Source organism: Talpa europaea (genome assembly GCF_964194135.1).
Source record: "Talpa europaea genome assembly, chromosome: 10".
In the NCBI taxonomy this organism is placed as follows: domain Eukaryota; kingdom Metazoa; phylum Chordata; class Mammalia; order Eulipotyphla; family Talpidae; genus Talpa; species Talpa europaea.
The window spans coordinates 75,089,783-75,233,642 of NC_140077.1; the positions used below are offsets into that span (position 1 = coordinate 75,089,783).

Genomic DNA, 143,860 nt, shown 5'->3' on the forward strand with positions numbered 1-143,860 from the left:
GAATTTTTGTGCCTTGAAATTTCAGCCTTTTTGTGACGTATGCTCATCTTACAGGTGAGCAAAATTCAGTGTATTTGTCCAAGGTCTAGTAGCTGCCCAGGGCACAGGAGGACCTGGACAGGTGCTTGCTTAAGGCGAGAGGCCTGCCCCTTGGCTGACAGGGCGGAAACTGTGCTCCACAGGTTTGCTGACGGGTGAATTCTCAAACAGTCCCAAATCTGAAAATAAGGCCGCAAAGAGTGAAGGTGCAAGTGACCAGAATTTCAAGTTTTGACTGGGCGGAGTGAGAGGAAATTCAGAAGAGCCCTCTCATATCCTGGGAGACAGAGCAGGTGCTGAGATGAGTTTTGGGGTGGGGCAGGGGATATGATTGTATCTGCCTCAGACTTCAGGCTAAGGGAGAGTTGAGACTGGAGGTGACGACGCCTGGGATTCTAGTTTTTTCAGCAAATTATAAAATTCATATTTATGTATCTGAGGTCTTGGGGATACGGTGGTGAACAAGATAGACATACAGGGCTCCTATCTCAGGAAACACACACGCAGGGGGGATGGGGTTACATCCCTGAAACAGTTAATGCAAATGAGAGTTGTTCAAAGGGTGAAAGTCGGGTTGAGTGTGCCTGGCCTGGTGAGAGTTGACAGCCTGGCCTGGTGAGAGGGGAACGCTTCTCTGAGGAAATTTCATTGAATCTGAGGACGAGTAGAGTTAGCCAGATGGAGGGGATCCAGGCCAGCAAACAGCAGGCCCATGGAGAGAACTGCACTGGCTGTATTGCTGAGATGAGATTAGTGAGGGGGCTGTAGGACAGAGCCAACATTTTTACCCTATGTGAAAGCTCGGTAGGAGCCATTGAAGGATTTTAAACTGATGATGCCCTGACCCACGAGGCGAGGCATTTCTTGCTTTATAATTCTGAGCCCTCTTACAGGCCCAACATTTGACTCTCTAACCCTGTGAAGATACTATCTTTGTCCTGCAGGTCAGAACACAGTGGAGTCCCAGAGATCTTGGGTCTAGGTTCACATATCCCCGCCCTGCCTCTTGCCCTTTCCCCTAGGAAGTAGACTCCACTCCTGCCCACGTAGACTGAGGGGGAGATGATGATATCTGTGGGAAGGACACCTGGATTCCTCTGTCCTCTCTCTTAGCCCTCTTGGAGATAATATTGCTCTCAGGATGTCCAGGACTTCTAAAGCAGCCCAACCAGAAAGGGAAGAATTGTGCCCTGAGGCCTTTGGTGGGACTATCTGCCCCTCCCCACCCACCTGGGGCAGGGCTGGCAACTTAGTGGAAATACTCTACCTGCCTGGGCCTGTCTGAGGTTCCCTGGCAAAGAAGGAAGGAGCTCAGACCCTGTGGTAGGCTCTGGGGGCAGGTCAAACCCAGGCCTGATGGTGCCATCACCCTGGAGCCCTGGGGAATGCATCTGGCAGGGAGCTACCCCAGTCACAGCCTCAAAGGAACAGGCCCTTGGAAATGGGCATGCCCCCATGGTCCATTGCTCTGGGTGGGATGGGAGAAAAGAGGATCCCACACTTGGCAAAGGCCGAGTGCAAGCACCTTGGTCTCTCAGAGTGAAGGGTGAGGTGCATTGACAGCACTCCAAGTGTCTACCATTTGCCTGTCATGTTTCACTTCCTTTAATTCTCATACCAACCTTATATAGTAGATTATAGAGTCCAGTTTTACAGATGGAAAGCTAGCTCAGAGACATTTTCAGGTCTCTGAGCTTGTAAATAGAGCTGGGATTTGGGTGACACTAAAGCATAAGCACGTTCCTTTGAAGCTCCATCATCCCAGAAACTGAGCTTTCTTTCTTTCTTTTTAAAGATTTATTTATTTTTACACAAGAACTGAGGTACAGGCCAGAGGTGTGGAAGGGTGAGAGGATTTGCCAGAGACAGAGTTGGGAACAAAACAGGCAGATGAACCAAAGTACACTGCCAAGGGGAGGAGAGGGCAAGACGGGAGAGGTCTGGTCTGCCCCACCATGTGGGTATCTCCCTGGCTGGCCGGGAATCAAACCAGCACTTCAGAGGCTGCAGACAGCTTCACAGCGCTGCGCTCAACCCATTGCGCCACCAGGGAGGCCCAGAAATAGGGCTTTCTTATTTCAAAGGAGAGACTCAAAGGTTTTAGAATGAAGGGGTGACGTTTGTACTGGAACTGTGTCTCAGGTGCTTAGCATTCAGTAAGAACTCAAAAGGTTTGGATGAATGAAAAACCTGCTTGTGGGAGGGTCTCCCTGGTGCCGCAAGGGGTTAAGTCTCAGCCACTACAGAATGAGTTTGATCCCCAGCCAGGGAGCTGACCCGCATGGTACAGCAGACCTCTCCTGTCTCGCCCACTGCTCCCCTAAGCAGTGTATTTCGGTAGATTCGCCTGTTCTGCTCCCCACTCTGGTGAATTCTCCAACCCACACTTCTGGCCTAGACCCCCAGTTCTTGTATGCATAAATAAATAAAATGAATCTTTAAAAAAAAAACAACCCTGCTTGTGTGTCCTGGAACTGGTGGTAGGGGCTTGAGGAGAGAGAGGGAGGGGTCTTTCTCTGGGAATGTAGGCTTCTCCCCAACTTCCCGCTCTTCTCCCAGGAGTGGTGGCTGTCACTGGGTTCTCTCACCTGGGCAAGCAGATCGTGTCCAGACTGGCTGTTAATGCCTGCTAGGAGGAACTCTTCTACCAAGAGACTGAAAATTAGTATTCAAAAACCCGATTTAATGAGTTTGGGAAGGTCTCCCTGGTGGCACAGAGGTTAAAGTCCCAGCACTATCAAGCTCTCACCAGCCACTGTAGATCCCTGGCCAGGGAGGTGACCCACTTGGTGCAGCAGACCTCTCCTGTCTTGCCTGCTGCTCCGCTCAGCAGTGTATTTCAGTAGATTCACCTCTTCTGTTCCCCACTCTGTCTCTGGTGAATCCTCTCACCCCCTGCACCCTAGTTCTTATATGCATAAATAAATAAAAATAAATATTTAAAAAGGTAAATAAATAAATGAGTTGGGGAAGCTAGAAGAGAATATCTACATGTCTACGTGTAAACCACAGTATTCCCTAGGGCCAGGGAGTACACCTATCTTGCTACAAGACTGCATTTTCCAATTTTGTGTTGTCACTGTTTCCAAATAAACCCATTTTGTTGGCCAAGACACTGTTTTTTGTTTGAGGTCAACATATTTGGTGGCCTCTAAGGGAATCCAGAGACAACTTCCCCCCTCCCAACTCTAAGGCTTCTAGAAAAACAGGTGTTAGCTCCCACCCAAGCCCCTTGTTCTCACTGCTTTCCCACTGACCCGGCAGTCTTAGGGGAAATCTGTTCCTGGATCTGAGATCCACTGTTGGCATGGATGCCACCAGAGCAATCCTTCAGAAATTGTCCGTTTTGTTTTAGGCTTTTTTTTCTTTAAAGATTTGTTTATTTATGTATGCAAGAACTGGGGTACAGGCCAGAGGTGCAGGGGGTAAGAGGATTCACCAGAGACAGAGGGGAGCAGAACAGGCAGATGTACTGAAATACACTGATGAGGGGAGCAGCTGGCGAGACAGGAGAGGTCTGCTGTGCCATGTGGGTAGCTCCCTGGTTGGGGATCGAATTTGTGCTGCAGAGACTGCGGATAGCTTCATAGTTCTGTGCTTAATCCCTTGCACCACCAGGGAAGCCCTGATTTAGGCCTCTTTTGCCAGGAGTACCATCCTAGAAAGTGGGCCGCTCCCCTCAGGGAGTCAGGTTCTCCCATTGGAATCACAACTGTGTTGGCATTGGCAGATTTTTTTCCCCAACTACCCCACCCCCAAATCAGGTAACTTATGATTAGAGCTGTGCTGACCTTGAATCCTAACCTTCGTGGACAGACTTTCCAGCCTTGGGATTACTGCTGAGTCGAATTTACACTTTGACCGTATCATTCTGGGAACAAGTTGTGCTGTTGGAGTTGTGTGGCTTCTGTGAGTGTGGCCTTCAACCAGATTTCCTTCTGGAGATGGGGGTTTCCAACAAGGAACTGGTAATTTAAGGAATTCCTGACTGTAATAATAAGAGAAACTGAGAGCCCAGGTAACTAAATGTTTTGGGGTGTTCCTCCATCAGGAACCCCTGTGAGCTTAGTGTTTCCAAACATGTTCTTCCTTGTGTGTGTCCCTAACTGTCTGGACTCAGCTAACTAAAAGTAAATCTCCAATGACTATTATGGGGAACTTTAAAAAAATTTATTTATTTATGCATACAAGAACTGGGGTACAGGCCAGAGGTGGGGGGGGCGGTGAGAGGATTTACCAGAGACAGAGTGGGGAGCAGAACAGGCGGATTGACTGAAATACACTGCTGAGGGGAGCAGCGGGAGAGACAGGAGAGGTCTGCCACGCCATGTGGGTAGCTCCTTGGCCAGCCGGGGATTGAATTTGTGCTGCAGAGGACTTCACATTGCTGTGCTTAATCTCTTGACCACCGGGGAGGCCCTATAGGGAACTTCTGAACTCCTCAAACTTGTTTCCTTAAAACTGAGTTGGACATCCATGGTTCTGAAAATACTAAAAGTATTTTCAATAGGTATTGGGTCTCCAAACATTATGAGAGTCTAAAATTGCCTATTTGCAAATAAAACTTTTTAATAGACTGATAAAATCAAATGCCTATGGAAAGATGAAATTGGCTTCTGAAGCTTCTCCTCCTGTCCCCACCTCCTCTGGCAGGATGCTGGGAAGCAGAGGAGTATTCAAGCTTACCTCCTGTGCCATCTTTTTCATCCCTCCCTGGGCCACCTACCTCCCTAACAAGCCCTCAGCTGATCCATCCTAGTTCTGCCTCCCTCCTCCTTCCCACGGAGACTCTTTCTGATCTCTCCTACTCTGAACTTATTAAAATCTGTCCTTTTAAAGTTGAGCCTTCTGAGGATCCAGACAAGCCTTAGATCTCTTACATTCCTTGGACTAAGGCCAAATGTGAGCCATAGAAAGAATTTACTAAAATAACCACAAAGATTTGCTGGAGAATTTAACATAGTTACACAAATCTATCAACCTTGTTTTCCTGACCTGTATCATCAGTTAATTCACAAGCTTTTTGGTGAGGGTCAAACTGAATATCAGATATAACTCACAGATTGGAAAGTCCTAAAAAGGATTTAGATAAACAAAATCCTGTCTTTTGAGAAGAGGCTAGGACTTTACCAAACTGTTAACAACAATGTTTTCTAAGCCTCTTGATCAGAATGAAATTCAGGCTTGGACACAAAATCTTGGTAAGTCTTTTTTTTATTATGATTTTTTTTTAAGATTTATTTTATTTATACAAGAACTGGGGTACAGGCCAGATGTGCGGGAGGGTGAGAGGATTCACCAGAGACAGAGCGGGGAACAGAACAGGCAGACTGATGAAATCACTGCTGAGGGGAGCAGCAGGTGAGACAGGAGAGGTCCTCTTGCTATATGAGTTGCCCTGAGGCCAACGGGAATCTAATCAGCACTGCAGAGGTTGTGGATAGCTTCACAGTGCTGTGCTCAACCGCCTGTGCCACCAGGGAGGCCCCATTATGATTATAATCAACTTCAAAGTGCTTTTTTGTTAAGATTAATTTTTTTTAAAGATTTATTTATATAAGAACTGGGGTACAGGTTAGAGGCGCGGAAGGGTGAGAGAATTTACCAGAGAGAGCGGGGAGCAGAACAGGCAGATGGACCAAAGACACTGCTGAGGGGAGCAGTGGGTAAGGCACAAGAGGTCTGCCACGCCATGTGGATTTCTCCCTGGCAGGCCGGGAATTGAACCCATGCTGCAGAAGCTGCGGACATCTTCACAGTGCAGCGCTCAACCCGCTGTGCCACTGGGGAAGCCCTTTAAGATTAATTTTTTATGCATACAAGAACTGGGGTACAGGCCAGAGGAGGGGGAGGGGGAGAGGGTTCACGAGAGACGGAATGGGGAGCAGAACAGGTGGATGTACAGAAATACACTGCTGAGGGGAGCAGCGGGCGAGACAGGAGAAGTCTGCTGCACCATGAGGTCAGCTCCCTGGCCGGGGATTGAACTCATGCTGCAGTGGCTGTGGATTGCTTCATAGTGCTGCTTCTTAACCACCAGGAAGGCCCTCAAACAACTTCTATTTGCCCTGCCTCTGACAGTGGTACTAAAGTGCATCTGGAGACACTGATCATTTGTTCCTATTGAATCAGATACCATCCTCCTAATGGACAAATTCTCGTACTAATGTTGGTAAAATTCATAGTGCATCAAGACTCAAATAGATCCTTCTCAACCTCTCCCCAGAATTAATCAATGCCCAATTAGCAAAGAAGTCTTTGGCATCAAGCCTATACAAGATTACAATCATTACCCTTTTAGTAAAGAAGTCTTTGGCATAAAGGCCTCATTATTCCTTGCAAAGCCTTTGCAATACTCCAATTTTACCTGTGGAGAAACCCAAAGGCCAAAGTGGAGGTGCCTCCTAGACCTCTGAGCAATGAACAACGTTGTCATTTCTTGGCCTTCAGTTGGGCCAAACCCTCACGTATTACTAACAGCCACCCCAACTGAAAGTAAATCTTTTTTTTTTTTTTTTAAAGATTTATTTATTTATTTATACAAGCACTGGGTACAGTCAGAAGCGCGGGAGGGTGAGAGAATTCACCAGAGCCAGAGCGGGGAGCAGAGCAGGCAGAAGGACCGAAGTACACTGCTGAGGGGAGCAGCGGGCCGCAGGAGAGGTCTGGGCGCCATGTGGGACCCTCCTCCAGTGGCCGGGGAGCAGCCGGGGATGGAACCTGTGCTACAGAGACTGTGGGCAGCTTCGCAACCCAGCGCTCAACAGCTGCGCCACCGGGGAGGCCCTGAAAGTAAATTCTATAATTGCTCTATGCAGTGTGTATTTTAGCTTTCAAGTTGATGAAATTGGTCAATAGTTATTTGCCTTCACCTGAGAAGGAAGGCAATTCACCTGGATAATAATGCCTCAGTTTCACTGAAAGCCCTTACCTCTCACAAATCCTGAAAGCTGCTCTGGGCCATAAAAAGGTTCCCAGGGATTCTACCTTGTTGTAATACATGAATGATTTGATTCTTTGCTCTCTATTCCAAGCCTCTTCTTAGGAAGACAGCATCAATTTGTTAAAGTTTTTAACATTAACATGTCACTAGGTCACCAAAGAGAAATAGCAGTTTTCCCAAGCCCAGGTTTGATATTTAAGACATCTAAGAACACCTAGATGTGCCCTAAATTTCCCAAACCCCAAGACTAAGGGTGAAGTTTTCTTGGACTAGCTGGCCATTATAGTAATTGGATTCCAAATCTCTCTCTCTCATGCCAAATCCTCTGAAAGCTTTATTAAAAAGAATAAGCACGACCAAATTCTATAGGAGGAACAGGACAACGAGGCTTTTAAAAGAAGGATTAGGGGGCCTCCCTAGTGGCACAAGTGGTTAAGTCTCAGCATGATGAAGCTATCAGCAGCCACTACAGCATGAGTTCAATCCCTGGCCAGGGAACTGACCCACATGGCACAGCAGACCTCTCCTGACTTGCCTGCTGCTCCCCTCAGCAGTGTATTTCAGTCAATCTGCCTGTTCTGTTCCCCACTCTCTGGTGAATCCTCTCACCTCCCGCACCTCTGGCCTGTACCCCAGTTCTTGTATGCATAAATAAATAAATCTTTAAAAAAAAATGACCCTAGATGCTAAAGGAAGTTGCCTTACTGATGTTTCTGCCAGGAATGCTGCTCTAAAAGGAACAAATAGAAGACACAACTCTGTCATGATTCAAAGAGAAACTTCCAGGTTCTGGTAATCCTGTAGCACCCTGGAGAGGGTAGATAACTGGTTGTTCAGTAATATATATTCTTTAATCTGTAAAATGGGGAGCCCTGTAGACTGTCTATCCCACATGGCACAGCAGACCTCTCCTGTGTCACCCACTGCTCCCCTCAGCAGTGTATTTCAGTCAGTCTGCCTGTTCTGCTCCCCACTCTGTCTCTGGTGAATCTTCTTACTCCCCAGCACCTATGGCCTACACCCCAGTTCTTCTACAAATAATCTCTCTTTTTTTTTTTTTTAAAGTGGGATGGTCATATAGCTTAAGGGCAGCGAATGGACACACTGTCAGGTTAAGAGCGAGCTGATTGGGAGGTTTGTGATGGGACATCATTGTCCCCGTTCCTCAGCTTGGTGTTTGGGGCATCAAAGGTTTAAGGATCTCCACATTCCAATCCTCCCTGTTATTGTCTCTGACTTTGGCTAATTAACTTTTCTGAGTTTCCTTTTCTTCATCTGAAAAATGGTAACAATGCTACCTATTTCATGTTAGTTACTCTCACATCACCCCCTCCTGCCAGCATTTTGTGCATCAGATCCTGTGCTGGACACTTGATATGATTTGGTCAGACAGACACTGAATGTCAAGTGAGCATGGTAGACTGGGTAGTGCTCTGTAAAATTATCCTGTTATTGGTATAGAAGCTCTTTTATTTCTGTTCACAGACTTTCATCTTTAATACAGAGAATTTCAAACATTCCAACTATCCAGAAACTTAGAGTTGGTTGTGAGGGCCCCTCAGCTCAGAGACTTTAGTAGGAATGGTAGTGGAAGTTGCAGGATGAACTGGGGTTGGGGGTGTGAGGGGTATGGGTCCCCACTTTGTCTCAGTTTCTCTTGGCAGCACAAGTTTGCTCCTCAGATATCTAGGGTCTCAAAAGTGGCCCAGCTGGAAAAGGGAAGAAATACACCCTCTACCTTTCCACTCCCCTATTGGCAGGGCTGGCCACACTGGGAATGCCTCAATTGCTAATTTGCTAGTGTCTTTTTTTTTTTTTTTTTAATGTATTTTTGGGTAGAAGAATTGGGGTGCAGGCCAGAGGTGCATGTGTGTGTGTGTGTGTGTGTGTGTAAGTGGATTCACCAGAGACAGATAGGGAAGCAGAACAGGCGGATCTACTGAAATACACTGTGGAGTGGAGCAGCGGGTGAGACACGAAAGGTCAGCTATGCCCTGTGGGTTAGCTCCCTGGCCAGGGATGGAACTTAGGCCTTCCTGTGGTAGTGCTGAAACTTACCCCCTAGGTTACCAGGGAGGCCCCTGCTAGTGCCTTTTGGAGACTCAAGGGAAGGGGAGGTCCAGACAAAGGTGACCTTTGGGCCCCACATTCAAGTAAACCAAAGTCCTGAACCCTGTGTCCCCTGGGGCAGAGAAGGGATCCTAGGGCTAGAAAGAGGTGGGAGAAGGAAAAGTTACATAGTGATCGGTGCCTTCCTGAGACCCAGACTCAGCCTCCCAGGACAAAAGCCCTGAGAAGACCCCCAAGGGCAACAGCCACAGGTGGGGGTGGGGCCGGATCAAAGAGCACAGATTTCCTACTCCGGAGGCCGGCACCACAGAGGAGTGGGCGGTGGTTCCAGGGAAATAAGCAGGGCAGAAAGCGGGGAAGGCCGGGAGTTTATCCCACTGTGTGTGCTCCCGCATTCTGATCCGTTGTGTGCTGTCTTCCTGCTTCATCTGGGCAGCCAGGTTCTTCTCCTTGTCCAGTCTAAAACTCTACCTTCAACCAGTTTGAGAAAGACACTCAAGGCCGCGGCTGTTCCCCTTCCACAGATGCCTCCGGAGCTTCTACTACCTGTGTGCTGCAGGCCTAGTGATCATCACTCCTTCCCCCGGTGGTTACTGTCTGGTGGTGAGCACTGTGTAGGGGAGAGGGCACGAAAGAGGCAGCGGAAAGATGGAAAATACTGAGTCACAAGCGCTGTAACAGACAGTAGCAAGCAGACACTGTGAGAGTACACAAAACAAACAGGGAGGCCCAAAAAGCTGCAGCTCATCTTGAGATCTCAGAGTTTGTGGGTTTCCATGGTGCATACCCGACACCAAACATTCCCAGGCACGAAGAGGTGACAGGGATGATGGCTTTGGAGAGAGGTGAGAATGGATTGTAAAGAAGCAGAGGGAATGGCAGGGCATAGGGGAAATTGCGAGAAGGGAGAGGAGATGAGGTCAAAGGGCCTGGGGGGTAAGAATCTTGTTAGAAGGGACTCAGCATGAAGAAGACTGAGAGACCTGAGGTCGGAGCGGAAGGAGGCCCATCTCCTACCCTCCAAGCCCTCCCTGGAAGTGGTGGCTGCGGCCCGCGCGGCGGGGGCGGGGAGCGGCCTCCTCACGTGCGCTACGTGCAGCGCCGTGTGCCGCCCCCTCGGCCGCGGGGGAGGCCGGGCTGCGGGGCCTCCGCGCCTGGGTCTCCAGGCTGTGCACCTGGAATGGAACTGTGGGGAGGGGCGAGGGAAGCGCTCCCTGTTTGGAACCCAGGAGCCTGTCCTCCTATCGCGGCGACCGGAAGGAACGTGGGGAGCGCCTCATCACCAGTCGGGCAGATCTAGGGGCGCAGTCTGCAGATCTGGAGGCGCAGGCCGTGGGAGGCATAGAACAGGTTGGGGGCGCGAGGCCTGGGAGCCAAGTGGACAGGATACAATGAACACTCCGTGGGAATGCGCCCAAGTGCTGGGGCTGCACACACTGGGGTGCTCTGGGGGACCGAGGTCCGGGAGGGGCGGAGGGTTGTCCTAGAGCAAGGGGGGGGGGGTTCCTGGAGACGTGGCACTCCGAGCGGGGCTGGGTTCCGCTGCGGCCGCCGGGGTTCCAACTCCGCTCGCCTCCGGGAACCCGAACTTGACCCCGGCAGGGACGCGCTCCCAGACGCTTCGCTCCCAGGAGCCGCGGGACGTCCGGGCCCGGGTGGCCCCGGGCCGGCCTCTGGGGCGTCCGGCCGGCCCCGGACCAGACAATGCGGCGCGGGCCCCGCCCCCGGAGGCTGACGCGCCCGCAGCGCGGCCAATCAGCGCGCGAGGCAAGGCTCTTTAAAAAAAGAAGGGCCGGCCGCGGTGTGGCTGTCAGCTGGCGAGGGATCCCTCCGCCCATGTAAACACACATCATAAAGGGCAGCAGGCGCGACTCCCCGGCCCGCCGCCGCCGCGGCCCCGCGAGCCCTGCCGCTGCCCGGGCTGCCCTCGCTCCCCGGCGGCCGCCCCGCCCTCGGCGTCGCTCCGCGCCGCGGGGAGCCAGACGGCGGCCGCCGGGTGTGGGGCGACGGCCCCTCGTCGCTTAGGGTCACTGCCGGAAATGGAGGACGCGGCGCCGGGAGGGCTTGGAGCTGGGGGCGGAGGGGTCCACGAGGCCGGGCGCTGGCGGGGAGCCCCGTGGGCCGCTCTTCCCTCCCGTGCAGCGCGCTTAAGTAGCAGCCCCGAGTCGTACCTGCGCAGACTCTTCCTCAAAGTTACCCCTCCCTGGTTTGAAGGGTGTCAGTGTTGGTGGGGGGGTTGGGGTGTTGGGGGGCGGGCGGTAGAGGGAAGGGGAGATGGTGGGGGAGAGGGAGAAGCACAGGACAGGAAATCAACTCCAGCAGACCCTCGAAAGAGCAGACCCCCCCACCCCCACCCTGAGCAGCAGCGGATTTGGCAGCAAGTTCCTCTCTACCCACCACCTAAATTCTACCATGGTTTTGTTGTGACTTGCTGTATTTCCTATCTAGCTTAAGTCTCCATTGCAGAGAGCACAAAGTAAAGGTTTACCTGAAAAAAAGAAAAACTGAAGACTACCTTCTCCAGAGATCGTTCTGAACTTTTGGAGGGGCAAGGGCCTCTGGATTTCATTGAATATGAGACTTGTTCTTCCCCACAGCACTACTCACCTCTCTCAAAATGAATACTCCTAAAAAGACTGCCCCCTCTAGGTGAGTCCTAGAGGGTAGGGCCCCCGCTGAGGGGAGGCTAGAAAATCCTGTGACAGGATTTGGCTGCTTTTTATTGTTGAAGTCCTGCTTTTTGAATTTTCTCTCTCCCCTTTTCTGGGCTAACAAATCCTGACCCGTCAACCCAAATAAAATAAAATATGTGAGCACTGTCAGTACAACTTCTGCTCTGGCAAGATAGCTCTCTTGGTGCCTTTTTGTCTTTCTCCTTTTCCTAATAAAGCTGTCTGCAAATTGGGAAAAATAGCAGTACTGACTCACTAGGATGGTTGTGAATATTTATTTATTTTTAAAGATTGATTTATTTATGCATACAAGAACTGGGGTATAGGCCAGAGCTGCGGGGGGATGAGAAGATTCACCAGAGACAGAGTGGGGAGCAGAACAGGCAGATCGACTGAAATACACTGCTGAGGGGAGCAGCAGGGGAGCCAAGAAAGGTCTGCTATACCATGTGGGTAGTTCCCTGGGTGGGGATCAAACTCATGCTGCGGGGACTGCGGATAGCTTCATAGGTTGTCTCTTAACCCCTGGAGACACCAGGGAGGCCCTTGTGAATCTTTCAAGTTAATATATGTGAAAACATAAGAGGCCTGCCTTACACGAGTAAGCATCAGATAAAGAGCTATCATTCATATGCTAATAACACCCGGATTTACATCTCAAGCTCTGATCTTGCACTTTCAGACTTGCACCCTTCAGGAGGCAGGTACCCCAACAGAAGTACCAAAAGACTTTTGGTCATACCAAAGACAACCAAACTCAGGGTGCCAGGAAGTGAACACAGCTTCCTCCAGACTGACTCCTCATATAATCTAGATGACTGCCCAGCAATGTCAAAGGACCCCCATCTACTCTGGCCACAAGCTGGTCATCTGAGTCATTCCTGCTACTCTACTGTCTCTCCCCCATTTACCAACTCGTCCTAATGGAGTCTCCCCCATTGGCACTCCTTCCTCCTAACCTGGGGCACAGCGCCTTCATCTAGGCCCCTCATTTTCTCATCCGGAACAGTCACAAGGCTTTTGCTGCTCTCACATACCGCCTCGCCTGCCTGCTGCTCTTGGACCACGCTTCTCTGCAACACCTTGGCCCTCCGGCCAACAGTCCCACGACACATTAGCTGTGGGCACTTGGGCAAACTGCTTCCTCAACCCGTGGTCCGGGCTGATGGCAAAGGGAAATCCGGGGACGTGCCTCCTGGTCCCACGACCCATCACGCGAAGCAGTTCGCGCAGGGCCCTGCACAGGAGCGCCGAAAAGTGCCCTTGTGCGGCGGGTGCCTCCCGCCCTCGGAGCCGCGCGCCGCTGTCTCCTTCGGGCAGGGCCCGGCCCGGAAGACCCCGGCCCATCCCAGGGGCCGGCGCCGGCCCGGGCTCCCCCAGTGCGCCCTCGTCCCGGGCGCCCGCACGCCGCAGCCACGAGCGCGACGCGGCCGGCTGGGCGCCCGGGGGTGCCGGGGCCGCGGGCTCGCGGGGGAGGGTCTGGCAGCAGGGGCGGGCGAGGCCGCCTCGGGGGCCCGCTCGGACCCCGGCGTCCGGGCGGCGGGCGCGGCCCCGCCCGGTTCGGGGGCGGAGCGGGGCGCCGGGTGGGGGCGGGGCGGGACTCTTTTTCCTCGCCGTGGCGGCGGAGGCGCACGGCGTGGGCCGCGGCGAGCGTCGTCGCAGGAGGCTGAGAAAGCCCGAGGTGCCGCCGTTGCTGCTCCCGGCCCCGCCGCCGCCCGCCGCGTCCGCCCCGCTCCGGCCCCGGCCCCGGCCCCGGCCCCGGCCCCGGCGCCCCCCGTCGTCGCCCGCGCCGAGCCGCGGCGATGGAGCCGGCCACCGCGCCGCCCCCGGGCCCGCGCCCGGCGCTGCCCCTCGGGGGCCCGGGCCCGCTGGGCGAGTTCCTGCCGCCCCCCGAGTGTCCGGTGTTCGAGCCCAGCTGGGAGGAGTTCGCGGACCCCTTCGCCTTCATCCACAAGATCCGCCCGATCGCCGAGCAGACCGGGATCTGCAAGGTGCGGCCGCCGCCGGTGAGTCACGCCAGCCCGAGCCTGCTCGCGGCGGGGGAGGAGCGCGGACGCGCGGCGCCGGGGCCGGGGCCGGGGCCGGGGCGCGGGTGGCCCCGGCGGCCGCGTCAAGTTTGGGGCGGCCGGGGCGTCGGAGTGGGGCGGGGGCGGCGGAGGGGCCGCGGCGGGGCCGGGCGGGGGCGGCGGGGCCGGCGGGCGGGCGGCGAGCGCGCGGGCGGGTGTGCGGGCCGGGCCGGGCCGGGCCGGGCCGGGGTTCGGTTCCGGCTGGAGCGGTGGCAGCGGCGGGGGGTCGCGGGGTGCTGCCTCCCGGAGGCGGGCGGCGGCGCGGGCGTGCGGGGAGGCGCCGCTCGGGGCCGCGGCGGCCTGTGGGTCCTCGCCTGCGCCCCCGGGGTGCGGGGGTGTGTGATGGGGTGGGGGTGGGGGAGTTGCGAGTTGTCGTGCGAGGAGGAAAGTTTTCAATATGGCGGCGGGAGCCCCTGGTCCTTTGTGTGGTGGCGGCGTCGGCCCGGAGCGGCCCTCACCTGGGCGCCCCACCCTCCGACCCGGGCCCCCTCCCCGCCGCGGGGTCCCCGGGCGTCGGGCGTCCCCGGGCCGGGGTCGAGGAGGGGGCGTCCGGCGCGGCCGGGGGGCGGGGAGGAGCCGCGGTCGGCCCGGCGGAGGTGTTGTGGGGGCGTCGGCGTCTGGGGGCCCTCGTGGGCGGCGGGGTGCGGCGGGCGGGGCGCGCCGGGTGCCCGCGGGCGCTCGGCCGGCTGGCACGGCCGCCTGGTGGCCCGGCCGCCGCTCCCCGCGGGAGGTGTGGGCTGTGCCGGCGGGGCTGGGGCCCGAGAGTGGGGGACATGTCAGCGCAGAAGCGCTGCGCGGCCCTCACGCTCACTTCCCGGCCCCCCAAGTCCCGGGGCCGAAGCGCAGGGGCCGACCAGCCCTCCGGCCGAGTGCGGAGCGCCCGGGGCCGGGGCCGGTGTGAGGGTGGGGTGTGTCAGAGATCGACCCTAACGGCCCCAACGTTCGCGAGCAAAGCCGGCCCACTCTCCCCCGGCCCCTGCCAGGTCGCCCCAGCGAGTTGCGCTCCCACCCCCGGGGGCGTTTTTTTCCTCCCACCTTCCGGAGGCTCCGAGTCCGGCCGATTTGGCCTAAACGACGGTTGGACGGGTTGGACCGTTGGGAAGGTTTAACTGCCTGTCCTACAGTTGAGGAATCTTGCCCCCACTCTACTCCCTGCTCCCCACCCCACCCCACCCCAGTTGAGGGGGAGCCCCCCCATCCCTTTCTCTCGGAAGCTTGCTCTTTGTAGTGACGTCCGAGGCGCAGGGCTTCTGAGTGTCATCATTGTTTTGGAAAGCTGGTGTGAGAGCCAGCCCCAGGGAGCCCTCTCCCGGGCCCTTTCTCTCGCCCCTCTCCCCGCCCCCCACCCCCCGCAGGAAAACACGGACAACGTATTTTAATTTTTCCTGGCCAACTTTGAAAATGGAAATGAAATACATCTTTGAAAAACAACCTGGTCGACTAGTACGGGAAAATGTTTGAAAATAGATTCCTTTCTCTTCAGAAGTGGAGGTGGTTGATTCCTTTTGCTTAAGGGCAGTGCATTTCTTTCAAGAGTTAAGGAGGTTTGTAGAAGTTATAGCTATGACTGATGAGAGCTGAGGCTTTCATTCTTGAATAGGTCATGTTTCAAACATTTAGCAGTGTAGCGCTCATGTTTGAAAGGGTGAATATGAATATCGTAGATTTGTGTTAATGGGATTTTATTCAGAAATGAGCATCTTGAGTAATTTCTTTGTAACCAAAATGTGTGGAGTCAGGTTCCTGGGAGTGAGTTGGCCTCCATGTTGGTATTGTGGTTTGCTCTGGCCGGGGTAAACCTTTTATCTTACTTCTCTGCCTTTTATAGGACTCCTTACCCAAAATAATAGTTTTTGCTCTGGTTGGGTTTGGCTATTCATTTTCTCCTCATTGCTAGCAGATTAATGGGAAACTTTGCAAAACGTGTGATTTCATTGCATTTCCCCACTCTGAATGTCAGATGTGATGGCCACCATTTTGTATTGAGAGTATTGCACACTACAGTCTGAGGAAGGGTGTTAAAGAAGCACACATAGTCTGCAGACATAATATTTTGGAGGCCGCCTGTGTGGAGGGGGCTTGCTTACTTCTTTGTTTAACAAACTCCTGTGCCAAGTGGAAAGAGTTTGGGAGTATTTGTTGTTGATATTAACCACAAAAAGGAAAATCTTTCAGAAGTTAAAGCTCTTGAAGAAGGGTCTTGGAACAAAGGCTAGTCTAAACAGCCTTTGTTTTAGAAACTGTTTTGTTTTAGGAAGCTAACTGTGAACAAGTGGTTTCATATAGTCGAAAGCAAACAACAGAAAACCAAGAGGTGTGAAATATTTTCCATGGCCATAGCTGTATAATGTTTGTGTTTCTCGATTTTTGTCTATTGAGAGTTTGGAATAGCAGTTACTGTGTTAAATTGGGGTTTGGGTCTCTTGATATTTTGCTTGTAGGTGAGGGGGAAGTCACTTCTGTTTCCTTTTGTTCTTTGTATGTTAATGCTGTATATAGTTTCAATTTATAGCTGCTTTCTCAGTGCAGCTCCTAAACTGCTCTGCTTCGGAACTCTTCAGGTTCACAAAATTTTGTGAAAATATAATAAAGATAAATGTGATAAGGCAGCAAATCAAGAAGGCTAGTTAAATCCTGAGTCAAAAAAGTTTAAAGAGTGAACCATTGTTTCAAATTATATCAAGTACGTAGGATAACCAAACCTTAAAAAAAGGGATACAACTTATGTTAACTTTAAAATTCAAATCTTAATTTCCTTCTTCATCTAGAGTCTTTTAAAGTACCAATTATATTTTTTATGTCAGTGTGTTATTTGGAGATGATAATTTTAAGAGATAGTTACCTGCTCAGTAAATAAATTTTTGAGTCTCCAGAATCTGGTTGTAGCATATTTGATAACTTTTACTTTTTTTTTAATAATTATTTTTTGTTGCCCTTGAACAGCTGACATTTGACTATAGAGAGTCAGATTCCACAAATTTCTCTTTTGGCAGTGTCCAAAAGTCAGGGATTTAAATCAAACCCCAGATGGTATAGTAGATACATTTTTTCCAACTTTAACTCTTGTGGTTACTAGTTTGATCTTGTAAAACCTTTAAGTGTTTTTTTAAATAGAGTTACCATCTTTGAGTGAGCCTCTTGATTCCACCCTAATTAGGATCAGGGAGGAACTTAAATACAGCATTCTCTGTGTAGTAGAGGTGTTAATGATATGGAGGCATGGAGTCTGTTCTGTGTGTCATGCCCCTCATTTTGGGTTTGATTGACTTTGGCCTAATCCTGTTGTTTCCCACTTTCTTTGGTTTCGTGAATCCTTTCTGTACTTCAGTTTTTTTGGTCACCTATAAGTCTTTAACATTTGAAGAATAGACTTAGCAGTAGAAATATTTGCGCAAAGGGAAACCTTAGTTTGATTGAGATGTAATTCATACACATTTCAATTCACCCGTTTAATGTGCAATTCAGTGGTTTTAAATATTTTTAGAGCTGTACTGGCAGCATCACAATCTTAGATCATTTCATCATTCCTAAAAGAAACTCCCTTATCCACTCATAACTATATATTTAAGAAGAATTTAGGTTTATACTGCCCTGAAGAAAAACATTATTTCTTTTCACTTGGTAGGAGGCTGAAGTTCTACAGTTTTAGTTCGAAAGTGTCTGCCTTAAACAAAGCAAAACCAAACTTCATTTGTTGTTGTCTTTGAATGGGTGCTAAATTTGACTTTGCCAGTGGTAAACTGGTCATACTAGGAGCTGCAAATGTATCCATCTAGTTCTACTGATTAACAAAATTAATAAAAGTTTTGAGTGAAATGTGAGGGATAGTACGAGAGGCAGTTAAAGATTCCCATCCTCAACACCACATGAAAAATTTCCCTTCCTGTGATTATAGGATTTGTTTTTAAGTGGGCAGTCTTAATCTTTTTAAAGAGTCAAACGAATAGAGAATTGCTTAAGAAGTATTAATAAATGATCTGTATTAAAGCTGGGGTTTGAATTCTTTCTTTACTGAGAGAGATATTAATAAAGTAGAGAAAATTATTTGTCCTCAGTTTCCTTCTTTCTCTCTTTGATACTTTGTTTATTCAACAACAGCAAAGTCTAGTATGGGTGAGATGCCTTGATAACCGGAACACAGAAATCTGCCACTGAGTTTTCTTTTAGAAAAGCAAAAAATTATCATTGTATAATATCCGATGAAGAAAAAAATTGAGGGGGCCTCCCTGGTGGTACAGGGGTTAAACACACAATACTATCAAACAGTTGCCAGCCACTGCAACATGAGTTCCATCCCCAGCCAGAGATCTGACCCACATGGTCCAGCAGACCTCTCCTGTCTTGCCGACTATTCCCCTCAGCAGTGTATTTCAGTCGATCTGCCAGTTCTGCTCCCCACTCAGTCTCTGGTGAATCCTCTCACCCCACCCCCACCCCCCTTGCACTCTGGCCTACAACCCAGTTCTTGTATGCATAAAAATAAATCTGTTAAGAAAAGGAAAAAATCGAATCTGGTTTGTATGTAAAGGGATCTTTTTATAGATATTTGTACCTTCTCAGTACTGTCTTAATTAGACTACATTAAAGTTGACTACAGAAAAGATTAAGAGAAAGTTTCTGCCCCTCAAAATCAGCTATGCCGATTAGGTTCCTAGCTCTGGTTCCAGAAAGCAGACTTGACTTGTTTATCTCTTTTCAAAGGCCACCTATGGATTTTGAGAAATGTAACCCAGCAAAACTTTGCTCTCCCCTTGCATAGTCCCTTCAGCTTGGTTTGTGTTGTGCAGTTTTTCCTAAGAGAATTAATATTCTCTGGAGATTATGCTAATATGCCTATTACAAGTACACATGATCATTGCCACCTCAAGAAAAAGACAATTAGGTGGAATAATGTTAGGAACTGAAGGCTGGCTACACTTTCAGAAACTTGTTAAGTTTGGGTGAGTTGAAGCCGGAATCACCTCATCAAAGGTGTAGTGATGATTTCCTTTAGGTGTAAGTGCCTGAAGTGATACTTTGGGAAAGCCAGAGAGGTTACGGAACTACTTTGGTTAGTAGTTGGATTATTTAAATTTTGTGAAGCGAATGACTGCACTTTAAAATCTGAAATGTAAACTTACAGTACAGCTACATGATTGCCTTTAGCACTGGAGGGTTTGGTCTGTGAGAATGGCAAGTGGTGCACCCAACCTTCTTTCGCTGGAAAGTTGCAGAGGCTGCCCAGAACCCATGTTCCTGAGACTTGTCCCTTTCCCCAGATGGAAATCACAGCCAGACCCCAGTGACTAGAGGATGGAGCTGTGTACTTGACTATGAAGGAACGGGTCAGCCTGGCACCTGCTCAGAGGATCTTGTGCAGGATGTGATGCTGAAGAGTGAGGTAGCCGTGGTCTTGCTAGCATCACCCACTTCCAGAGCAACTCTGATCTCTTTTCTCTAGACCATGAGGAGCCTAGGAGCCGTTAGCAGTAGAGCAGGCCCTAAAGGTTACATCTCAAAAAATAAGAAGGTTGTCCTACTTAACTAAAATAATAATCGTGCAAAATTTAAAATGCCTCAAAATCATCGGTTTTTTAATTTTTTTAAATTTAAGATTTATTTTATTTATTTATGCGTACAAGAACCTCTGGGGTGTAGACCAGAGGTGCAAGGGGTGAGAGGATTCACCAGAGACAGAGGTGGGAGCAGAACAGGCAGATCTACTGAAATACACTGCTGAGGGGAGTAGTGGGTGAGACAGAAGAGGTTTGCTCCCCATGTGGGTAGCTCCCTGCCTGGGGATTGAACTCAGGCTGCCAGTGGCTGGAGATAGCTTGATAGCCCTGAGACTTTAACTCCTGTGCCACCAGGGAGGCCCCAAATCTTTAGTTCCTTTTTTTTTTTTTAAGATTTATTTATTTATACAAGATCCAGGGTACAGACCAGATGCATGGGAGGGTGAGAGGGTTCACCAGAGACAGAGCTGGGAACGGAACAGGCAGACTGAGTGAAATACACTGCTGAGGGGAGCAGCGGGCGCGGCAGGAGAGGTCTGCCGCGCCGTGTGGGACCCTCGCTGGCTGGCCGGGATCGAACCATCGAACCAGCGCTGCAGAGGCTGCGGACAGCTTCACAGCGCTGTGTTCAACCACCTGCGCCACTGGGGAGGCCCAAATCATCAGTTCTTGATGAAAACGTTCTTTACCTGTCAAATACCAGATCGAGTGGACTTTTATTTATTTATTTTTTAATAGAGGCATTTTATTTATTTATTTGTTTGTTTGTTCTGTTTATACATGCACTGGGTACAGTCAGAAGCGCGGGGGGGGGGGGGGTGAGAGAATTCACCAGAGCCAGAGCGGGGAGCAGAGCAGACAGAAGGACCGAAGTACACTGCTGAGGGGAGCAGCGGGCGGCAGGAGAGGTCTGCGCACCATGCGGGACCCTCCTCCGGTGGCCGGGGAGCAGCCGGGGATTGAACCGGCACTGCAGAGGCCGTGGGCAGCTTTGCAACCCAGCGCTCAACCGCTGCGCCACCGGGGAGGCCCTGGACTGTTATTTAAAGTAAGGAATTGACTTAAGAACCATCTTAAATGCAGGGAAGTATGCATTTTTTTCTGTAGATTTGTGGATTTCCATAGATTTGGTGTTTTTCAGTTCATTAAATTTATACATTTTTTAAAAAAGATTTATTTATTTATGCATACAAGAGCTGGGGCACAGGCCAGAGATGTGGGGGGTGAGAGGATTCACCAGAGACAGAGTGGGGAACAGAACAGGCAGATTGACTGAAATATACTGCTGAGGGGAGCAGTGGGTGAGCCGGGAGAGGTCTGCTGCGCCATGTGGGTTATTCCCTGGCCGGCCAGGTACCAAACTTGTGCTGCTGCAGATTGCCTCATGGTGCGTTGCTTAACCCCTTATGCCACCAGGGAGGCCCAATTTATTCATTTTGATATACAGAAAAAAACTTGAGTTGTGAGAGACTTATTTTAAAACATGACAATTGTATGCAGCCTAATAGGGGGTTCTTTTTTAAAGATTTATTTATTTATGCATACAAGAACTGGGGTACAGGCCAGAGGTGTGGGGGAGGGGAGCTGAGAGGATTCACAAGAGATAGAGTGGGAAAGAGAACAGACAGATTGACTGAAACACACTGCTGAGGGGAGCAGCGGGCGAGTCAGGAGAGATCTGCTGCGCCATGTGGGAAGCACCCTGGACCAGGGATCGAACTTGTGCTAAAGTGGCTGTGGATAGCTTCATAGGTTGCATCTTAACCCCTTGCACCACCAGGGAGGCCCCGAGATACTGTATTTTTAACAACTCCAGAAATGTTCACTTTTCTGCCATCTTTGGTGCATTTGCCTTTTACAGTACTCTGTTTATGACTTATGAGGAAAAACTGCCTGTCTGTAGGGCAGTGAGACATTTCTGTTCCTTGATTGTAAGATGTTTGGAACAAGGAAGTGAAATATTAGTTACTGAATTCATTCTTATAAGTCCATTAAAGAAAAAGTCAACCAAATCTTTAATTGTAGACCATTCCTTTTAAAGTATCCTTGGTCATGCTTTAGACATGGCCTAGATTCATCCTATCTTCATTTTTTTTAAACCTTTCTTTCTAAACACAAAAGCTAGTTACTTTGTTTTGCCAGAACCATTGTTTTAGAACATAAATAAAAATTTTTAATTATGAAAATAGTCAAACATATACAAAGGCATAGACATAGAGTCTCTTTATTTTGTGGTCCTGGACATAGAGTATGATGTTACTCTTTGCACATTGGCATTGAGCATGAACTAGTGCCTTTTAGTTGTAGAGGACAATTTCAATTTTGTCTTATTTGAGTATGAGTAAGATTTGGATAATGAGGAAAGAGAGATCCAGTCTTTAGTGAATGATGGTCACTTTCCTCAGTAGGATGAGCATTGTATTTCTCAGTGCTGGTCTTTTGCTTTGTTATACATCTGGTACATGTTGGCACCTGTGCAGAAAATTTGACCATCTCTGGTTAACTTTGGGTAGGCGGGGTTTGGTAGTGGGAGGGGGATGGAATGTGCAGTGGATAGAGGGCACTCTGCCAACACAGTTTACCTGTATTTCTCTCTGCCAAACTTTATCTTTTTTTTTTTTTTAATATTTATTTATTTATGCATACAAGAGCTCTGGGGGGCAGGCCAGAGATGGGGGCAGTGAGAGGACTCACCAGAGACAGAGCGGGGAACAGAAAAAGCAGACCAACTGAAACACACTGCTGAGGGGAGCAGCGGGTGAGACAGGAGCGGCCTACCTCACCATGTGGGTTTCTCTCTGGCCAGCCAGGGATCTAACTCCTGCTGCAGAGGCTGCAGACAGCTTCATAGTGTGGTGCTTAACCCCTTGCACCACCTGAGAAGGCCCTGCCAAACTTTACCTTAACTAAGGTGGGAGATAGGAGTAACCAAGAAATAGAATAAAGGTCTTTTTTGAAAAAGCACTTTAAGGAATTCTAATGAGTTGTTGGTTAAGTTCTCTTTTTGTTAAGATGATGGTTTGACTTTAAGCCTGGATGTTGTTGCGGTTTCTGATCTCAGCAGTATTGCTAGTATTTATGTGCTATCAAATGTTCAAAGTGGCTTCTTGAAGAATCAGGTTATTGAAAAACTTTTTTCCAAAAACTCCTTAAAATTTAGTCATTCATCCCCCCTCACTATAGTAGTAACTTTCTTTTTCAGATAGGAGACTAGTTTCAGGCAGATAATGAGATAATGAATGACTTCTAAGAATTTCTTGATTCCATTTCACAGTTACAGGGAGATGATGTAATGGCTTCTAAGTATTTGTTGATTCCATTTTACATGGTAATTTTTTTTTTAAAGATTTATTTATTTATGCATACAAGACTGGGGGTAGGCCAGAGGTGCGGGGGAGGTGAGAGGATTCACCAGATACATAGCTGGGGAGCAGAACAGATGATCTACTGAAATACACTGCTGTGGGGAGCAGTGGGCGAGACAGGAGAGGTCTGCTGCGCCATGTGGCTAGCTCCCTGGCCAGCCAGGGATCGAACTTGTGCTGCAGTGACTGGCTATAGCTTGATAGGGCTGTCTTTAACCCCTGCGCCACCAGGGAGGCCTGTAATTGTTATTTTAAACAGCTGTAAAATTTAAGGAATATTTTAAAGGGATAAAAGTAAGTTTTACAAAGGAAATGTGTGTTTATTACGTTTTATGAGTCAGTTCTCTATTATGCAAAAGAAGTCACTGTTTCTAGAATTCTAAGTAAAGTGGGTAGAATTTCATTCATGACCTTGAACAAAATCATTTTTCTTAAGGAGACCTGACATGAACCTAGAGCTGCTGTCCAGATTAATTAGTTGATGAATTAATTGTAAGGCGCTTAATCTAACCAAGACCTTATAAGATCATTGCTAAGAAGAGTCTGGACAGATTAGGAAGGCAGAGGTTAGTGCCAAATATACATCCTTCACCTCCCCTACAGTGAAGAGATTTTTTAAAAGTAGAACCTGAAAAGTCAAAAGCATCAAACTAGAACATAGAAAATGTAATTGTTCCATTGGTTTAGTTAAAACTTTATTGTACCTGGATCTTTATAAAAATTAATGAGATTGGGCCTCCCTGGTGGCACAGGTGTTAAAGACAGCCTATCAAACTATCGTCAGCCACTGCAGCATGAATTCGATCCCTCATCTCCAGAAGGCCAGGGAGTAACCCACATGGCACAGCAGATCTCTCCTGTCTCGCCCACTGCTCCCCTCAGCAGTGTATTTCAGTAGATCCTCATGTTCTGCTTCCCACTGTCTCTGGTGAATCCTCTCACCCCCCACGTACCTCTGGCTTACACCCAGTTCTTGTATGCATAAATAAATAAAACTTTAAATATATATATATATATATAAATTAATGAGATTAAGTTTTTCCCAGGCAGAACTTTTTTTTTTTTTTTAAGATTTATTTATGCATACAACAACTGGGGTATAGGCCAGAGGTGGGGATGGGGGATGGTGGTGAGAGGATTCACCAGAGACAGGGGTGGGGAACAGAACAGGCGGATTGACTGAAATACACTGCTGAGGAGAGCAGTGGGGCGAATCAGGAGAGGTCTGCTGTGCCATGTGGGTTAGCTCCCTGGCCAGGGATCAAATAGTGCTGAGACTTAACCCCTTGCAGCACCAGGGAGGTCCTCTTTATTAACAACTAGAAACTTACAAAAAATAAATTATAATCATATCAGTCCAGATTCCCCAATTTTTTGTTCTAATATATTTTCTGTTCTTAGACTTCATGATATTGCCTCTTAGGTGAACTCTAATACCCCATTTCTACTAGTACAATTTAAAAATGCTTTGTCTTGAGTCAATTTATTCATACTTTTTTCTAGATATATTAAAACACTTTCCAATGTTATATATAGCAAGTCTTAAATCTTTGGAAGTTGAGTACTTTAGTTGTGAGTATGCACCTACACTCAGATTTCTCTTTCTAACTATGCCCCTTGTATGGCCCAGTGTAGATTTTTGTACAGTGCTGCAATAATGGTTGCCATTTCACTGAGTTAATCAAACTAATGTTCGGAGATGTGAAGCGTGAGGTTAGTGTGTTTTGAGCTCTTGGTTGGAGCTTTTTTTAAACACGCATTCCTGAACTCCAGACAGCAGATCCTGAAAACATTACCATGTTACTCTAATCACCTAACTCCAGAAACAAAGAACAGATCCCTATCAAAACCACATAATTCCCAGTTTTTTAAGGCAAGATCCTCCCAATTTTCTGTGTGGTTGTACCAACTCATCATTTGGTGATTGTTTTTTTTTTTAAAGATTATTTATTTATACAAGCACTGGGTACAGTCAGAAGCGCGGGAGGGTGAGAGAATTCACCCGAGTCAGAGCGGAGAGCAGAGCAGGCAGATTGACAAAGTACACTGTTGAGGGGAGCAGCGGGCGGGAGGAGAGGTCTGCGCGCCATGTGGGACCCTCACCCTGTGGCCAGGGATCGAACCGGCGCTGCAGAGGCTGTGGGCAGCTTCACAACCCAGAGCTCAACCGCTGTGCCACTGGGGAGGCCCCATTTGGTGATATTTAAACCAGATAGTAGAGTCTCATCCTTGCCAGGCTCTAGGTTGGAGGAAGAGATAGGACTGAGCAGGATCTCTTAGCATCTGTGTGCCAGTGTCTCTTCATTTATGGGATAGGGTTTGAGGAGGTGGAGATGAGAAAGGTCCATAAGGGGAATTTTGGGACATATAATCTCCATTTTGTAAGTTTTCAGCTATTCCGAGCTCTACCTTCTCCTAGAGAAGCTCTTTTGTCAATATAACCCTGCATCTTTGGACAACTTGAGAAGCCTCTCAGATTTTCCAGTGGGACGCTGGCTTGAAGGGTGTTGGTTTGGGTTTTAAAAGTGGTACTTGATGGTGGTCCATTCTCCTGGGTTCCTCTGTAGCTACTTCTTTTTTCTTATCTTTTGAAATGAACAGGGTTTAGAATTTGATTTCAGATGCAAGAGAATTTGGTTTTGGAAGTTAGTTTTAGCTAGATAAAAAACAAAAACTGTGCCTCCCTGGTGGTGCAAGGGGTTAAGCACCGCACTATGAAGCAATTCGCAGCCTCTGCAGCACGAGTTCAATCCCCGGCCAGCCAGGGAGCAACCCACATGGCGCAGCAGACCTCTCCTGACTCACCCGCTGCTCCCCTCAGCAGTGTACTTCGGTCCATCTGCCTGTTCTGTTCCCCACTCTGTCTCTGGTGAATTCTCTCACCCCCCTGCACCTCCGTCCTGTACCCCAGCTCTTGTATGCATAAATAAATAAATCTTTAAAAAAAGAAACTGAAAAAATAGAGATTTCATGGAAAGAATACTGGAGTAGGAATCAAAACATTTGACTTCTGGTCATCCAGAGCTGGTAGCCTTCAGTGGGTCATGACTGTAGAGTTTCTGTTGCTAAAATGGGGTGATACTGGCCTTGCTTACATAGTGAGCCCTAAATAGAGGTAAATAAACTTGTTCAAAGTATGCCAATGATGGGGCCAGGATTTGAACCCAGGCAGCACAGTCCTGAGGGAGTGTTCTGCACCACTGTTTATAGTGCCTATAGCAGGGGCACCATTGTGATGACATGAGGTGGTTGCGGGAAAGTCATTGTCTTCACCTTTTTGCTTATACAGTTTGTATCCTGGTAGGCCACCTCATTATTCATTTTTTTCAGCAGAAAGCATTTTTGTTACTTGGCTTTTGCTGCCACAGTAGGATAATTTTATAGCTAAGGAAACTGCTCATGGTAAGTGACATGTTTAAGGTGACAGCTTTTAAAATGCAAGTTGGGGAGTTCCCAGTCATGACATTTTACTTCCAAGCTCAGAACTTGCTTCCTGCTATGCAGTGGGCTCCTGTAGGCACGGAAATCAGCAGGCTGTTCTCTCCACTCATGGTTCTTTTAGGAGGGAGACTGGTTTTCCCTCCCTTCCTCTGGCCACCAGAGACGGCCACCAGGAAATGAATTCAATGGTAAGCTTCACATTGACAGTATCAAAGCATCCTTTAGTTTTTTCTGTTATATTTGTCTTTACAATTTATAATATTTAAATCATACTCTTTATTTTGGTTTCTCCACATGCATGAGCTTATCTATTTCAGGTATTGTTGTTTGGCTCATTTGTGTTGAAATTTCTGGCTCTTGTACTTCAGAACCCACTCGACTCCTATTGGATAAGTTTTAAGACTGAGAGGTTGGGGCCTCCTTGGTGGCACAAGGGGTTAAATCTCAGCACTGTGAGGCTATTGGCAGCCCCAGCCACATGGCGCAGCAGACCTCTCCTGGTTAGGCCGCTGCTCACCTAACCTCAGCAGTGTATTTCAGTAGATCTGCCTGTTCTCACTCTGTCTCTGGTGAAGCCTCTCACCCTCCTCCCCCACCCTACACTTCTGCTCTATACCCCAGCTCTTATATGCGTAAATAAATAAAATAAATCTTTAAAAAAAAAAAAAAGACTGAGAGGTCCTCTTGAATTTCCCTTGTGTCCCATCAGTCATTCTGAGCTCCACCCCAGAAGAACTGAATTGGAACTTAATATATATAGGGCCCAAGTGTTTGACTATTTAGAAGCTCCTCTTGTCATTCTAAAGCTCAACTAGGTTTGTAAGCTCTTAATTTAAATAGTTCCCTTTTGAGGCATAGGCCACAGTTCATAGAAGGAATTCTCTTACCTATTGTCTTTGTATTAATAGGAATTCTTAACTCTGCTACAGGAAATTCTTTGTTGCTGTGTAGATGGGTATAATAATGATTTGGATCTTGAGGTTGGTTGTGAATTCAATCAGTTATTTAGTGACATGTAAGTACTAGTCATATGTTCAGGTTCTAGGGTTTTAGATATGAGTTAAATAGTTTCCACTTAAACTCATGGTCTGTTGGAGAAAGTTATGCAACTGCATTCTATAGTATGATGTGTGCAAGGAGTAGAAGTTGTATGTAGGGTGTTTGAAGATAATAGTGTTGGAAGGATATGGAGGTAGGTGGCTTATATGACAAGGGGGCTCCCTGGGATCTCTGGGAAAGCTTTGGATTAGGGAGGCACCAGGGGTATAGAATAATGAGGGTCATGACAGAACCAAGGAAACGCCAACATTTATTTGAAGAAGAAAGAGAACTCGCTGGAAGCTGCAGGAGATATGTTGGGAAGCCAAGGAAATAAAAGGAAGTTTGTTGAGAAGTTAATATTTCAGTCTTAATATGACTTCATGGTGATGATTTTCTTAAGCCTCCACCCCATGCACAGCTGCAAATCCTTCTATTTATATCCTGGAAAAGTAGATAACAGAATTTTTATAGTGTGTGTTCCATTGATACTAGTCAGCCTTTTCAATCAGCACCAGTTTTATCTGGCTGCAGCTTCCTCATATTTTAGGTTAAACTGAGTTATCTTTCAATATTAAATTGAATATTCAGTGTGGCAATAAACTGATGGCAGTTGATGGCAATTGATAGTGCTAACAGAGCAATAATTATACAGTTTGGTTTGATGTATATCATAGGATATATTTATGTTAGTATCTATGGAGGGAAGACAGTCATCTACCACCCCAAACTGAGCATGCTTGTGTATTAGTGCATCCATCTCTCTTTAAACAGGAGATCTACCATTAATGCATGGTCAGAATTATAGCATATTGAATAGACTGGCAAGCTGCCCTTGTGTAAATATTAAATGATCTGACATCGGGATAAACAGCAGTTTTCTAGCAATTCTAGTTCAGGTTCACACTTCAGTCTTTTACTTTTGCTATGGCTATTAGGGACAAGAGATATTCTAAAAAAATTTTTTTCCCACTTTTAATGTTAGAATTGCAGTCATGTCTTAATTTCAGTAGAACTAACTTTCATATTTGCATTTAATGAAATGTATGGCTTACACTATGTGTTTCTTTTTTTTTGTTTGTTTAAGTACAAAATTGTCTTTAGATGGACATGGAACAAAACAAAGGTTTTGTAATGTTTCAGTGTCTTCTCTGAGGCTCAGACTGATTTTTAATCATTACTGTCCTTTTCCTGACCTTGATTTTGAATCTCTAGGAGTGCCCAGTCTGTAAAGCACTGACGGTGGAGAGCATGCGTTTACAGATCTAATGAGGCCTTAAAGTTAGGTGTGGGATGTTTAACTTTGCCTGCCCTTGGTGCCCAGGTAGGTTTGGGTGTTGCTGGTGGAAGGTTGAGGGGGCAGAGTCCAATCTCTTTCCTACACCCTTTCCTTGACAAACAAATCAGTTTTGCAAACTTTCTGATGTATTTAGTCTTTTCATAATCATAGCAGCCTCAGTTTTCTGCCAGAAATGGTCTTTTTCCACTGGGATCATAAGTATGAAAGAAAACAAAATAAAAAATACTAAATAATTTACTGGGAATGGGGAGAACTGTAGCAGCATAGTTTCTTGATAAATCCTGTATGGCTTGGTGTAGCAATATTTAAGTAATATTTACACCAATTATTAATATAATTGCTATAGGGGAAATGGATTTGAAATTTCTCATGTTCAATAATTTGTGTCATCATAAGATAGCTATCAAGGACTTGAAAGAAATACTGTTTTCTAGCTAACTTTTTGGGATCTATCCATTTTCAGTGGGTTGTCAATCTTTAAAATAGTGCTTCTATATAGACCTGATAAGACATTGGCAGTATCCAAAATCCAAATTAATCACTCTAGTAGATCTCTATTAGGGATATGTAGAAGAGTAAGGCTCTCTCTTTGACAGTTATTTTCTTCTGTTTTTTTTTTTTTTAATTTTAACATTTATGTATGCATACAAGAAGTGGGGTACAGGCCAAAGGTGTGGGGGGTGAGAGGATTTACCAGAGACAGAGTGGGGAGCAGAAAAGGCAGATTGACTGAAATACACTGCTGAGGGAAGCAGTGAGTGAGTCAGGAGAGGTCTGCTGTGCCATGTGGGTAGCTCCCTGGCCAGGGATTGAACTCATGTTGCAGTGGCTGCCAATAACTTCATAGGTTGCATCTTATCCCCTTGCGCCACCAGGAAGGTCCATTTTCTTGTGTTCTTTTATTAAGATGATGATACTTACGGTGCGTCTATTGGTTGTCGGAAAAATCATGACGCATTTTTGCTTGAAAAACAATATATATGTGGCTTGGAAGAAAACTCTTTTAGCTTTGGGAAGCAGTATCAACGAAAAGATTATTTTACATCTTCACACGATTTTGACAATAATACATTTAAGTCATTTTGAGGTCCTGCAAATACAGGTGATCATTGTCAAGTTTTGTAAAAAGTGATGAGAAACTTATTAGAACTAATGATTAGAAATTAATCCCATGACATATACCCTAGTTACCATTATACAGTTGATCCCTGTACAACAGGAGTTTGGACTGTGAGGGTCCATTTATACATTTTTTTGTTTTCCTTTTCTCTGCTTGGGCAGTTGGGCATGTGGGTGGGATGGTGGGATGCATGTACTCAGCAAACTGCTGATAGGGTTTGGTTGAATCTGAGGATCTGGAACCCACATATGTGGATGGCCAAGTTATGTGTGGATTTTTAATTGTATTGAATCAGTGCCTTCAGCCCCTGCCTTGTTTAGGGTCAGCTTTGTTCTTTTCTAATACATCATCCTAGAAATGTTGTCTTTCCATTCTGAATATTTTATATTCAGAAATCTTCTAAACATGAAACTGAAAACTGATGGCTTTTGCTAGACTCTGTGAGTTAGCGTTTTAACGAAATCCTTATATTTTGGTACTTTTAAAAAATGCAATTATAAAAAAAGTTCATGACTATATGGATAGTTTCAGGATCTTTTTGGTAGTAGGACTTGAGAAAAAACTGGATTGACAAGTAAACCTTTCCTAAAAATTTTCGCATTGTACAAAATATAGACCAAGAAGTGATTGTTGGTGACTGCAAAAAACACTTGTATGGACTATATTTGAAATCTTGATTATTTCTATTAAACTAGACAGCAAAGAGATTTGCAAAGTGCCTCTCATTGTACAGTATTTTGCTTTTCAAATGATTGACATTTTAAAAATGTCTTTCAATTTTTTTAGATCAACAGATAAGTCATTTAAACTGAAGCTCCTTGAGGCACTCAATTTTTAAGAATTTGAAAAGGGTCCTTTCAAAGGGGGCCAAAAAAATGGGAGCATTGTTATAATAACAAAAAGGGAAACACTGAGAAGGCATAAGTCTAGGCTCTGTGGGTAAGAGATTTCTCTCCCTTGCCTTGTATTTGTGTGTGTTTCTGTACTCACCCATCTAAGAGCCTTAATGAAACCAGTAGGGGATTTGGTAAAAACTTAAGTAATTCAGGCTTCTATGGGGTGAAAATTTGGAAGTATTTTCTGAAGTGCAAACACTACATTTCCCTGTATAACCAATAACATTAAAATGTTGGTCTAAATTTGTTATTTTGTTAATTTAAGAAAATTAACAAACAGATATGTTTTGTTTCTTGAGCTCTGTGGAGTCAGAAGAGTTTGGAATATAAAACACAAGAATTTGAATAATTTTTCTTAAATAGCTTTTTTTTTTTAAAAAAAAAGATTTTATGCATACAAGAACTGGGGTACAGGCCAGAAGTGCAGGGGGTTGAGAGGATTCACCAGAGACAGAATGGGGAGAACAGGCTGATCTACTGAAATACACTACTGAGGGGAGCAGCAGGTGAGACAGGAGAGGTCTGCTGTGCCATGTGGGTCAGCTCCCTGTTGGTGGATCAAACTCTTGCTGTAGTGGCTGGTGACAGCTTGACTTTAACCCCTGCACCACCAGGGAGGGACCCAGCTTTATTTTAAACCTATTGTTGCCTAGCTTTGCCCTCATAAGAGAATACACAGTCAGGAAGTTTTATGTGGAGGGCACACAGGATGTCATGGTTAATATAAAATTCTGCGATCATGGAACCATACATGGACTTGCCCATTAGAGTTGCATTTTAACGTATAGACTGAATTCATTGCCATCAGTTCCTCAGCAGATCCATTGTTACCTGCTTCTACTCATGAATTTAGGAACCTAAGCAGTCTTAGAAGCTTTTCAAGCATGAAAATCTGATGGAATATTCTATTTTAAAATGCAAGGTTGCCTGTGTCTCAAAACCAGAAAAATACACATTTAATGGGCTTTGTATAGCATATATTAATTTATGAATTCCATTTTACACTATTGTATGAAAAGATTAGAAAATTGAAACCACAAAACCACCACCATCCCCAAACAGGGAGAGTGTACTTCAGGCCTCTGAAACTAAAACTTTGCCATGTAAGCATTTCCTAATAGGTAACGATTTTTACCATTTACTTTGTGTAAATGCCAGCCATCTATCTGAAGACTTTCCCTGTATTATTTCATTTAAGTCTCATAGTTATCCTGTTTTTTCATGTATGGAAGGTCAGGGAGATGAGTCTAAAAGCCATAGCATGGAGTAGGGCCAGGATGTGAACACAGGCAGACAGTGTGACTCTCCAGAGTCTGTTCTCTTTAATGTTTGTTTTACTGTCCAAGGGAAAGGTAAATGGCACCACTGTGCTTTTAATATGAGCATTGGAGGCGGGGTAGGGAGCCTTAAATTTAACCTTTATTGAAATTGCTATGGTGAAAATTGCTAGTTGGCAACTAGATGCCAATTAGAGTTGGACTAGAAGGCTAGCACTTTTATTTATTTTTTTAATTTTTATTTTTTACATCATTGTTCATTTTTAAACAATATTTGCTTCCCCCCTCCCCCTCAGATATAGTCCCCATAGAGTTTCCTTCACCAATGCACCCATGCACCATCACCTCAGTCCCCTGTGCTCCTCCCTCCCTCCCTCTGATCCCTCTCCCTCCTCCTCCCCTGCAGAATGTCTCTGATTTATAATTGTCTGTTTTTGCTTTGCTGTGTTTTGTACTGTTATTATTTTTTTACGCTGATGTCTTATTTGGTTCCTCTATATTCTTGCTATAAGTGAAACCATCCAATATTTTTCTTTTTTCCTTTGGCTTATTTCACTGAGCATAATTCCTTCTAGCTCCACCCATGTTGCTGTGAATGGCATGAGTTTATCTTTTTTGCTTGCTGAATAATAATCCATTGTGCATATATGCCATATCTTCTTGATGCTACATCTTCTATATGCCACATCTATTTTTGGGCAAAATATATAGAAGAAAACATAGGTAAAACACTACAAGACATACATCGCAATATCAGCTTTAAAGACTCATCACCCAAAGCACAGAAAGTCAAGGAAAAGATAAACACCTGGGATTACATCAGACTGAAAAGCTTCTGCACGGCAAAAGAGACATTAACCAAAACAGAGAGATACCCCACTGATAGGGAAAAAAATCTTTGCACTCCAGTCAACTGGTAAGAGACTGATCACAAAGATATACAAAGAACTCACAGGACTCAACAAAAACAAAATAAATAATCCAGGCTAGCGCTTTTAAAGGTAAAGAGTTTAGAGGTCAGATGTTTTTGAGGGCCTCCCTGGTGGCGTGAGGATTAAGATGCAATCTATGAAGCTATCAGCAGCCCCTGCAGCAGGAGTTTCATCCCTGGCCAGGGAGCTGCCCACTGCCCACATGGCGCAGCAGACCTCTCCTGTCTCGCCCGCTGCTCCCCTCAGCAGTGTGTTTCACTCAGTCTGCCTGTTCTGTCCCCCACTCTGTCTCTGGTGAATCCTCTCACCCCCACACCTCTGGCCTGTACCCCAGTTCTTGTATGCATAAATAAATCTTTTAAAAAAAGAAAGTTGAAGTTGCTGTGACTTTGTTAGAGGAACATTTATATTTCAGTGGTTAAAATGTAATAATGATATTTTGCTGCACAGAAATAAAACTTTACATTTGTAATTTCAATTTTTACCATAGTTCTAAAGGTAGCCATTGTCTGTACTTTTCAAGTGGAGAGGTTGAGATGCCTCATTTGGCTGGAAAGAACTTTATTTAAGTACAGTAATTCTCTTTCTTCCTACACTATACAGTTTCCAGCTGAGGTTTGGAGGAGTCATTGTCTTATATATGTTACCATGCCTTGGTTAAGTACAGGGAGAAGGGATCAAAAGAAAGTAAGTTGTAGTATAAATTTGGAGGTACTGTTATTACATTTTGGAGGTGCTATTATTAAATTTTTTAATGAATGCCAGAATTATTGCCAGGGTTTAAGATTACAGACCTCTCTGAGACGCTGATGAAATTAGACTTTCCCAGAAAAATCCACATATACTCAGTTTGCTATGTAACTTAAGAGCCTCTAATTTAAGATACAAAAATGTGGTTTCATAGTTTCATTGTTTTTATTTATTTTTATTATTTTATTTTTTAAAGATTTATTTATTTAAATAAGAACTGGGGTATAGGCCAGATTTGCGGGAGGGTGAGAGGATTCACCAGAGAGCGGGGAGCAGAACAGGCAGACTGATGAAATACACTGCCGAGGGGAGCAGCGGGCGAGACTGGAGAGGTCTGTTGCGCATGTGGGACCCTGGCCGGCCGGGATTGAACCGGCACTGCAGAGGCTGCGGACAGCTTCACAGTGCGGCGCGCAACCGCCTGCTCCATCAGGGGAGGCCCAGTTTCATTGTTTTTTATTAAAGACTCACTAAAGATGGGACATCTTAAATAGGCTTTTGAACAAATGGGTACCTAATTAAAACTGCTGGGTATAAAGCCTAACCTGAGGGAAGCAAGAAGTAGGGAGAAGAAGCATTATCAACTAAAGCATTTTGTTTTTATTTGGAGGAAATCAAGTTTAGTCCTTTGTATGACAAAGCCTTTCCTGTAGACATCGGTCATTAAACGGCAAGTGGACTTACAATGGGACTCCTAAATAGTGACCCTGCTTGTTTTTTTTTTTTTTTTTTAAAGATGTATTTTTTTTTTTTTTATAGAGGCATGCTTTATTTATTTATTTGTTTTGTTTGTTTGTTTATATATGCACTGGGTACAGTCAGAAGCGCGGGAGGGTGAGAGAATTCAGCAGAGCCAGAGCGGGGAGCAGAGCAGGCAGAAGGACCGAAGTACACTGCTGAGGGGAGCAGCGGGCGGCAGGAGAGGTCTGCGCGCCATGTGGGACCCTCCTCCGGTGGCCGGGGAGCAGCCGGGGATCGAACCGGCGCCGCAGAGACTGCGGGCAGCTTCGCAACCCAGCGCTCAACCGCTGCGCCACCGGGGAGGCCCGACCCTGCTTGTTTTTATAACTTACAAGTGGGGATTTATAAGGTTATAATGCATCTAGTTCTTCTTCCATTTTTGTAGGTGTTTGACATCTTTATTTTTTTTTTTTAATTTTCTAGAGGCATGTCTTATTTATTTATTTATTTATTTATTTATTTATTTATTTATTTATTATTTGTTTGTTTGGTTTATACATGCACTGGGTACAGCCAGAAGCGCGGGAGGGTGAGAGAATTCACCAGAGCCAGAGCGGGGAGCAGAGCAGGCAGAAGGAGCAAAGTACACTGCTGAGGGGAGCAGCGGGCGGCAGGAGAGGTCTGCGCGCCATGCGGGACCCTCCTCCGGTGGCCGGGTAGCAGCCGGGGATCGAACCGGCACCGCAGAGGCCGCGGGCAGCTTCGCAACCCAGCGCTCAACCGCAGCGCCACCGGGGAGGCCCGGTGTTTGACATCTTACTGACATAAATCCATTATATTTATGAGAAAGTTCCTCTTAGGTTATATTTCATATATACATTACTCAAATCTTCATATGTTACCATGCCTTGGTTAAGCACAGGGAGAAGGGATCAAATTGAAAAGTCTTGTCATGCCTCTTTAAAAGGTTCTGACATTCTTTAAAATACTAAAATAAATTCTTGTTTGGGGCCTCCCCTGGTGGTGCAGCAGTTGAGTGCTGGGCTGCGAAGCTGCCCGCAGCCTCTGCAGCACTGGTTCAATACCTGGCCGCTGGGTGAGGGTCCCACATGGTGCGACAGACCTCTCCTGCCGCCCGCTGCTCCCCTCAGCAGTGTATTTCGTCAGTCTGCCTGTTCTGTTCCCCACTCTGGCTCTGGTGAATTCTCTCACCCTCCTGCACTTCTGACTGTACCCAGTGCTTGTATAAAGATTTATTTATAAATCTTTTTTAAAAAATTAAAAAATAAATAAATTCTTGTTCGTAGTCTTAGAATTTTGCACTTTAGTTTTCTGTTAATGTTGAAATTGAGAATTTGTTTTTCTTGATTTGTTTATATATATTTTACATAATTGTTCATTTTTAAACAATGTTTGCTTTCTTCTCTCAGGTGTAGTCCCCATAGAATTTTCACCACCAACTCACCCCTGTACCATCACCATAGATCCCTGTGCTCCCCCCTCCCTCGTTCCAATCCCTCTTTCTTCCCCTCCCCGGCAGAATATCTCTGGTTTATAGTTATCTGTTTTTGTTTTGTTTTGTTGTGTTTTTTGTTGTTATTATTCTCCCCCCCCCATGCCTTATTTGGTTTCTCTATATTCCTCCTCTAAGTGAAACCATTTGATATTTTCCCTTTTCCTTCTTATTTCATAATTCCTTCTAGCTCCATCCATGTTGCAGCAAATGGCACAAGTTCTTTTTTGATTGCTGAATAGTATTCCATTGTGTGTATATACCACAAGAATGTGGACTTAGAACATTAGTTTAATTCTCGGCATTGGATAAATACCTGTGAGTGCATTTATTCCACGACGACCGGTTTAATAGGATGTATGCAATTAGAGCAAAGCTTTAGTCCTTAGTTAATGGTATCTTTGTAAACTTATCAGAATTTGTTTTTGACATGGATTTTTAATTGTTTTCCTTGGTGCAGGGAGTCAGTGAACCACCTCTTGAGACTCTGTATAGAGTACACTTTATTATTTTGCTGATTATCAGGTAGTGACAGCCTCTAATTAGATTAAAACAGTATTGTATATTAATGAGGATGCTGATAGTGGGCCTTTTAACAGTAAATTTTCCTTACATCATGAAAAACCCTTAGCATCCTATGAAAATTCTTGTCTCACAAGCTAAGTTTATCAAACATTTCTCTTAGTTAAATGTTCTCTAAGTTATTGTTGCTAAGTTATTGTTTCCTTAGTGCTGCCACTAAGGAAAATGTTACCTGTTGTTTCTCAGGCCTCTCTGAGGAATGGGAAGCCTCATCTTTCTACATAAGTGTCTTCCTGAGGAATTTATTGTCTAGTACTCAGGAAAATAATAGTTTTTGAAAAATACAGTTTATTTTTATTTTGAAAGATTTAGACTATTTAAAAGATTTTAAATTAAAGTGAATCTCAGCAGGGAATTTATATGCGACTGCTTGCAATCTGTGAATTCTTGTAATACCTAGTTGGTATGAAAATGCTGTTTTTATGTTAGAAAAATGATTTTATGAACCTTTTTATTGGTAGAGGCTAAAAGTTTTTTTTAGATGATATGAAATATCTCACTCACTAAGACACAAGTGTGAAACCCAAATTACTATTTCTAAGTACAGACTTTGTTTGGCTACTTAATTTGAGGATTGTTTTTCTATTTCAAAAATTTTTTACCTCCTAGAGACTTTAGTATGCTCTCTTCCCTTCTTCAATGGATCCCCCATGCTGTCAACCCCCTCCCCTGCACTCCTTACTCCTGTGCAATTCTGGCCTCCCATTGAGGCCGGAATTTGCTACGGATATTTTAGTTCAATATGACTATTAGCATTACAAGTCATATATAAGTCTTTAATTGGAATGCAGCTTGCAGTTGACAATACAAATGTCAAAACTGAGTAATATTTACCTCATTTTGGAGAGAAAATTTTCAGTGTTCTGTGTTTATTATGGGGTTGGGTTGATCATCTGAAACAATTTCTTTAGTTTTATACATATTATGCCTACCATGTAAACTTCCTTAATGACATATGATTCGGTCTTTTATTAATACTTCATTTATTAGGGCCTCCCCTGGTGGCACAGCGGTTGAGCGCTGGGCTGCGAAGCTGCCTGCAGCCTCTGCAGCACCGGTTCGATCCCTGGCCACCGGTGAGGGTCCCACATGGCACACAGACCTCTCCTGCCGCCTGCTGCTCCACTCAGCAGTGTATTTTGTCAGTCTGTCTGTTCTGCTCCCCACTCTGGCTCTGGTGAATTCTCTCACCCTCCCGCGCTTCTGACTGTACTCAGTGCTTGTATAAATAAATAAATAAATCTTAAAAAAAAAACTTCATTTATTAGATTCATTTAATTTGAAATATTGGAGATACAGTAAGCTTAAGTTATGTAATAAGCACAAAGACAAAAACCTTAAACCTAAAACTATAATGTATATACTTATGTATGTAATATATACACTTAAGATAATTTTTTTAATTTATTTTTATTATTTATACAAGAACTGGGGTATAGGCTAGAGACGTGGGAGGGTGAGGGGATTCACCAGAGACAGAGCAGGTTGCAGAACAGGCAGACTGATTGAAAAACACTGCTGATGGGAGCAGTGGGCAAGACTGGAGAGGTCTGACATGCCATGTGGGTATCTCCCTGGCCAGCGGGGTAACAAACCCTCGCTGCAGAGGCTGCGGACAGCCTCACAGTGCTACACTCAACCTGCTGCACCACCAGGGAGGCCCTATACTTAAGATAAAATTAATTTCAGTATCATAGTGTTTTGGTGTATTTGATTAATCATTATATATTACCCAATGGTTTAATTAATATATATATTACCCAATCATTTTAGTCGATCAAATTTCAGGTCACTTGGACAGTGTGTTAATCATTTACTTGAATATTCTGACACGTTATCTTTGATACGTTTTTTATGTAACCTTCAACCCAGATCAATTCATTTAGAAAACCTACAGCTTTTATAAAGTTTTAGAGAGCAAAGCTCTCAGCAGTAATGGTTTTTCTACTAACCTGCCATAAAATTTTAAGAATTGGTGTCATTTCCTTCTAGTACATTATATTTTGTATAATTAAATACATTGCTTTCTGTATCTTTACTTGTCAAGTTAAACAAAACCAAATCACTTTCATCTTTTCACCAAGGATGGAAAAAGCCACATTTCTAAGTTTATTAACAAAGATTGTACGTCTTTAATTGACATTTGAACATTAGATGGGATCTTTGTTGAAGATGCAGTAGAACATTAAACACTTGAAGGCCTTATCTGTAACTGCCTTCTTTTTAACAGTTAATGTGTTCATTTTTTTCTTTATTCTTTCTTTCTTTTCTTTTCTTTTCTTTTCTTTTCTTTTCTTTTCTTTTCTTTTCTTTTCTTTTCTTTTCTTTTCTTTTCTTTTCTTTTTTGTTGTGTCAAGAAATAACATGTACCAGTTTATAATCTGCTTTTTTCCCTTTAAAAAAAATTGCGGCAAAATGTAATCTATTTTTGATGTGTATTTTATTGGCCATTACCAGTGGGCCTTTTTATGTAAATTCATCACTAAAACTAAACCTTTTACTCTTGGGCTAAAAGAAAAATTCATTATAGATTTGAAATACAGACTTCCCTTACTTATGATAGTCTTTGAAATTTGCATATGTAATATTGATATCACTTTGTATGTCTTAAATTTCTACTTAGGTAGTCCTTGGTATCTTTCCTTATTTAGAACATCTATATATTTTTTATACGAGGTATTTTTTATTATGATGAAGACTTTTACTGTTATTTACATACACACCAACTTATATTAGCGTATTCTTCACTGGTGGTATTAAAGTTTTAAGTGAAACAATTCTGCTGTGAATTCCCCTGTTTCTATATCCTGATGCTATGAGTGGTAATAAGTATTTTGTGGAGTATATTACTGCCAGAGGATCTGGGGGGGGTCAGAGGTCCTTTAAAAATAAGATGCTTGGGGCCTCCCCAGTGGTGCAGCGGTTGAGCACTGGGTTGCGAGGCTGCCCGCGGCCTCTGCGGCGCCGGTTTGATCCCCGGCTGCTCCCCGGCCACCTGAGGAGGGTCCCGCATGGAGCGCAGACCTCTCCTGCCGCCCGCTGCTCCCCTCAGCGGTGTACTTTGGTCCTTCTGCCTGCTCTGCTCCCCGCTCTGGCTGTGGTGAATTCTCTCACCCTCCTGCGCTTCTGACTGTGCCCAGTGCATGTATAAACAAAACAAAGAAAGAAAGAAAGAAAACATGCCTCTATATAAAAAAATAAAATAAAATAAGATGCTTGGGGCCTCCCCCTTGGTTCAGCTGTTGAACGCTGGGCTGCAAAGCTGCCTGCAGCCTCTGCAGGGCCGGGTTCCATCCCCAGCCGCCAGTGAGGGGCCCACATGGTGTGCAGACCTCTCCTGCCACGCCCACTGCTCCCCTCAGCAGTGTACTTTGGCAGTCTGCCTGTTGTGCTCTCTGCTCTGGTGAATTCTCTCACCCTCCTGTGCTTCTGACTGAACCCAGTGCTTGTATAAATAAATAAATCTTTAAAAAGAAAATAAGATGCTTTCCTGTTTGAAGGTTCCTAAGTCTACTAAAAATGGAGCTACCATACGACCCGGGAATTCCACTACTAGGGATCTACCCAAAGGGCACAAAACATTGATTCAAAAGAACACCTGTACACCTATGTTTACTGCAGCACTATTTGCAATAGGTAAAACCTGGAAAGAACCCAAATGCCCAAAAATAGATGACTGGGTCAAGAAGATGTGGCATATATACACAATGGAATATTATTCAGCAAGCTAAAAAGATAAACTCATGCCATTCACAGCAACATGGATGGAGTTAGAAGGAATTCTGCTCAGTGAAATAAGCCAGAAGGAAAAAGAAAAATATCGGATGGTTTCACTTATAGCAGGTTTATAGAGGAACCAAATAAGACATCAGCGTAAAAAAATAATAACAGTACAAAACGCAACAAAGCAAAAATGGATAATTATAAATCAGAGACATACTGCAGGGGAGGAGGAGGGAGAGGGATCAGAGGGAGGGAGGGAGGAGCACAGCGGGCTGAGGTGATGGTGCACCGGTGCATTGGTGAAGGAAACTATTGGGACTACACCTGAGGGGTTGGGGGGGTGGTGCAAATATTGTTTAAAAATGAACAATGATGTAAAAAATTAAAAAAAATATATAAATAAATTAAAAAAAGAAAACAAAATAAGGTGCTTTCTAATTGCCCTCCAGGGAGGTTGTACTGGTCTATCACAGGGCAAACACTTTCTCACATGATGCTAGTACTGGTGGTATGCATGTTTTTAATCTGTTAGGTAAATGCAGGGAGTTCTTGTATATATCTTGAATTTTGAGTGCTGTGGACACCAATCATTTATTGACCGTTTCTTCTTGTATGAGTTAATAAAATTTTTCCATTTTTCTGTAATTTTTATTATTGTTTTAAGCTTTTTGTAATAATAGCTTTTGTACCAGCTGTGTAATATTGAGTGTTATAACACCATAATAATCACACCTTCCTAACAAAATTGTGCAAATTTTATGCATGCATATTGACTCTGGGTGAATTGCTTTCTTAGAATAAGTTTGTTAGTTGTGAAATTGGGTGAATGAACTTCTGTATATTAACTTGTTTTACTAATCTGAAATTATATTTAATAGTTATTAGTAAAGTATATTATATGTAAAATGGGTAAGAAAGGAAAAGAAAACCACCTATAATCCTACCACCACAAACACTATAAACATTTTGCTATCTACCTTTCTAATGTTTTACTTTTCTATTGAATAACTTATCATTTCCTTCCTTAACATAAGCAAGGAGAATCTTATGAGGTCAATAAAGACCTATACTATGGCATAATTTGTCTTTCATTGCTTATTTTTTGTGAAAATAATACACTATACAAAATTTTCTGTTGTAACCCTTTTCAGGGGCAGTACTGTGACCATAGTACATTCACAGTGCTGTGCACACCCCGTCACCTCTCTCCATCTCCACCAGTTAGTCAGAAACTGTACCTGTTAGTACAGCATGATTTTTATACCTTTAGCTTTCCTGTACTGTGGACATTTGTTTGCAGTTTCCTCCATGTATAGGCAAGGATTCATTATCCCTTCATTCTGATTAATTTATCATGATAGCAATTTTTTAGAACCGACGTCAGTAACTATGGTAAGGATGATTTTTAAAATCGGTTTTATTTTTTATTTATTTATTTTAAAGAGGCATGTATTTTTTATTATTTATTTATTTATTGTTTATTTGTTTGTTTATACATGCACTGGGTACAGTCAGAAGTGCGGGAGGGTGAGAGAATTCACCAGAGCCAGAGCGGGGAGCAGAGCAGGCAGAAGGACCAAAGTACACTGCTGAGAGGAGCAGCGGGCGGCAGGAGAGGTCTGCGGGCCATGTGGGACCCTCCTACAGAGGCCAGGGAGCAGCCGGGGATTGAACCGGCGCCACAGAGGCCTCGGGCAGCCTCGCAACCCAGCGCTCAACCGCTGCGCCATCGGGGAGGCCCTTAAAATCGGTTTTAGATATCACTTTTTCTTCTACCCCCACAAAAGAATTTACCTAGTTTTACAATAGAAAATGTAAATAGAAAGTTATATATACATTGTAGCTTAGAGGCATTTACATTTTAAAAAGTGTTTTGTAAAAGAAAGGATAGTTGCATGGACTAGAGGAGTGAAAGTCTCCCCTAAAGAGGCTATTTGTTTTTCAGCAGCTGTTGGGGCTCAGTGACATTGATCAATTGGAAGAGTGTGAGCAGGAGTGCAGTAGAATATATTGTTTATTTGGGGAAAGGTATATTTTGCTGATTTGGTGGAAAAAAGTCTTGAGAGACTATTACTATATGTTCTGTTTTGTTTGACTAGTTAGAGATAACACATGCTATAATTAACCCAGGTTTTAATTTTATGTAATTTTAAATGCTGACTGCTTCTATTCTTTGCTTTTGCTATTGCATAGAGAACCTTCAAATACATTATTTTAAATTTAAAAGTTTCTTTCTGATTAAATAAAAATCCACAGTAGCTGGCATCAAATTAGAATTCCTTTTTTTATAGACTTTAAAAATTTTTTTTATATTTGCATAGAAGAACTGGGGTGTAGGCCAGAGGTACTGGGGAGGGGCAGGGGTGAGAGGATTCACCAGAGACAGAGTGGGGAACAGAATAGGTGGATTTACTGAAATACACTGCTAAAGGGAGCAACAGGCTAGACGGAGGTCTGTTGCCCCATATGTGGGTCAGCTTCCTGGCCGACTGGTGATAGCACTGAGACTTAACTACTAGGCCACCAGGGAGGCCCTCAAATTAAAATTTTACTGAAGTTACCACAGGCCAGTACAACTGTCTTGTCTTCCCCCTGGTGGCTGGAAAAATCACTTGCACCCAGGTGCAGTGGAGATGCAGGAAGGCTGCACTTGGAGCAAACTGGGTCTTTTTTGTCACCTTTGTTCCTGTTTTCTTCACCATTGTCACCATTGAGCTTGAACATGGGAATCTTGTTGACCATCCTTGACGTGTAAGAAGATCTCCTGAAGGCACCATCTCTAAAAGGGGCAAACTCTGTGTTAGGTGATTTAACATTCCCTTCTTACTTGATCCTTAAACAGGAATCTTCAGCAGGGCATAAGCAATATCCATGAAGTTGTACTTGTCAATGATTTGAAGATAGTATATATTGAGAGGAGTGCCGGGAGCTTCCATTGCTCTAGAGTGGCTATGGTTCTGCTCAAGTGCCAGTTGGCAATAGGAAGCCCTGGAAAAAAAAAAAAAGTTTTTTTATATAATGTAATACACAAGCGTGCAGCCCCCAGTAGCCACCATATTGGTCAAAGCTACCCTTTTGCCCAGAGGCACTGGCATTCTGCTTCCCGGAAACTTTTGATGTTTCATAGCACAGCTTTCTTGAAAACCTTCGAAGGAAAATTGTCCCTTGGGAAGCAAGTTCCAGCATTGTGAGCAATTGAAGTATCATACTGCAGAGAGTGGGTGGGAGCCCAGGTTTTCATTTTAAAACATTTTTTTTAATGTCAGAAGCATAATTCTTCTAATAAAAGCCTCTGCTTCTCCCCAGGATTGGCAGCCACCATTTGCATGTGATGTTGATAAACTTCATTTTACCCCACGCATCCAGAGGCTGAATGAATTGGAGGTAATGTCTTAACTGCTGTTCTGGTTGCCTATATTCCAGAAGGGCCTTTTTAGCACTCTTCTACCTCAAATCTAGTGGCTGTTATGAAACTAAAATATGGCCAGTGATTGATAATCACATTGAGTCAAATAGTAAGAAAACCTTTGCAGCAAACCAAATTCCATTAAAACACTGATTTTTATCAGTAATTGTTGGTTTATAATTTAATGCACTTCTGTCCTAAATTCATATGACAGCCTCTAGAATTTGAATTTTGTAAGTTATGTACTTTGAGAACTGTTAGTGGAAAAAATTCGGAGCTCGAATTCATTTCCAAATATCTGTTTTCACTTAGAATTCATAACACACTTAAATTTCCCAAGAAGGAGTGAGGCATACAGGGGACCCTTGACAGTGAAAATGTTTCCTCAGTCTCTGTGCTATTGAAATTCTAAGTATAGGATACATAAAGTTTGGGTATTGCTAACATAGAGGTAGGTGTTTACATTAATATTTTGCTAAATTGATTTTAGTGTTGAGCCTTGCTTTCTTGTTTTATGCTAACCATTCTTAACTTAAATGGAACATATGTCCTTTGGAATATTGTGCACCTTGGTGTGGCAGCTAGTATATGTATTTTCAAGTTGAATTTGAAAAATAGGAGATGGGAACTAACTTTAAGGTCTTGCATGTTGTTGGGGACATCTGAATATTGACCTCAAATTTTGGTTTTGTACAAGATTAAAGCTCTAAAATGAAAACTATTATTTTATAAGATGGAAAAAAGAAAAGGACAGATTGAAATAAAAAGATATGGAAACAATGGTAATAATTTGTTAAGGAATTTTAGAAAGTTTCCCTGGTTTCCTGTTATCCTTAAGGTATTAGGAGTTCCTAAAATTGGTATAAAAACAGTATTGTAAATTTGTTTTCAGATTTGTGTTTGAAGATAACAGACCTTAAAAATACCCAAATTATGAAAAGATGAAGGGGGGGGGGTGAGAATAAAGAAACTTGTTATGTAATTTTATCAGTCACACAAAATTTAAGGCTTTTCTAGTCATCCTTAAATGAAGCACCTTTCAGAGTGTCTGCTCCCATCATGGGTGGGATTATTGAGTGTGTCAGTCTTTGCCTGGCACATGGTAGAGGGTGCCAACATGGTAGAGTCAACCATTTGTTGCCTATTTAATTATGCAACCACTTTGTATTTTGTATATATTTAGCAGCTTCCTCTATTGAATTCAGAAGTGGTATTGCACTTAAAGATTCTAGGAGTGAACATGCCAGAGGTACAGTTTGAAGACAAGAGCTTTCAGATTAGCAATGTAAGGTTAAAACTCAGTTCTTTCTCATTTAGGCTCAAACTCGTGTAAAATTGAATTTCTTGGACCAGATTGCAAAATATTGGGAGTTACAGGGAAGTACTCTGAAAATTCCACATGTGGAGAGGAAGATCTTGGACTTGTTTCAGCTTAATAAGGTAAAATGATCCTCTAATGATTTTCTCTCTCATTTAATAATCTTTCTGGCAAGCATGAATTTGGTCTTCTTTGACTTTAAAACAGACTATTTGAAATATGTAAAATGAGACTCTTAACTTGAAACATTTTGCCACTACCTGTTTTTCAGCTTCACAATAGTTCTGTAAGATATTCCTTTCTGTTTTATTGCAGACAAGAAAAGTTCTAGAAAGAGAAAATTGACTCAGCAAAAAGATGATGTGATAATTCAGTACCTTAACTTCAGTTTCACTTAAATGTAAAGCTTCCGTTCTTTCCACTGACATGCTGCCATCCTGTCTACTCTAGTTTCTCTGGAGATTTTTAAGGTCAATGAGTAGGGCCAGGTAGTGAGGACCCCCTTCTTTATTAGAGATTTAAAATTTTCTGTCTAGTTCTTCCTCCCAGAAAATCTTGATACCTTGGGGAACTGAGAAGTAGTTTCTGTGGGGTACATTTAAAAATGCTTGTGGATTGTTGTGAAAAGTGATTTAACTTTCTAGCTTAAAATTGAAAGTGCATGTACCTTTTCTTTTGACTTTGAAAGTGTATTTTGAAAAGATCACTACAACCTTAGAACATTTGGGTTTTGCAGCCATAGGCATGTGAGAATGAGAAATAATTTCCAAATAGATATTTTCAAATTTCTTTTGCTGTATTATTTGACAGTTGGTTGCAGAAGAAGGTGGCTTTGCAGTTGTTTGCAAGGATAGAAAATGGACAAAGATTGCCACCAAGATGGGCTTTGCTCCTGGCAAAGCTGTGGGCTCACATATTAGAGGGCATTATGAGCGAATCCTCAATCCCTACAACTTATTCCTGTCTGGAGACAGTTTAAGGGTGAGTATTGGGATTAGCCTTGACCTGTTCTATTTCATTTTCTTGGGATGTTGTCTTTTAGAGGGAATGAAAAGGCCTCGATTATGTGTGGAAGGCATCGTGTGGAAGAATGTTCTGTGCATTTTCCTCCAATGTTTGTTTTATTCTAATAGAAGGCATACCTAGAAGTTAGTTTTTGAGACTTTTAAGATTGGGGAAATGTCCTCTTGCTGTCAAAACTGAAATCTGTGTTAACTTCACTATAAATGTTTCTTTATGACAAGGATTTGATTATTGCCTGAGAAGCATGGCTATGATTTTGCGCTCAGTCATCATGTTGAAGGTGCCATGTGGGAAGTAGCTGGCTTTTACCCATTTTTCTGCTTCAGTTGACATCTCCAAGTAGAGTTTTGATAGACTGTTGATTCAGGTAAAGGGTGAGGGGCTTAATGATGCTGGGTAGTTGATGCTCCCTGTTCTGATAGTTCCTGTGTAGCCGTGTTTACTTCCTTACAATGAAAATTTTGAAAATCATTCAGGAAAAACGCTTTTGCTCTAAGTCAAATGATGTTATAAAGAGGTCCCACTTTTCTGAATGCTCTGGTAGAAAGAAATATTTTGTAAGCTGTTTGCACCTTTTGAATTTTCTTAAGACTCTAAAAGTGACCCCTATAACTGTAAGAATTATGACAGTCCTTTGGAGCGGTAGCAAGGTAATAACGTAGTCTCAGAGGGGGAAAGTGCTAATCAAAATTCCAACTTGATGTTATAGACAGACATACCTGCTGTAATGCTTACCTATTGTAGCAGTGGATCATTATAGCATTGTGTTTTTTCATTCTCTTTCTTTTTGATTTGAGGTGCACTTTCTAGCCTAGAAGAATGTGACAATCTAATATTCAGCATTAAAAATAAATACATAAATAAATCTTTAAAAAAATAAAAATAAATAAATAAATATTAATGTTTAGTGAGCCCATGGATGAAATTATTTAGAGCTTTGTGTGTGCAACCTTTATGTCTCTGTTTAATTTAATTTAATTTAATTTAATTTTATTTTATACATTTATTTATTTATGCATACAAGAACAGGGGGACAGGCCAGAGGTGCGGGGTTGAGAGGATTCACAAGAGACAGAGTGGGGAACAGAATAGGCAGATTGACTGAAATACATTGCTAAGGGGAGCAGCGGGCGAGTCAGGAGAGGTCTCCTGTGCCACGTGGGTTGCTCCCTGGCCAGGGATCGAATTCATGGGATCAAATTCGTGGTGCGATGGCTGTGGTCAGCTTCATAGGTTGCGTCTTAACCCCTGCACCACCAGGGAAGCCCTGTTTTTTTTTTTTTTTTTAAAGATTGATTTATTTTGTGCATACAACAGCTGGGTTGTATGCCAGAGGTGCAGTGTTGGGGGGGGTCTTGCAGGGTGGGGGTGAGAGGATTCACCAGAGACAAAAGTGGGGAGCAGAACAAACAGGCAGATTGTTTATGTCTCTGAGAATATAACCTGGACACAAAAAGTGTCTACCTGCCTTGGGTTGCAAAATTTTAGAAACATCTCACGTGTATACTTAGTGTCATTGTAGTTTGACAGTTGAAAAGCAAAAGAACATTTGTATTATATAGTCTCACAAGAATAGTCATTTAAGATAACCTCTACAAACCTTTCACCTACAACAGGATAAACTGTTGAGGTATCTACTATGTGCTAAGTATGTTACAGGTACTGATACATTTTAGAAAACTTGAAAACAAAGGAAATTTTGATACAAATAAAATCACTTAATCCTCTCCCTTGATTTTACTTTCAAGGGTATTTTCATGAATATATACATAGATTGGAACTGTATTACTCATGTACAATATGCTATCCTTGCTATATATCATGAACATTTGACTTGGTGTTTAATATTTTGAAGATGCAGGGTTGGGATACTTTGCTGTTTTTATTTAAATTATTTTTATTAGAATAATGTTGGGGCTATAGGTTCACATTTCCTCAAATGGATGTTACTATTGGTTCCTCTTTTGCTATCTTTGCTTTTCATTCTGGCCCTCTAGAGCTAAGTTAGCCTCAGTTCTACAGTGAGATATCAATGATTTGTTTTGGTTGGTTTTTGTGAAGACATGATTTAAATGACTCCCTGGAATTCCATTTTTTTTTTAAATAGAGGCATGCTTATTTATTTATTTGTTTGTTTGTTTGTTTTTGTTTATACATGCACTGGGTACAGTCAGAAGCACGGGAGGGTGAGAGAATTCACCAGAGCCAGAGCGGGGAGCAGAGCAGGCAGAAGGACCGAAGTACACTGCTGAGGGGAGCAGCGGGCGGCAGGAGAGGTCTGGGCGCCATGTGGGACCCTCCTCCGGTGGCCGGGGAGCAGCAGGGGGATCGAACCGGTGCCGCAGACGCTGCGGGCAGCTTCGCAACCCAGCGCTCAACCGCTGCGCCACCGGGGAGGCCCTGGAATTCCATTTTTATAGTCAGACCTTGATAGGATTTTTCCTACTGTTGAATGTGTAGGTGATTCCAGCTTTGTTTTGTTTTTATTATGATTCCCTGATGGACATTTTTTGTACATAAATTTTTTTTTAAAGATTTATTTATTTTATACAAGAACTGGGGTATAGGCCAGATGCGTGGGAAGGCAAGAGGATTCACCAGAGTCAGAGCGGGGAACAGAACAGGCAGACTGATGAAATATGCTGCTGAGGGGAGCAGCGGGCACAACAGGAGAGGTCTGCCGCGCCATGTGGGACCCTCACCTGCCAGCTGGGATTGAACTGGCACTGCAGAGGCTGCAGACAGCTTCACAGCACGGCGCTCAACCGCCTGTGCCACCAGGGGAGGCCCTGTACATAAATTTTTATGCACATTCCTGATGCTTAAAAATAATACTCGGACAAAGAGAGAATTGGAATACATCTATTTTGTTTAAAAAAGAAAAAGAAGACTGGATAACAAGATACCACTACACCTACTAGAATGGTCACAATCCAGAGCACTGAGCACACAAATGCTGGTGAGGATGTGGAACAACAGGAACTCTCATTCCTATTGGTGAGGAGACAAAAGGGTACAGCTGCTGTACACCAGAATTTAGTTTGGTGGTTTCTTAGAAAGTTAACCATACTTTTACCATACTACCCTGCAGTCATATTCTCTGGTATTTACCTAAAGAAGTGGAAACTTAATTCCACACAACATTTACATGGATATCTTCATAGCTTTATTCATAATAGTCAAAACTTGTAAATAAGCAGGATGTCCTTCAGTTAGTAAGTGACTAGATAAACTGTGTCACATCCAGACAACGGAGTGTTATTTACTGCTAAAAAGAAGTGAGCTATCAAGTCATAAAAAGACATGGAGGAACCTTAAGGGCATATTATTAAGCGATGGGAGCTAATTTCAAAAGGCTATATACCATATGATTCCAACTATATGACATTCTGGAAAAGGCAAAACTATGGAGATAGTAAGATTAGTGGTTGCCAAAGGTTTGGAGTGACAAGAAGGGTGAATAGGCAGGGCACAGAGGATTTTTAGGGCACTGAAAATACTATGTAACGTACTTGTTGTTACACATTTGTGGAAATCTGCAGGGTGTGGACCAGCAAGAGTAAATTCTTTAAGCTATGGACTTTGGGTGTTAATGGTGTATCATTGTAGGATCATCAATTAAAAAGAAATGATTCACAATGAAGGAATTGTTGCAAAAGGGTGAAGTAGAGTTCATCTAGAGTAAGATTAGAGAAAAGTCATGAGGTGATGTACTGGTGTAATGGAGCAGAGGCCTCAGTCTTGCATCCCTGTGTTTTTTAAATGTCTTAAAGGATGGCTCATTCTCTGTAGGATGATGTCATCATAGTGTGTTGCTATCCCATTTTTCTAAATCCCCTTTTCTCAAACAAAGGTTAGAGCCAGCATGTGGATAGTATTAGCTATACAACCAGTAGTACATTAGTTGTCTGTTTTGAATTGTGGTTTGACAGGAAATATTAAAGCTTTTCATATATAGTCTAAGAAGCTACTGATCTTGATTTTACCTTAGGTGTCCACATTCTCACAGAACCAAGTAGATCATAGATTATGGAACCATTTCTAGTGGGAGATAGGAGCCACACATAGAATGTCTGAATGTCTGACCCTCAGTTCAGTACACTCTTTCAGCTCAATCTGTGTCTCTACAGTCATAGGTCTTTTTGGGTCTCAAATAAAAAGTTCAGTTAGATGTTGGACAGATTTTATTCTTCTCTGAATGTTTTAAGTATAGTCTTAATGTTCAGTTGAGGATTTGTTACAGAATGGAATACAATCACATTCCATATAATTTAGTTAACTTTTCCAGGTCAAAGCAATGTATAGGTTGAATTAGAACAAGTAATAATTACAGGTTGTTGTGTTAGTGTTAGTTTCTTTAGATGCTTAGAGTCTCAGGTAGTTTGTATTAGTAAAATACTTACTCTTCTGTGCTTATTTCTTAAATGTTAGAAATAGATTTTGTTGCTCTGTGATTTCATTATTCCCTTTCCCCAGTCTATTGATATTTCTTGCAAATGTTACAAGGAAGGAGGTAATCTAGTGAGACATAGTAATGGTGCTTGTGGAGCCAGGAGTTCTGGAAGGTTGTTACTGCAGGGTATCTTTCAAGCATAGATGACATACTATACCTCAAGTGGATCCATTTTGGAAGCTGCTTTTGAAAATGTTTTGAAGTTTGTGAGTTCTCTTATGAGAGGGAATAGTGCTCACCTGAAATCTTTATTAGATTCAGTGTTATTATTTTGTTGTCACTGTGTTTTGTTGAATTGGCATTCAATTAGCTGGTTCTGTCAGCTTAGTATCAACCAGAAAGAAAACTCGAAGCAAGAAGAGATACTTCTGTGATCAGATTGAGTTTTGCTGTGGGATACAGATTAACCTTTGCCTTGTGAGTTGGCCTTTGTAGGATATGTTGAAGTCAGTGAAGTCCCAAAAAGGGAGAAGACTTTAGTCACGTGACCCATTTTGTCCCTTTAGGTGCTGTGTTTTGGTCACAGAACATTGCTAGTTATGTTGACAGATACAGAATTGTAAAATTTAGATATCCCTATTGGATTCTACTTTTTCTTAAATGTTTCAAAATGAGAAAATTCTCAGTGTGGAAAAATTATTTTGGGAATTTGTGAAGTTTGTTTTTAACAGTTTGGTCCTTTGATTAATTGACATTGCAAACAGGGATAATTGCAGCTGATTCATTGGGAGTGCCTTGAGTTGCTGTGCACTGCTGTGCCCTACAGAGAGTGACAATGAAATGAATCCAGCAACACCACACACCTGTTAAGCATTTTTAAAATGCTGTTATTCATATTGTGTTTCTGTATGTCTGGTAACTATGTACTTGTCTTTTTGTTTAGATAAAAATGTGTAGACCTGCTCTGTATCTACATAAATAGTTGTTAATATCCCCCTTGCAGAAATCCAATTCTTAAATTCCCTAATATCAAAAAATGGGGTAAATTTATCAACACAGATACGTTTTTTCCTAGTGTCTGCAGAAACCAAACTTGACCACAGACATGAAGGACAAGGAGTACAAACCCCATGATATCCCGCAGAGGCAGTCCGTGCAGCCCCTGGAAACTTGTCCCCCGGCCCGCCGAGCAAAACGTATGAGAGCAGAGGTGAGAGCCTCATGAAATTGTTGAAATCGAATTCTTGAGCTTTTGTAGTCATGCCTGTCTGTCCCTGATCTCTCATGAATATGTTCTTCCTGGTTTTCAACCTTGTTGACCTCACTGAGCAATGCTCTGTATATTTCAACTTCTGTACTTGGGGGAGTTGTACTGTGGAAGGAGTTAGGAATTGAACTCTCCATAAAGAGTTTCTGCTGCAACTGTTAATAGTCAGTGTTTGGAAGAATAGGCTTAGATTGTGATGATGTTTGGTTTGCCTGTTACCCTCATGAAGTTAGGAAGTGTTTATTGGGGATTAAGATAATGAGACGTGACAATGGGGAGGTTTTTGCTGAGAAGATACTTTTTTTGACAGAGGTTAGAAGTTAATGAAAGCTGTTATGTACAGTATTCCTACAAAAAAGTATGGAATCAGTAACAAACATTTTGGCTTAGACAAAAATTAGCATGTGAAATGGGAGGGGGCAAGGAGTGACCACATAAGATGAAATGAAAATAAAACATGAGGCAAAATCAGGAATGGAAAACTGATAAGGAATATATTTTAAGACACCCCCCTCACCAGAAATGAGAGAAAAATGTATCTGTTTCCAGATGCAAAGATTCCTGCCTGACTGATGGGGGGTGAGTATTTGGATTCAGAGATAATATATTATGAATAGTACAGCTGGGAAGTCTGATTGCGTTAATTTAATTTCTGAATTAATTCCTGATTATTAACTTCTTGTTAATAGGCAGTTCTTGTTTGAGTATATCTTGATATGTAAATGTGTTAGACATGCTCTAGTGCTGTATTAGGTCTGCCTTGATAATAGAGTAATAATGGTGACACTGCCCTGGAAGAAACCTTGTTAACCATATACATTCACAATATGTTTGAATTAATAAGTCAAAAATGTTCAGGTGGTAAAACAAACTTGTGGTGAAACAACAAATTTGTTTTATTTGCTTTAACAATAAATGTTAGCTCTTCAAGAAATAGTGAAAACTGAGTGACATTCTCTCAGTGATAAGGGAATCTTCACAATATAGCAGTGTTAGAAGAGTAGTTTGTAATTAATGGTTTACTTAAAGAACATAAAAGAATGTTATTGTGGAAGTTGAATTTTCCATATATACTAGCAGGCCTTGGAAGAGGTCTGCAAACTGCTATAGGCTAATGAAATTGTGATATTTTATATAACTGTTTAAGGTTTTTCTTTTTCTTTTTCTTTTTTAAAGAGTTATTCACTTATTTATACAAGCACTGGGTACAGTCAGAAGCGGGGGAGGGTGAGAGAATTCACCAGAGCCAGAGCAGGGAGCAGAGCAGGCAGAAGGACCGAAGTACACTGCTGAGGGGAGCAGCGGGTGGCAGGAGAGGTCTGCGCGCCATGTGGACCCTCCTCCAGTGGCCGGGGAGCAGCCAGGGATCGAACCGGTGCTGCAGAGGTTGCGGGCAGCCTCAACTGCTGCGCCACCGGGGAGGCCCCTGTTTAAGGTTTTGCTTAGTGTATGATTTTTACATAACTTTGGAGTTTTGCTTAATGATAACTGAATAAAATGTGTAAAGTGAATAGGTGAGAATTGAGAAGCTTCTAACAGGAAAATGAGTTCCCAGTTTAGATAGTAATATGTTCCCCAATTTGTTCCTGATTCTTTGACATCTGCCTATTTTTTTTATGTCTATCAAAGTGGAGAATATCATTCCTTAAGTATAGTATTTATAGGGGTGATATTGCTCTTCAAGGGAAAAGTGTGTTTTGACTGCCATATTGATAGAGACTTTTTTTTTTTAAGATTTATTTATTTATCCATACAAGAACTGGGGTACAGGCCAGAGATGCGGAGCAGGGGTGGTGGGGGTTGTGGGAGGATCCACCAGAGACAGAGTGGGGAACAGAACAGGCAGATTGACTGAAATACACTGCTGAGGGGAGCAGTGGGCGAGTCAGGAGAGGTCTACTGTGCCATGTGGGTTGCTCCCTGGCTGACCGGGGATCGGACTCGTGCTGCAGAGGCTGCGGATAGCTTCACTGTGTGGTGCTTAACCCATTGCACCACCAGGGAGACCCAATATTTTTCTTTTAAAAGGAAATATTCATGTTCTAAAATTTTTTTTTAAGGCAATGAATATTAAAATAGAACCAGAAGAGACAACAGAAGCCAGAACTCATAACCTGAGGCGTCGAATGGGTTGTCCAGCTCCAAAATGTGAAAATGGTAAGAAAGTTTATTCATGAATAGAAAAAAAGTTCAAACTAGGTAATTTAAAAGCAATTACTCATTTCTTAGTTTTAGAAAACATTAAAGTAGCTGTTACATACTAGTTACAAGTTGGGCCCTGAGAAAGAAAATCTTCCAGAGTCCTTGTTCAGTGATCAATAGTAGAGATAAACTGATGGCCATGTGCATGTTAGAAATGTGACTGATTTTTGAACTTTTACTAGTTGCTGCTTTGAAATGTTGTTCAATAGCGATTATTCAAAAGTGATTTTTGAAAAGCCTAGGTAACTTTTGGGTGAATGTCTCAGGTTTGTTTCAAGCAAAACAGGCAGATATCTTTTTTACTTGTGAATTTTAGTTGTAATTGCTTTGCCTGACTGTTGCTTGATGGCCAGTCACTAAGAGATAGACTTGGGACTCTTCGGAGAAATCCTCTGTACTATATAGGTAGGCACATACAAATGAATTTATTAAAATTTGTCTTCTTAGTGATTTGTGTATTTAATGGAAGGGCAAAAGAAATTTTTAAAATACAGACAAAAGAACTGAACATAAGACCTGAAACCACAAAATATATAAAGAAAATATAGGTAAAACACTACATGACATACATCTTAGCAACATCTTTAAAGACTCATCCTCTAAAAGCAAAGAAAGTGAAGGAAGAATAAACAGCTGGGATTATATCAAACTAAAAAGCTTCTGTATAGCAAAAGAGACATTAACCAAAACAGACATCCTACTACACCCTACTGATTGGGAGAAAATTTTTGCACTCCATACAACTGATAAAGAACTGATCACAAAGATGCACAAAGAACTCACACAACTTAACAACAACAACAAAAAAAGTAAGCAATCCAGTCAAGAAATGGGCAGAAGAACTTAAAAGACACTTCACCAAAGAAGAAATGCAAATGGCCAACAAGCCTTTGAAAAAATGTTCAACATCCCTCATAATCAGGGAAATGCAAATCAAAACCACAATGAGGTATCACCTTACACCCGTGAGAATGGCACACGTTAAAAAAACTAGCAACAACAAATTTTGGCGAGGATGTGGTGAAAAGGAACTCTCCTACACTGCTGGTGGGAATGCAAACTGGTCCAACCACTATGGAAAGCTGTCTGGAGGTTCCTCAAACTACTAAAAATGGAGCCACCATATGACCTGGCAATTCTACTCTTAGGGATCTACCCAAAGAACAAACACAAAAACATTAATTCAAAAAGATAACTTGCACCCCTATGTTTATTGCAGCATTATTTATAATAGGCAAAACATGGGAACAACCCAAATGTCCAAAAATAGATGACTGGATCAAGAAGATGTGATATGTGGTATAGATACCCAAATGGAATACTATGCAGCAATCAAGAAAGATAAAACTCATGCCATTAGTAGCAACATGGATGGAGCTAGAAGGGATTATGCTCAGTGAAATAAGTAAGAAGGAAAAAGAAAAATATTGGATGGTTTCACTTATAGGAGGAATATAAGGGTACCAAATGAGGGACGAAGGGTAAAAATAATAATAATAACAGTATAAAACACAGCAAAACCGAACAACAATAAAAAGACAACTACAAATCAGAGGCATTCTGCAGGGGATGGGGAGGGAAACAGACCAGGGCAAGGGTGAGAAGAATACAAGGGAATATGATGATGGTGCACAGGTGAATTGGTGGTAGAAATTCTATGGGGACTACACCTGAGAAAAGAAAAGCAAACATGGTAAAAAAAAAAAAAGAAAGAAAATGCTAAGAAAACAAAAAAGCAGCACAACAATATTTACAATTTTTTTGTACTCCATTGTGCTTTTATTTCTGCTGAAACATTTGTCTTGAACTATGAATTTTGAGTTACATGAAGCCTTCAGGACTGTTTCTCTCTTACGAAATACAACCACCTATTTTTTGGAGGAAAAAATGTAGATCTGAATCCTGATTCAACCAATAGCTAGTTACATAACCTTGCAGTATTTCTTGACTTTTTTAAATGTCCATTTTCTTTTTCTTTTCTTTTTTTCTTTAAAGATTTATTTATTTATTTATTTATTTATTTATTTATTTATTTATTTATTTATTTATGCAAGCACTGGGTACAGTCAGAAGCGCGGGGGGGGGGGGGGTGAGAGAATTCACCAGAGCCAGAGCGGGGAGCAGAGCAGGCAGAAGGACCGAAGTACACTGCTGAGGGGAGCAGCGGGTGGCAGGAGAGGTCTGCGCTCCATGTGGGACCCTCCTCCAGTGGCCGGGGAGCAGCTGGGGATCGAACCGGCGCTGCAGAGGCTGCAGGCAGCTTTGCAACCCAGCGCTCAACCGCTGCGCCACCGGGGAGGCCCAGATGTCCATTTTCTTATATTTGAAGTGGATTTTCTGCAAAGTACTAAAAAATTTAAGTAAGGCCTACTACAGTATAGATCATTAAGTTAAACCTAGTGATTCAGCTAAAATTCTCAGTCTTTAAAACAAGGAAGTTGGAGAGATAAGTAATCTTTCGATTATGGAGGGATATTATATAATATGCAGGAAGTACAGTTGGTGAATTTTGTCATTCTCTTACCGTCAGTATGTAGAAGAACTTGCTTTCATCAATCTAAGTTATTTCTTGATCGTGGGAAGACTATCTTCAGGTCCTATTTTATAAGTATACAAACCTGAGCAACATGCCCAGAAGTATCCACATCTTGGAATTTGTGAGAATTTGTATTTTATTTTATCATAATCAGCACCCTTAACCCTCGAAAATAGTGACAATGAGTGTGAACTGCAGCTAAAATGAAAAGAAACGTGAAATTATGTTTGTGTGCAGTGTGCTTTGGGAGGGAGGTGATGAGGTAACGGGGAGGAAGTTGAGAAAGGAATAGTGTAGAAAGAGCTAATGTGGATTGCCTCTTACAGAGAAAGAAATGAAGACCAACGTTAAGCACGAATCCATTGAGAAGAAAGAGTATATTGTAGAAAGTGAGAAAGAAAAACCTAAGAGTCGATCTAAAAAAACCACCAATGCTGTGAGTTGGCATTTTTAAACACTTTTTTGCATCTTACTTAGGACTGCTTTCTTAGTGTCTGACGATGAAAAGACCTTTCCACATCAGTGTATGACTTTAGTTTATAAAGGAGGACATATACAAATGCATTATGAAGAAGGTAGTAATGTCTGGGGGGCATTGACTACCATTTTCTTGGAGTACATTCAGTTTAGCATTAAATAACGGGGAGCTGGATCTTATAGAATTGTTCATAAATCATTAGGCCATCCCCAGATAAGCCAAAGGCTAAATTAAATATCAAGTTGATATTTTCCAATTTTGTGGTGAGGAAGGGAGAGAGGAGGGAAGAAAGGGAAAGGAAAGGTGGGGGTTAAGGGATAGTAGGTGAGAACCTGACTGTTGGAAGGCCAGGGAGTCATTAACTCAATGGAAACTTACAAGTAAAGCTTGAGAGCATTTAAAAAGGATCTTATTGCTTCCCCCACCCCCTTATGAGAGCCTAGTGAGTAACTTGACCACAGTACTTTTTATCATGGAATTTGAAATTATTCCAATTCATTGTTCATAAATATCTCCCTCTAAGTCTGGCTCACTGACCCTCCCCCCACCAAAAATATGATCAGAATAGTAGCAGAACCTAGATTTTTATTAGCTACAATAAGTCTGTGAAAAAGTGAGATTTTCTGTTTAGTTGAATTCTCAGCTTTATAATATTGGGTAATGTATTAATTTTCTAGGGCTGCTGTTACAAAGTACTACAGATTGAGTGGCTTAAACAATAGAAATTTGTTTTTTCACAGTTCTGGAGGCTGGACATGTGAGATCAAAGTATGCACAGGGCTGTTTTTTCTTTTGACTTGTAGGTGGACATCTTTTCCCTGTGTCTTCACATGGCTGTTCTCTCTACATGCCTTTCCTAGTCTCCACTTCTTTTTTTCTTTTTTAAAGATTTTTTTAAAATTTATTTTTGTATAGAAGAGCTGGGGTGTAGGCCAGAGGGGGTAAGAGGATTCACCAGAGACAGAGTGGGGAGCATACCAGTCAGATTGACTGAAATACACTGCTCAGGGGAGCAGCCGGCGAGACAGGAGAGGTCTGCTGCACCATGTGGGTCAGCTCCCTGGCTAGGGATCGAACTCAGGCTGCCGCCTTGCTGAGACTTAACCTCTAGGCCACCAGGAGGCCCAGTCTCCATTTTCTATAGGGACACCAGTAATTGGATTAAGACCCATCATTGTGACCTCATTTTACCTTAATCACCTCTTTAGAAACCCTATCTCTGAGGTACTGGGGTTTAGAACTTCAAGACAAGAATTAAGGGGAACACATTTAGTGCATGGCAGGTAGTAACTATTTTTATCACTTGTTTTTGGAGAATATCTTAACCATGACCTTAATTAGAAAATAAAGTGGTAATGTAATGTGGCTAATCAAACAGTACACATTCCCTTAAAACATGTCAAAATTGAATGAATTTCTAACCAGGGTGAAAAAAAGCATTGAATTTTTCCTTTATACATTATACTTTTGGTTAGTCTGATAATCTGTCATCTAACAGATTAAGCTACTGAAAACTGTATCTTTAAGAAGCAAATTTCAGTTAAAAAAGTTTCAGAACACTAGGAGATTACACTTTCAAGGTGAGAATGTATGAAGAATTATGAAATAATCAAACAGTAGCTCAAATCTCTTTGTTCCGTACCCCTTTTCATCACTGCAGGTGGACCTGTATGTGTGCCTCTTATGCGGCAGTGGCAATGATGAGGACCGTCTTCTCTTGTGTGATGGTTGTGATGACAGTTACCATACTTTTTGCTTGATCCCACCTCTCCATGATGTTCCAAAAGGAGACTGGAGGTGTCCTAAGTGTTTGGCTCAGGTAAGAATTAGTGGCAACGATAGTATTAGAAAATTTTCTTCAGAGTGATTTTCTTTGCCTTTAGGTTTTAGATTTGAAATGCAAGTGATAATAATGAGGTCCGTAAGAAGACTGGACTGGACTGAATAGTGAGGGGGTCTTCAAAGTAGTTTCACAGCTATGAAGGCAGCCAGGAGGCAGAAAAAGTTAATCATTACACTTAAAAAGTGTTTTTTCATTTTAAAGAAAGTGCAATGCTTTGTCCAAAATCTTAAAACATTAAAAAAAAATGAGTTATGATTTCACAATCCATAGATAACTATTAATATTTTGGTGTCTCTTTATCCAGGCTTTTAATTAAACAAGATGTAAGTAATTTTATTAGTAATCTGCTTTTGTCACTTACATTTTTATGTATAAATGAAATAGATATAAAAATAAGATTTTTACTTTATTTTTTTCAGGAGTGTAGTAAGCCACAAGAAGCATTTGGCTTTGAACAAGCAGCCCGGGACTATACCCTCCGTACTTTTGGGGAAATGGCCGATGCATTCAAATCAGATTACTTCAACATGCCAGTCCATGTATGTACATACATACTGTTTTGATTTAGGATCTTAAAATCTTCTGGAGAAAGTGTTTCTGAAGACAAATTTAAATAGCCGCCTGTGTCAGTCATTGTGGTGCACATGGAGGCCTTTGTTTAGTGATATCAAAATTCTACAGCACCTTCATATGTATTCTGATTTTTCATTTGATTTCTCTAAAGATAGGCTTTCTCCATACATAGTATAGCAGCAGTTATTGTTATACAGTAAAGGAACTTCATCCATTCACTTCAACAAATACAATCTAAAGAAAACATCACAAAATGTATTCAGTGACACTTATGTCCACGCAGTGAGCTGTGTATTGGGAACACATTTATTTGTTGTTATTTTATCGTGTTAGTTTTGTAAAACTCAGGATGAGTCCATTTTCAGGTCTCCTTTATTCACTTAGAAGCATAAGCATGTTTCATTCATTATTTGATATTCCATGAAATGAGTACATAACAATTAAGTGGCTTTCTACTGTAATTGGATATTTCAGTTTGAGTTTTTCTTCCTATTAACAAGTGCTAAATCAAACACTTACTGCATATTGAGCGCTTTAGTTGGATTGTTTTCTTGGGATGATTACTGTGGTCAGATAAGAATATTTATCCACTTCTTCCCCCTCTCTTCCCTGTATAATTTATGGGACTCCAGCAATATATAAACGAACCTGCTTTCCCCAAATATCACTAACGTTAGCTGTTAAGTTACTTAAGCTTAAAATGTTTGCTTATCTAATAGGCCTATAAATTCAAATTATACTCCATCTGAACTTTACATTGTTTTGACTCCTCATGCATCATACTACTTCCCTATTTGCTTATTTAACATACTTGCCATCCTGGTGATGTGCACATAACCTTTTCTATCTGTGGTTTTTTATTTTACTTAAAAGATAAGGACACCTATGGATAGACATTTAAGTTACCTGTTTTTGAGCTTGCATCAGATTACCAGCACATCCCAGATTCTAAGTTTGGTGGTGGCTCTTTATATTAGTACATGCTACTCAAAGTAATTGCTCTTTTTGTGTTTACTTTGCATTCTGTCTTTTTCATCATGGTTGCCTACATTACTCTTAGCCAGGTCTAGTGAAAAGAATGAAAGGTTAGATGCATTAGATGCATGTTAGATGTTTGAATGTATTTCAGAGGCTAAAGCATCATTTAAGCACAAGTAACTTATATTCCATAATAGTCTACCAAGTTGTGTACTACATTTAAAAAAAAATTATTTATTGCTAAAAGAAGCGGGGTGTAGGCCAGATGTGCAGAAGTTAAGAGGATTCACCAGAGACAGTGGGGAGCAGAGCAGGCAGAGCTACTGAAATACACTGCTGATAGGAGAGGTCTGCTGCATCATGCGGGTTAGCTCCCTGGTGGGGGATCGAACTCAGGCTGTAGCAGTGACAGCACGGAGACTCAACCCCTAGGTCACCAGGGAGGCCTTTATTACATTTTTCAAAATAGGAAAACATCTCTAGTTCCCAAATACTGGCATTTTGCTTTTCTTGATTCTCTTTTATAGTAGTGGCCAGGTTAATGGTTAAGAAACATGAATTCTTACTCTTAGAAAATAATATTCTAGTCTGAACTGCCTGGGATTCATTTGGAACATTATGGATCTGACTGTTCCTTAGGATTGTCTGCTGCATTTTCTGTCACCTTATCTAGTCACATTGGTCACAGGGAGTTTGTGAGTGTCTGATGAAAATTGTTTTTTTCTTCCTCACTGTTCTGTTTTCAGATGGTTCCCACAGAACTGGTTGAGAAAGAATTTTGGCGACTAGTAAGCACTATTGAAGAGGATGTCACCGTGGAGTATGGGGCGGATATTGCCTCAAAGGAATTTGGCAGTGGCTTCCCTGTCCGAGATGGCAAAATCAAGATTTCACCTGAGGAAGAGGTAGGATCTAGCTGTGAGATAATTATATTTTGAGGGGGAGACCTGCATTTAAAGGTCAGGTTATTGCTTGAAAAGACCAGTTGCAGCCTTACTGCAAAAAACATGCATAGCTTGGAACTTGACTTATTAATTGAAATTCTACTTGGTTGCCTTGAAATAATTGAATTAATTTCAACAAATCCTTAATTATCAGGTTTTTTAATGATTTCTAGAAAAGTAGAAAGAAAACTTCAACTCAAATTTATGCCACTATATTGAAATGATATGGGAAAATTACTTACCTCCCTTAGCTTTTAAAATCTGTAACTTTGGTTTCTCCTGAAGAAAATCTGAGGGATTAGGACCAGACCTCTATTATTCAGCTTTGAATTTAATGTTATGAGTCTTTTTTAGCAAACTTCTAATAAGGTCTCTGTTTGTAAGAAGTCAGATTTTTTTGGTAAACTATTTCAAAATCTGACATACTCACAGGAAAGGTACATTATCATGTGTACAGCTTGATGAAATTTCACAAACTGGACCCACATGTGTAACTTGCACTGGAACAAGTTAGAGGCCATTACTACTGCCGCAGAAGCTCCCCCTTTGCTCTCTTTCCTTCACTAAACTTCTCTCAGGACAACCATTATTCCCACAGGATAACCACTGTCCTAACTTGTAACACCACAGATTAGTTTGCTTGTTTTGTACTTCTTATGTATAAATGATTCATACAATGTATACTCCACTATAACTTCAAAAGGTCAAATAGAGAACCATAGACCATATATGTCTGCTTGTGTAAGTTAACACATGGCAGGACTTACCAGTGAGCATCCCAAGAGGTTAGCATAGTGCCCTCTCCTCCCTGCCTCTACCAACTCACTCAGTTTTCCCTCACCCTCACTCCCACCCCCACCCAACTGAGTTAATTTGAAGGAGCTTTTTGACAAATAATTTTAAAATGTTAGAAATGTGTAGCTAACCTTTAAACTTTTGGGCATACTTTTTTAGGAATATCTGGATAGTGGCTGGAATTTGAACAATATGCCAGTGATGGAGCAATCTGTCCTTGCTCACATCACCGCTGATATATGTGGCATGAAACTTCCTTGGTTGTATGTGGGAATGTGCTTTTCTTCATTTTGTTGGCATATTGAAGACCATTGGAGCTATTCAATTAACTACCTGCACTGGTAAGAATTTTCAGATACCCCATGCATAGCATGCATCTCAGATATGTCTTAAAACTCTTTCACTGTGACATATGTCTTAAGCGTAATGAGCTACTTTATTTTCCTTAAAAATTTTCACTGTTGTTGGAATAGGCTTCCTAACAAGTTAAGTTCTTAAAGATCCTGGAAATTTGTTATCCCCTGAAATTGCATACGTTCTATTTTTCAAGTATGTTTCTGGGGAGAGGGTAGACAACTTTTATCCAGTTGTCAAAGTCTTTACTCATAGAAAGATCAAAAAGCTCTGAACATTGTTTTTACTATGGAAAACCCTTTTTGGTGATAGAGGGAGCCCAGATACCAGAGGAGTAGAGTGTAATTACCATGGTGTCCAGGTATTTGAATTTTGGCGTCAGTGCACACAGCAGAGTGGGCCTTATTCAGGAGTGTATAAAAGGGGGTTGAGATGGGATAGGGGGTAGATTTGGATTTTTTCATTTTATAAACTCTTCAACCAAAGTCATTTTTTTCTTTCACATCTGTTTTACACCCTCCATTTCCCTTGCTCTTCTAAGTACAAAAAATGTTTGAAGATTTTTTTAACTCACTTAAATCCTCACCCAAGGAATTTGAGGGTATACCGCAAGAAAGAGGGAGTTGGCATATATATGTAGGACATCAGTTCTGCTTCCCTAGGCAATTGTTCCCAGCTGTAAAGTGAAGATTATATTTACCAAATACCTCACCAGGGATGTTACAGAAAAATTGGCTCACAGTTTAAAGTGCTTTGAAGAATAAGGATTCTTGGGCCTGCCTGGTGGCACAGGGTTTAAAGACACAGGCTATCAAGTGATGGACAGCCACTGCAACATGAGTTCGATCCCCAGCCAGGGAGCTGGCCCACATGGCACAGCAGATCTCTCTTGTCTCGTTCACTGTTCTGCTCCCCACCCTGTCTCTGGTGAATCTTCTCCCCCTGCCACCTCTGGTCTACACCCCAGTTCTTGTATGCATAAATAAATAAATCTTTAAAAAAAGATTCTTTAGAAGTGCTAATTGTCTTATTAGTGTTCAACTTAACCTCATTTTGTCAGAATGGATAAAGGAAAAGGAAGAATAGTTACCATACCTTTAGTTATTGTTGGAAGTTGCGATGACCATGTATCCTGTAGCTAACATGAAACCATATATTCTTAGAACATCTAGATACCAGTATTTTCTAAAGGGTCAGAAAAAAATGAGAGGGAGAAAAGGAAACTCAGATGGGAAGTTTTGTGTTTAAATTTTATACTTGAAGGAGGAAATGCAATACATATGTTGAGATCACATTTCTCGTGAAGCCTCTTAGTTTGAACATTCCTTTATAAAGCATAGTCTTACAATGCAGGGTCTGAAAAAAAATGAACTGGTAAATCATTTTGTTTGTGTTATTGTTGCAGATTGATTTATTTTTACAATTTTTTTTATAGGGGTGAGCCAAAAACCTGGTATGGAGTACCAGGGTATGCTGCTGAACAGCTGGAAAATGTAATGAAGAAACTAGCTCCAGAGCTCTTTGTGTCCCAGCCAGATCTCCTCCATCAGCTCGTAACCATCATGAACCCCAATACTCTGATGACTCATGAAGTGCCTGTATGTTTGGGTCAATCCTCCTGTCACTCAGTGCTTTCTTCTTTTTTCAGTGTTCAATTCAGTAGTTTTTAATATATTTACAGGTTGTACCGTCTTTACCATTCTTGCTTTCTAAATAGCCACTATTTTTATAACTTCAATTATTCAATGCAAAAAACATAAACCTAAAAGACATGTTATTTTTCTGTATAAACTAGATTGCTGTGAAAATGGCTAGGTTCTGTTATAGTCAGATCTAAACTTTGGTGTCCTTGATACTCTGTGCCTATTTTTAAAGAAAAGTTATTAAATCTCCATGATACTAATTTTGAATAAACTGAGATCACTTGCTGGTAGATTTTCATTACCTTTCGCCCTCTTCCTAATTAAAGTTATTTTAAGAGATTTATTTCTAGGTTTTGAGCTTGGACTTTAGGGCTCCCACGCTGGACCAAAGGTATTGTGGGTGGTACTTAACTCTGAGGTTACTATACAGAGTAGCACTTTTTAATACACTGGCTTCATTTTGTAGCCTCCTTCCTTCAGAGAATGTTCTGAAGATATTTGGGGAGGCCAGATTGAGATGTATGAAATTTAATGAGTCCATATTAGCTAAATTAAATGCATATTTACAGTTTTAAAGTGAATTCTTCCATTTATAGTGTTAAGATGAGTTTTTGATCTTGCTGTGACCTAAATTTTATGATATTGGATTCATAGGTTAGTAAGTGGGGCAGATGGAAAGTACTTTACTTTGTGTTATCATCAATTATGCATGGACCAAGTTTAGAAAATAATGACCAATAAGTAAATACCAAAGTAACATCATCTCCTCTTGGTATTTTCCACATTGATTTTTTTCCCCCTTCATATTGATTGACCCTTTTGATCTATTGATTTTAATGACCAATTAATTTAAGTTACCCTAAATAAGACTTCTAATCCTGGTTCTATAATAATTGAGCAAACTATGTGGGGGGCTAGCTTCTAGACAAAACAGAGATAGATGAATGAACTTGTGCATCAGGGTTCTTGAGATTTACACAAAAACACATAATGCTTACACAGATAATGGACGGATGATAGTGTGTGGTTTGACAATGGTGTCAAGTAGGAATTTGACCCATCAACTCTGTAGGAAATCAGGAAGAGCTCATGGTGATGTGTGGACTAGGACCCAGAACTCTGATAAGGAGTGTGTGCAAATAGCAGTGGAGGAAGTAGTCCTGGCAAAAGGGATTGTATTGCATTTGTGTGGTAGGGAGTGGTCTTCACACTTTCAGCCTGATCAGAACCTTGAAGGGCATGCTGTGCATGGCTGAGCCTCACCCCCAAGTTTCTTGTTCTGTAGGTTTGGGTGATGCTTGAGAATTTACATTTCCAACAAGTGTTGAAAATTGGTGTTGATAAATGTTGTTGGCCTGGGAACCACAGATGTGGAAATATATATTGAAAAGACAGTCTGATATTATTACTACAGAATAATAATTTCAGTCTGAGGATTTGTGTGCCTAGAGCATTAGAGGTGTTTGATCTGGGATTGATGTCAGGAAGAGAGGGCTGTTATTGAGAGGAAAGTTTGAGGTCCAAATTTAAAAAGGACTGTATGGGCCTCCCTGGTGGTACAAGGGGTTAAGATGCAGCACTAGGAAGCAATCCGCAGCACGAGTTCGATTCCCGGCCAGAGAGCAACCAACATGGTATAGCAGACCTCTCCTGTCTCGCCCACTGCTCCCCTCAGCAGTATATTTCAGTAGATCTGCCTGTTCTGCTCCCCACTCTATCTGATGATTCCTCTCACCCCACTCACCTCTGGCCTGTACCCCATGCATAAATAAATAAATCTTTAAAAATAAATAAAAATAAAAAGGACTGTGTGTGGAATGAGATCCTTAAAATAGTGTAGAATTTCTTTAGCTGTTGGTAGGAGATCCTATTTTGGTAAAAGAATGTTAGGATATTCTTAATTGTTGCTGTGTTTAAGAAGCTCTCCTGCTCCTGTGTGCAGCCTCATTTTCTATTCAGATACTAATCAGCCCTGGTAGTCTGGGGTACTACTCCACCTTGTGGCAAGTGGGAGTATCTAGGTGATACTATACCATAGGTTTTTTTTTTTCCCCTCTGGCTCACTTTTAATTGTTGGAAGCTACCTTTTCTAGATAATCTATGACCAGATTGTCTTTGTTAATGTCTCTAAAAACTTCAAATTTCTGTCTCTTTAGGTTTACCGAACTAATCAGTGTGCTGGAGAGTTTGTGATTACATTTCCAAGAGCCTACCATAGTGGTTTCAACCAAGGTTTTAATTTTGCTGAAGCTGTTAACTTCTGTACTGTTGATTGGGTATGTAATTGTAACTTAGTAAACTTTTAAAATATTATTTTTCTGTAGCAGTGATATATAATGCTTTAGAAACTTTCATGTGGATAGTTGCTTAAAACAGTGCTGGTCTGCAAATTGTTTACCACCCAAATTGAGATGTAAGGCACTACACTGGTAAATCAAGCCTGTACTAGCTAAGCTCATTGCCTAGTTCAGATGGCATATTTTTCTTTTGTAGTAAGACTTGGTGTAGAAATAGTCTGTCACTTTAAATTTTGACTGAAGTTTGTATCTCATTCGTTTGCAGACGAATAATAGTTGTAGTTTTTAGACTATATCACTTCTCAGCCTTTTGGCTAAGATCATATGCAGACTATATTTTATATGCAGACTATATTTTATATAGTGCTAGCTTAAATTATCCACAACACAGCAATTTTTAATGATGCATTTGATTTCATTTAGTTATAAAGTTGAATTTTTCTATCACTGTTAATACTTTTTCCTTAAAAAGGTCTAGTTTAAGTATTTGTGATGTTCAATCTAGTTAATTAGCCTGTTTACTGCTTTTCTGAATAGTAGCACTTACCTGTGTCTAAAGTTATTTTCTGTTACATAGTTCTGCATCAATATTATACCCTAGAGTAGGCCACCCATGTCAGAAATGTATAGATTTTGTGATTAGAGTCTTCATTATTGTGGACATTTGAGTTTTTTTAAACCACTTTTAAATTAGATTACCTGCCATGCTAGGTCTTTAAGAGGCAAAGATAGAGCCCAAATTAAAAAAAAAAATTGGGGCCTGGGGTGATCTTTAATAATCTTAGAGTCTGGTTTTTGAGTTGATAGGTACTATGTGTTATGATGCACAATAAAATATTTGTAATTTGGTAATAAAAGTCAGAAGTCTTTGGAAATAGGAAAGAGAATGGTGAAAGTTATATATTTTCTTCTTTTGATGTAGCTGCCATTAGGCCGACAATGTGTAGAGCATTATCGGTTACTTCATCGCTATTGTGTATTTTCCCACGATGAGATGATTTGCAAGATGGCTTCCAAAGCTGATGTACTAGATGTCGTAGTAGCTTCAACTGTTCAGAAAGATATGGCCATTATGATTGAGGATGAGAAAGCCCTGAGAGAAACTGTCCGTAAATTGGTAAGGTTTCTGGGATGCTAGTTCCATGTCATTGGGCATTACTTAGTAATGTGCACTTTAGTACTATTCTAGAAAGTCTTTTATTATTCTAATTTCCTTTAAGATCATTTCTAATAAATGTATACCAACATTCCATTGTAGTTTTAACTTTCATTTCTCTAATGACCAATAATACTGAGTATCTTACCATGTATTTATTTGCTGCCTGTATATGTATCGTTTTTATCAAGTGTCTGGTGAAATGTTTTGTCCATTGTTTGTCTTTTTATTGGATTGTTGTAAGAATTCTGTTTAAGATACCAGATCCTCAAACTTTGTACTTGATTTGATAAGTTGTCTATAAATAATTTTCTTCCAAACTCTGTCCTGTCTTTCATTGCCTTAGCAGTATCTTTTCAAATAGCAGAAATTTTTTATTTTCACAAAATCCCAAATTACTGGTTTTTTCTTCTATGGATCTTTTTTTGGGTGTAAGTTCTACTTAAGAAATCTTGCCTGGGGCCTCCCTGGTGGCACAGGGGATTAAGCACCGCACTATGAAGCAATCTGCAGCCTCTGAAGGACGAGTTTGATCCCCGGCATGCCTGGAGCAACCCACATGGTGAAGCAGACCTCTCCTGTCTAGCCCGCTGCTCCCCTCAGCAGTGTATTTCAGTCAGTCTGCCTGTTCTGTTCCCTGTTCTGTCTCTGGTGAATCCTCTCACTCCCCTACCCCTGCATCTCTGGCCTATGCCCCAGCTCTTGTATGCATAAATGAATAAATTTTTTTTTTTTTAAAGAAATCTTGTCTGCCTCAAAGTCACAAATATTTTCTCCTATGTTGTCTAGAATTTCATAGGTTTAAGTTTTACATTTAAGTCTTTGATTTGCCTCAAGTAATTTTTATCTGTGGTACACAGTGTAGTTCAAGTTTACTATTTTTGCTTATAGATGTATAGTTATTCCAATTTTATTTCTTAAATGAATCTTTTCCCATTGAATTGTGTTGTTGAAATCAGTTCACCACATATATACTGGATCTATTTCTGTGCTAGTTTGTTAAGCTGTGTATCCCTTCTCTTGCTAATCATGTGGTCTTGATCACAATACTTTTCTAATAAGTCTTGAATGAGGAGTGTGGGTCCTCTAACTTTGTACTTTGTAAAAAATTTTTTTTGTTCCTCTGTTTTCCCACATAAAATGTAGAATCAGCATACTGATTGCTATTTAAAAGCCCATTGGGATTTTTATTGGGACTGTATTAAATCTGTGCATAGTTTGGGAGAGAATTGATACCTTAGTAATACTAAGTCTTCAATCCATGGACATAATCTATTTTGCCATTTATTTAGGTTTCTTGATTTATTTAGTTCACTGTTTTGTAGATTACAACATATAGGTCTTACATATATTTACTTGGTTTTATACTTATGTATTTTATGGGGTTTGGTACTGTTATTTCAATTTCCAATTGTTTATTGCTAGTGTTTAGAAATATAATACACTTTCGTATATTTATTTTGTTTCCCATGAACTTGGTAGACTCAATAGTTTTAAATGCTTTTTTTTTTTTTTGGTAGATTATTTTGGGACAGTCATATGTACAAATACAGTTTTACTGATTCTTTTTAAAATACGTTCTAGGTAGAATCCTAGAATGTTGACTCCCTAGAATGTTGGATCAGCAGTAGTGTGCCCACTTCCCTGTGTTATTTTATTTACCATTGGGGAAAACAAAGCCTAGAGTGTTTAAGTGCTTTTCCAAGGTCTTACATCAATAATGGTAGCTCAGTTTTGGAACCTTGAGAATGTACTATTTTTCCCAGATGTGGAAATTTACAACTTAAATTTAGGTGAGCTAAGCTACGTGTTCATTCTCATCTAAATGCATAGAGTTGTTTCTTTTTTTTTAAAGATTTATTTATGCATACAAGAATTGGGGTATGGGCCAGAGATGTGGGGGTGAGAGGATTCACCAGAAGCAGGGTGGGGAACAGAACAGGCAGATTGACTGAAATACACTGCTGAGGGGAGCAGCGGGTGAGTTAGGAGAGGACTGTTGCGCCATGTGGGTCACCTCCCTGGCCAGTGATCGAACTCGCATTGCAGTGGCTGTGGATAGCTTCATTGTGCTGCATCTTAACCCCTTGTGCCACCAGGGGAGACCCATAGAGTTGTTTCTTAATCTAATTTTATGAAAAAATTTCAACCTTCTCCATAACAGAATGCTTTTTAATTATCATTTCCATATTAAAACCAAAATTCATTATAGTTTTTCTTACTCTGCTTCATCTGTTGTCCATGTAATTGGCAGAAAGTGTGAAATGGCCTAAAGGCTAAATGCAGGATAAAAAAGTAAAACAAAGTAGCTTGATAGTTCATAAACTGTCTCAATCAGGCTCTGGCATGCTCAAGGTTGAATTTGGGTCCAGTTCCATATGAGGAGAAAAAGGTGGTAAAAGCTTGATCTTTGAACGACAAAAGGCAAATTCCAGAACCTCTAGATGTTAGGTGGTAAAAATAACAGTTGAAATATTGAAATCTCTTTCTCCTTGACACCCATTATGTTGGGAAATGTTTTGTTATGACGTTAGTCTCTTGCACAATTTATCTAACCTTTTCGGATAGCAATATCCCTTCACAAAACTTTTCATGTTGAAGACTAATAGACCACTCAGTACCTGTTCCATCTTCCACCATTCTTACGGAGGTAGTCTTTTCCATTTGCCCAATTTTTTCCCTTTTATTTTGTTTTAATTGATTTTTACAGCATTATCAGTCTGAAGCCGTATATAGTATTTCCTCTGAATTCAAAAGTATATACATTTTCTTTGCTCTTATTTATACCCAAAATTTGGATGGAGCCAGTTTGGAATAAATAGCTAGTCTCAGTAGTTTTAAAGTCCTGTTAGTAACTTTCATACTCAGATCTAATGGCCAAACATAAAGCCTTGTCCAAAAAGCCATTCTCCCTTGACTTATGAAATAGATTAACTTGCCCATATCCATTCCATGATCTTAAATCATGCACTCCCTATTTTGGTAAGGCTTTTTAAAATTTCTTTATCTCTTTTTTAACTCCTGTATTTTTGTCTTAGGGAAGGGGATGGCTTATATTATCCTTTAGAGGTCTCTAAAGTATACTGTATTTTAGGGAGTAATTGATTCGGAAAGAATGGATTTTGAGCTGTTGCCAGATGATGAGCGTCAGTGCATAAAATGCAAAACGACATGCTTCATGTCTGCCATCTCCTGTTCTTGTAAACCTGGCCTGCTTGTTTGCCTTCATCATGTAAAAGAATTGTGTTCCTGTCCTCCTTACAAATATAAATTGCGGTGAGTAGGAAGAATGATTTTTCTCTATGAAAAAACTCTACATGAATCCTTAATAAAAATTCAGTGACATCCCTGCTCCAGGGTTGAGTTACTGAGTGTAAAATGTTTTACTTTCTTCATACCCACATGTCCAGATCTAAGTCTACTATTCTGTTTCTAGGTATAGGTACACTCTGGATGATCTCTACCCCATGATGAATGCATTGAAGCTTAGAGCAGAATCTTACAATGAATGGGCTTTGAATGTGAATGAAGCTTTGGAGGCGAAGATTAACAAAAAGAAAAGTATGTGATACAAATTGTGTGACTTGGTGATGGGCAAATTGGAACCAGTTGTAATGTAGCCAACTTAAACTTTACCAACAAAAGGATTAATTGAAGCAACTCGACTTTGTCTTGGTTAGCACCTGTGTCCAGCCAAATTTATAGAGCATTAACAGAAAAGGGTTGAAAGCCAAGAATGGATGAGGCAGATGCCCTGACATCAAAGTGATGTCTTGATATATGAATTCTACAATTTATGTACTTTGCAGAGACCATGTTGTTAGTCTCACTCAGGCAACAGAATAATCTATACATCTTTATTTCAGAAATAAAAGAATTTTATATATTATTTGGAACCTTAGAAAATTAAAAAATAAAAAATAACCTTAGAAAATTAAAAAATTAAACAACCAAGGCAATGTATCATTAAATTAATGAGTCTCTGAATTGTTGGTTTAGTTCATTTATTTTAATGAAGTCATAGCTGTCTGCTTCTTGTTATTACCTTTTAAAGTCACAGCTCCCCTTCCCATCACTTTCAACACATTTTCAGTTGCTTTCCTTCCTACCACCCTATTCTGCTAGGGGAGGGGACAGTGTCACTCTCTCTCAACACACTAGTTACCTGGCAACTGCAGAATAAAATGGAGGAGAAAGAAGTGGTACAAGCCACAATAAGAATCTGCATTTATTTTGCTTTGAAAAGTCAGTTATTTTCCTAGACATTTCTCATATAAATGTTTCCATATAGGGGCCTCCCTGGTGGCACATGGGGTTGAGACTCATCCTATGAAGCTGTCTGCAGCCTCTGTAGTACGAGTTTGATCCCCTGGCTGGCCAGGGAGCAACCCACATGGCACAGCAGACCTCTCTTGTCTTGCCCGCTGATCCCCTCAGCAGTGTACTTTGGTCAGTCTGCCTGTTCTGCTCCCCCCCGACTCTGTCTCTGGTAAATTCTCTCACCCCCACCTCTGGCCTATACCCCAGCTCTTATATGTATAAATAAATAAATCTCTGGGAGAAAAATAAATAAATGTTTCCATATAGAAATGCAATTCTTTTTTTTTTTTTTTTAATTTATTTATTTATACCCGCCAGAACCCAGGTACAGGCCAGATGTGTGGGAGGGTGAGAGGATTCACCAGAGACAGAGCGGGGAACAGAACAAGCAGACTGACCGAAATACACTGCTTGAGGGGAGCAGCGGGCGAGACAGGAGAGGTTTGCTGTGCCATGTGGGTATCTCCCTGGCTGGCCAGGGATCGAACCTGCACTGCTGAGGCTGTGGACAGCTTCATAGCGCTACGATCAGGCGCGCCACCAGGGGAGGCTCCAGAAATGCAATTCTTGACAGTTGTTTAAAACACTCTGTCCTCAGCCACACACACAAAAATCTAATGAACAAGGTTATTAGTGATCTGAAACATTTTCTAGTATTTTAAAATTATAATTAAGATAAGAAATGACTGTAAAAAAAAGGCAAGCTCCCTCCAATATTTCATACCAGTAGTGATAAATATAATAATTATAAAAAAGATGACCTTTTCTTTATTCTTAGGCCTTGTTAGCTTTAAGGCTTTAATTGAAGAATCTGAAATGAAGAAGTTCCCAGACAATGATCTATTGCGTCACCTTCGCTTAGTCACACAAGATGCAGAGAAGTGTGCTTCTGTTGCACAGCAGCTGCTTAATGGCAAAAGGCAAACTAGGTATGTGCTTGTGACTATTTGAGTTTAGACTCATTGGTGGCTAAACTTGGAATCCTTTTGTGACTGTTTTTTCCTTATGTCCTGCATTCATGTGATTCTGGAACCTGGGAAGAGGTGTGAATATGTATGTTCTCATCTGACTTCCTCTAACCTTTGTCTCACAGATATCGATCTGGTGGAGGAAAATCCCAAAATCAGTTGACAGTGAATGAGCTCCGGCAGTTTGTGACACAGCTGTATGCTCTTCCATGTGTCCTCAGCCAGACACCGTTGCTAAAGGTAATTGTAGAGGTGTGTGGGAGGGTACTTTGGTAATCTGTATTCTGTGAATAAGTCCCATTGATACGATGAAGTTGTATTCTTGTGTGCTTAATTTGTACATTTATTTACAAATGCTTTCAATAACACATTGAATGATATTATAACATTGAGATTATAACAAGTCCACAAAGGAGAATGCTGGAAATTTTCTGCCTTGAAAATGACTACCTTGTAGTTGGCAGATTTCTATTACAGTTAGTTTTTTTAGCTGTCAGTCAACTTATTCACCCATGTTACTACTAAAATCAAGCGAGTTGGAAGATGGTCACGTTGAACAGCCATTGGAAATCCTAACTACTAAAAGAAGTCATTATTAATTGTTGTTGATGCATCAACCTGTGTTTTTTTAAGGATCTTTTGAATCGTGTAGAAGATTTCCAACATCATAGCCAGAAATTGCTCTCTGAGGAAATGCCCAGTGCTGCTGAACTGCAGGACTTGCTGGATGTCAGCTTTGAATTTGATGTTGAACTTCCACAGCTTGCTGAGATACGTATCCGTCTAGAGCAGGCCCGCTGGCTGGAAGAGGTGCAGCAAGCTTGCCTCGACCCCAGCTCCCTTACTTTAGATGATATGAGACGTCTCATAGACCTAGGGGTGGGTCTGGCCCCATACTCAGCAGTGGAGAAGGCCATGGCCCGGCTTCAGGAACTGCTCACGGTATCGGAGCATTGGGATGACAAAGCCAAGAGTCTCCTCAAGGCCAGGTAAAAAAGCAAACGCATATCTTGCTCTTGGGGGGAGGCTGGGTAATATATCCATCTTAGAGCAAAGAGCACAGTGATTGGCATATCATGTATCACTAGCTACAGTTGTACATGTAAAATATATGTGGAAATAGCTGGGATATTTGGGGCTGCTTTGGAACTTGGGCAAAATGATATTAATTTTTCTTATTTTACTGATTATGAAGTGAATGATTTGAAGAGACATAACCTTTTCTAACGTTGATGTAAGGAAATTTCCCTGGATGGACCATGTATGGTATTACTCTCTTTGGGAGGAGAAAAATTACAAATAAGTAGAACTGTTTAAACTCACAGTTTAATAAAATAAGTCTTAAAGAGAAATGTGTGAAAGAGAATATGCACTGTTCTGTAAAATGAAGAGAGTGCCAATACTTCCGATAGTAACAAGGGCTGTACTTTTGCTTAGTAATTCAGGACACTTTATCTCTGAATGAGAGACTGGGTTGGATTTGGGCTAACCATGTGAAAGAGAAAAAATTAGTCTCTTTCTAGTTTTGTGTTCTGACTGACAGATCCTTATTGGTCCAGTTGTCAACATAAAGAACAATAAATATCTGGGTTATAGACATTCTTTTATTGTTTTCAGATACAGTGGTCACTGAGCAGAGAATGCAAAATTCTTGGTACTGAGCTTTGAGTATGTTGACATTCTAGAGAAGTTTAATTTTCTTAGTGAGACTGAGTCTTGACAATGTATGTAATTTAACATAGAGCATATTATCTCTGTTACCGTCTATAAATGGAACTTTGTGGCTTAAATCAGGAATAAATAGGAAAATAATTATCTTAGATGCTCTTAAGTCTTAGTGCAGCCATTTAAAAGTAGTTAATTTGCTATTTAGTAGTACCACTTGAGAAAATTTATTTGTTGTTCTGAATCATTTTCTTTGAAATGATTTTTCTAGTTTCTCTGGTAAACTATAAGAGAAATGAACTGTCACATTAAATGCTAAATAAGCTTTTATATTTCATTTTTATAGACCTCGGCATTCATTGACTAGCCTTGCTACAGCAGTAAAGGAGATTGAGGAGATCCCCGCATATCTGCCCAGTGGTGTGGCGCTGAAAGACTCAGTGCAGAGAGCCAAAGACTGGCTTCAGGATGTAGAGGCCCTGCAGGTTGGTTTACCAAAAATAGGTTCTCTATGTATAAGAATATCTGTAAAAAAACATTAAAAAATTGTAAAGGATACATGTTGGACCTCACTGCATAGATTCAGTATTTGGAGTTGGCCAGATTATTAATTCTGTTCATCCTTATTGGATATACTGACCCACTAGTTGCCTGGACTGGTGGGCTCAAATATTTAAATATTAGCTAATTCAACCAGTTTTCTTAGGGAGCCTGGAAAACCTTCCATGAAAAATTTTGAGTACTTGGTTAGGGACCTAAAGAAAGACCTAAGACAAATTGTGAGAGATGTGGTTTCTAATCTTTGGTAGGTACGGTTGTCTTTTGTTAACCACTTGGAGTTTAGATAAGAGTAGCAGATTCTTTGAATCTAGTTATTTGATTACACAGCCGTAGTTGCCCCAAGGGCCCAGAAATTTCACCTTCTAGCAACTTAAACAAAAATGCCCCCCATTTTTATAAAAAAAATAAAGCTTTCCAAGTTTCAAAGTAATTACCCAAAATAGTTAGGATAAAGTGTATGCTCTTATGCTACATGTTATACTTACTGGCATGTCTATAAATTAAAAAAGAGAATTAAATTCACTAGCTTGGACTTTGATAAAAAATTATTTAATGGACTAAGTTTTAAAAATTTAATTTATGGGCCTCCCCGGTGGTTTAGCGGGTTGAGCGCAGTGCTATGAAGCTGTCCGTAGCCTTTGCAGTGCGGGTTCAATTCCAGCCAGCCAGGGAGATATCTACATGATGCGGCAGACCTCTCCTGTTTTGCCCGCTGCTCCCCTCAGCAGTGTGTTTCAGTCACTCTGCCTGTTCTTTCCCCACTCTGTCGCTGGTGAATCCTCTCACCCCCTGCATCTCTGGCCTGTACCCCAGCTTTGCATGCATAAATAAAAGTAAATTAAAAAAAATTATAATTTATACCATTTTTGAATCTCAAGTTTTGCTGAAGTCATCAAACTCCAGGAATAAAATACCATATGGTTTTCTGAATGTTGGTGAAATTTTAAGTGGTGCTAGTTAAGTGAGTCCTAAAAATAAATGCCAAACAGGTCCATTTTAGCCAGATGTTTGCAACAAAACATTTGGACATCTAGTTAATATTGAAGAGAAGACATATTCTTTGATATTATTACACAATTAATGGGTGACCCTACCTAGCCAAAAGGAGGGAGGGGACGCAATGAAAGTACTTCCTGTGCATAGAATTTTCTTAGAGTGAGAGTTTTATTCATTTATTTATTTTTAATTTTATGTATTTTACATCGTTCTTTTTTTTTTTTTTTTGCAATTATGCTTTCTCACTTTATATAGATATATTCTATCTTTCTAAGTTGCTTTAATTTTCCTGATTTATTAGGTTGGAGGACGTGTGCCAGTGTTAGACACACTCATAGAACTTGTTACACGAGGTCGATCCATCCCGGTACATCTGAACTCTTTGCCAAGACTGGAGTTACTGGTAGCTGAGGTTCAGGCTTGGAAAGAATGTGCTGCTACTATATTCTTGACTGAGAACTCTCCATATTCTCTCCTAGAGGTAAGTTTGCACCCATTCCCTCTATAAGACATTGGAGCTTCTAGCTTGGTTAAACACACAGACCCTCAAATTCAGTGGTGGCACCACTAATTGATCTGTGTTCTGTGAGTTATTTTTCTCATTAGAGCCAGAGTCTTCTAAGATTCTAGTGAAATAACCTTTTTTTTTTTTTTTTTTTTTTTAAAGATTTATTTATTTATTTATACAAGCACTGGGTACAGTCAGAAGCGCGGGAGGATGAGAGAATTCACCAGAGCCAGAGCAGGGAGCAGAGCAGGCAGGAGGACCGAAGTACACTGCTGAGGGGAGCAGCGGGCGGCAGGAGATGTCTGCGAGCCATGTGGGACCCTCCTCCGGTGGCCGGGGAGTAGCCGGGGATCGAACCAGCGCTGCAGAGGCTGCGGCCAGCTTCGCAACCCAGCGCTCAACCGCTGTGCCACCTGGGAGGCCCTCTAGTGAAATAACCTTTAAGTGTTTTCTGAATACATTTAAAATAGCATTCAGAGGCTAAGGAAAAGCAGTTTTCTCATTGTAATTTGTCAATCTGTGTTGAAATTGGGCTTTTACCTTGGCTGTGCTGTATACTTACATTTAGTTGGCCTGATAAATGATGTCATCTACCTCTCATAAAAGACTGTTGTTAACACTTGTTATATTTTTTATAAGCTAATACCAGTATGCATTATTACTGGAATCAGTATAAGATAATTTTTACTTACTATTTAATTAAATCTGGAATCCAAGTCAATCCAAAATCTGCTTCCCTTCCTTTGTAGAGGAGGGTTTTGTGGCCTCAGGGTTGCATATTCCAAAGAAAACGTCAGAAACTAAGAAATTTACATCTTTCCCACTGTTCAGGTTTTTATTTTGGGATTTCCAAATGCTTTGTCTGAAATCCATCTTACCAGTCGTTGTTCTTTGTCCCATATTAGGTGCTGTGTCCTCGGTGTGATATTGGCCTTTTGGGATTGAAGAGGAAGCAGAGAAAGTTAAAGGAGCCCTTGCCAAGTGGAAAGAAGAAAAGCACCAAACTGGAAAGTCTGAGTGATCTAGAGAGAGCTCTGACTGAAAGCAAAGAGACCTCTTCGGCTGTATGTAATGGGTTTTTTTCTTCTCCTTTCTAAGTTCTCTAGGGAGGATATTTTCTGACTTTCCTTTGTTTACAGGGTATTGGGAAAGCAAGTAGAAGAATAATTTTTCTCAGTCTTACCAAAAAAGACTTTCTGAAAATTGTCACATGTACATGTGTAGAAGTTTGATGGATGATGCATAGAGGAACAGACGATTGTTCAGAAGGCCTCCCAAACTTAGAAATGGCCTTGTCGGTGTCTGTGGGCTGATCCAGGGATGCAGACAAGGGATATCAAGGCTAACAGATATGTGACACTGTAGTGCAATTTATTAATTTGCAGTAATAAATACAATTAAAAATGTATTGGATAATTTTGAGCCCCATCTGCATATTAGTAAGCATTTTGGTTCAGAGATAACATCATTTTCAAGAAGATGAGACAGTGTCTAGCTAATGTTTAGTGAAAACATTATTGTAATAAGAGGATAGTTCTGTGATTTGGATTATTTTTAGAAAGTTTTGATTAACTATAGTCACCATGCTTTCATTACTCCCTGGGACTTACAGTTCCATTTGGATGTTTTTAATAGTGCAGAGCTTTGCCCATTTTAGAGTAGGAATTTTCCAGGTCACATGGGTCCATCCCGTGGGCTAGAGTACCTTCTTACTCCCTATCTTACTGTTGACATGGGATTGCCTTGATTTAGTTGTCCATTTTGACACAGACTTTCTTTGGGCATATTAGGATATTCAGTCAGATCTAGTCAGATATTGCTGCCTGAGCACCACTGTGGTGTTTTAAGTGCTACTTTCCACTATTATGTCCATGGTTCATTTTTGTGAAGACTCTGTCGGTTTGGAAGTGATGGGCATACTGTGCCTTTCACAGTGCATTTAGCCTCTGCCCGTCTAATCTGTGGGCTGCTATAAGAGCTCCTGTATGTTACCTGTTGATTTCATGGAAGAACTTTTAAAGGCCAGTCATTTGTTCTCCATTTCTAAGCTGTGGGAAGGCATCTTGTTATCACATGACTCATATACTGTTTGCTCATCAATAGAGAAAAGTAGATTTTTTTTTTTAAATATGTCAGATGTTAATTACCTGGCATAAGTTAGATATTGTTGCTTTTTTTTACCCTGCCCACCCCGCCACCGCATGCATTTTCTTCTGCAGTCCAAAAAAAGATAATGGAGACTTTGTTCTGGCTTCATAAATGAGGTGCCTCATCTGGTGAGTCGTGATGGATCTGATTGTGGGCAGATCTGATAATTAGAAATGTTTTTAACTATGACAGATTAACATGTAAGGATTTAGAATAGACTTAATGAAAAGGAATAGGTCCTGGAACCTTTAGCTTTTGTTTCTAGAGAGGAAAGGTCAGTTTTAGAAATCCTTGCTTGAACCTCATTTGTATTTCCCTCTCAGTAAAGTAATAGAGGAGGACTTTAGTGGCCCAGTCTTGGCCAGTGAAAGTAGACATTTAGAGATGGCTAACCCCGACAGAACTAGTGATTTGAATTTGACACCTTTAGACTCTGCTTTTACTTCATGGTGCATAGTAATAAATCTGTAATGCCTGGGCTAGTTTATATGTTGGATATTATGTATGTATTAGTCTGTTTTTTTTTTTTTAATAGAGGCAAGTTTTTATTTATTTGTTTGTTTTGTTTATACAAGCACTGGGTACAGTCAGAAGCGCGGGAGGGTGAAAGAATTCACCAGAGCCAGAGCGGGGAGCAGAGCAGGCAGAAGGACCGAAGTACACTGCTGAGGGGAGCAGCGGGCGGCAGGAGAGGTCTGCGCACCACGTGGGACCCTCCTCCGGTGGCCGGGGAGCAGCCGGGGATTGAACGGGTGCCGCAGAGGCCGTGGGCAGCTTCGCAACCCAGCGCTCTACCGCTGTGCCACTGGGGAGGCCCATATTAGTCTGTTAATTAAAGTTCCCCTTACAGACAGCTTGTAAAGAAATCAGAAATATGTTCAGTAAATGATTTTGCTTTTTATTGTGAAGTTGCTTCTATTTGTTTTTAAGTCATTCATATAGGTTCATTGAACTCAGCACCTTGGTGGGTCATGGCCCTTTTTAATAGAGAGGAAAGACTTTACAATAAGTATACATATAGTGTGAAAAACTTTGAAGAGAAGGAATTTTAGGTGTAAATGTGCAAGGAAGTTGGACTTTCAAGAAGTTGTGTATGTTTAGTTATTGCTCACATTGTTTGCTGTGTGTCACACGTCTTTCCTTTACTCATCATCACAGCCCTATTACTAACCTTTATACGTGTGGAAATTTGGTCACAGCAGGATGTGTTGTCCAATGTCACTTGCACAGCTTAATGAAACAGCCAGCATTTGAATGCAGATAATCTGTTCTGGAGCTCAGATGCTTAACCCCTGGGGCCTGGACATTTTAGGGGAAGGTCAAGTTCTGCATGATGTTATCTTTGATTGTTAACTCCTCTTTTAGATGGCAACACTTGGGGAAGCTCGCCTAAGGGAAATGGAAGCCTTGCAGTCTCTTAGACTAGCCAACGAAGGGAAATTGCTGTCACCTGTGCAAGATGTGGAGTTGAAAGTCTGCCTGTGTCAGAAGGCCCCAGCTGCCCCTATGGTCCAATGTGAACTCTGCAGGGATGCTTTCCACACTAGCTGTGTGGCAGTACCCAGTATTTCACAAGGCCCCCAGATCTGGCTTTGTCCACATTGTCGGAGGTCAGAGAAACCTCCGTTAGAGAAAATTCTGCCCCTGCTGGCCTCCCTACAGCGTATCCGGGTTCGCCTTCCTGAGGGAGATGCACTTCGGTATATGATTGAAAGAACCGTGAACTGGCAGCACAGAGCCCAGCAACTGCTCTCATCAGGGAATCTCAAATTTGTGCAAGATCGAGTGGGCTCAGGACTGTTATATAGCAGATGGCAAGTCACAGCAGGAGCGGTGTCAGAGACAAACAAGGTGAGTCTGGACTTTTTTTTGTTACAGGAGTCTGATTGACTGTATATTTTTACTGAACCTATAGCTCTGGTGTTGCTGTTCGCTTAGTGATCATTACCAGTTACCAACACTCGCTTTATGTGTAGCTCCCCATGTCAAGGGTCCTGTGTACTACCATGTTCTTTTAGTTTCTTCTGCTCTTGATAGTCAGGAGTTGTTGCTCAGGTCCTCTCTCTATAGCAGATTTCACCTTTTCATATATTCATATAATATTTCCATTGATGTGTATGAACTCATAGATGTATATATGTCTAACATATAGGCATATTTTAAATTTTTGTTGGACTAAAAATTTCCCCCTTGCTTCCTCTCAGTGTAAGTGACTTGAGTGTAAAGGGGGAAGTGTCTCTTCCTACCTACCCTTTGAGGAAGACCAGATTTAGAAGAATCTAAGCACTGTGTTGCTTTGGAGGAAAGCAGTGGGTTTCATACCATCTTTCTGTCAAAAGTCAGAATCTTTTTTTTTTTTTTTAAGATTGATTTATTTATGCATTCAGGAGCTGGGATACAGGCCAGAGGTGCGGACGTGAGAGGATTCACCAGAGACAGAATGGGGAGCAGAACAGGCAAATCTACTGAAATACACTGCTGAGGGGAGCAGTGGGCGAGACAGGAGAGGTCTGCTTCGACGTGTGGGTTGCTTCCTGGCCGGCTGGGGATCAAACGTGCTGCAAAGGCTGCAGATTGCTTCATAGTGTGATGCTTAACCCCTTGCGCCACCAGGGAGGCCCAAAAGTCAGAATCTTTTGACCATCACTGGGGTAGGCAGAATTTTCTGTCTTCTTCCACAGAGGATGTCTGCAGGAAAAGATTGTGAGCATATCAGAAAAATACAGTGAGGAGACTGGTGTTCAGTCTTTTCATAAGGTTAATCTGATGACTTTCAGGTCATTTTTCTAGATTTTTTAGTAGTGATATCATACCTCTTTGTGCTGTACTAACACAAGACACATGGATTATTTGTGAAGACATTTGTGTTTTTTGCAGATATGCTAGGGATTTGGATTTTTATTAATAGACACTGAAGGTGAGGAGGTGGGTGTGACTAACTGGCAGTTCTTCAGCTGGTTTCCTCAAAGGAGAACACGTCTGTGTTCACTGCGTGCTAACCTATGTAAGGAGACTTATATGTACATTAAAAGGCTATACCTTCTGTCCTTGTGTAAAGGAAAGGACTTATTCCAGTGGTGCTCTTTACCTCTGTGAAATCAGTCCAAGTGAAAACAGGAACACGAAAGTCTTGCTGGATATGAATTGATTTGCTGGATCTAAAACGGCAGGAGACTTCTTCCAATTTAGAAAAATCAAGTCTTTTTCTTCCTTGGTTGCCTATCTCAAAACCCAGGCTACGTTCATTGGACTGGTAGATATATTTTTAACCCTAGAAATGGTTTCCTTCCTTTAGGTATCTCAACCTCCTGGCACAACATCCTTTTCCTTGCCTGATGATTGGGACAACAGAACCTCATATTTACATTCTCCCTTCTCTACTGGACGGAGTTGTATCCCCCTCCATGGTGTGTGGTTTGTTGTTGTTTTTGAGGGCTGGATAGTAACAAGTGACCTTGCAGTAGGTTTTTGCTGTAGATCAGATGCCATAAAAAAGGATTTTATCCTCAATTGTGGAGTATGGGTTCCTATATATTTGTAAGGTAGAAGGAACATAGCTCAAAGCTTATAAATGCAAAGCAATAGAGAAGGAGGCTTTTATATCCATTGCTTTCAGAAATGAAAGGGTTAATCCCATGCCAACGATTAATTAAATGTCAAGCATTTTGATCAGATGCTAAGTCAAGGATCCCCTTCACACTGTTAATTAGGGAGACCTATGGAGGATCTTAGAGATAATCCACACTTGAAACCCACTTCCTTTTTCCCTGTACTTACCTATAAATGACTGCCTTGTGAGGTAAGCCCAAAGCTGCATCATGTCAAGAGGCCCGATCCTCAGTCATCACAAGGACATCGTGTATCCAGGTGTGGGCTCCGAGCTACTTGATGCACCCAGGTTGGCCCTGCCCTCGACTGTTTTGTGCTTTCTACTTAAATTCTTAAAAAGCTGTCAAGGCAGAGGTGCAGCCTTTTCTGTATTAGCAGTAAGTTTGTGAGGGAGGGATTCATTGTGGAATTAATAATTTCTGATAATCATGAGACTTAGGAAATCTAGTTTGGGCTCTGTTAATGTTGTGGCTTTAGGAACATTAAGTGAAACTAAAGAGTAATTTTACAGTGAGAGGGGTTTAGTGGTATAAGGAGCAATTCTGTTCTCCTGCTTATTAACAGGTCTCATGTCAGTGTGAAACTCCCTTTGTTGTCAGCATTATGATTTGGTCTGATCTTTAACAGGTATTAGTCCAGAAGTGAATGAACTGTTGATGGAAGCCCAGTTGCTCCAGGTATCCCTTCCTGAAATTCAGGAACTTTACCAGACTCTACTTGCAAAACCAAGTCCTGCTCAGCAACTTGACCGAAGCTCACCAGTTAGATCCAGCAGTGAGAAGGTGAGTGTCTGGGAAATGGTATCATTCCATCTAGATAGTTTGGAGAATGATGATCAGAAAAGGGTGCAAACTGTCCTTCTTGCAACCCCATTCCTCAGGCTGTGAATGAGCAGTAGAGGCTGGATGTCACTTTGGGCACACAACTTGGATTTTGGCTCTGTTTTTTAAGTAGTTGTGTGATTTTTTTTTTTTTTTTTTTTAAGTAGGGTACTTCTCATTCCCATGTAATAATAGCTAGAAGCAAGATTATTTTCTCCTCTAAAAGAACTGTAGAGATGAAAATGTAATTATATCTGGGAAGGCCTTTTGGGATAAAGCCTTCAAAAATCAGAGATATTCTTGGAATTAACATTTAACAAATGCTTTATGTAACTCCTCTAAGCCTAACAAGACAGCTGGCGTGAGGACTGGGTGATTAGACTGAGGATGCCCCTTTTGAGTGCTGGCTACTTGAAGAGGAAGCTATGTATAATGTTCTGTTTTTTTGCATAAAGATGCTGCTACTACTTCAACTTGTGAGCTAACTGACCTGTAACATTTAAGACCACTGAGAATATAGTCAGGACAGAGAGGAGTCTCACTAAAGATGGCATGAGGGATTGATATTGATATATAGAATTTAATTTCTCTTTATATGTTAGTTTATCACTGTTATTGATAGTGTTCACTTTAACATGTCTTCCTTCCATAAGGGGCGGGAATGTATGTACTTAAGGGAGGAGAAGGCATCTATATGGTTCCTTAGACATGTGAAGGTTAAAGGATAAGCAAAAATACCTAGAAACTATGTAGTCATCAATCACTTACTCACTGATTTGGTAAAAAGAATGTAGGGCATCTCCCATTTCCTGGTGCTACTTGGCTAACTTGAAAACTAATCATGTCTGTAATATTTTCATTTTCTAGTATTCCTCAGATGGCATTAATATTTGGGAAAGAAGTCAGTTAAGTTCAAATAAGTTGTCATCGAAGGCGTGAAGGGGGGAAGGTAGTGTGGTGGTGGTGTAGTTAGGAGGCAGAGTGTGGAGTAGGGACCGTCTGGTTTCTTGCAGAGCTAATACTTAGCTCCCCCAGTTCTAGTAGTAGGCATACCAGAGGCTACAATTGAGCCTGTCCATCTTCTGCCCAGAATGACTGCTGCCGCGGGAAGCGAGATGGAATCAACAATCTTGAGAGAAAACTTAAGAGACGCCTGGAAAGAGAAGACCTCTCCAATGAGCGGTGGGATCGCATCAAAAAAATGAGGACCCCCAAGAAGAAGAAAATCAAACTGAGCCACCCCAAGGACATGAACAATTTCAAGTTAGAGAGAGAGCGTAGCTATGAATTAGTCCGTTCTGCCGAAACCCATTCCCTGCCCTCAGATACATCCTATTCTGAACAGGAGGACTCTGAGGATGAAGATGCCATCTGTCCAGCTGTGAGCTGCCTGCAGCCAGAAGGAGATGAGGTCAGTGAGGTTTGGGCCGTAGAGGACGTGCTTTCCCTTAACTCAGAAACCCTGTGAGCTAGACCTCATCTCGCTGGGTCTTTCTCTTCTGCTTATCTGCTTTGAGCTGATCTGAATGGATTGCTCAGCCCTCCCCCCACTGATATCTGTGCTCTTACCATCGTTCCTGAGTCTTCTCCCTTTTCTGAAGAAACTCTTAAAAATTCTTCCCTTTTTCCTCTTCCTGCTCTTCCAGCTTTCACCGTCCTGGCGCTAAGAAGGTGGGAGGGATGCTGATGTAATGCCCTTTTGCTTACTTATCACAGGGCGACGCTGTCTTAGCCCCAAAGCAGTCACGACTTGAAGAATGGCTTTGACTCGGTTGCTTTGGCTGGTGGGCCAGCTACACTCTTTTGGCTTAGCTGTTGTGCCAGAGGCCCCCGTGGTGGGACAGTGGCCCTTAGTGGCAAATGGCCTGAATGTCTTGAGGCTGGCCTGCCCAATTTTGAATCACATTTTTTCCTCTGAAAACCCCGTCTCCCTGCTCTTTGTAACCAGGTGGACTGGGTCCAGTGTGATGGCAGCTGCAATCAGTGGTTTCATCAGGTCTGTGTTGGTGTTTCTCCAGAGATGGCAGAGAAAGAAGACTACATCTGTGTGCGCTGTACTGTGAAGGACGCACCAAGCCGAAAATAAAACAAAACAAAACACACACACACACCCCACCCCCTACTTAATGTAATTCAGGACTCCAACCAAGAAGATTCTTCAATTTCTCAGCAAAGCTGCAGGACTGGTATTCAAACCAGCCTGTAAACGGTGCTATTTCTACTCCTTTTGGGATCATTTTTCCAGAACTCTTTGAAAAAAAGAAAAAAACACCTAAAAAATTTTTTGACACTTTTTGTATTTTTTTCCTTAAGAGCTGTTTGTGGTTGTTGAGGTTTGAAATGCTGACTGTTTTTTGCAGGGGTTTCCACCAATTTGAAAGGCGTTGGAGCTTGCATCTTTTCATGTACAGCATTAAAATCTTACCTCTGTCTGGGATTTACCGATTTGAGAGTCCAACTCAGTTTCAGTGCCTAGAAGGGCACCAGAAATTCCAGTAAATCCTCATTTGAGGAATTCCTCTCGTTTACTCTGTTACCATATTGGGGAACTTAAGTTTTTCACTTTGGGGATTTTGTTTGTTTCTTTATCCACTTTTCTTTTTTCTGGTAGACTAGGTTTATTTATCTAAGCAATAACTTCTATGTTGGTTTCAGTGGCTGGAATTAAAACAAAACAAAACAAACTTCCAAACGGTGTGTTGGTGCTTTAGCATTTGGTTAATGTACAGAACGCAAATGTCTAGTTTCTAGTGTCACTGATGAACTAGTGATGTAGAAAAGAGACTGCTCTGTAAGTAACTGCCACGGCTGTATTTTGGCTTCTCCCCGCCTCCCCCCTTCCCCCCCCCATTTTTTGGTAGCTTGTATCAAATGTTGCAGTTTATATTGTGGAATAAACCCTTGGTCCTAACAGAACACTAAACGCTGGTTATTTAGAAGCCATGAGACGCCTGCTGCTTCTGCCCTCAGCCCTTGGCTTTGAAGAGCCATGGGGGTTGCTCGCTTTTGCCTCTGCAAGCAGGCTACAGTAGCTGCAGATGGTAGCCTGCGAACATTAGGGGGTTCTTTTGTATCCTGCTCTGTTTGGTAGGCCATATGCCTTCAGCCTCCACAAATAAAGAACCCCCCACCCTGTAGTCTTCAAGGGATAGAACCTGTCTTTAAAGCCATGCTGTTTTTTAATAAGCTTGTTCAGAATGTCGGTGAGTCACTCCAACCCTCAAATCAACCCTTTTTGTGGAAATGATGCCCTTACTATATTTAAGCTGATGGGGAGAGCTGGTCTAGGGTTACGATGGTAGAAGGAAATCACAGCAGAGGGCCAAGAAAGTATGGGTGGAGGAAAAATTTGTGAACACCTAGGCTTTACCTTCCTGGTTTCCTTCCCCGTCTAACACTGGGGGTTATTAGTTGTGGGGAGCCCGTTAGCCTTTCTTTTGTTCTTTTAAAGGACTCTCATCTGCAGAGGAGGAGGCGTTGCGGTAAACAGAACAGACGCACACCTGCTTGCTTTCTCTTATTCTGTTGCTAATCTTTGTTTTCCATACATTCTATAGCCATAAACCTGAAGATGGGTAGCACTAGTGGGTCTTTAATAAAACAGCAACAAAAACAGCAGTTTGTGATGTAGCAGAGATTTAAATGTACTATCCCCTTTTACGCTATTAAAATAATTAAATCTCTTGAAGAATGACTCCTAATTGTCTGCAGTTTTCCCAGAGTTGTGATATTTTCTCCTTGTCTGATGGGGTTTCTGGGGCCAGCAGAGAAGAATAGTCTCCAGAGTACAATCTATAATATTAGTGGCTTGGCCTTTTTAAGTGTCCAAATTCATAGAACCCCCCTGCCATTGGGCAGATGCCAACTATTCCAGCTCCATTGAGAAAGTAAACTGAAGAATATGTTGTTGCTAGAATAAAAGGAAAAAAAAGCTTTTGCTAATCTAGTGTACACCTTACCCCACACCCTCTAGTTTTTCCTTTCTGGTTGTATGTAATCCTTGATCACAGCATCCTCGGTGAGGTGGAGTGAGGGGAGGGAGCGAGGCAGATCACTTTACCAGTCATCTTTTTACGTACGGTGATACTGGAGCTAGGGAGCCAGTGGCTAGTGTACTGTTACATGCTGCTCGTAGACAACCCTGGTGCTGTCTTCCTGCTCCCTTGTGCTGTTCATCCCACCTTGAACACAGTCGGACACTGTAAGTGAACACAGATGTGGGTTTACCTTCCAAGTGGTGCATTCTCTTACGTATCCAGAATGACTAGAGTGATGCTGTTGCCTAAAAGCAATGTTTTATTGTATCTTAGCTGTAAATTAACCTGTATCCTAGAGAAACTCCTGAATTTGGGAAAAGAAGACAAAACCCACAGAAACTGGCACTTTTCCATCTCGGTATTCCCTGCAGGAATATGAGGTGGGGGAGAGAGGACTGTGTTAGATTGGAGCCTGAGCCAGAAGTGCCAGGGGTGAAGAATCTAGAGAACTTGAATCTGGGTGGATGAGTACCCCTGCCTCCCCACCACCATACTCTGACATTGGTGTTTTTCCTTCCACATCAGATTCTGGGGTTTTCTTATATGAAGAATTGGTTTGTGTGTGCCTGCCATCCTGGAGGAGGATTGCATAATTTGACTAACTGTAGGAGATGAACTTTTTTTTCACAGCCTCAGTTCCACATCCTGGGAGGTGGGACTCATTTTCTGTTTCTAGGTTAGCCTGAATAACCTTAAATAGCCAGAGATGCCACCTTTGATAGTGGAGGTTAGTAAAAACCTCGGTTTCCCTGCTTCATTCTGCATGTACCTAATTTGTGATTATACCCACTGTGGGAAAACAACGTGGCCCTTTGGGTATTTGTGCAGCCTGAGACAAAAGTAGGTACCTATCTGAAGGGGGCAAAGTTTAATTTCTCTTTTCAACCATAGTCTGCACTTGTAAGGGGTTAGTTACTGCCTTCCGCGCCCCCCCCCCCCGCCCCCATGTACAATGTTGGTTTATATTTGGTATTCTACCAAGACCTGCATCTGGCTTCGTTCCGGCATTGATTAATATTTAGCGCCCATGGGTATTTTTCTGGGCTTAGTCTTGCCTAGGCTTCCTGCCTTACAGCACAAACGGGCATGGGCTGTAGGTGCTGGGTACCTGTGGCGGGAGAGGGCATCGGATGGTGCCTGTTGCCACTCAGTAATGAGCCGAGCTAGCCTGTGCTGAGCGGCCGCCCTGTTGAGTCATCTTTCCTTACCGTAATAATGCAGGGGACACAATCCCCTTCCAATGAAACATTGCCTGTTGGGAAGAAGAGCTAAGAAAAACGAAGATCCCTGTGCCTTTTAGTTGCTGTGATGGTTACGGTCCTTTCTCAATTCCTAGTTCAGCACCAGAGCGGTGGCCTCACAAACTGCCTCTTTCACAGGCCTGGTTGTGTGGCTCCTTTAAGGCTCTCACCTTTCTCTGATATTCCATGTGTAACTTGTAATAGAAATGTTATTGAAAAGCTGCCTAAAGAAAACATTGTATAAGGTAGGAACTTGTATAAAGCAATACCATTTGTAAATTCATTTTCAAAGCATAAAGGATCAATTTGTAAAATGTATTGTTCCTTCCAAATTTATGTAAACAATGTTTCATATTCCACAATTTTTCATGTTTCGCAATTGCTTGCATAGGAGTTTATCTTTACATTTCTATTAGTATAAATGGAACATTTAAAGCCAGCCAATGATAGAACAGATTCTCTGGCTCCCTATTTTGATTCTGGGTTAATTTTTAAGTACAAGAATGAAGGGCTGGGATATGGTGAGTTTGGATATGTCTTTTGTTTTCAGGACACCCTGCTGCATTGTGATTCAGGAACGGAATTGTGAGGTCATTTGATCTGTTCCAGGTAAGTGGAGACTAAAGAACTTTTCTGCACCCCCTTAGATGGAAAAAGAGAAATTAAAAAGTTGCCTACTGAGGAATCAGTTATTTGTTTTAAAATAAATTACTATGGCCTCCCTGGCGGCATAGGGGGTAAGCCTCAGCGCTATCACCACTGAGGCCGGAGTTTGATCCCCAGCCAGGGAGCTGACCCACATGGCACCGCAGACCTCTCCTGTCTTGACCTTGCTTCCCTCAGCAGTGGATTTCAGTCAAGCTGTCTGTTCTGCTCCCCCATTCTCTCTCTGGTGAATCCTCACACACACACCCGCCCCCGCACTTCTGGCCTACACCCCAAATCTTCTACTCAAAAATAAAAAAATTCCTAAGGACACTCTTCGCACACAAGAAAATCTGGCTCCTCGAAACTTTCTTAGATCTTTGGACGGGTAATTTCCTGTCTGTCCCTGCCAGTACTGTTTGATCTTAATTCTGTAGGACTATACACAAAAGGAATCCCCTTTTGCACATGATTGGGACAGTTAAAAGTTCAATTAAACAAAGATACATTTTGTTTAACCTAAATCATGTTTATTCATTTAATAAACCTTAAAATTGAGAAAAATGATAGTTTGGAGGCAAGGGTCCTCATTCACAGTAGTCATGATGCCTTAAGATTATCAGCTTGGGTTTCCTTTAAAATGGACAAGGAATTTAGACATTATGAAGTAATTTGACTTTAGAATTCTAGATATTTACTCATTTTCTCCAGTATACCTATAAGCAACTCTGGTGTTCATAAGAACAACTCTACCACTTCATTGGGGTTTGTAGTAATATAATTGACTAGTAAACATTTAGCCTTACATACCACACAACAGGGAGGAACTGAAGAGGGCAGACTGTTAGTGCTCAGCATGCCAAGCCCTTCAGGACATTTTACAGAAAGTAAAGAGTTCACTAGCTTAATCTGGAGTTAGTTGGTCCAGCTCTTGCAAGCCTTCCTAAGCTCCTAGGAGACTTAAAGATGCTCTGTGTCCCCTGCAGCTAGGGCACCCTGGGACCTTTCTTAGCTCCTTGTGACTATTCCTTAGGCATAGGTAGGCTGTAGATAGGCTATAGATAGCAAGTATTACTGTTTCACAGGTGTGTGACCTGTGAGCCCCGGGAGAGGTGGACTTTGGGATCTCTAAGACTGATCTGTGCTTGAACACATTTTTAAGGAAGAGCCAAATCTCTGTTTTGCTGGGCCTCAGTGGCGCATAGCCCAGGGGTTGGTGAACTTGGTTCAGTCCTTGCTGTCCTGTTCCCAGACAAATGTAACCAGAACCAGAGTCACTGATGGTTTTTTTTTTTTTTTTTTTTTTTGTAGCCCTGGTGATTTCCTGAATCTGACAACCATGTTTAACCTTGACATGGCCACCCCAAGTGGGCAAAACTCAGTGAATTTCCTTTTCAGATACGGAGAACACAGACAATAAACGTTGCATGCTAGGGCTGACCTCATCAGGTGCTTCTGCATCCTCAGCCTGAAAAGAGGCAGGTCCTGGGTATAAGTGCTTCAGCCATGTCCTGTCTTGGAAGATTATCATCTAGCAGAGCTCTGTGGGGGGTGAGGGTGGTGCATGAGTGCAAAGTCTGTTCTCATGGTCTTCATTTCTAGCTCACTCCAAAGCCCGAGAAACTCTTCAAGGAGCAAGAGTGAACAGCTTGCTTGGGAATGAGGTTTCTCATTGAATCAAGAGAAAGTCAAAGCAGACTTTCAATCAAAAAGCAAAGCAGATGAGCTGGAGGACTAAGGTAGTAGTTATGCTTGGATACTAATGCTGTCAGCTCAATAATCTTATTAATTTTCCACTGATTTTATTTAGCACCTGTTCTTGAGTTAGAGCAACTCTGGCTGCCACTCCAGGATTGACCATCAGAGGACACCATTTAGTTTCTCTGCTATGATTCTTTTGGGTTGATGTAGGTTTGTCCTGTTTAGATTGGCCAGGAAAGAAACAGTGAGTTGAGGCAATCTTCAAAGGGACCTTGTTGCAGGGATTACAATGTTAGGGGTGATCACAGGGAAGGACTGGCCCTGATCACAGGACAGGTTCTGACCTAAAAACTTACGTCCTTTCCCAAGAGCCAAGCCACCATCTTTGGAGAAGGGTCCAGGACAGAATCCTTATTTCTTACTGAGGACTTTGAGTCAAGTTTAGAATAGCCAGGACCTCAGGGAAGCAGACATAGAAACTGATAATTCCTTCGTTGCTCAGTGGCTTATAGACTAGGCACTGGGGAAGCAGTTGTGGGGGATATGGGACTTGAACTGGATTTGACTAGGGTCTCTGTAAAGTTTAGCCTGCTGCTGAGCCAGAGGTCAACCCCACAGCCTGCTGTGCGTGGCCACACGTTTTCTACTGTACTGTGACTTCTGCCACTTCTGAGTGCACTTGGAAGCAATCCTATAGCACCAACTGCCAGGTAATTTAGGGATTTTACATATATTATTTAGTCCTAATATTTCCTGGTGGGTGGCTAGAATTTTGATTCAAAACTTTGCCCTTGATTGTTAGCTATGGAGTTTGAAATAAGCATATCAGAGTCACTTGCTGAAAGGCCGAGCCCAGGGCTACAACATCTCTGCCCAGGAAGATTGTGACCCATTTCCCATCCTGACCTAATGGCAGTCACGGTTGTCTTTGCTACATTAATATTAATCCACTAAACACTTCAGGGTTGGATATTGGAGAGGTTTGGGACAAACTAGCAGGAACTAATAGCCAACAGAAGAGGGCAGCAGAGGACCAGGGACAGGCAGCTTCCTCCCTGGTGCTCCCCCCAGAGCGGGGCCCAGTGGAGGAGAGGCTGTGGTAGGCCTGGACACCCAAGGTCCCTCTGCGGTCCTTTCACTCTGCAACCTGCCCTCAGACGCCAGACCTCTACAATATCAACCCCTCACAAAGTTCATTTCCTCTTAACTTGCCATGGAGGAGGAGATTGAAGGTCTGACGTTGGGTTGTTCTGAGGCAGAGCACGGACCTAAGCTGGGGGCGGTCCCAGTTATGTGCCCAGCATGCTGAGCACTCCACTGAGTCCTACACCAGCCTTTACAGATTCAGGGATGTACAGAACACAGACATGGTACCCAAGGAACTGAATGTTTAGAAGGGAGGTACGCGCACAGGTCTTTATTTTTTCTCACTTTAGTGGCCGTGCATGATTATGACAGAGAAAGAGCAAGGCCTCAGAAATATGAAAATTGCACTGATACTGGAATTATGTCATTCGATCCTTTACTGAGGATAAGGGCCTGGCACATTTAAAATAAGACTGACTTACAAGATCCTCAAGGACCCTTCTCTCATTCATAAACTTGGTTCGACTGCAGCTACTAGAGCAATGCCTTTGGTGAATCAGAGACAGCTGAAAATTGTTCCAGTGAAGGTGTTCCTCTGAGGAAAGTAGACCTTGCCTCAGAATGGGAACTTTGCATGCAATCTCATATGAGTGAAAGAACTGTTGTGGGGGTCTACTTAGTGCCTTCAAAAACCCTGGTGTGGTCAGAACAAGATGGATGCATCAGGTAAGCTGAGGAAGGAGGCACTTGAGCAAAGTGATGGCGGCTGGAATGATCAGGTACAATAAAAGCCAGCACAGCCCTTAGTGTATGCCAGACTCTGTTCTGAGTGCTTTGCATGCATTCATTTCATACAACATCCCAGTGAAGTTGGTACTGTCACCCCCATTTTACAGATGAGAAACTGGATGCAGAGAGGGTAAGACTCAAGGTCACCCAGTGGATACATAGAAGAGCCAGGATTCCAACCCAGATATCTGGTTGCAGTGTTAGGTGGGCCCTTAAAACTAGGTGGGAGGCTAAGTGCCTTTGTGCCTTTCCTCTGGGGCTGTGACTATGCACAGCTATAGCCATTCCTAAAACACCCCCAACAGAACTTCCGGTGTCCTTAAAGGCTATGGGTTTCCTTTGTCCCACCACCAGTTGGGTGAGGCTTGTAGGCTGAGTAAACATTCATTTTTTCCTAAACAGTTTTTAGTAATTCAGTTAAGTTGGAAATTATTTCAGCTGCTCCATTTAAGGTCCCGTATATCGGATGCCTAAAAGGATAGGCACTCAGGTCTGTGTGGGGACCCGACCTCAGGGTGTCCTGGAGTGAGTAGCAGCTCTGCCCTGGTACTCAGGGCTCACCCTACACCTCCACTTATTAGCAAAGTCACCTCTGTTGGGCCTGAGGCCAGGCATATGCATTGTGTTCCTGGCATCAAGAGCAAGCCAGTGCAAGAAAACCAAGACATTTAGTGATGGAAATTGCATAAGCAAAAGTGTGGAAAATCTCAAGGTGACTGGCCTGACTGGGAAAAGGCAGCCACAGCATCAGGCAGGCATGGGCTGAGGTGACCTGCTCTTGTGGCAGAAGCTCCTAGTCAATGCCCCATAACCTGTATAAGTACCCAGCAGGCCCATGCTGTGCTGCGCTGGGCTGCGTGTGGGGCTCAGCTGCATACACATGTAGCAACTGTCCAGAAGGGAGGTCCGATAATGCAGTACCTTAGGGGCCGGAGACACAGGAACTGGCTCCGGGTGTTCAGTCTCTTTTGAACCTTCCCCCAATCAAGCCATAGGCTGAGCATGAGAAGCCAGAGCAACCTCTTGACTTCTAGGCTGTTTCCTTGGGAAAGTCACTTAACCTCTCAGCAAATGAGGGGACTCTTCATTAAACTTGCTGTCCTAGAACAGAGACAATGATTACTGCAAGACCATTTTTTTAAAAAGATTTATTTACGCATACATGAACTGGGGAGTAGGCCAGAGGTACGGGAGGGGGCGGGGGTGTGAGAGGATTCACCAGAGACAGAATGGAGAGCAGAACAGGCAGATCTATTGAAATACACTGCTGAGGGGAGCAGCTAGCGAGACAGGAGAGGTCTCCTGTGCCATGTGGGTCGCCTCCCTGGTGGGTATCGAACTCTAGCTTGATAGTGCTGAGACTTAACCCCTTGCGCCACCAGGGAGCCCCTGCAATGTGTAATTTGAATGTCAGTTCTGGAGTACTTACTGCTAGGCACTGTGTCAGGCACTTGGGTTACCTCGGTTGATCCTCACCAGGTGTCTGGGGTGGTCTGTAAGTACTCGGGGTCTGTGAGAGGTGTGCCAAGATTCAAACCCAACCCTGCAGCGAGTGCTAAGCACATGCCCCCCTGAGAAGTTGACAGGGGAGAGGGCCTTGCAGCCTCTCTAACTCAACCATGATGTGACTGGCTTGGCTTTTTTTTTTTAAGTTTTATTTTTATTTACTTATACATATAAGACCTGGGGTGTAGGCCACAGGTAAAGGAGTGGGGGGTGAGAGGATTCACCAGAGACAGAGTGGGGAGCAGAACAGGAGGATTGACTGAAATACACTGCTGAGGGGGGCAGTGGGCAAGACAGGAGCCATGTGGGTCAGCTCCTTGGCAGGGGATAGAACTCATACTGCAGTGGCTGCTGATAGCTTTATAACACTGACTTTAACCCCTGCGCCATTAGGGAAGCTGTGACTGGCTTTTCTAAAATAAAATTGATCAAGTTTCTTCTGTGCTTAGATTCCTTCAGTGGTTTCCATGACCTTATGAAGAAAAGCCAAACAGCCTGGCTTCTCACCCACAGAGAAGCAAAACCCAGCGCAGGCTTGGCCTTCCCTCGGATCCTTCGACACTGTCCACACCCACCCTGCACTGCGGCCTCCTGAGCACTCTCCACTGCCTCCAGCACCATAATAGCTACCTCACCTGCATTATGTGCTGCGTGTGAACACTGAGCAGGCCCTGAAGCTCCTTGAGCCAATGTCCAAGGCAGGTGGCGAAGTCTCCCACAGATAATGAAGTTGAGGTTTTAGAGAGGTTAAGAAACAAGCCCAAGTTCACACAGCTTTCTGAGTCCTCCCCTCAAAGATTTCAGTGAGTACACTGCCCGGCCTACGCCTGCTGTCTTCCGTGTCTGTCCCATTGCCTGCCAGCAGAACTCGTCCCTTCCCTGCCGCTGGGAAGCCTGACCACCTAGGCTGAGTGAGTGGTGCTCCCAGGTTCCCCGGCACCTTACACTCTGGTGCTCAGGGATCACGCCCTGCAGCGTGACTGGTGGTTTCCACGTCTGTCCTCCCAGCTAGCCTCTGCACTCCGAGAGGAGTTTAAGTGTTCACAGCACACAGCCAGCCCCCAGGCCGCCTGACCACGTGCTGGGTGGTGGTGTAATTTTTGACTGGAGAGATGATTAGGTACATAGATGAGCCTGAAGTTTAAGAGATTTTGCTCGAGATTCTCAGACCCAGAAAAGGGTGCAGGCAGTGGCCCTGGGACAACCAAATGAGGTGTTGGTTTTGGCGTTTCTCCCCCTGGTGCCCAGTGCTCTGGCTTCTAGCACTCACCTCCCACAGCTAGGGCACACCCCAAGGGCAGCTTTGTGATGCAACCTCAATTTATGAAGGGTCTTAAGGGATTCAGAAGGTGTTTGAACTGGTTTGTTTTTCATCCCCGCAATGGTAGGTAGTTTAAAGTTCAGATCCCCTCTTGAAAAAAAAAAAAAAGACATTCCACCATTGTATGATTTCCAATTTTGAGCCACTTTTTCTTCATGATCCCGAAGGCAAATCCTTATAGGTCCTCATTTTTGGATTTACCAACACTGTAAGGGGAAGTGGCTGGGAATGGGCCAGTTTTGACACTGGGTAGAATGATCTGGAAGAGCCCTCTCCTCTCCTAAAGTATTGACAACCAAGGCTCAGAGTAACTGGCATAATACTAGGTGTCAGTACTTCTACTTCGTTAAGGAAGGCCTAGTTGGCTCTTGTGTTTAAAATTATTATTCCCTTTGAATTTGAGAAGGAAAAACTCATTTTCCTCTTAATTAGGGAAAGAAAAGGAATGTGAAAAGATGAAGTCCCCATGATAGTCACTAGTTCTAGGCTTTGGTAAAATTCTGACATTAGTTGCAACTTAAATGAATATTGTCCAAATGCCAGATATGGTCCTGAAAACTTTAAAATGTTCTCCTGCGAGTGTAAAATTATAGATATGTTGTCCTCTTCCACACTCTCCATTCTGTCATATTTAAGAATTTTATTTCAGTTCCATGTTATTTATTACTTTTATTGCTTTGTTCATTGCAGGGGGAATAAATGTAGTCCACTTAATCAGCTTTCTGGAGGAGTTGGCCTTCACTGGCTGTTTGGAGACCTGGTTTTAAAATTTTTTTAATTAAAACCTATGTTATTATTGGATTGTGTGATATTTAACTTTATCCATGCTTGTTTTATTGTTCCCATTTGATGAGTTAATGTCTTTTCTATTAAAAATATTTTATGGTATATCTAAAAGTTCAGTGGATTCTAGTATGACGTATATTAATTTAAATAAAATTTAAAATGTAATTGAGCTTGGTGTATCTACAAAAACAGATTAGAAGAAACCAAGACCTTTAGTCACAGGACTTTCACTTAAGGTTTTAAAACCAATGACTCAGGGGCCTCCCCGGTGGTGCAGCGGTTAAGCGCTGGGTTGTGAAGCTGCCTCTGCAGTGCCGGTGATCCCCAGCCACCGGCTGAGGGTCTCTCATGGTGCGCAGACCTCTCCTGCTGCACCCGCTGCTCCCCTCAGCAGTGTATTTTGTTTGTCTGTCTTGCTCCAGCTCTGGCTCTGGTGAATTCTCTCACCCTCCCGTGCTTCTGACTGTACCCAGCACTTGTATAAATAAATAAATAAATCTTTAAAAAAAATAAAACCAATGACTCAGGGGGCCTCCCTGGTGGCGCATGGTTAAGTCTCAGCGCTATCTCCGCTGAAGCCAGAGTTCGGAAGTTCTATTCCCCCATCTCGTCGCTGCTCCCCTCAGCAGTGTATTTCAGTCGGTCTGCCTGCTCTGTTCCCCACTCTGTCTCTGGTGGATCTTCTTTCCTATCCCACCCCTACCTCTGGCCTACACCCTAGTTCTTGTATGCATAAATTAAAAACACATATACAAAAACCACTGACTCAGTGACGGTGCAGGTGAGCTGCAGTGGAGAGCTCATCATTGTTTGCTAATTGTCAGGAACATCAAGACTGCAGAAGAGGACTCTGGATGCAGGGGTGGGAGAAGGGGGCCTGCAGGAACCAGTGTTTGAGTTGGGATGTGTTTTGGGATGTGTGTGGAGACAAAACAGGAAATGGGAACTGTGCATTAAAGCTGGGACCAGCTCTCCCCTCTCTGGTTCAGTTATATTTGCTCTGAAGACAGCAGCAGAGCTTGCTGAGCTTAAAGACCTCACCAGAACAAGGGGGGATGCTGGGGGGTGGAGAAGAGGGATATAAGTGTTAGGAAGGTCAGGACCTATGAGAGAGAGAGAAAGGATGGCCCCTAAATGGGATTATTTAAGCCGAAGATTCGCAGTCAGGAAGGTTCTGGGGACTCTGGGTCCAGGGAGAGCTGGGATTGGGGGTAAGGGTCAGTGGTTCCCTGCACTCTTTTGTCCTGCCTGGGAAGAGCCAGAGAGGAAGCCACCAGGAAGCACTGCAGTGGAGTGGCGAGACTGGACCCAAGGGTTATAGATGCTTCCCCGAATGGGCGGGCAATCACCCGGCTCCTCATGGGTTCAAAGTGATGGTGAGAGCAGAGGGAGCCCCTGGGTGGCTCCTAGTGTGGGTGGAGTGTGCCCTAGTGTGGATGGGGGAAGACACCTAGGGTCACCTCTTTAAAACAACAAACACTTGAAAGGGGAAGTCTCCCCTAACTGGCTGGGTGTGGAGGGGGCGGGTGTCCTCCCCATCCTCTGCTTTCCCCCTCCTGAAGCCTAGGGGGCTAGTAAGCATGAGGGATGCTGAGCGCTTGATTAGGTTTATAACCCAGACACTCCTGGTGCTGATGAATTAAGAGAATATTAAGGCCGTAGCTAGGGATACCACGTTTTTCATTTAACCAAATTGATTGCAACATCGACTCTCAGTGGTCTGGGAAGGCAGGCTGGCTTCCTCTGCCTTCAGGTTCCCACGTTGGCACCTGGCACGGGAGGAGTGGGGGCAGCAGGCTGGAGGGACTTTTGAGGGATGTGTGAAGCAGCCACAGCCCTCCCTCTGGCCCAGCATCCTGCAGACTCGCTGTCAGCATGGAAGGCAGACAGAACAAAGTGATGGGCCTCCCTCGTGGCTCAGGGGTTAAAGACTGCGCTATCAAGCTACGGCCAGCCACTGCAGCACCTATGGCACAGCAGACCTCTCCTGCCTCCCCGCTGCAGCAGTGTATTTCAGCTAATCTGCCTGTTCTGCTCCCCACTTTCTTTGGTGAATCACGTCACTCCAGTTCTTGTATGCACCTCTGGCCTGTACCCAAGTTCTTATATGCAAAAAATGAATAAATCTTTTTTTTTTTTTTTTTTTTAAAAAACAAATCCAGCGGAACCAACCTCTTTGGTGAAGCAAAGTCCTGGGACACAGCAACTGAGGCAGGGCTGAACCTCTGCTGTAGGCCACGAAAACGACGTCAGTCTAGTTTCAGCCCTCATAGGCTTGACTGCCCTGCCTCTCCTGCCCCTTGCTTTGGCCATCCCTCAGGGGCTGTGGGCATGCCTCACGCTCATTTAGGACACGCCAAAGGTCTCCTATCACTGCTTTCATGACAGCCACTGAGATGGCGGTCACCGCCCCACTTGTTTTGATGGTCTGGGGATGGTTTCCACGTTCTCCGTGGTGTTACTGGCAAAGTGATCTGAAAAAGCCCCCTCCACTGCTTGACCTCACACCCCCAACCCTGAAATCCCACTTTCTCTGCGCTCTCTCGGATCCATTTATTTTCATGCTTTCACTCAACTAGTGTGTACTGAGGACGGAGGTCAGGAGGGGTCCTGATTGGGAGCCTCACCCAGCACCCACGCCTGGCATCTCCGGGAGAGGCAGATGCTGTGCTCCTGCCGTGGAAGGTGACTCCCAGAGGCAAAGTGGCTATTCCACTGTGTTGTGTGGATTTCTGAGACGGTGTGCTCTGTCCTCCCCCCCTGCTTCTGCCATTGGCACTGGGTAGGTTACAAAGGAAAGGGCTTGGGGTGGGTACTCTCTCCCTAGGCTGCTCCTGGGGGCCCCACCTACCTACTTCCGTGGCTTCTTGGCCAAAGTGTCTTTGGGCAACTGGGCCCTTATCTGCAAGCTGCCTGTGGAGCTGACCCTGAAGGGGTGTCTTAGCTTTAAGCAACCTAACATCTGAGACCCTCTCAGTTAATACATGGCAGTTCTAGCTTCTCCTCTCCACCTCATCCTGGTCCTCCTCCCCACCTTCCTTGCCACCTCCCTGTTCCCTTGTGCCCCCCACCCCCAATTCTCCTAGGCCCTAGCCACCTTTATTTCTTTTTTCTTTTTCTTTTTTTTTAATTTCCTAGCCCCCTTTAACTTCTCCCAAAGACCCCTCCCTCTTCCTCACCAACCCTTTAGGCTCAGAATCAAGCAACTTGGGGTGAAAACAATCGGTAGAAGTCGCCTTGCTAGGAGGAGGGAGGAGAGATCCCGAAGGCAAGGGGCCTCCTGAGCCCAGTAACGTGGCGTCCAGCTGCAGCGGAGGCCGGCGGCTGAGGAGGCGAGGGCTCCAGAGACCGGCCCACCGCGGGTGGCGGCCCTGCTCTACGACCAGGGCGCAGCAGCCGTGACCTTGAGCGGGAGGCGGGGGGCAAGGTGGGGGCGAGGCGCCCAGAGGCCCAGGGGCAGCGCCGCCCGCGCCCGGGTCCCCGCAGGGCAGGTCCGCCCCCTCCGCCTCCCGCCCCCTCCTGCTCCCGGGTCCCCGCCCTCCCGCGCCGCGGCGGTCTCCTCCCCCCACTGCAGCGCTCGCGCTCGCCCATTGATCAGCCGCCTCCCTCGCCGCCTCGGCGCGGACTGCCCGGCTCAGCAGGACTTGCGGCAAAGCACTCCGGAGCCGAGTTGGGGCAGGGGCGGGGCGGGGGCTCCGGGCCCGCGAGGAGCGCGCCCCTGCTCAGCCGTCGCCCCCTCACTTCGGGGCCCCGGGATCTCTGCTGCCTGCTGCGGGTCGCCCCCGGGTGAGTCTGTCCCCCCGCCCGGGCTGGGCACCGACCTCGCGCTCCAAAGTTTCTCCCGCGGGGCGGGTCCTGCGGCCGGGCGGGGGCGCGGGGGGCCGCGGGCGGCGCCGCGGGCGGGCGGGTGCGGCTCGGGAAGTTTGAGGCCGCGGCTGCCCGGCGCCCGCGCCGTCCTTTGCGGGGGAGTTTGGACGCGTTAGATGGAAGGTTCGTTTTGGGGAGCAGGACCGGAGGGGTGAGGTGCCGGCTTCTCTGCGGGTCTGGGGCGACCTGAGCGAGCAGATTCCCGCGCTGGTCTGCAGGGGATGCCGCGGAGCGCGGGGCCGGCGGACGTCCCGGCGCTTAGTCCCTGCCCCAGCGCGAGCTCCCGGCGCTCCGACGCCCCCTACGTGGTGCCTCCCGCTTCCCCGCTGCCTCTGCGGTCTCCGGAGACGGTCCGCGGGCCCCGCCTCAAGCCTGGGGACGCCCCTCCCGGGCCTGGCCGTCGGGGCGGGGGCGCAAGGGAAGGGCCGCGGGCTGCCAGCGGCAGAGACCCCGGCGAGGGGGCGGCTGGGAAGACAGGTGGGGGGGCAGCCGGAGGGGGCCTGGAGGACCTGGGTTGGGCGCAGGACGGGGCGGAGGAGCCCCGCGCCTTTCTCCGAATCTCATGACTCAGCACGACCTAGGACGTCCAGTGCCCGCTCGGCCTCCCCCAGCGCTGGGCTCCCGCGGGACAGTGCGGACAAACCCCCCCCCCCCCAATTCCGGTTCCTCTGCTTTCCCCCGAGGGTCTCCCCTTCTCAATTTCCTCCCCCTTTCTCAGGACACAGGGTTTTTATTTTTCAACTAAAAAGACAGGTAATGCATTCTCCTATTCCATTAACCCAGGTGACCCTTCCTCCATCTCCTTCCCCTTTTTGTTCCTAAATTCCACAGGTGCTCCAGGACACCCCTGGGCATGGTGTGCGGGACCACCGGAGCCCCGTCTCTCCCTCTGCTGCATCCTCTCCCCATTCCCTGTCCGGCAGAGGAGTGTTTCTGCTGCTTTCCCCCAGCAGCTGAGAGAGTGCAAGGCAGAGGAGGTGGTGGCCCAGGGCCCCAGCACTGCAGTGGGGTGCCCGTCCCTCCTCTCCTGCTGCTGCCCTGAGGGGGCTCGAGTAACATCCCTCAACCTCATCCAGCCGGTCCTTGGTAATTGGGCACTTTACCAGAGGGTAATATGGTGAGGAGCCGGGTAGCCCTTAACCCTTCTGGGCATCTTCCTCAGCTTAGGTCCAAGTTCAGTCTTCTGACTGCTAGAAACATCTCTGTGACCCCTGGAAGAGCTGAAAGGAGAGTCTTGCCCAGTGCCCCTGAGGCTGCCAGAGGGGGTCAGAGGGTCCAAGGGAGGGGCAGGCGCTCTGATGCAGTGGGACGTGCCTGGCGGGCAGGGGCCTGGCTGGCACTGCAGGCTGCAGTGTGTCAGGGCCTGGGGTGAGTCAGTGTCAGGGGTCCACACCAGGCTCGCTGGGCCTGCCCTGGGACTCCGGCCCCAGCCCCCTCTCCTCCTGAGCCGCTGGGGGATGGCAACGCTAGGTGCACTTTCTTTGCAGGATTCTGGGTTGGTGTGATCTGCTTTGCCATGCGTGGCTCTCAGATCCCTGGTCTCATCCTCTGGGATGCCCCTGGGGCCTGGCTCTTTCGGGGGATCTCTTGGGCTTGATCCTCACTCCTTCCTTTCCCTGCCTTGCTCAGGGAGGAGCTGGGAAGCTTCTGGGAATGAGGGAGGGGAGGCAGAGATCTAGCACACAGACCTGGCCCCCATGCCCAGGAGGAGGAGACCAGGCCCCCTGTGAAGCTATGTTTAGCAGTTCAGGGGCTTTTCCCAGTAGAGACACAATTCTTACTTTTTCTGTTTTGGGGCTTGATACCCAGAGAATAAGACCCAGGAAGAGGGAAGTGTTGGTGTTTGTAAGCTTATCCATTTTCCACAGAAGAGCTTGCAAGCGACTTCATCTTGAGAGGGTGTTGCTTTTATCCCCGGGCAAAGCAAGTTCCCATTTGAAGACCTGGCAGGGGCAGGGAGACCTTTTCTGGAGGTGGGTCTGGGCTCTCCTGGCCTCACTCTGCACCTAAAGCTCATTCTCCCTCTCCCTGTCAGGCAGCTTTTTGGTGTGTGTGATGGGGTGTCTGCTGAGGTGCAGAGACCTGGGGTTGGGTGGGCTTTGGACAGAACTGGAGAAGCCTCCTCCCTGCCTCCCCAAGCCCAGGCAAACCTACCTCGAGAGGCCCCTTCCTCCTCCACCTGGACTTTGGCTGGGGCTCCTCTGTCCCCCTCAGTGCCTGTGCTGCCCTCTGGGGAGCGTAGGGAGGCCAAGGGTGGGCTGAGAAGCCAAGTGTGAGAAGATGGGGGGAGGGAGGGGAGTGAGGAAGGCTGCAGGATGCTCATCACCGCCTCTTGGACAGTTGTGCCCCCTGGATAGTGAAGGGCTCTGGGTGAGTAGATGCCCGGCCTCACTAGCTTTTGGTTAGCTACACTTCCCAGTTCTGGGTTCTAGATGAAGCTGGGCCAGACAGCACAGAAGGTGCAGGGTGATGGGGATTCTCCAAGACCTGGAATGGCAAGGCAGAGGGAACAGCAGAGGGCCTTTACTCCTGCAGGGGAGTGGCTAACAGAGGAAGCAGCAGAAATGAGACTAGGAGCCCGACAGCCTGGGTGCCAGTCCTGGCTACTCATTACAAATTGTGTGACTTCATGGATGAATGTCTGTTCCATGCCAGGCACTGTTCTAGTCACCGTGAATACAGCAGTGCACACAATAGACAGAAATCACTGCCATTGTGATTCTGCGTAGTAGGTGAGTTCCTCAGCCTCTCTGAGCAGAGTTTTCTACATTCGCTCAATCGTTAGTTTCAAGCCTGCTTCGTGCCAGGAGCTGTGTGAGGCGACAGAGATTTAGTTGGCACAAAACAGACCTGGTTCCTGCTCTCATAGAACTTATAATCTAATGAGGAACACAGAATTAAACATATAATCATACGTAATTCATCACAACAGTGACAGGTGTTAGAAAGGCCACCTTAGGGTGCTGTGAGAGGGTATAATGGGGTGACCTGAAGCATTTCAGCTATTAAATGGTGGTAACAACGCTGACCCCATGGGGTAATGAGCGCTCAATAAATGCTAACTGTGAATGGCCCACTGGACGGACATGATTCTGAATTCCCAGCGTGAATGGTCATTACGCATTGATTATTCATCGGAGAGGCTGGAACTCAGTCCTGGGTTCTCACAGGGACAGGGAGCCTGTGATGATGGTCATTTCACTGGAAAATGTCAAGTCATAGGTCTTTTTTCAAGAGGCAGCATAATGACTACAGCCAGGGCCCTTGGGGTTCTGCCCGTCACTCTGACTTTGGGCACGTCACCCAAACTGATTATCAGTCTTCCCCTCTGTAGAGTGGACGTAAATTCATGACTAGAGAGGTTGAAATCAGCTCAGTACTGGAGAGTGTTCAGAGCAGTGCTGGCGCAGGGTGGGCTCCCCGAAGTGTTTCTCCTCATTGTCATGTTGCCCATGGGGTCCTCATAGCCCTTCCCCTTTGCACACAGGGCTGGCGCTCTCCCTCCCTGACACCACCCCCGCCACCACCAGGATGAAGCCTTAACATCTCTCATCTCTGCAGATCCCAGTACCTGCGAGGCTCAAGCAGCCATTTCTGTCCCATTTTGTGATGAAGAGGAAAAGGCCCAGAGAAGTCTGTCACTTGTTCAAAATCTCACCCCACTAAGAAACAAAAGTGAGGTCCCAGACACAGGGAGTAGACACTTTGGGGGGCTTTCTAGGTCATGGTAGCTGGTTACTCAGAACTTTCCCTCCCCACCTAGCCTCCTTCCCCTGCCCCTACTTGCCAGCTCTGCTGCAGTGTGGGGCCAGCAGACTTGGCCAGGGGTCATCAGGGATGAGGTCATCCCTGCCCTGAGCATGAACAGCAGGCCTGGTGATTGAAACCAGCAGCAGACTTGACAGAATTAGGCATGATTCCTTGGGGAAATTCTATCAGCTCTCCCTCTTTGGTGTTGGGTTTCCTTGGCACTTGCCACAGGGGGGGACCTGCTCTGAAGGGGTAGGGAGGAGCCTGTGGGGGGCCAGCATGAATGACTAGGCTCCCTGAAGGCTGATGCTGCCCGCCCCCCCCCCCCAACCCCCAGCAGCTTTCCCTGAGTGGGACACAGCCTCTGCCAGTCCCCATCTTGGTAATCACAGGCCTCTAAAGCCCCAACATGTTTCCCCAACGTGTGTGTGTGTGTGTGTGTGTGTGTGTGGAACCATGGGTTTGGATAGAGAGGGGCTCCCCAAGAAGGCGAGGGAGGTGGTGTCTAGTTGGTGGCAGATCATTCCTCTTCTCCAGAGTCCAGGCTGGAGAGGCAAGATCCCCCAGGGACACAGCCCAGAGCCACCCTTGCAGGGTGCCTGGAGCTCCAGCATCCACTGAGCCGGGCACCCTCCTGATTTCTTACTTTCTCCCTCCACTTCCCATTCTGGTGGAATGAGCACCTATTCTGGAAAGGCACTAGGGACTCAAAGGGAGCTCAAAATAGCCGATCTCCTCTTTCGCCTGAGAGCTCCCTGAGGGCAGGGCAGTGGCCCCTTCTTTCCAGGCCACCGATGCTCAGCACAGGCCTCTGCAACCAGAGCCTTGGCAGTGGCTGGGGAGGGTGGGGGGGCTTCCAGGTGGCTCCCAACCCCCCATAGCTGCCTGCCATGACCAGATTTTCCTCAATCTTTGCCCCTGTTTCGAGTCCTTTTCCTCTAGAAAGAAGCTGGGAAGCCAAGGTCCCCATCATTGGAGCATCTGGGGCCAAGGTTGGACAGGGGCTGAGAGTTGGGGAGACTCCCCTGAGGCATTTGTGAGAACCAGGTGTCTCTGGATGGGACAGGGAGTCCTTAGGTCACGCAGAGCCCTGCAGGGCTTCCCATAATTGGGTTGATGCGGTAGCTCTAAAATTCAGCAATTAGGGAGTATTGCAATTAGAGAAGGAATTCACCCATTGCTGTTCCATGCATCTTAATATTGAGTGTAAGTGGTTGTAACTATGAGCGTGGCACGAGGGAGACTGGAGAACAGAAATGAATGGAAGAACAGGATGAGGAGGGCTCTGAGACCAAGGAGCAGGGCTGGGAGGAGTTTAACCCTTTTCACACCTAAGTAGAGGGAGTGACTGTCCTGCAGGTGAGCCCCGGGAGCCCATCGCACAGCAGGAGCCACTGCGGCAAGATCACTGCAGCTTCTGGTCTCGATGGAACTTCAGTGCAGGTGGGGCCCAGAGGCAGGGCCTGGGGCGTGGGAATCCAGGCCAAGAGGGGAAGGCTGCAGGGAAGAGCTCTGCTCCCAGCTGCCTGCTCAGGAGAAACAGGAAGGAGAGCCTTACAGCCAACCGCAGTGGGTGGATATGCATGCCCGCTTGTGCGTGTGCAGACACGCGTGTGCATGTGCAGGTGTGCAAGCTTGAGAGACAGAAGAGAAAGCCGTAGTATCATTTCCTCCCACCTTTCCCTTTTCTGTTTCGTCCTTTCACTCCCCTTCTCTGCTTCTACTTCAGTTTCTCCTGGATTTGGAAGAAGAGGGTGTGTGATTAGCCCAGGGCCCCAGGGCCGGGGTGGGGGGGGGGTGTAGGCACGTTGGGCGTGGCCTGTGGCCCCGGGTGCCTCTTTGTCCCCTTCCAGAGCAGAAGCGACTTCCCTGAGGTCAGTCAGGTCTGAGCTCCAAGGACCCTCCCCAGAGCACCCCGTTTCCCGACCCTGGAGCTGTCTGAACGACTGTCAGGTGTGTTGGGCATGTCCTTGCTCTGAAGTGACCGCGCGGGCGCGGTTTATGCTGTCTCTAGAGGGGAAGTCCTTCCTGATGTCCAGCCTCAGCTTCTGTGGCCCCTCAACTTCATGCCCCTGAGTCTTTCACCGAGAGGAGAGCCCGGGGGCAGCACGCGCATGTCCTGGAGAGGGGCTTGGGCTTGGGCAAGCATGAAGGAGGTACCCGAGGACCCTCCTTGTCCCTTGTTCCGTGTCACCCTGTGTTTGCTGGAGAAAAGCACTTTGGTAAACACCGTCGTTTATTTCATCCTCTGGGCTGCCTGGCTCCCCATCCTCATTGCCAGTCACTGGAGCCCTTATTGTGACACCTGGGATGGACCTGGCTGTGGCCTGAGTGGGAGGGTCTGACATTTGATGCCAGAAGCCTGGAGGGGCAGGGGTAGAGGGAGACCCACAAGCAGGAAGAAGAGGGGGATCCCCATTTCCTGCCTATGACGCGCTGCGCAGGGAGGATGCATGAGAACCTAATTGTTGACGTGCTCCGGGATAGGGGGAGACCTGGGGGGAAGACCTGTCTCTCTTCCCGGAGCCAAGGTTAGAGGTGAGCCCCAGGAAGCGCAGGCGGTGGTGGCGGGGAGAATCCGAGTTCCCAGGAAGCATGGAGTTAATTGCAGGGAGGGAACGGGCTCCCTCTCCCAGTCTGACTCTCCCGCGAGGAGGAAAAGGCATCACTTTAATAAGGCTGCCCTGATTCCAAATCAATCCTGGCATTGCAGGAGGCGACTGGGGAAGCACGGTCGAGAAATTGGATTAGCTCTTTGATGCTGGGAACCGTGCTGGCCGCTGTGGCTGCTGCAGGAGGCAGGGAAGAGGTGAGGGCTGAACCCGCGGTGGGCGGCCCAGCCCCAAGGTCTGAGGTCCCCCAGGGAAGCCCTGGCCCCCACCACCAGCAGGGCGCCCACGGGTCACCAGGGGTAAAAGAGTAATAGTAGCCAAGGTCTTTGCCACTGCAGAGACTGGAGGTGACCTCAGGCTTTCCCTGGAGGGGTAGATGGTGGACCCCAAAGGCCTGGAGCAATGGGGCAATCAGGAAGGCAAAGAAGATGACTGGCACCCTTGGGTCCATGCCCCACAGTTGCACGCTCCACGGGGCAGAGCCAAAAGCATGTGTGCGGCGAGACTGCCACTTCTGCCTGCCCCAGACAAGTTCCTGCACCTCCTGAGCGTTAGGCTTTTCACCTGGAAATGGAGCTCCCAGCACACAGCCCAACCTGGGGCAGATTGAATGGCTCCCCAGGGACAGCAGTTCTCGGTGTGCTTTAGAGTATGCTTTCCTTTTTTTTTTTTTTTTAAGATTTATTTATTCATGCATACAAGAACCGGGGTACAGGGCAGATTTGTGGGAGGGTGAGAGGACTCACCAGAGACAGAGCAGGGAACAGAACAGGCAGACTGACTGAAATACACTGCTGAGGGGAGCAGCGGGCGATACAGGAGAGGTCTGCTGTGCCATGTGGGTATCTCGACGGCCACCGGGATTGAACCTGTGCTGCAGAGGCTGCAGACAGCTTCACTTTTCCCAGGCACCTTCCAGACTAATCCTAATGTTGTCTGGGCTGTGAAGCCATGGTGGGGGGAACTGCTGCTCCCTGGCATGGGTCAGGTGGGGCGCTGAGCTGACCCAGCACTGGTCCACCAAACACAGACCTGCAAATAAGTCAATGCCAGTTGCACTTAAGAATTTTTTTGCCAAAGTAGCAAAGACAGGAATTTAAGTCTTGACTCTTGGGTGCACCTCTTTTTAACACTCCACAGTAGAATGAGTTTGCAGAAGGAGCTTCATCTTTACAGCTGTGATGTTCTACCCCATTTACTGGTGAAAGTGAGTTTCAGAAAGGTAAGTAAATGTCCCCAAGGTCACACTGCTGGTGGGTGGCAGATTCAGCATCCAGATCCAGTTTGCCCTAGCCCACACTTCTCCCTGTCGCACAGGCTGGTGGTCATAGGGCTCTAGCTGGACCTGGTCATCTGGGCACTGGTCCTGTCCACACTGCCCTGGGATGCAGAGGAAACTGAGCCCCATTCAGAAATGAATCTCATGCGCGGGGCACCCGCAGGGCACCTTGTTAGGCTTTTTAGAGGGCCTAATGCTCCGCATTGAGCAGGTGTGCAAGAGTCACCTCCTGGGGAGTAGATCCAGGCCTCAACGTGGCACCCTACCAGGGAGGAAGTTCTTCCTGTGTCTGGCCCCAGTCCTCCAGCTCTGCCAGTGTTCCTTCGCTCTCTCCTCTTCCGCCTCCTGGCCTGGCAGTCTGGGCTGGATCTGCACGGTCCGCAGACCGCAGAGAAGCTGAGAGCCGGAGGCAGAATCACTGCACGTTGCCTGTTACAATTAAGATTTAGCGCCCTGATGCCAAGGCCGGGCATAACTGCCCTCCCCACAGGAAGCGCAGGCAGTCTGCCCACCTCTTCCGTGGTTTTCATGGCCCTGGCACTGAGACAATGTGGTCACTGCATCCTGAGGGGACAAATGGAGGGCAGGGAGGTTGTAGAGGACGGCGGAAGAGCTGCCTCCAGCGAGGTCAGGTGTCTGCTCATGCACATCTGGCCCGACTGGGAGCAGGCATCTTGCGGCTCCTGAGTGGCCACGGCCTGGTTAATCCATCGCAGGGACACATGGCTCCTTCCCCCACTCGGCCTCCCTAGCCCATCCCCACAGGCCAGGGGAGGGAAGGAACAGGACAAGGTGAGAGATGGGGGTGGGGCTCCCAGGATGAGAGGGGTCACGGTCCTTTCTTGGTGGGGCGTCTGAGATCCTACTTGCTGTCATGCCATCGGCTACAGCAGGAAGAGAGCTCCTGGTCCTTCCCGCTCCCTCAGGCCTGTAGGGGCTTTCTGTCCCTCCAGCTTCTCTCTGGCTCAGGAGATAGGTGCACACAGACTGGTGTGGCAGCTTGTGGCCACAGTGGTTTGGGAAGTGAGCAGTGGCAGGGCTCGCGGCTTCTCCAGGCTGCGTTGTGTCCACAGGGCTCTGGCCCTTAATAAAAATAGATTCTCGAAGAGCCTCCAGGACCTGCCCCTTTGCCCTATTTTCAGAGAACATTCCCTTCTTGTTTGGGGTTTGTGACACCGCAGGACACTTGGCTCAGAGAAGGGGAGACCCACAACTACTCATAAACACACCAATGCGACACATATACGCACACACCCTCTTGGCAGGTTGCCCGAGGGCAGTGGTGCCTCCCTCTCACATTCCTTGGAAATTGAGAATGAAATTGAACCTGAGGCCTCATCTGCAGGTCGGAGGAGACGGTCCTCACGGTGACGTGGTTCTCTTCCCCCTCCTCATGCCACCTCTCCACGTGGCTGAGCTGTGCTCTGGGTGGGTCCTAACAGTGTCCGGCTCAGGTGCATGGCAGTAGTGTGGTTTGCTCGCACCCTTTGGGCCTGTGGTTTCTCTTCAAACCACTGCTGCCTTCCCAGATCCTGCGGCAGCTCCATCTGCGGTTAGGAGCTGACGCAGGTGAAGCTGGCCTGGCTGCACTGTAGCACCTTCTGGGGGCGGCATGGAGGGGGTCGTGGCTCTGGAAGCAAGGGTCTTGGGGGAGGGTGAATGAGGTGGGGTCTGGGGTCTAGACCATTGTCTTAGTGCAGAAGTGGTGAGGAAAAGGGGTGTAGGGAGCATGGAGAATCACGACTTTGCCAATGTGAATGTGACTTGTGGGATGCCAGGTCAACCCCTGGCACTTTGGGGAGGGGGTGTGGCCCTCATATGTAGCACCACACCTGAGGATGAGGCCTGGGGGGAGAACTCTGAAGCAGGAGGCAGGATCTGGGTTGCAAAGAGGAATGGCATTTCTGACTCTGCCTCTTAATTCCCCTGGTGACCTTGAACTTGTCACTTTCCATCTTAGTAGCTGTTTCTTCCTTTGTAAAATGAGGAGCTTTGACTAGAAAGTCCCTACAGTCACTTCTCAGAGTCCAGAAAAGCATTAGAGGTTTTCAAAGGCCAAACTATGGTCTGGCCCTGGAGACAGAGGAAGGAAATCAGGAGCATGGCTGAGGAGGCTCCTCAGCCACTCGCTCTGGAGAGTGGGGGGAGATGGACGAGAACAAGGCCAGGGCTGGGGGCCATGGCCCCTTGATGTCACAGATGTGGGAGTGGGCATGGCGGGTGTGTTCCAGGATGGCTGCAGTCAGGGACGGGGACATGACAGGAGGAGACAGTTGTCATTTCCCCGAGAGCAGAATTTGAGCAATGGTTGAGAACTGAAGTAAGCAGGCTTTAAGTTAGATCTTAGGCAGCACTTTCTGGCTGATAGCACTGAGACGTCTGGCAGGCGCAGAGTGTCCTGTAGATGCTTCACCATAGCTGAGAGAGCTTCTCAGAGGGAGTGTTTACAGGGAGGTGGGGTGGGGGGGGTGAATGAATGACCTGACAAGGTCTCTCCCTTGGACGAGCCCGTGGATCTCTTCTCTGATGTCAGCGCCGTCTGGATGTCTGTGAGAGGAAGATGTCAAGTCCTCTTGGAAATGAATTTCTGAGCATAAACTATCTGGCTTCCCATCTCCCAATGACACATGTGGCTAATGGTGCAGTTGTCACACTCAATCACGGGGAGCCCGTTACACTTCTGCTCCCATGTCCTGATGTAATATAAATATGGCTCCTGAGAAGTATATTAGTTGCTGGCAATGTGATTTCTGGGGAGGCTGGGTGTGGGTGCCAAGAGAGGCTGGGGGAGTTTCATGTTTCAAACCCAGAGGCCAGGACTGGAGACGTACCCTTGAGATGTGGGTTTAGGTAGCCCTCGAGTCTTCTTCTCAGGGGACACCGAGGCAGTCCTATCCTTAGATGGGCGATGCCACAGCTGCCCTCCTTTTTTTTTTTTTAAAGATTTATTTTTATTTATTTATACAAGCACTGGATACAGTCAGAAGCACGGGAGGGTGAGAGAATTCACCAGAGCCAGAGCGGGGAGCAGAGCAGGCAGAAGGACCGAAGTACACTGCTGAGGGGAGCAGCGGGCGGCAGGAGAAGTCTGTGCGCCATGTGGGACCCTCCTCCGGTGGCCGGGGAGCAGCTGGGGATCGAACCGGCGCTGCAGAGGCTGCGGGCAGCTTTGCAACCCAGCGCTCAACCGCTGCGCCACCGGGGAGGCCCTTTTTTTTTTTTTTTAAAGATTTATTTATTTATTTATACAAGTACTGGGTACAGTCAGAAGTGTGGGAGAGTGAGAGAATTCACCAGAGCCAGAGCGGGGAACAGAACAGTCAGACTGACGAAATACACTACTGAGGGGAGCAGCAGGTGGCAGGAGAGGTCTGCGCGCCATGTGGGACCCTTGCCGGCGGCCGGGCATCCAACCGCTGCTGCAGAGGCTGCGGGCAGCTTTGCAGCCCAGTGCTCAATCACTGCGCCATCAGGGAGGCCCCACAGCTGCCCTCTTAAGGGCCCTTTCTGTCCTTGGGCTGCTGTCACTGGTGGTTGTGCACTGTGCGCGTAGATGGGGGGGCACTGCACTCAGCACGCAGCAGCCTGCTGGTGATAGAAGATCCGATGAAACTCTGCTCCCCATTCCACTGAGGAAGATGCTCTACTTCTGTAATAATAACTCAAATGTCAGAGGCAATAGGGTCACGCTATAGTGTGAAGGATTTCAGTTGATCCAAAGAGGAATTTCTGAGTAGTAAGCGTGGTTAGACATCGTGACAGAAGACCAAACAGGTGGTGATCCGGCGGTCAAACAGAAGGGAAGTCTGGAATGGAGAAGGTGTTAGGAGAGGATGGATTGACCACCAGGGTTCCCTGCCGCAGGGTTCTAGAGTGTGGGTCTCGATGTGCCGGAGAGAGATGTCTGAGTGTGCAGTTGTCAGCCGCAGTTCGCTTGTATTCAGTGAGCCTCACAGAGTGGGGGGAAGAGTGCAGAAGGGAAGGGAATACTGATGGGCAGAATAGGGCTTAGGCTGAAAGCCCCTTCTTTGCTGTGTGTGTATGTGTGTGTGTGTGTGTGTGCGTGTGAACTCAGCATCAAGAGACTTCAGTATGAGAGCCAAACCTGCAACAGAATGTTCAGGGTCCCCTGGTGTGTGGACAGAACTGCACATTTAAATTCTGGATGCTCTGTGCCTACTACTAAAAGTCCTCCTCTGTATGTGATCCTTTCACATGTGCAGAGTGTTTCCTCTGCCAACAAGCCACAATCATTAGATACTGAAGGAAGACCGAAGGGCCGGGGACCTTGGCCCAGTTTCCAGGTTCTTTCAGCAGGGACTCCAGTCTGGACTCAGGTTAGACTCAGCTTCTTCATTTTAACCCAACCTTGATGTCATCCCAGATATTACCAGCGGTCTCTCATGGTTAGAAAATACATAAAACTCATCAGAGGTGATTTTGCGACCAGCAGAGGAAGAGTGGACAGTGCATTTATTTTTTTGACACCCCTGTCCCTACGCTTTAGCAATCATGATTCTGGACCTTGAAAGATGTGTTCCTGAAAGGTTCTGATCCCCAACCTTTAGCTTGTTGTCAGAGCTTTTAAAAATCCTCCATATCTTCTAAAGATTCTGCTGTTGTCCATATATCCTCTAAATTTCTCCTAGCGTTCCTTCTGGTGACTTCCATCTTAGAAGGTTTTCCTTTGGCTCTCAGTCTGGTTTCCTCCCACCTGGCATCTCAGTACCTTAGGACCAGGTGGCCATGCCCAGTATGTGGTGACAAGAACTGAGAAATTGGGATGATTCACTGTCCCCTTCCCCATGTACATTTATCCCCCTAGAGTTAGTCTCTGTCTCCTTCAAGTAATTGGTCTGTTGTAGCACCTTACAGTACTGGAGTTCCCAGCAGGGCTTAGAATTGCAAACCACAGCTGCCTGGGACTGGTGGGTGGGTTCAGCACCATGGATAGAGCCCTGCAAGGCTCCTGTCTGCAAGGGGTTGGTCACAAGCTGAGTCCTAACTGCAATTTTGGAGATAGAGGCAGGAGGAAAGGGAAAACTGGTGCTGGGGAATATAGTTTCCACTTTTTACTTGACTGAGACCTTGGCCAACATACCTCCTTTTCTTGGGTCCCTCAATAAAAGGAGGATAAACTGCAAGCTCAACTTCCTCCCTGAAGGAGCCTGAATATCTATGGTTGTCTTTCCCAGGAGATCCTTAACAGTAGTTTTGATATGTATGACCTGGGTTAGGGGAGGAGACAGGTCTCTGTGACCTCAGTCCTGGATTCTGGTCCAACGTCATTGACTTCCATCTCTCCAGCTGGTTGAAATGTTTGAGGTAGGGGCATCTTCTCTGCAATAGTGTTTATATCCAGTTACCTTGTTGCCCACTCATGCAAAATCTAGCCTGGGTTGGTGAGAGGGAGGGGTTTTGTGGTGGGCATGGCCACGTGAAGCTTAACTGGGGATAAAATATTGAAAAAAGTCTGGGACTGAATAGGTACCTCTCAAGCAGGAGGGCTGCATAAGGATTAGAGTGGAGAATCTAGGCGTCTCCGTGTTGGCTGGGAAGCAGGGTGTTAGCAATGAGTCCTTGTCTTGCTTGCGAGTGGGCTGGGCTGCTGTGGGAACAACCGGAAATGGGAGAAGGAAGCATGGCTGGATAGGATGGCATCCGTCCAGATGTTGGGGAGGATGGGCAGAGACTGGAGCTCTCCAGAGCTCTGAGGGCTGGAAAAGCCCGTGACAATAGAAATGATAGAGAGCCAGATGTGCTATGTCCTTGTGTGCTCATAGTAGGGCTGCACCACCTTTCTGACCCTTTGGGTCATCCAAACAGGGCCCGCCTCTGTTTCCAAGCCACAGGAAACCCCTCAGGAAAGAGGAAGCCCTGCTCTTCTTTCTCTTCATCTCTTCTCTTCACATCCATCCACCGACATCTCTTCTTTGACCACCATACATCTCACCCTCCTTGTTTCCCTGCTCAGGACTCTCAGGCTGGGGCAGAAGGTGTAGTGCTCACTTCTTGGGTCATGAGAGAGGTGGCCCAGGCTCTGTGTGCCGGGCTTAGAATCCTCCACACCTTACCAAACACAAAAGGGGGGATCCAGTCAATATTCAAGTTACCTGCTTTCTCCTCACTAGGTGCTTTTCTCCATAAGCTCCCCTCAGAGCTGCCGAGTGCCTAGAGGTTCCTCTCCACTCGTCGGGTCTGCTCACCTCCTCTCCCTTCCCCCGACTCTGAGAACAGGCTAGTGTGTCTAATTCTGCAGCCCTGGGCACAGATTTAGGCTGCCCCTTTGTCGAGCATGGCACTCGCCTCAACAAAAAGACATCTGTGTGTTGACTAGTCAGAGCCGCCTACCCCAAAAAGACTGGGTGAGTGATGGTAAGACTCCAGGCATGGTGGAGGCTGCTGGGGAACATGTTTCAGGCTGTTTCTCTGCCACTTATAACACCAGGTGGGTCACTCTCTACCTCGCCAGTAGGAAAACCAGTTTTGGGGAGTGGAGTGGGGGCAGGGAGAGGTGGAGGTGGATTCTTGCTCGGCAGGGAAGACTGTCATGTGCGTATGTGTGGACAGCATTCATGTGAGGAGACAGAACTTAGGGCTTACACACCTAGCACCAGGAGAACCCATGGGTCAGGCCCAGTCCTGAAAGCCATTGCCCCAACAAGCAGATGGCTCTGGAGCCCAAGGGCAGCCTGGGGCAGCAAGCTGGGTGCCAAACTTCTTGCAGAGAGCCCAGGACTTTGATCTTGGAGAGACTCAAGTGCGTCTTATCCCCTAGAGGCCCCAGGGACACGAGAGCCATGGGGAATCATTTTGATCCACTCTTAAGAACATGGTCCTAACAGCAAGAATGTGGTCTGTTGTGGGTGTAACCAGTGTCTCATGCAGTGCCTGGCACGTCGGAGATGTGCAGTGAGTGTGTTGGGTGAGTCAGAATGGGTAGTACTGCCGGCTCAGTGTTCTTCCTTGAGAGACGCGAGCACCTGTCCTTGGCAGAGCTCAGCAAGGCCAGGTGGCACTCAGCTGCATGTGCTCCTGCAGCTCTCTTGGCTTGGTCTTTAGGCCTTTTCTCTTCAGCTCTGAGAATCCACGATTCATGACCTTTAGGATGTGGCTGGGGCTGGGCCTGTAACGGGATCTGTCTCAGGCACACTTGGCCCGGTACCTTTTGCCCAGTCACCTCTGCTACATCTACCTGCCAAGTATGCTTATCAGACGTGATAAAGAGAGCGTGTCTGTTTCTCGTTTCTTGGAAATCTTTGCTGTGAGCTTCCTCCTGTGTCCCGTCTCGGCTTGGCCTATGACTTGCTGGCCATCTGTTTAGTGGGGTGATGGCCATCTGACTGCCATGTACACGTTTTAGAGGTGGATGCTCAGTAGGACTCTGGGTCAGTGCGGGGAGGATGGGAGAGATTGTTGGTTGCCTCCGGGGGGAATGGAGGTAGAGGGGGTGTGGGTCCCAGCCCCAGCTGCTCATGTGCGGTGTGCCTGGCTCTGGCCCTGACGGGATGAATAATTGATGGTGACTAATGGATTATTGCTTCTGGATGAAATATTCAGCAGGGACCGTGGCAGGTTTGTGTAATCAGATGTTTCCTGCTGCCCTCCTGGTAAGTGTGGGACTCCTGGGTTTCCCTGACTCTTGGAACCATTGGGGGGTCACTTCTCCAGGGAGAAGTGGGGTTTGTGTAAGGGGGCCAGTGGAGCAGCCTTCTCAGGGTGGATTAATACCCAGAGTCCTTAATTCTGGGGACTGCACTTGCGGAGTGTCTACATTGCCCAACATTCAGAAAGTTGATGAACTGGGCCTCCCTGATGGCCTAGGGGTTAAGTCTCAGTGCTATCACCACCTCAGTTTGATCCCTGGCTAGGCGGTGACCCACATGGGGTGACAGACCTCTCCTGTCCCTCCCACTGCTCCCCTCAGCAGTGTATTTCAGTCAGTCTGCCTGCTCTGTTCCCCACTCTGTCTCTGTGAATCCACTCACACACACCCCCACCTCTGGCCTACACCCCAGTTTTTCTTCATAAAAAACAAAGTGGTGAACTAAGGGGTAAACCAAGAAGCAGTGTGCAGCTGTGGGTAGTCTGAAAGGGTTAGTGAGAGGCTGACGGGGAGACAGAGGGTGGGGGGGTCTTCCCCTCCCACAGTGGTTCTGTCCCCTCAATGGCCTTATTATGCAGATAAGGAAGGCTGATTGGAGGGGTTAAATGATTTGCTTAAGGTCACGCAGCTTGTGACCTGTGCTGCTGGGCTCCTCCCCTGATGCTCTCCAGAGCAGTGTCTGCAAAGACTTGTTTGGCCTCTTCTCCCCTGCCCACTCCCTCCTCCCCTACCCTGTGGGGATGATGTCACTGGGATCCCAGGATAAAATTACAGCCACAGCAGCCATGTGCTTGAGAAGTCAACTGGTCCCCGGTGGGGGACGGGATGATGGGAGTGTGCTGTTGGGTTGTGTCCGCGGGTTCGTCCTTGCGTGTTGAAGTGACCTGCTTCACATGTGTGCCCAGGGTCTGACCAGTCTCCTTTCATTAGGGAGCTGCAGACGCCTCATCAGCTCAGCAGGAGAATATATCAGAGCCAGGAATTCAGGGAGGAGATAGCCGGGAGTCACAATTGGGGGCTGGCTCCCCTGTGGGGTGAAAGGGGGCGCCTTTCCTCATCACCCTCCAGCCTGCTCTAGCAGCTTGGGGTCGGCCCCCTTGTTGCTACCCCCTGGGAGCATTACCCTCCCACAGAGCTCCAGGGCACCACCAGGCCCCTCTATCCTGCCATCTCTTCCCCATGCCCCGCGCCACCATCAGAGGCTGGGTGAGGGGCACCTCAGACTACTGTAGGCATGAACCCGCCTTAGCCACTCTCCTTGGTTCTGACTGAGAGAACCGAGCTAAAGCCCTTGACCTCCCATTTCCACCTGCTCTGTAGTCCCACGCCCTCCTGCAGCAGACACGGCCTCAGCTCTTGGATTTGCAGGCCTCCCCTCCAAGGTCTTATGTAGTGCCGCCGGCTCGGAGACAGGTGAGTGATGCTTGCTTAACAGAGAGGAAAATGCAATTCAGGATTTTGGGTTTAGAGCTAAGTCCCTTCGTACCTATCTCTCATCTCCAACCTGACATATTTCTCTGCTCCAAACTGGAGGACTATCCAGAAGGCCAAATAGCATTGAGTGGGCAGTCCTCTGTCTCACGCAGATGCTCGCTGTGTCCACCACAGGCAGGCCAGGCTTGCAGGACCGGGTCCAAGGCAGTGGGTCACGCCTGCATGGCTTTTGCCACATTCTCTCGTCTCATCCTTGGTGGTGAGACGCCAGTGGTGCGGGAGAAAGGCGAGGTGGCACTGGCAGATTACATTAGCCCATTTTACAGATGGGGAAACTGAGGCTGAGAGCAACGACTGCCAACGCTCCCATTGCAGGCGGAGGTGTGAAAGCATGTTTGGTGAAGGCGTGTTTGGCATCCTGGTCTGAAATCCAGCCCTGGGTACGGGGGCGGGGGGGTGGTGACCAGGGAGACATTTGGCGCCTCTCAGCCTCTGTTGCAGGAGCCGCTCCAGCTGACCGCAGGGCAGCAGCATGCACCAGGCCCGAGCTGCCACCCGTGGGCACTGCCCCATTCCATTCATGAGCTGTGATGGCTAAATAGATGGTTGTTCTTATTTATTTCAGCTTTGGTTCGGTGCTGGGTGTAGAGGGGCTGAAAGGGCTCACTTTATGTCTCAGGCTCCCAAAAGGGAAAAATTAATGGTATGAGAGAGAATCTGTTCATTAAAAGATAAGCAAACCAGGCTGTTTCTGGCAGAACAGCTCCCCTCCTTGTCAGACACGTGTGCCTGGGCATCTCTGTCCTCCGGGCTTTCCCTCCATACCCCTCCTTCCCTCAGAGACCCCTTCCCTGTCACTCACTTTCCAAGCTCTGCTGGAGCCTGTCACTCGCCCAGCCCAGGAAGCCGAGGGCAGGCCTTCCACGGGCGAGGAGTCCCCTCTCTGCCCCTCTCCTGTGTGCTGGAGAGTCTGACCAGCTGCCCTGGAGATGCGGGAGTGACAGGAGACAGCAGCACGTCAGTCACGGGACGGGAGGGGCACTCTGTGCAGGGCTAAGACGGGCCTCTGGAATTGGAGGAGCTGAGGAAACCAGGCCTTGGGTGGGGGCCAGGAGACCTCTCAGAGGACGACATGTAAACTGGACACACACCTCACTGGGGTCTTTGAAGGGCCTCACTCATTCATTTAGCAAATATTTGATTGAATGCACGTGATGGGCAGGCGTTCTGCTGAATGCTGGGATAGAAAGGTGCTCGTGGCCCAGCTGCCTCCGTGAGTTCACAGCCCATGGCAGGGGCCCCCAGGAACGTACAGGTGTGGAGGGGGAGGGAGTCAGGGAAGGATATGCCTGAGCTGGTGCTTGAAGAAACAGCAGGTATTTCGCGGATGGTCAAAGGGAAGGCCCTCATTTCAAGCATAGGAAACTGCAGGAACCAGGCCTGGGAGGGGAAGCACCTTGGCAGCCTTCGCAGGGCTGAGGAGGAAAGTGGGTGCATCAGCACAGGAGAGCGGAGAGATGAGGCTGGAGAGCAAGTGGGGTCCATGCCCGGAAGTGCCCTGGACGCCATGTTATTGGGAAGGAGGCTGGTGAGAGGGAGGAAGTGCCTTTGGGGATCCTCACCCTGGCAGGGTGTGGAAATGGCCTGGAAGGAAGAGAGTTTGGGTCGGGGTGATGGCCTAGGAGGTGGAGGATGATGAGAGCTGATGGGACAGTGGTGGTTCTGCCTGCCTGAGCCCAGCAGGGGGTAGGCAATGGGTTTCCAGTTAACTGACCTTTGGCCACTTGAGAGTCTTGGGAGTGGGGGACCTCATAGTTCCCCAGCCATGCCCCTGTCTCTCTCAGCCCTGTGGACACACAGAGCCCAGAACTCCTCCTTAAGGAAGAAAAGAGAGAATGTGTGACTTCACTGTTTTCCTCGAGGCCCTGTCTGTCTAAGTGTGACTCAGAGACAGGCTGAGGCGGGAAGGTGACAGGGAGCACTCACAGGCCTCTGGCAGGTCCTCTCTCTGATGAGTGTGCTGGCCCTGTCCTGGCGGGGCCCTGGCACTGGCCACTGAGGGTTGACCTGTGCCCCAGTGGGGCTGCGCGCTGGCCCCGGGAGGCTGTTTTCCAGAGACCTCGTCCCCTCCGCTCTCTTGCAGGGAGCACGCCTTCTCCACCTTCTAGCTGCGCAGCCTGTTTCTTTAGTTAATGGAGCTGGGGAAATGTGCATTCATTTTTCCCCAGAGCTGTGACAGGCAATAGGAAATTTGCCCTGAAATATGCTTCAGTGTGGACTGAAATAAAATACCCAGTGTATTTTGTAGTAGAATATAAAAAAGGAATAACACAGGCATCTCACCCTGAAACTGGCATTTGCAGGTAGATTTCCCCCAGACTCTCTCCTCTCCCTGACCTGAGCTTCCCTTTGTGGGGGTGAGGCGGGAAAACGTGGGCGGGAAAGGAGCTATGGATGGTTGCCGAGGGCTGGCTCTGAAGTGCCCACTTGCCAGGGAGACCAGGAGACCCGGAGTTCTGTGTTTCCAGAATGATGGTGACTTTAGCAGTGGAACAAAAAATGGGTATGTTCAAAGCCTTCAGACCTGAATCATTAAGTGCTGTTGATTGTGTTGGCAGCGGAATTCTGAACGGTGTAAGCAGCACTGGTGTTAGGACGGGATTCTGGAATGGGAGGTACGTAGTGCAGAGGTGGCCTCTCTCAGCACAACGCCCCTTCTATTTCTTATAGCCTGTGAACAAATAGAGTGAGGGACACCAGCTGGAAGGGGGAATGGCTCTATTTTAGTTTATTTTGTTCCTTAGGAGGTGAAAGTACTGTTGTTCAGGTTACTTCTTCAGTGGGCTGGTTTGCCAGGAGAGGGCTGAATTTCCAGAACCTGGTTCTGCCAGGGGTTCTGTTTTCCCCTGGCCAGGTAGGATGCTGCCAGGGAGCCTGTCCCCCCAGGGTGGTCACCAGGGCCCTTCTCCTTCCAGGCGTCGTCTGCTCCTTTCCACGCATCCATACGCACCTGGCCAGGCTGGTGTCCTGCATGCGCCTGGCCCCAGTCGCTGCTCGCCACCATGAAAAGTCTTTTAAGCATGTCACCCCACCACCCCCAATGCCGTTTCCTGGAAATATCAGGTGGTGGGGGGGTGAGATTGGGCATCAGTGGGGCAGCCAGGGAGTGAGCTGCAGGGGCTCAGACTGTCCTGACCTGGGTCAGTCGTGGGGTTCTGCCGCACGCCGGTGGTGGGGGGGTGGCTGGAGCAAGTAAGTCACTGACCAGCTGAGACCCAGTACACTGGGGGGGGGGGAAGGTGGGTGGGGACACCCAAAGACAAGTTCCTGGGGACAAGGTTGTGCATTTTCTCTTTTTGAAGAATCTATTGACTGAAATATAACAAAATACAGGGCATGAATCATAAGTGTACAGTTAGGTGACAAGTCTCAAACTGAACATGCCTGTGTAACCTGCATCCAGACCAAAAGACAGAGCATCACCAGTCCAGGTGGGGGGTGATACCAGGATAAGATATACCTCAGTTTCCCTAACCGTGGCTCCTAGCACTGTAGATTAGTTTTGCCTGTTTTTGAACTGGGATAACACCCCAGTTTGCACTCATTCTTGACTGTCTTCTTTCTTTTTTTAAAGATTTATTTATTTATTTATTTTAAAAGATTTATTTATTTTTAATTATACAAGCACTGGGTACAGTCAGAAGCGCAGGAGGCTGAGAGAATTCACCAGAATCAGAGCGGAGAGCAGAGCAGGCAGAAGGACCGAAGTACACTGCTGAGGGGAGCAGCGGGCGGCAGGAGAGGTCTGCGGGCCATGTGAGACCCTTACCCGGCAGCCGGGGATCGAACTGGCACTGCAGAGGCTGCAGGCAGCTTCGCAACCCAGTGCTCAACCGATCCACCACCGGGGAGGCCCAAGATTTATTTATTTTTGCATACAAGAGCTGGGGTGCAGGCCATAGATGCAAGGGGGTGGGTGAGAGGATTCACCAGAGACAGAGCGGGGAACAGAACAGGCAGACTGACTGAAGTACACTGCTGAGGGGAGCAGCGGGCGAGACATGAGAGTCTGCTGCACCGTGTGTTTTGCTCCCTGGCCGGCCGGGGATGGAACTCGTGCTGCAGAGGCTGTGGATAGCTTCACAGTGTGGTGCTTAACCGCTTGTGCCACCAGGGAGGCCCTTGACTGTCTTCTTTCACTTACCATTTGTGTTTGTGACACTCACCCTGTCGTGGCACACAGTGGTCGTTTATTTCCTCCTGCTCTGTCATACTCCATTATGACCCCAAACCTCGCTTTCTCAGTCCATCCACTCTTAGTGACATGCAGGTGTCTCCAGCCTGTGGCTGTTTGAGTACTACAACTGGGGGCTCGTTCGCTATGCCTTTTGATCAACACATTTCTCTCATCGGGCCCTGGGGAGTGTGTACATTTTGTTTTGTCACTGTGTATTGTGCATTTTTCAAAATGCTCCCGTTGGCTTTCTCCCCCACCCCAGCAGTGACGGCGGCTCCTGGCTGCTCCAGTCTTGCCAACACTTGGCACACTCTGTCTTTCTGTTTGAGCCATTATGGTGGGTGTGTCTGGCATCTCCTTTTTCAGCATGCTTTTTTTTCTTGATGGCTGATGTGAAATGGAAGAGCTTCCAGTGTTTTCCTTTCTCTAGGTGGGGAAGCCCACTTCTTCCCACTGTGGGTTTCTTCCCTACGTGTCTCCTTTATTGTGAGAGAGAAGACTTAGCTTCTGACATGTGTGATCACCAGACAGGGGGTTTCCCACACCAAGCAATTCTCTGCAGTGTCCACTGATGTCCTACACTTCAACTCCATCCTGGCCTGTCTGCCTGGAGCTGGTGGCAGATCTCACAGGCTCAGGGCTCAGTTCCATGAGACCACCTCTACTTCAGATGCCAGTTGCAAGCCCGGGATGCCACCTGTGCTTCTGACCAAGGATCTGTAGCTGGAGGTGCTAGCAACACCTTACTTGGGGTCAGTTAATTTGCTAGAGCAGCTCACAGGACTTAGGGAAACACTGAACTTACATGCACCATTTTATTGTAAAAGGATGTGAGAGGGGACACAGGGCATGAGCAGGAGGAGGACAAAGTGCACAGAAGAGCCTGGAGCTCCTGCCACCCCACGTGCTCACCAGCCTGACTTCTCTAAATCTTGTGTTTGGGGGATTTTATGGCCATTTTATCATGTAGATATGATTGATCATTAACTGCATTTTCAGCCCTTCCCCCTTTTAGGAGCATGGGTGTGTGGGTGGGGTGCTGAAAATTCTGAGCTTCAAGTCACTGCTGCCCTTACTGGCCAGAGCACCCCCAGTCTGCTCTTCTTGTCTCACCAGAACAAGCCATTCCTATCACCCAGAAAATTACAGGGCTTTCAGGAGCCCTGTGTCAGGACCTGGGGGTAGGAACCAATGTGCTTATTTCTTATTATAAGTCACTTATCACCACCAGAAAAGCGGAGCCCCTTTCCCTATCCTTGCTGGCCATTTGAATACCCTTTTTTGAAGTTGCTATTTAAGTCTTCTGCTCATTTCCTCCCAGCCTGTCTGTCTTGTTCTTACTGAGTTGTGGGCACTGTGCCTACCTCTCTTGAAAAGACCCCGGGCTCAGAGCCCTCTCTTGCGCTTTTCTTCCTAAAGCAGAAGAGCTGGGGTGCTTTTGGAAACTTGAATCTGCTTGGTGAGCTGACTGGTTCCCTCATCACCTACCTGCTGGGTCAAGTTCCAGGCTTGCCTAGGGTGAAGGCTGGTCCCAGCTCAGTCCCACCCTAGCAGCCTGCGCCTTCCACCCTCAGAACCCAGGCCCCAGATCAAGTCTCTGCCTTCCCTCCTCCGTCCTGCTCAGGCGGGCTTTGGCTGGAGTGCTTTCCAGCAGACTTTTTTGGTGCAGATCGCCCTCCCCACAAGGGAGCAGACGGAATCGCACCTCTTCCTCGAAGCCTTTTTAGCTCTAACAGCTCATCATGGCCTCTTCCTTCTTGTTTGTTTGCCTCCTTTAGCAATTAATTACTTCCTGTCCTGTGGCACCTTTTCTCTTGTCTCTCCTGCCATTTATCTTTCTGTGTTTATGGCTCCCCCACCACTGGGCTGGTGGTGCCTCTGTTTCCTCAGAGCCTGGAACTCAGGCCACAGGGCAACCTCAGCATGCTCCCTTTGCCCTTTCTGCCCAATCAGGTCATTCAGTCAACCAATACGCCTTTCCTGTGCACCTACTGTGCGCTGGCAGCTGGGAAAGGATGCAACAGTGAGCACCCCTCCATGAGCTCTGTCTCCCTGAAGACAAGACAGGGGCTCAGGGAGCCCCAGGGGTGACTTAAAGCCAGTGCAGATGGGGTGGTCTGGGAGACCAGGAGGTGCAGCCACCGGGAGGCCGCATGACTGCGTACTGCTGGGACAGCTGAGAGCTCACCGGCTCCAGGCTGATCCCCACCAAGCTCACAGCTGCTCACAGGAAATCAGCACCGTTCATCTCTGCTCCTTGCACCCCACTTCCCCCTTCATGGGAAGGCACGATGGGAGGGGGCATCCCGCACCGCCCTGACTTCTTAGCTTCTTTAATGGTGCTGCTAGCTCTGGAGGTCGGGTGAGGGGTAGCTCAGAGCTGCCCTGTCCCCTGCCTGAGACAGCGGCACTGCCCACAGCACCACGCTGCTGACCCCGTGTCCCCACTCTGGGGGACGGCCACCCTGCTTGAGCCCGGCCCCGCCTCTGGCCTTGGCCTTGGTGGCTGAAGATCCTGTACTTGGCCCAGCGCTTTCTCCATCCTGGAGCTGAAGGGCTCTCAGTGCGGCCTCTTAGAGATTTCACTTAACATCTCCTGAGTGCTCTGTGCGCTGGCCTCGCCCGGGGAAGCTAAGGACCCTGCTCTGGGGATTCCTCCTGTTAAATAAGACGGAGATGCCGCGATTCTGTGCAGCTGCTGCCTCCACGTCTCACTACCTGGGCTTCTGTCCCAGGGCCTCTCCCTTTGATTCTCCCCCACCCAAGGCCATTCTGCCCAAGGGGGGAGCCAGTGGTAGCCTGGCATCATGCCAGTGGGTGGTGTGGGTCTTAAGGAGGCTCAGCGGGTGGTGGCAGAGAGGAGGGTGGGCTTCCCAGTGGGGGGGCTGGGTGTGGCCAACAGTGGGGTGGGAGCACAGTGGCAGCAGGGAAGGCCCCCCACACTCCGCTGAGGCCTTGTCTGGACTCTGCCGGCACGTGGGTGAGGGGCCTGGACAGAACCCCAGTGGGGGTCTCGCGGTGGGCTTCGGACACCAGGAGTGGGGGTGAAACTGCTATTTTTGTTGAGGGCTCTTGTGTTGTTCTGTGAATCGCCTGAGACCTTAGCCCCGGTAGCCCCAGCTCTGCTGCAGACCTGGAGCCGGCAGAAGTCTGCTTGGGAACACAGACCTTTGCTGTGGCCGGTCTCAGGAATTCGTTGGTGGACAACATGAGGTGTGTTTGACGTGAGCTGGGGCCCTGAAATCTGGGAATGTTTTCTGGGAAAGAAAAGCACAGGGAGTGTGTGAAGAAGCTGAGAGTGTGGGGGCATGATGCACGTTGTGTGGCTATGGAGGGCTCTGCGAAACCTCCCTCCTCCCCACCTTCCTGCCCACCGCTGCATCGGCTGTAACGTAATCACCCCTGGCTGTCCACGTGGGGAGGGCGCTCAGCAGCACTTCACAGGCCGGTCCTAGTTGCTGTAGCTCCTAGAAGCAGGGGCCAGTCTGTTCTGGTTTCCTATTTCAGCAGCAGTTACACAATGGCCTATATTAATTAGAGTTCTCTGAATTTTTATGTTAGATTTTAGGAAACTCACTATGTCGCCACTATGTAGAGCCTGCGCTCAGTGCAGGCACTGGCCTGGGTTCTGGGATGCAGAGCTGAATAGCTGGGCTCTGCCTTCCCAGCCCAAATCCTGGGGACCCTGCATATAGAACATTGACTTCAGACTGATAGCTGAATTTCAGGGGGACAGAATTCCAGCTGAACTCAGGGGGGCTGGCTTGCTTTGAGAGGAGGAGACATTGGATAAACAATTCCAAGGAGGAGCCAAGGTCACTTGATGAACTGAGGGCATCCCAGGCAGAGGGAACAGTGCGAATAAACATGGAAAGGCACAAGCAGCACCGAGGGGTATGGAGTCAGATGAGGAAAAAGTTGAGGCAGAAGGGAAAGTGGAGGCCAGGTCACCAAGGGCTTGGATCCTGGGCTGAGGCATTTGGATCAAGGGGTGTGATGTGAGCAGCTGTATGTCTTAGGAAATCCACCCTGGCAGAGATGTGATCCCTGGTTTGGGGGGTAGTGACACAGAAGACAGGAAAAGCAGTTAGTAGATAATTGTGGAATCTAGGTGAGAAATGATGAAGGCCTGGACCTCTGGGAGATGGAGTCTGCGTTTGAGAACTAATTAGGAAGAATAATGCACCAAACCTGCTAACCTGTTACAAGTGGGAAGAAAGGGTGGCTCGGGATGATCCCCGGTCTCTGAGCCAGGGGGTGAGCACCCTGAGCTGAGAAGAGAAATAGAGCAGGAAGGTTGGGTTTAATGTGAGGGGTGAGATGGCTTTAGTGTTGGACACAGTGAGTCTGAGGTGCCTCTGGGGCACCTGTATGGGAATCACAAATAAGCAGCTGAGAGGGTGGGTCTTGTCTTAGGAGAGGTGGCCCGAGCAGGCTCTCCAATGAGGCCTGCCCATGGGTGCTTGAGCTTCCTCAGCAAGGTGGCTGGATTCCGAGAGTCCGTGTCCCAGAGAACAAGGCATTACATATCCACAATGTGGCCTTAGTCATGTGGTATCACTTCTGCCTTAATTTTTAAAAAAAGATATATTTATTTATGCATACAAGAACTGGGGTGCGGGCCAGAGATGCAGGGGTGAGAGGATTCACCAGAGACAGAGTGGGGGCCAGAACAGGCCGATCTACTGAAACACACTCCTGAGGGGAGCAGTGGGCGAGACAGGAGAGGTCTGCTGCACCATGTGGGAACTCCCTGGCCGGGGATTGAACTCGTGCTGCAGAGGCTGTGGACAGCTTCATAGGCTGCATCTTAACCCCTTGCGCCACCAGGGAGGCCCCACTTCTTTAATTTACCGGTCAAAGCAGGCACAAAATCCCCCCAGTTTTGAGAGGAGGATACATAGGCCTCTCAATGTTAAGGAAAGAATTGCAAGAACTTGTTAGATGGGAATAGCAACACCCGTGTGTGTTTAAAACTTCCACCTAAACAGAATTTTATAGTCTATATTCTTTCATGCATTTCTCTCATTTGGCCTCATGTGGTGAAATTTAGACTTGAGCTCACTTCTTTATGCAAGCACGGCTGGAGTGCAGGAAGGCGGCGAGGAGGAGCTGTTAGTAAGGTCACGAATTTGGTTGCAGCTTAGCCTTTGTTGCTATACCGCGCCAGCCCACTGGAAAGCTTATGCTGTTGCAGCCGGACGTCGAGCCTGGTTGTCTGATGTGAAATGCGAGGTTCATGCTTCTTGTTTGGCCATTAGTCTTGGCAAGGAAGGCGAGAAGTGCGGCCAGTCGATGGGAGAAGGGGTGCCTCTGGGTGCCAGCAGCTGGGAGGCAGGCTGACTAAGAGAAGGCAGGTTCTTGCCCTTGAGAAGGCAGCAGTCACCTGGAGCAGTTTTGCAAGCTAGTGGAGGAGCCCAGAGAGGGTGGGATTGGCGTGGCTTGGGAGTGAAGAGCTGGCTTTGCATTTTCTTCTGTCTCTGGGCTCCTGGGGGCAGCCTGGGTCTCATCCAGCCTCCTGTTCCCAGTGCTCTGGAGGGCACCTGGCTCAGCGTGTGCTGGATGCCCAGGCAAGGAAGTGGGACTCAAGCCTACTCTGCTTCAAGTGGGGGGGGGGGTGCGCACGGTGAGGGGGAGGGGGGCAGGAAAGGCCAAACATCCTGTTTGGGGCAGCCCAGCACCCCGCCCAGGGAGCACCCTGAAGACTGTGGGGATGGAGAAGGCAGTGTGCTGGGATGGAGCCTGGCCCTGCCACTTGCGGATGATGTGGCCGAGGGAGAGCTGCTCAGTCCCTGTCTGTAAATACTAACACCTGTACTGTGCCTGACTCGGGGTACATGTGCGAAAGAGCTTAGCAACGGTTGTCGTGCCAGCCAGGGCCAGGTGGCCTGAACCTCAGCCGAAGAGCTTTAATTGGGTCCTTTAGGTGTTGTTTCCATCTGTTAGCCTGGCTGGCTGCTCTGGGTAGGGGGAGAGGGGGTTGGGGGGTGGAGGGACAACATTCGGAGACCACATGAGAAATCCATTTGGGTACCAGTGAGCAGACACGTTTCATCCTAAAAGACTGGAAGTTCTGGGCCTCCCTGGTGGCGCAAGGGGTTAAACACTGCACTATGAAGCAATCCGCAGCCTCTGCAACATGAGTTCGATCCCTGGCCAGCCAGAGAACAACCCACATGGCGCAGCAGACCTCTCCTGTCGTGCCCGCTGCTCCTCACAGCAGTGTACTTCAGTCTACTGTTCTGTTCCCGACTCTGTCTCTGGTGAATCCTCTCACCCCCGCATCTCTGGCCTGTACCCCAGCTTGTGTATGCATAAATAAATAAATCTTTTTTAAAAAAAAAGACTGGAAGTTCTTTCTGCTTGTCAGTCAGGACATTTAGTGACACTTGATCGTGACCTCTCCCTGCGGATGCCAGGGAGTGCCAGGTGCGGCCTCTCCTGCCGCTGCAGCTCAGTGCAGCCCTCGGGCAAGCTCTGGGTGAACCACGCCCCGGTGAAGTCCTCTCACCGCTCCCTGTGCTGACCCACGGCCTTGGTGTGACCAGAACTACTAGGACAGCTGGGGTGTTCAAAGGGGCAGTGAAGAGTCCCAGACAGGGAGGAGACACGAGAGGCCATGTGACTGCAGCTGTGGGCAGGGGAGGGAGCTGGCAGTAGAGGTCAGTGTGGTGGACAGGGCCAGACCACACAAGGCATTAGAGGTCAGGCTAAGAAGTTGGGGTTACGTACTAAGTGCATTGGGAAGTCTCAGAGAGTTTTAAGCTGAGGAGAGATAATCCGGTTTACTGTTTATGGTAGAATCTTCCGGTTGACAGTGGGTTGTACTCATAGTGACTGAAAACGCATAACCATGGTATGCACACCCAGACACAGCCTTGAATTTACAGGTGTGTCCACATAATGTTGGCTTACACCCACTTTCATGGCCTTCCACACAGATGTTCAAGTATACGGTGCGGACACCTGGGCTTATGCAAATGACATTCACGTGCGCACTCACGGCATTCCAAGATCCACACATATCTCCACACACTGACCTGCCCACACAGGTCTTCCTGTGGCACCTGCAGCTGTCACGCCCACCTGAGTGTGTGCCCACTCGTCCACGCCCACTGGAGCTAGCCAACTCTGCCTCCCATCCCCCAGGCAATCTCGTCCAGGCTTCCAGCAGCAAATGAGATCTGAACTCTATGAGGAATTGTCCTCTCTGTTGAGCATGAATGTGCTAAATAAATCTTCCTGCCTCGAATAAATCTTGTACAGATGTAGAAAATGCATTAAAGGCTCAAAACCAGAGGTGGCTGGAGATGATGGTAGGAGCAAGGGTGTTAAATCTTCTGCGAGGGGCATGCCAACAGCCAGCGACTTTCCACGTGCCCAGGAGCAGGGGAGGGAACTGGGGTTGACAGGTCTCCTTCCTGGAGGTCACCAGCATGGCCATGGCCACCTCCCCTGGGTCATGCCCAAGCTGTCTGGGCTGCCCCACAAATGAGGGTGAGTGTAGGTCTAGGAGACACTGACCCACTGGTATCACAGGAGGCATTCTGGAAGGAAAAACACTGGTTGAGTCAAAACTCACTCCAAACCGTGGACTGTAGGCTAATGAGCAATCTGTCTTTTGTTTGTTTGTCCTATTTTAGACTTGGATTGCTGATTCTTTCCTGGAATGTAGCTGAGACTCCAGAGCCCTGGTTTTATGGTATTTGGGGCCATTTGCCCTGACTTCCTAACTTAATGTCCCAGCACTGAAGCTGCCACACTTAGATCTGTGAGATTGTCCTATTCATTCAAGAAGGCTCCTCGCTTCAGTGTCTAAGTGAGACGTAACAGTCCCCGTCACTCAGACATGCTTACCTTTCCAGCGGCTCTATTAAGACGTTCAATAACTCCAGGCCGACAGCTACATGCAGAGGGCTGCTCATTTGTCATTTCTTTTTGTTTTCCATCTCTCAGGTTTTCTTTTAGCTCTACCCATCCCATCCAAGGCCCGGAGGTCAAGGTGAGGAGTGAATAATATCTTCCTTCTGCTTACATTCTAGCAAACGCCAGGAGGTTACGACACATCTGCACCTATATTTTCTCCCAACTCTTGGTTTGCTTGTTTGGGTCTTCATTATTTTTAAGGCTTTTTTGTTTGGTTTCTTGCAGTTTATATTATGTCTGGATTTTTTTCTGCTTGGGATTTGTTGGGTTTCTTGAATCTGTGGATTGACATCTTTTTATCAGTTCTGGATATCTTTTTTAGTCTTTATATCTTGAAATATTGTCTCTCTTGGGCCTCCCCGGTGGCGCAGCGGTTGAGCGCTGGGTTGCGAAGCTGCCCGCGGCCTCTGCGGCGCCAGCTCGATCCCCGGCTGCTCCCCGGCCACAGGAGGAGGGTCCCACATGGCGCGCAGACCTCTCCTGCCGCCCGCTGCTCCCCTCAGCAGTGTACTTCGGCCCTTCTGCCTGCTCTGCTCCCCGCTCTGGCTCTGGTGAATTCTCTCACCCTCCTGTGCTTCTGACTGTACCCAGTGCATGTATAAACAAAAACAAACAAACAAACAAACAAATAAATAAAAAGCATGCCTCTATAAAAAAAAAAAAAAAATTCTTTAAAAAAAAAAAAAAAAAAAAAAAAGAAATATTGTCTCTCTTCTTTATACTCTTGCTGTAATTCCAATATTCTTTTCACTGTGTCCTCTAAATCTTTTACCCTTTCTTCTGCATTTGCCAAGAATTTGCCACTGGTGCTGGATCATTTCTTCTGATCCATATTCCAATTCACTAATTTTTTTCTTCAGCTGCATTAAAGCTATGGTTAAATCTGTCCATCAAACCCTTATTTTTAGTCATTGTATTTATCAGTTTAAAGCTTATATTTCATTATTCCAAAAACATTATTTGCAACTTTCTATAGTTTTCAGTTCCCTGCTGAAATTTTTATGGTTGGTTTTTCATTTACCTAAACATAGAAAACAGTTGTTAATGATCAGCACCTGCCAACTCTAGTATCAAGGTCCTGGGTTCCCTCGTCTCTCTGTTGTTCCTGCCAATTCTCACTCAAGGTGTCTGTTTCCTTGTGTGCCTGACTTTCTTCAGCTAGTACTAAGCACTGTATTTAACAAATCAATAACTGTCTTTCCCCAGAGAGGATTTTTGTTGGCATCTGCGGGGTGCCTGGGGGTATTCCTAATGCATGGCACCTTCATTCAAGTTCAAGGCTTAACTTTCCATCATGGACAGAGAGTGAAGATTCAGACAGGAGCCCATTTAGCTTTGTCCTGACATGTGTATGACAGATAAGATCCTCTGGGGTCCTGGCCTAACAGCAGGTCATTTATCAAAGCCCCCTCTCTGGTGGGCCCTGCCCATCGACTTTGATTTCTGGACCCCAGGGAGCTGTCAAAGGTGTGCGGTGCCCCCGTCAGTGTCTTCCCGATGGACCGGGATCCTAGGGCAAAATGGCTTTGCCTCTGTCCTTATGCTTCTGGGGTCTTCTTCCCTACTGTCCTTTTATTTTGGGGTTTTGACCCAGTGCTCCCTCCTCTTGTCGGGTCTTCAATGTGTTCAAGATGACTTTTTTTTTTTTTAAAGATTTATTTATTGGGCCTCCCCTGGTGGCGCAGTGGTTGAGCGCTGGGCTGCGAAGCTGCACGCAGACCTCTCCTGCTGCACCGGCTGCTCCCCTTAGCAGTGTGTTTCATCAGTCTGCCTGTTCTGTTCCCCGCTCTGGCTCTGGTGAATTCGCTCACCCTCCCACACTTCTGACTGTACCCTGTGCTTGTATAAATAAATAAATCTGGGCCTCCCTGGTGGTGCAGCGGTTGAGCACTGGGTTGCAAAGCTGCCCGCAGCCTCTATAACGCCGGTTCGATCCCCGGCTGCTCCCCGGCCACCGGAGGAGGGTCCCACATGGCGCACAGACCTCTCCTGCCGCCCGCTGCTCCCCTCAGCGGTGTACTTCGGTCCTTCTGCCTGCTCTGCTCCCCGCTCTGGCTCTGGTGAATTCTCTCACCCTCCCGCACTTCTGACTGTACCCAGTGCTTGTATAAACAAACAAACAAACAAATAAATAATAAATAAATAATACATGCCTCTTTTAAAAAAAATAAATAAATCTTTTTTTTTTTAAGATTTATTTATTTGTACAAGCACGGGGTACAGTCAGAAGCGTGGGAGAGTGAGAGAATTCACCAGAGCCAGAGTGGGGAACAGAACAGGCAGACTGATGAAGAAATACACTGCTGAGGGGAGCAGTGGGCATGACAGGAGAGGTCTGTCGCGCCATGTGGGATCCTCGCTGGCGGCTGGGGATCGAACCAGCTCTGCAGAGGCTGCGGGCAGCTTCGCGGCCCAGCGCTCAACCGCTGCGCCACCAGGGGAGGCCCTCAAGATGACTTTTGTCTTCCATCAAGCTCTTCTTAGGTGTCTTCAGTGGGAGAGCTGATTTCCCTAAATTAAAAGTACATCTGTGTGTTTTGGCCTGTGCACACTCAGCCCCTACAACCCCGACGCCACTAACGGGCTGGAACTGGGAGCTCGTGCCCAGCTCCCCTTGAGCCCACAGGTCAGGCCCCGTTCTGGTCCTCACTCCTCCCCAAGATTGCTTGTTATTTTTTCTGGGGTCAAGAGGATGGCCACAGCTGTGTTTCTGCGAGGGGGGCTCCTTACACGGTTGGGGGCTGCGTGGCCATGGGGAAGGGTGTCCTAGCTCTTGCTGGTGGCTGCCTCATTAGAGCAGTGGTGTCCCGTGGAGGCGATGGGCCATAGCATAGCCCAGCCTTTCTGTGACCGGATTCGTCTACAGCAACACTCAGCACGTGAGCAGACGCAGGCAGCGTCCCCAAAGTGTGGGAGGCCTCAGTGGGGTGCATGTCCAGGACTCCCCAAGGGCAGAGAGACTCTGAAGGGAGGCCCTGTGCTTCAACGCAGCCTCCCTCCACAGGCCTTGAAATAAATTCTCTCTTTTTCCCTCAATGACACCTAAGATGGTGCGACTTTTTCAGAGCCTGTATTGATCAAAACAGATGGAAGAATTGGGGCAACTGGGGCAACACGGAGCAGCGCCCCGGGCTGGCAGGGGTGCCTGCCTGTCACTCAGTCTCCTTTGCCTCTGCCTTCAAACACTAGGTGCGAGGGGGTTAAGTCATCTATCACGTCCCACCCAGGCTGTTCAAAACCAGACTTGGCCGTTATAAACAGCCCTGCCCATGCTGTGCCCCCAGCTTCCAGGGAAAGCAGCAATTAATCCTGGCAGGAACTTCATTAATCTTGATTTAGTGCCCAGTGTAGCTGCACCCCCTTCCCCTTGCCCTTCATTTCTCTACACATTAAATGACTCGCGAAGAATGTCCTTTCCTGGTGATAGCTGGCTGGGGACAAGGGGTTCTGCAGTTCTTCAGCTGCTCAGAGGTTCAGGGGTCTCACCCCAGTTTCCAGCCAGTAGCTCCCTGGGGTGTGCATACACACACAAACACTGCTCTCTGCTGCTGGCTCCCAGCCTGCTCCTCACCATTTCCTCTGGCTCTGACTACAGGGAACTACATTTCCCAAGCTCCTTTGGTAGTTTCAGCCAAAGGTGGGCAGGGTTCAAGACTGGAGGGCTCTCTGCGGCTCTCCCTCCTAATGGAGGGCTCAGGTCCTGATCATGCCGCCTTCTTACCAGCTCCAAGAGGGGGTAGTGGTTTCCTACTACCAACTTTTCTTTGGGTTGATTCTTCCCCCATTTGGTTTCTTAGTTCTTCCACCTCTTGTACATCAATCCCCAATTAAATTCTCCACATCTGAAAGAGCTGGAGTGTATTTTGTTTTTCAAGGAGGTGCTGGCTAACGTGTGTGTGTGTGTGTGTGTGTGTGTGAAATGCACGCACACACACACACACACACATACACACTTGTCGGGTAAACATTTGGGCTGAGACTCCAGTGCTATCAGGCTCAGTTGTGCAGCAGTCGGAGCAGCTGCATGGAAAGCAAGAAATTCGGCACCTGGGCAGCATTGTTTCCAGAGTCTCAACAGACCAGTAAGTCATTGGCTTTTGACAGTATCTGTGACATATCTCTGAAATTGTAGGCCTCTATATGGAGTGAGCATTCTCTTTTCCTGCCCTACCTGGCCATTCCCAGCTTCTGCCCTTCAAAGCTCTCCCTTCCTATCATGGGTAACACATAAAAAAGACGCAGAATCTGGAGGGTCCCCAGCCCTGTAGGATTGCGCTGTGGGGTGCCAGTCTGTCCTAATTTCCTGGATGGGAAATTTCTCTGGGTGAAGTGAATTTTACCATTTCAACAAGCAGATTGGATCCAGCTTCTGCTGCGAGAGCCAGTCAAGCTGTCAGATCACTGGGGATATCTAACCTAAATTAGTTGTTTGGCATCACGAGTGCCAGGTAATCTTTTTTCCTACTGAGCGTCTCTAACAACCAACTTATTTTAGTTAGCTCTTTAAAGGAATAATTTTTTAAAGCTTTATTTATTTATGCATACAAGAACTGGGGTACAGGCCAGAGGTATGGGGGGTGAGAGGATTCACCAGAGACAGAGTGGGGAGTAGACCAGTCAGACTGACTGAAATACACTGCTGAGGGGAGCAGTGGGCGAGACAGGAGAGGTCTGCTGCGCCATGTGGGTCACCTCCCTGGCCGGGGATCGAACTCATGCTACAGTGGCTGCAGATAGGGGAAGGGTGGGTGAGTGGGGGTAGAAGGGGTCACTTATGTGGTGGGTCGTAGAAACAAGACTTTTGGTGGTCAGCATAATGCAATGTAGACAGATGTGGAATTATAATGCAGTACATGAAACCCTACTTAATGTTTTAAACCAGTGTTGCTTCAATTAAAAAAAATTAAAAAATAATTTGAGCAAGTCTTGATCTTTTCCATCTCATATTCACTTGAATAGTGAGTATAATATTTTTTCCTTTCTATGAAAAAAAAAAAAGGAACTGAGTGATGGGAATGTGAGACAGATGGGAAGAAGGAGACAAGTGTAAATGGTGGAGAAAGTCGTGCTCGAGGTCCTCATGCACAGAAGAGAAATGTAGGGAAGATGTGTAATTCATGAAGTGGTGCCCCCTCTGCTGTGGTGAGGCTCAAAGTGGCTTGTCTCTAGCCCCAGGCATTGACTCCATCTGAAGGTCATGATGCGGATTCCCAGACTTGCCACTGGGTTGTCTTAGTCCAGTTAAAAACACAAATCATCACGTACTTCTCTGCTGTCTTCCTAATCAATGCTGGAGGTAGGAACCTTGTCATGTGTCTGCAGTCCAGGGTTTAGGAGACAGTAGGTGTTTTTTGATGACTGTCACAGAAAGGGAATCAGAAAACTGAAAAGCAGTGTAAGAAGTTGTTTGGTTCAACCTCCCTTTCAACAAGATGCAAACTAGTTACTTAGTAACTAATAACCTAGTAAGTAAGTACTCCATACTTACTCCTTGCAAGAGGTGCTGTTTTTGGTAGTTGTTGCAATTCCACCATTTCCCACTTTCAGCCCAGGGAAACTCATTTTCCTATTAGAAGAAAGCCAAGTTTCTTAGAACAGGAGGCAGTGAAAGATAAGAACAGAGAACACATACATAACCTTTACATTATTTTAAATTGAAGTAAAAAATTTAACTTAGATAGGCACTCCATACAATGGCATACAATGTTCAGTAACAAAAAAGAATAAGCTGCTGTTATCTGCGATAACATGGGTGACTCTCAGAATAATTACTCTGAACAAAAGAAGCCAACTAGAAGAGTGTACACTGTGTGATTTTGTCATATGAACTTTTCAAACAGGAAAAGCTAATCCAGGAGAGAGGACAGATCAGATCAGTGGTTGCCTGGGGCTGGGTGAGAACTTGAGTGCAAAGAAGCAGGAGGCACAAGGGAACTTTTGGAGGGTAATGAGACTGTTTTGATTCTTCATGGGGATGGTGGTAAAATGGATATGTACTTAGTAAAGTTCATGAAATTGTGCCCTTAAAATTAGCACATTTTATTGTATGAATGTAATTATAGACCAGTAAAATTGATTGGAAACATAACCACAGGGGTAACAGAGGAAATCGGGGGCCTTGTGGCTGTGGTATGCACTGGGAAGCCCAAACAGGAGGTCAGTGAGCCGGATCGGGGGAGAGGTGCAAGTTCATGGATAAATGGAACTCAGAGGCATGCCCTGTGGGTAGGGTGTGGGTGGCACAGAGCTGTGGGTGCCCAGAAGGGAGGCCATCTGGAGAGATAGGGCCTGCCCTGGATGCCAAATGTTAAGCCCAACTTGTCTAAATCCTTCTGAGTGAAGCGGAAGGCCCAGAGCTGGTGCAAACAGCTGGTGCAAAGGCTGGTGCAACAGTTGGTACCAACAGCTGGTGCAAAGGTCCAGAGGTGAGAGAAAACAATTTGGTACCTGAGTAAGGTACCTGAGTAAGCGTGAAGTGTGGGATGTACACACATGTGTTTGAGCTGGTGGTGCTGAGTGTGAGATAGAGTGAAGTGGAGACTAGTAGATGTAGGTGAAAAACAAACCTGCTCTAGCTAAGCCTCTAGGTCCAATGATCGATTTACAAGAAATATGCACACAGAAGTAAATGACTCCAGGAGGAAGAAGTGAGACAGGCCGGAAGTCAGGGTACTATATGGGGTGAGTGTTTGTCCCACAAATCTATGACATGAAAAAATGAAGAAGTAATATTGCAGAGTAATAGACACTTAGTGGCTTTAACAACCTAATGCAATGTGTGCATTCAAACAGCAACTTTAAAAAGGCATCGTGAGACTGAGAAATTTGAATATGGATTGTGTGTTATGTCCTATTGAAGAATCTTACTGTGCTAAGTGTGAGAATGGCACAGTGGTTAAAGATATCTGTATAAAGATTATCTATCTATCCAGAAGATATTTTAGTTAGAGAACAATCTTGAAGTATTTATGGAAAAAGTAGCATCATGTCTGGATTTGTTTTTAAATTCTCCAGGAAAAAGGGCCTCCCTGATGGTGCAAGGGGTTAAGCATCAGCACTATGAAGCTATCCGCAGCCACTGCAGCATGAGTTTGATCCCCGGCCAGGGAGCTTACCCACATGGCACAGCAGACCTCTCCTGTCTCGCCCACTGCTCCCCTCAGCAGTGTGTTCAGTAGATCTGCCTGTTCTGCTCCCCACTCTGTCTCTGGTGAATTCTCTCACCCTCCCTGCACCTCTGGCCTACACCCCAGCTCTTGTATACATAAATAAGTCTTTAAAAAAATAAATTCTCCAGAAAAAAAAAAATAGAGCATGGTACACATACTAGGTAAACTGAGTTTGCAAATATTGGTAAATGTTGAAGTTGGTAACAAGCACATAAGGGATTTTGTACTCTTGTACTTCTGTATAAGTTTGAAAATGTCCATAATAAAAAGTCTTTAAAGATGCTTCAGCTTCTTTTTCTCAGGCGGCTGAAGAGATGTGGACATTCAGATTGAGCATGCCTACTGGAAGGAGCAGACTGTCTTTCAAAATAAGAACAGCTTCCTGCTCAGGGAAACTGGTGAGGAGAAGCTCCTGAGATGCTACAAGAACATTGGCCTGGGCTTCAAAAAGGAGGCCACTGAGGCACCTGTGCTGACAGATGCCCATAGCGTCTCCATCCAAGGGCAGGCCCTGTCTGGTGTGGAAGATGAAGATGCAGAGGACCCTGGTCACCCGCTGAGACCGCCTCTCCTGCGTCCAGGGTGCAAGCTCATGGGGAAGCGCCATGAGGGCATGTCTGTGCTCTCGTCACCCTGCCCCATGGACGTCTAGATCGAGGACATTGTCACTGCAGGGGAGAGCTGGCTCCTGAGTGAGAGGCAGCCTCAGTGTGCTCAAGGCCGCTGGCACCAAGAAACACTTCGAGAAGTTCTGAGATGACACCCACTCATTGGCTCAAACAAACAAGTTATTTTCCATCAAAAAAAAAAGATTCCCCCAAAATTTGACATACAGTAGTGCCCCACTAGATGGGGTTCAGGAGGAGGAGCCTATTTGTAGGTGAAGGTGAGGGCTTAGCCAGGAGTGCTTTGTGCATGGGGGCAGGAGGTGTAGGCTGGAAAGCAGTGGGAAGGCCAGGCCAAGGCTGAAGTGGGGGACTGAACCCCTGCAAAACGACTGCCAGGTGTTAGCCCATGGGGCTCTATGCAGGGGCCTGCGTCCCTTGCTCTCCCTTAGGGAAGAGGACACCACTTGCTGCCTGTGGAGCCGGGGGGGCTTGACAAACTCAGTTTCTTGGTGTCCATGGATGGGTCCTCCCCAGCGCTGGGCTGGCACCTTGGCCCTGACCCTTGCCCTGCACACCCATAATCTTAGGCTAATAGGGGGAACTTCTAGGGAGGGACCCGCGTGATGCCCAGAGGAGTGGAGCAGAGCTGAGTTCTAGAGAAGGGAGAAAAATATGTTCGCTGAGCCCTGACCCCACACAGGCCCCTTCCGGCCCAGGTGGTTTCCTGTTCACAACAACCCTGTGAAGTGACTGTTTCCATGACAGGAGAAACCTGTCACCAGTGAGGCGGAGAGTTAGTCAGTAGCTCCCGCAGTTAGCGCCGGGCAGTAGGAGTGACCCCAGGACTCAGGCCCTCCTGCCACTGCTTCTCCCTCCAGGAACAAGCACTTTCATTTCTCCGTCCAGCCGCTGACGGCGGGCCAGGCACGCGCGCTCCCCTTCTTCATACGCTTTGTTTAGTGCTCGGCACACGAGACGGATGTTACAGTCCTTGCGTACAGATGATGATCCCCAGGCCAAGAGGGTTCTCTGACTTGCCCAAGGCTGATCAGACAGAAATGGCTGAACCCAACTACTTTCTATATAGACACTAAAGCCTGTATTTGTAACCATTATACAGCATCTCCCTGTGACCTGGCATATGCCCCGAGAAGTTGGGGGCATAGGCCCTCAGCTCAGAGAGGGTGGAGTACCCAGCTCCACCCCCCTCCCACCCCCTGTCGGGACAGCCCAGCTGTGCAGTATCTGAGCAGGTGAAAGGGTCACCCTTGGCCTTGCCAGGAGCTGTGCTGCTCTACCTGTGCGAGAGCCCTTGGCTCCAGGGAATGTTAACAATTGCCATACTCCCTCCTAGAGGGAAGATCACTGCAAATTAGAGGGTTCACTTTCTGGCTGCAGTGTACACAGCATTCCCCCGGGCAGGCCCAGTTCTACAGGGGAGACCCCAAAGTGTAATTCCTACATCCCTAGCAGGGAGTGAAGCTGCAGAGGCGGGGGAACGCTGCCATCTGGAGATGTGGGCCTGGGCCCAGTTCTGCCAGCAGCTCTGCAGGCATCCAGCCTCTTGCCACATCCTGGCCTTTGCCCATGATATGCTGTCTACCTGGGCTGGCACTGGGGGTTCCCGATCCTCCTCTGGGACTTGCACAGCAGCCCCCCGCCCTTCTGTTCCCACTACACAGATGACATTATATTGTGATATCTCCTCAGGGCGTGTGAGCCCCTTGAACTCGGGACCCACATCTTGGTCACCTTTGTATGTCCGGTGACAAGCGCGACCTCGGTCCTGAATGGACTCTCATGGAGTCTGATAAATGAATTAATGAGTGGGTGAATGAATGAATGAAGTAGATGTAGCATTGTGACTGACTCTGAACAGATAAGATGGTTTCCCCATCTGCAAAATAGGGGTTCCTTTTGGAGGATTCTGAAGGCCTTTAGTACTTCCGAAGCTCAGCAGTGGGGTGGTGGGGACGGGCCAGCGCCTGCCGAGTGTTCTCTCTCAACACCTGCCCCCTTGGAGCAGAGACCGGAGGTGGCAGGCTGGTGATGGATGCGGGACTGGCATGAAAAATTGAGGCCACGGTTGAGCTCCCCCTGCCAGTTGGCTCGAGGGCCGCCAAGTGGCCCAGCATAACCGCACGGGAATGTTATCGATGGCCTGACACGGTGTTTGGGGGAATTAGCCCGTCCTCACATGCAATTATGAGGCATAGGATTATGTAAAGGGACAGGCCTGGATCAGAGGAAACAGAATACATTGCCCCCGGCGGTGGCGATGAGTGAGCTGGGGAGCAAGGCCAAGCCATCCGTCTCCTCTGGAGCCACCGGGGTCCCCTGTGGCTGCCTCTGTGAGTGGGGGTGGGGGAGGCAGCAGCCACGGGATTTTAGAGCTGAGGGTCCCCCAAGGCAGGTGGCTTCTCAGGGCCACCTTTTCCTGATGAGGAGCGCTTAGCCCCCAGCCCAGCACCTGGCAGAGAGCAGGTACTGAGTATCAGGTATTGAATGAATGAGAGAATGAAACAGTGGGTCCCACGTTATATTGTCTGTGAGGGGAGGGGTTCTTGCTCGGCTCATTGCTCTCTCCCGCCACCTGGAGCAGTGTTGGGACTCCAGCAGGTGCTTCATGTGTATTTGCTGAATGATAACTGACTTCAGGAATATGGACACAAACTACAAGAGGGTGGCAGAAAAAACAAAACGCCAGAGAGTGCTTGTCGCCTGAGACAGGGAGTCTGCGCAGGGTGTAGGGCACAGGGTCAATTTGTTAGCACGCTGACCCCATCCACACCTTCCTCAAGCCTTGGATGGGACCATCTCCCATCCTCGGTGCTGGTGCTTCTCAAGATGTGTTCTGTGTTATCATCACCCTGGGGCCCTGAACTGAACCCACTGAGTCAGAATCTATGGGGTTGGGGCTGAGAAATCTGCACCTTAAGGAAGCTTCCAGGTGATTTTAATGTATATTAAATCTGGGAGCCATTTAGTTAGATCTGCTGGAGAGGAGATGCCTGCCCTTCTCGCATGTTCTGGGACAGGAGTAGTGAGACGAAAAGTAGCCTCCACTGCTGAGGCCATATGCAGTATGTCATGAGCCCCTCTGGCAGCCCTGTGAGCTGTGGCTACTGCAACCCAAGGTACTGACGAGGAGGCTCTGAGAGCTTCGTGAACTTACCCTGGGTCAGACGGCTGAGGTAACTGAGTTGGGACCAGACATGACATTGCTTCATGGGTTCCCTTTGCTTTCCAGGCAGGCCGTTCCCCAGGGATTAGTCCCAGTCCTACTGTCCTGGCCTCAGAAGAGAGCTGTCACTTCCTTCACCATCCACGGGTGCAGCGTGGGCAACAGCTCTTAGGCAGAAGATCACTTTGTTCTTATTTAAAGACATATGGGTCCTGGCGGCGCCCTCCGCCTGGGGCCCCGGGGAGACTAGGACAGAAGGGGGAGGCCCTGCAGCAGCGGCTCTGACCCTCCCAGCCTTGGGATCCCGCCCCCCTTCTGTGCTAGTGCCTGTCCGCACCTCTCCTTGGGCTGTACCCAGCTTGGCTCAGCTGTGTCCTGGCGGCCCGTGAGCCAGAGCCATCTGTGCTCGAGAGAGCCCCAACATCAGAGGCGGGCAGACGGGGCCCACACAACCCCTCCGCGTGATGGGGAGCAAGCTTAGCTCCCTGTGGTGCCCCACCTTTCCCTGCCTCTGCAGAGAGGGAGCTTTCAAAGCCTTTCCCGTGGCTGAAATGCCCTCCCCCAGCCAGACGCAGAGGCGATCACAATGCCTCATCCAAGTCTTTTCACTCTGCTGCCCTCTGTCAGCGTCCCCGGAGCCTCTGCGGCAGTCGGAATCCCAGGGAAACCCTCCAGAGTGGGGCGAGCAGGGAGGGGCGCTGGCTGGGGTGGGGCTGGCTGCCCCCGTTCCGCTAGGCATCCACTGAATGTATTTTCTTTGCTTTTTAAATTAGGAAAGCAGAACTGGACTGAAAACTTTCCTTAAAATGAAACCCAAGAACAGAACACAGAGGTAGGGTGTGAGCGAAACTGGTGAGCTGTGCAGTGGGGAAAGACGCGGCTCCCGCCTGCCAAGGAATGAGGCAGGGGTTCAAGTTCAGGCTTTTCTGAGAACCCTGTAGCAGATTTGGTATTGGCTGCTCCAAAGGGGGCACTGATACCTCTCAACACCCACCCCTACCCCAGTAAAGCTGAGCGAGAGAGAGATTGATTGATTCTGGAATGTAAAGCCTTCTCTGCTGTGAAGGAGCCTCAAGCCAGAGCCCCTGATTGGAGCTGAGAAGTGCTCCAGTGCAACAGACATTTAAGTTCAATCAATCTGTGTCCCCGGCCCTGCGAAGGGAGGATCAGCCAGTCTGTGCTCCTTCCACCCAGACCTCCCGTTTACATCAGGAGCAGAGGGTAGGGGGCTGTGCCCGGAGGGGCTGGAGGTGGCTGCAGCATCCTGGGTCAGAAGCAGCTGAGACATCCCCAGGTAAACTGTCCACCCTATTCTGGAGGCATTGGCTGTGCATTTCTCTGGGAATGAGGACTTTTAGGGAAAAAACTAATGACAAAAAAATCCTACCACTGCAATGCAGTGCCTCTGAGGCTGGTGCAGACGGCTCTGCTGCGGCTTGAGGCACACACACCGCACTCCCTCACCAGCCTGCACCGGGGCCCAGGGCCTCCACGCCCCTCGGCAGCTGGGCTCACAGCCCTGAAGCCTAGAGGCAGGGAAAGGGGCACCAGCTATCCTGCCATCCAGCTCTGGATTGGCCCAGGGCAGGATCAGAGGTGCGTCAGTAAAGATGGGGATTCCAGAGCTAGAGGTAGGGGACATCAGGGGGACACAGTGGCTGGGCTGAGAGGTCGCCTTCTGGGCCTCAGTTTCTGCTCTTTCTACCTCCTTTGCCATACACTGGTGGTTGGCGACCCCTCAATGATCTCCACCATCGTGGGCACATTTAGCTGAAATCTGTACGTTCTCATGGCTGACACCATCCGGTGTGAGATGTCCTTGTTATTTTCTGCTCTTTTGCTCCAAAAATGGGGCCAGGCAGCTGTTGCCATGCACCTGCGTTCACTCTTCCAGGTCGCAGACTCATGGAACCTACAAGATCCAGTTCAATCCTCTTATTAAGAAAGAAGCTGAGACCCAAGAAGTGAAGTGACTTGCCCAAGGTTGTGCAGTGAAATGAGCTGGTCCTAGGACAGAGGCTGGTCCTAGGACAGAGGCTTAGTGGAACCATGTGGGAGGTCCCCAGCGGGGTCTGGACATCTTGCCGATTGATGATGAATTCATAGATTCTTTGTTCAAGGCAGCCAAAGAGGAGGGCATTGTTGGTGCCCAGGCCAGAACAGACTCAGCATTAATCTCCGATACCCTGAACTTCTCCCAGGATGCACTGCCCACACCCTCTAGGGGCCTCTCCCTCCAGAAACCCTCCCTCGAACTGCCAGATCCAGCCTGGTTTCCAGAGCTTGTCAAGGACAGTGAGGGGGTTCCCCGGACTCATGTCTTTGCTGGCTGTATTCAGTTTCCAGACTGGGGGGCTGACATGAAGGTAAGAGGGAGGCCAAGCAGGGCCACATCTCACATTCTTCACCGTGGGACACAGGAAGCCCAAAGCTAGCTCACAGTGCTGTACGAGGGAGAAGAAAATGTATGACCCACCAACCTTCCAGAGCTGCTGGTGGCCCCTCCCTGATATCTCCCCTAGGTGTGGTAAGCACCAGAGAGGGCAAGATTTCCTTTCTAATGCCTGAGACCTGGGGGGCAGCTCTGTCCAGGGTGTTGACCCCGACCCCCCAGGGAAATGGACTCCACGTAGCCTAAGAAGAGAGGATTATGGGTGGGGAAAGAGACCTCCCTGGTCTTGGGCATCTCTTCTGAGGCTGCCAGTGGGCCTGGCTCATGGGTTGCCCTAAGGCCGTGGTGCGCCTGCCTCTTGAGTGAGTGTATTTGGAGTAGCTTTGTTGGAAGCTGGACCTGATGAAAAGACCACTGCGCCATTGATGAGATGGACCCCACCGCTGTTTGAACCTGGTACTTTTGAGGCTATTTAGCTTGTGTTGTTTTTCTCTGGACATCCCATTTCAAGAAGAACACTCAAAGACTGGATCTTGTCTAGAGCTCGGTAGAGGTAATAGAAAACACTGAAACAACTGTAGAAGAAACACTATTTAAAAAAATTTTTTTTTTATTTTTAAAGATTTATGTATGTATACAAGAGCTGGGGTACAGGCCAGAGGTGTGGGTGTGTGTGTGAGAGAGAATTCACCAGAGACAGAGCGGGGAACAGAACAGGTAGATTGACTGAAGTACACTGCTGAGGGGAGTAGTGGGTGAGTCAGGTGAGGTCTGCTGCGCCATGTGGGTTGCTTTCTGGCTGGCCGGGGATCAAACTCATGCTGCAGTGGCTGCGGATTGCCTCATAAGTTGTGTCTTAACCCTTGTGCCACCAGGGAGGCCTTAGAAGAAACACTTTAGACAGAACAAAGATACCCAAGGCAGTGTTGCTGGCTGTTCTCAGAAAGCTGGAGAACTGTCATGTCTTTGGGACAGCTAGACTCTGAATAGCAAGGGAAGCCACAGGGGAGCTGATTTTAATTCAAGATAAGGACGTCCACTCTCATTCTTAAAGATGTGCAAATAGTGGAAAGGCCTATCTCATGACATAGCTGTTTACCTACTGCTGGAATATCCACCAGGGTTACAAGTCAGAATTCCTGCAGGGAATAGGAGGCTGGACTGGGTCAGCTAAGCAGAAAAGCCAAGAGAGCATGTTTATGGTTGAGACACTGTACTGGGCCAGCGACATGTGGTATAGCTAACATTTAACCTGCTGCACAGCTATTGAACCATCCTTGCCAAAAACGTGTTATTTTCTGCTTTTACAGATGACAAGCCTTAGAAAAGTTAAAGATACTTCCCTAAGATTGTCCACTTAGAGAACAGCAATTGGAACTTGAACCCAGACCTGTCTGCTTCCAGATCCCTTGGTCTTTAGTGATAGATCCTTCTACCAATTCTTGGCTTTGAGTCTTAAATTTACAGGGCCCTAAGTAGGCTGCAGGGGCCAAAAGCTCAGAGGATTTCACTTCTCCTGCTCTGGAGCTAAAAACAAAATAAAACAAACAAACAAACAAACAAAAAAACCCCAGCAAGAACAAAGCAGAAAAGAGCAGAAGCCCTTGGGAGCTGATGATCTGGAGAGGGTTCTGTTTGCCTTGGAGTCACCAGCAGTGGCCAGCAGGGACCCAAGTTCAGCCTCTGGGTTATCCCTGACCAGGGTGAATGACAGACTGACTTCTCTGATTGGTGTGTGTGTACATGCACATGTGTGTGCTTGTGTTCCAAAGCCCACCCCTCCTGTCCGTGTCCCCCAATCTCTCATCCCAGCATCGCTGATGACCAGCAGGGAGCAGCAGGCCGTTGGGGAACACCTGCTCCCTGTCTTTCAGGGGATGAAGCAGAGAGGGTTTCCCAGCCTCTTTCCTGCCAAGCCTCCTCCAGTAAGAATGAGCCCTACCCTCGGGTTAGGGCATTGAGCCAAGCTCCTGGGTATG

At 46.2% G+C, this 143,860-nt stretch overlaps 1 protein-coding gene across 3 annotated transcripts; it reads left to right on the forward strand.

Moving 5' to 3' along the window:
• Positions 1 to 13,526: 13,526 nt before the first annotated feature.
• Positions 13,527 to 84,791, forward strand: KDM5B (lysine demethylase 5B; the record flags this gene model as incomplete). Of its 3 annotated transcripts, none has more annotated exons than XM_084245996.1 (27): positions 13,527 to 13,730; positions 43,210 to 43,287; positions 44,627 to 44,749; positions 45,438 to 45,608; positions 51,119 to 51,253; positions 53,371 to 53,467; positions 56,375 to 56,484; positions 58,187 to 58,345; positions 58,789 to 58,908; positions 60,667 to 60,825; positions 61,819 to 62,000; positions 63,449 to 63,611; positions 65,813 to 65,932; positions 66,876 to 67,070; positions 70,204 to 70,385; positions 70,546 to 70,670; positions 72,208 to 72,358; positions 72,523 to 72,637; positions 73,031 to 73,386; positions 74,409 to 74,547; positions 75,921 to 76,100; positions 77,033 to 77,191; positions 79,641 to 80,126; positions 81,571 to 81,682; positions 82,512 to 82,666; positions 83,796 to 84,116; positions 84,654 to 84,791. In XM_084245996.1, the coding sequence occupies 27 exons, from the start codon at positions 13,527 to 13,529 to the stop codon at positions 84,789 to 84,791; spliced, it is 4,635 nt and encodes a 1,544-aa protein (XP_084102122.1). The 3 variants fall into 3 exon arrangements, with proteins under 3 accessions (XP_084102122.1, XP_084102123.1, XP_084102124.1); XM_084245997.1 differs by having other exon boundaries at positions 13,527 to 13,715; XM_084245998.1 differs by lacking the exon at positions 51,119 to 51,253.
• Between the last annotated feature and the right edge of the window lie 59,069 nt (positions 84,792 to 143,860).